Consider the following 107,625-nt stretch of genomic DNA (forward strand, 5'->3'; position numbering starts at 1 on the left):
GGGCCACCAGGCTCCAGGCACACTTAGGGAGGGAGGGAGGGTCGGTGCGCCTGGAGGTGTGCGCAGGCCCGGGGCCGTCGGATGGGCAAATGCGTGAGGCGGGGTGCGCGCCCAGGACAGACTTGTTCGCGTGAGGGCCAGAGGGAAGGTCTGCGAGTGTCAGGGGAGGGGGGACGGTCCCCAATACGCCATGGGCACGGCCAGATGTGCCTGGGGGCTGTGTGTGGGGAGTCAGCCAGCGGCGCGTGTGTCCGCAGTGCGGTGTTTCTGAGAGGGGCGCCGTACAGGGTGTGTGTGTGCCTGTGTGTGTGCGTGAATGTGAGTGTGTGTGCTTGTGTGTGCGTGTGTGAGTGTGCGTGAATGTGAGTGTGTGAGTGTGTGTGTGCCTGTGTGAGTGTGCGTGAATGTGAGTGTGTGAGTGTGTGTGTGCCTGTGTGAGTGTGCGTGAATGTGAGTGTGTGAGTGTGTGTGTGCCTGTGTGAGTGTGCGTGAATGTGAGTGTGTGCTTGTGTGTGTGAGTGTGTGTGCTTGTGTGCCTACGTGTGTGCGTGAATGTGTGTGTGCATGCTTGTGTGTGAGAGTACTGTGTGTGTATGTGTGTGTGTGCGTGTGTGTGTGTGTGCGTGTGTGTGTGTGCGTGAGTGTGTGTGTATGTGTGTGTGAGTGTGTGCGCCCGCGCTCCCGAGCTCCCCCGTCGGGCGGGTTCCGGGCGGGCGGGGACCCCGGCGCTCGGGCGGGGCGGTCGGGCGCAGAGGTCCGCGCCGCCCCATCCATCACGGGCCGCGCGAGGCGGTGTCCGCGTGTGGGGCGCCCGCAGATCTTATCCTCTTCATTTCCGCCGGCCGGGCCGCGGCTCCCTGAAGGCTCCATCCATCACGCGGCCGCGGGCGGCGGGGCCGGGCGGCGGGGAGGGCGGGGCGGCGGGAACCAGAAGCACCATCCGACACCCGGAAAGGGGGGGGGATCTGGGTCCGCTTCCCCAGTGGGGGAGGGCCGGAGGGCAGGCCCGGGATGCGGCCCCCGCCCGGGCACTGGGCGGGGCGCTGGGGGCAGAGCCCGGGCGCCTGGGCGCGGCAGCGCGGGAGCGGAGCAGGTCTCCACCCAGCTCGGGGGGGGGGGTGCTGGGCCCCGGGCCGCACCTGGACCCTCCGGGGTGACCCGGGCCCAGGCCGCGCGGGGGGGTGGGGGACGCCCCGAAGGGAGGCCTTATTTCATTTCCCCGCGCTGCTGAGGTTTCTGCGAAGTGTCTCTCTCACCTCTTTAAATTTTACGGCGCTTGGCTTGTGGCCGACGGACCCGCCCCGGGGAGGAAGCGGGTGCGGGGCCTGGGAGCCCTCCCCAGCCGCGGGGCGGCCCGCCAGGCAGGGCGCGGGTCGGGCCGGGCGCCGGGACTCCGGGTTCCCCAGGGCCTGCCCGGAGGGTCCCGCTGCCCGGCCCAGGGGCGGGGTCGCCCCAGCTTCCCAGGCCCCGCCCCTCCCGCCCCCGGCTCCCGGGCGGGCCACGCCTCCCTGCTCCTCTCGGCCCGCGCGGGGTGCGTGTCGGGGTGAGCGGAGGGGTGAGGGGGAGCTGCTGGAAGAGGCAATAGGAGGAGCAGAAACGGATGCCAGCCTTGGAGCCCCAGTTGCGTTGCCAACCCTGCCCAGCTTCCCCTGGGGGCAGAATGGTGCCCCCAAGTCCTGAGTCGGGGTCAGATACACCGGTGCAGCCAGGCAGACCCGCCAGGCAACTGCTCCGGTCCCTGAGGGCCAGCCTGGCACCTGCCTGGCACCTGCCTGGAGGTCGGGTTGGGGCTGGAGATGAAGGGAGGGGAGTGGGGAGCGTTGGACCCCAGCACTGTTGGCTCAGGCCTGTGGCTCCTTACCAGGGTGAGTCTGGGCGGGGCAGCCCGGGTGTGGGCAGGAGAGGAGTGGGCCTGAGGGAGAGCCGGGAAGAGGGGAGCAGGAACAGGAGATGAGTGTGAACAGGAGAGGGGGCGCGAGGAGGAGAAAAGTGGGAGCAGAAGTGCAGGGACTATCTGAGGGTCCTGTGCAGAGGAGAGGCGAGTCCAGAGACATGGCCAGTGAGGGGAGAGGTGGGATTTGCACACAGTTCTGTGTGACTCCAGACAGAACTCAGAGCCAGCTTTCTCAGACTTGCAGTCATCACCGTGATTTCTCTACAATTTATTTCTTCTTAATACAGTCCCAGGCTACACAACCCAGCAGGCACAGATATAACTGGATATAACTTTGTGACAAGCACATAACCAGGAGGAAACAGGGTATGAAACAGAAATTTGGTTTCACCAGAGGGGCCAGCTGCCCCCATGGCCCCTTGCAGGAGCTGTGGGCCACCCAGGCTGTTGTGGTGTGTGGGGGTGTGTGGGGGTAGGGGGGTTGACAAACAGCAGCTGGAACTGCCCAGCGGGCTGCTGAAGCCTCCAGGCTGAAGAAGGCTCAGAAACATTCTTTTTCTCCAGTGACCTGGAGAGGAAACGTCCTGGATATCACACTCGAGGGAGCTCAACCACTGGCATCTTTATGAGAAACCTGGTCACCTCCACATGACCCAGCAAGGGCTTGATACGGCCACCTCTCCCATTCCCACCCCTGCTTCTGCGTTGTCTCCTGGCCAATGCCCCTGTCCTTTTCACACATCCAATCGCTCACCTTCTAGACATCTCTCAAATCTGTCCCCTTCTCTCCTATCCCTGCTACCACAGTCATCGTCCTCATTGCTGTGGTCTCTCCTTGCATTTTTGCGACAGGTTCCTTGCTGGGTTCCCTGGCTCCTATCCATCCTCGGTGCTGTGATGACATTTGGGCCATGTCAGCTGCCTGCTGCTCCCAAGAAAAAGCCGAAGTTCACAACACTACTCAAGGCCCTTCAAGCTCAGGCCCAGCCTCCCTCTGTGGCTGCCTTTCCCGCCTCCCTCACCTTGTTGCACCAAAGTGACCTTGCTCCTTTGTGCTTCTGAGCCTATTGCATGTGGTTCCCCTGCCTGGACAGCCCTCTCCTCCCTTCCCTACTGGGCTAAGTTCTCATCAGCCTTTGAGGCCCAGCTCAAGCACCTCTGTTTTGGGAAGTCTCCTGGAAAGGAATCTACCTTCTGAGCTCTCATGGCCTCTGTGCTCCTTGTCCCCTGGTTGTCATAGGCTCTTAGGACCCGTCTGAGTCTTGCGCTAGACTGATTGCTCACCGAGGGCAGGGACCCCCCTTTGGGAAACCTGTGTTGTTTGGGACCTAGCACCAGACCACCTCCAGTGTGTTTCTGGACTTCCTTGGACCTGGGACCCTGGGCCATCATAATTGGAGGGTGGGTAAGAAGAAGAGGGCTAGTGAGTGGCACTGTGGGCTTACTCGAACATTACCCCTTCATACAAATTCTCTTTCCTCTGAGCCCCCCTCACACTGCCCCCAAGGCTGCAGAAGACTACCCATAATGAGGACTCAAGGTTCAGGAATGTTCCACTCACTGCCTGTGGCTTTTGCTTCTGATCGGATAGGGTGACTCGTTGTCATGGAAACCCGAGGGCTGGAAGTGCCTGCTGGCTCCCTTCCCAGGGTGGGAGCTGCCTCCGAGTACCCCTTTTAGGCTCTGACTGAGAGGTGCTGAGAAGGCAGCTGGTGCTAGATGGCTGGGGCCTGCCCACTCTGGGCCTGACTAAGTCTACACATTCTCGCCCCAGCAGAAGCTTGTGGGTTCATCCCAGAGTGCTGGCCTGGGTCACACCATACACTCCAAGGCTGCAAACCTACAAGCATGTTTGGGGACCAACAAACTTCTAATTAAACACTGAGGCTCAGGCTTTGAAGTCAGACAGCCTGGGTTCTAGTCTTGATCCTGCCACTGGTTGGCTGTGTAACCCTGAGCAAGGCATTTAATTTTCTGAGCCTCAGTTTTTCCTCATATGCAAAATGGGGATAACAACAGCATCCTGGGATTTCTACTTTGGCGAGATGTCAGACTTATGCTCTGAAAGGCCCTCCCACTAAAATTCAAATAGATTCTGCATGAATTACAAGAACGAAACAAACAAACAAACAAACCATTATTTTTAATGCATTGCTGGGTTTGTTAGAAAGTAAGGAAAATCTCCAAGAAAAACACAAGACAATGGGAAACTGAAACCAAAGCATGGAATGGTAATTAACAGGTAAATAGGAAAGTTTGGATAAATGCTGAAATAAACACTGGGATAGGTAAATTCAGTCTAGAGCAGAGGCAAGGTGAGAGAACTTAACCTGATACTCCTGCATTCAACTAGAGTCTCTTAAAGGTGGTTAAAGTAGTTCCAGGTTACTAGCAGTTCCTGACACCTGGCAGAAACCAATGCACCTGAGTAGGAATTCACTTTCAAGTTAGGCCTTTAGGATTCCTACAGATTAAATTCAACAAAAAATGAGCTCACAATCAGTGATCACTAAACTACAAGGAAACAAGCTACTATGAGTGAGAGTCAGCAATATAATAAACAATATATTTAGACACCTTAGACACATAGTTTGGCTACTGGAAACACCAAATACAGAATGTATAAACATTTAAAGAAATATGAGGTGGATTAATGAGCTAGTATCCAACTTATGAAATTAGAAAAAAGTACAACAGAACTCAATGAAAGTAGAAGAAAGGATACCATTTAATGAAATAGAAAAATAAAGATACAGTAGAGGGAATTAACAAGGCTAAAACTGGTTCTTTGAAAGACTAGTAAAATAGATAAAAATCTAGCAAAATTTTAAGACATAGACATAAAAATACTATTAAGAATCAGAAAGGAAATAGTGCCACAGAGATTAAAAAGATTAAAAAAAGAATATCTTATACAATTTTATATTAATAAATTTTAAAACAGGCAAAAGGCACAAGTTCCTTGAAATATGACTTATCAAAACTGACTCAAGAAGAAATAGAAGTCCTGAATAGTCCCATAGCCACTAAACATAATTGACTAGGTAGATAAAATATTTCCACATAGAAAACATCAAATCCAGGTGATTTCAAACATTCAAAAAACAGATATTACAATTTTATACATACTCTTCCAGAGTATAGAAAATAGGGAACACTCCTCAGCTCACTTAGAAAAATCACTATAACTTTAGTACCACTTTAGTACCCAGACCCAAACAACCTCACCCTTGTGCCTAGATACAAAAATTTAAAAAGAATAGTAGAAAAATGAATCCAATATAATATTTAAAAATCATGACCAAATGGATTTATACCAGCGATTTTTTTTTTTTAAATCCTCACACGAGGATATTTTTTCCATTGCTTTTCAGAGAGAGTGGAAAGGGGAGAGAGAGAGAGAGAGAGAGAAACATTGATGTGAGAGAGACACATTGATTGGTTGCCTCCCACACTGGCCCCAGTCGGGGCTGGGGATCGAGCCTACTGAGGTACATGCCCTTGACCAGAACCGAACCCAAGACCCTTCAGTCTGTGGGCTGACACTCTAACCAATGAGCCAAACCAGCTAGGGCTATACCAGCAATTTTCAAGCAGTGTGCCATAAGAATCTTTAAAACATTCAATACCTGACTATTTAGTTGGGGCACTGACCTCTTTTCCCTTAGAGTGTCAAATAAAACAATGACAACAGCGAACACAACAATAGCCCGTTCAGTGCAAATGAATAAAAATCACACCTATTTTTATTGTCAGATCGGCAAAAAATACATTTCCTGGTGTGCTGCAGAATTTTAGTAATTAGTTTATGCATGCCATGAGATGAAAAGGTTGAAAACTGCTGGTTTATACCATGATGTAAGGATGGTTTAACAATATATATATTAATATCATCAATATAGTATATCATGTATAATATATATTATATTACATATTATTTATCATATATTACGTTATGTAATGTTATTTATATTTAAAATATGTAAATATATGCAGTAACATTAACAGGCTAAAGAAAAAGGTTAAATGCTGAAAAAGCATTTAATCAAAATCAACATCCTTTCATGATTAAAATTCTTACTAGGAGTATAAGGGCATTTTCTTAACTAGCAAAATTTAGCAAAATCATAGTGGTGAAAAATTAAAAAGCATCCCTCTTAACAAAACAAAAGAAGAACCCTAATTAATATCCTCCTAATCAACATTTAATTGGAAGACCCGGCCAACATGTTTAATACAAAAGACCAAGTAAAAGAAGCTGAAAAGGAAGGAAGGAAGGAAGGAAGGAAGGAAGGAAGGAAGGAAGGAAGGAAGGAAGGAAGGAAGGAAGGAAGGAAGGAAGGAAGGAAGGAGGGAAGGAAGGAGGGAAGGAGGGAAGGAAAGTTATAATGTTTAGAAAGAAAACTATCACTTCCAGATGATACGGTTATCTACATTAAAAATCCAAAGTAATATACTGAGATACTATTAGAATTAATGAGTTTATCAAGGTGCAGGATATAATATTCAAAACTAAATTTTTCTTCTCTATACTTGCTTATAAAACATCTCAGAAAGAGACAACATTCAGGATAGTGACAGAAAGGAGTCTCGAATTCAAATGGAAAGTCAAAACTTTAAAATTCGAGAAGACAATATAAGAGGATACCTTTAAGATTCAGGTAGGGAAGGATTTTGAAAATAAGACCAAAGAAACAGCACACCATAAAAAGTATGATAAATTAGGCTCCATTAAAATACAGAACTTCTATTTCACAAATTGGAAGAAATTATTTGTAGCACATATAACTAGCAAAGGATTTGTATATATATTTAAAATAATATATGTATTTGTAGATGTATATTAAAAAGAATATATATTTATTTGTAGATATATATTAAAAGCCCTAGAAGTAAATAAGGAAAAGACAAACAACCCAAAAGAAAATTGAGCAAAAGACACAAATAGGCATTTCCCAAAGAGAAAACACAAGTGAATATACATTGACTAGATACTCAACCTCATTAATAACAAGGTGGTAGCAAATTAAGGTCATTTGAAGCAGGTCAAAATCGGTAAGTGGTGCCAAGGATGTGGAGCAACAGGAACTCTTACTAATTGCTGGTGGGAGTGTAAATAGCAAACTCACTTTGGAAAACACTGACTTCGCCTTGCAGAGCTAACCCTGTGCATATGCCGGCAGCCCAGTAACTCCCCTACCGCGGTGGGTCCTGGAAAAGCTCTGGCCATGGAGCCACCAGATGGACGCTCATTGCAGCGTTGCTCATTCTAGTGAAAAACTGGAAAAGCCCAGCATCTGCTAGAAGAGATTTAATAAGTAAGTGGAGTGTTATACAGCAATAAATGATGGCTACATGCAACCAGGTGGCAAAAATAACACATGAATTAAAAGGTGAACTAGCAGAAGACTATGCAGGAAGCTCACTAACAACCCAAACTGAGTGAGATATAGTTTTAGGGATCAGGAATTAGCCGAAATGCAGAGGGGGAAAAATCAAAGTGGTCTGTCCTAGTGTCCTTCCTGCTCAGTGGTGGGCCAGTCCCCTCTGCCACGGTGCTGCCGGCCAGGCCCAGGCCCAGGCCCAGGCCCGGGCAGTGCCCTGGCTCGGAGGAGTCACCACTGAGACGGGTCCCAGCTCCTGCACCTGTTCCTACGCCTGGACTCCCCATGGATGACCCCACTTCTCCTCACCAGCCTGATGGTCATCAGCTTTCTAGGCTCCAGATCTACAAAATTCCTTCCCGGACTCTCAGGGGGTGGGAGCTGAGCTTCAATCTTTTTTTTTTTTTTTTTTAATTCTCACCTGAGGATATTTTTTCCATTGCTTTTCAGAGAGAGTGGAAGGGAGGGAGGGAGGAACAGGAGGGGGGGGGGGAGAGAGAGAGAGAGAGAGAGAGAGAGAGAGGTGTGAGAGAACTGAAACCCAGGCACATGCCCTTGACCAGGAATCAAACCCAGGACCCTTCAGTGCGTGGGTTGACGCTCTAACCACTGAGCACACTGGCCAGGGCCGGAGCTTCAATCTTGAAAATGAACCCACTCGTCCCCTCCCTTCCTCACCTTCCCACCTGCGTGACTGGCTGTGTGAACTTAGTCCGCTGCTGACCACTCTGAGCTCTGCTGTCCCCTCTGTCAGCACAAGGCAACGACGTGAGAGGCACAGATCCCGCCTGTGCACAGAGGGAGGGTGGCTTTCTGGCCGAAGTCCCCCTTCTCCCTGCTCCTCTGGTCCGGGCGTGTGTGGCCAGTGCCTGCGGCCGCTGAGGATGGGCCACACCTGTCGGCCCTGCTGCGCCCTCTCCTGGGAAGGGGCCTCCCCACCCATCCCTGGCTTGGAGCAGCCCCACCCCTCAGGAGGCAGAGATGCACAATGCTGGGGGCCCTTCCTGTCTGTCCAGTTTACACCGGTAACCTGCTCTCAGGATCGCACCCCCTAATGACCTTGAACAAGCTCCTTCACGCCTCAGAGCTTCAGCGATTTCGCCTGTAGAATGGGGAGAGTGCTCCCTTGAGTGAGAATGTAATGAGATGGTGCCTGAAGGCAGTGGCCGTGACACGTACTCAGCACACGGTATCCTGACGGTATCCTGGTCGCTGTCACCGCTCCTAGGCGGCGGGGACATTTTATAAGCGGAAAGAACAACTGCTCACCCCAAGATGCCTTCTCCCAGGTTCAGCTTCACTGTGTTTACAGAGCATGACTCCAGTTTCCTGCCCTTGTCACAATCGCTCTGTCTGGGGACATTTTTGTGATGGGTATAACCTGATTATTTGCTTATTAGTAACTCAGCACCAGTAATTCACTTTTTCAGCTGAACTCTGTTGCTTATGAAGTACCCTGCTGCCTGGCCGTGTGGCCCAGCCTCCCAGTTCCAGCTGCGGGTGAACTGGAGGGGACCCGCAGCAGGCAGGTGCTGGTGGCCACCAGGGAGCAGGAACTGTCCTTGCAGTGACGCTGTGTGGTGTTCGTTGTGTATTTTACGGCAACGGTCATTCTTTTCATTTGTTCTCAGGAATCTCTGACAATATCCAGTTGAATGGAATCTGCAGGAAAAAATGCCTCCAAACAATGTCTCCCCTTAAAGACCAGCTCAAAGTCCGTGCCCGTTAGATAGAGTCTCCCAAACCATATTGCTCTAAACAAAGGGGGTAACACTCAAAAGCGGGGGTGAGAGCGATGCAGAGGCCATTACTACGCTCTGCGGAGCCATCCTCGCTCCTTGTTTCGTGTGTGTGTTTTGAGTACTGATTTTTATGCCAGAAACTTGGAGATATCATTTCATTCACCCACTAATCCTGTGAAACGGTGTGGGTTTCAGTTAGGGCTCTGGTGGCAAGTGACAGAGACTCAAACGAGCTTAAGCAATAAAAGACCTTATTATTTATTTGTTTGTTAGCCTTTTAATGCCTCCAAACACTGAAGGCTTGGGCTGCCTCTTCCTGGGTCCACTCCTTACCTCTCTGTGCACCGGTCGCCGTCTCGAGGGCTCCCTCCCGTGGTACGGAACATAGCCGCCAGCATCCCTGTGACTTGCGACCTCAGAAGGTGCCCCAACCTCACGGTTGGACCAATCCCAGGGGATGGGGGGCTCTGGCCAGGAGGCCTGGGCCAGTAGGCTCAGGTCAGGCTGACTGGCAGCGACAAGCTGCCACCGCCCATGCCTACTGCCTCCTCTGGCATGGCCCCTGAGGTCATGGGAGGCCCAGGTGTCTGTCAGCCTCGGAGCACCGGGAAGGGCAGCTAGTGTCACAGGAAACAGTTTCTGGAAGCTTTCTTGGCCTAAAGGGGTGGGGGAACCTCACCATTGCCAGCGGCAAGGATGGCTCCGTACACTCCTTCAGGGCTCTCGGGCCCTCTGGTTTAGTGTTCTGGCTGAGGGGTAGCCTCCTGGGTGGGCAGAAGTGAGGGCACCCATGAATAACCTCCACCCCTCTGTTTGAGTGCCTGGGCTCGATGAAGCCCGTGCCTGGCTCCCTTGTGTGACCCTCAGGATGGCTCTGTGCTCCCCCTTCAGTTTATAAAGAAACAGAGACCTGTTCAAGGTCATGGCGGGTGAGTGGCAGGGCTGGGATTTGAGCTTGGAACACTCACTACACATTCCCCGAAGCTGGGTGTGGCAGGAACCCCCAGACTCCCGAGTCCCAGGCCCCACCAGATCAGTGGCCCCGTTGGTAGGTCCCCATGCCTGCCAGGATCAGAATGAAACACTGACCCCCATCAGGGGCTCCCTGCTGTGACCTGCACCCCCTGCTTTGGAAGCATCCACAGGGGCCAGCGCACTCTGGAGGTGCACCTGGATCTTGCTCTGGTGAGGGAGCCCCCTCCTGCGTCTGGGGGGCCTGAGCCGGCTGACCTTCCCGGAGGAGGGGTGGAGAAGGGGCTGGGCAGGGCTGGGGGTGGGGGCTGGGGTGGGGGAACTCAGTGGCTCTCCCCTCACCCCTGTGGTCCTCCCTCAGGGCTCGGGAAGGCCTGGCTCCCCAGGAGCCAGGGCGTTGGGGACAAGCAGCCTCCCGAGGCTTTTGGCTTCCCTGAGCCTCAGTTTCCATATCAACGAAATGGGGTAGTGACAGGATCTGCCTCCAGGTCAGATACTGGAGAAGCCAGTGGGATGAGCCACCCAGGCTGGGCGGGGCTGAAGCGAGGCTCGAGAAGAGGCTGCTATTCCCCCGCCACCCCCACCGCCCTGTTTCCCCCCCTCGCGCGTGTCTGTCTGTCTGTCGCTGTGCGGCCTCGGGTTGCTAACGTCTCTGAGCCCCCTTTTCTGGCCTGTAAAACGAGAACGCTCACACCTACGTCTCAGGGCTGCGACGAGGGGCGCCCGGCCTCGGCCCCGCGAAGCGCCCGCACAGTGCCCGGCACCCAGGGGCGGCCGCGGGGGCGCCTCCCTCCGCCCGTCTGGCCGCGGGCTCAGGTCCTCGCGCCGTCTCGGGGCGCAGCCGCCGCTCGGGCGCCCCCTGCCTGACTCTCGATCGCCACCTCGTGGCCTGACGCGGTAACTACAGGTTTAGGAGCGAAATTCAAAGTAGCTTCTGGTCTGTCTTGGGGATCTAGTAGCAAAGCAGCCCAGGCTTTGATAAGGGAGGTGAGGAGTCAAAGTGGGGTGCCGCCCGTAGAAAGGCTCCCGGGTGTTCTGCCGCAGACGGGAGATGCAGGAGGGGCCACCTGCCGCTGGGCGCATTCCAGCAGGTTCTGTGCTAAGAGCTTTCCCTGCATTACCCCTTTCTGATTTGCACCAGTTTTCCAAATGAAGAAATAGATGCTCCCGGGACATCAGGGCTCCACGGAATTGAAAATGTACAGTTTCCTGATCTAGGGAGTGGGTAGAGGAGTTCTGGGGTTTATTCCTCTTTAGGCCACAAGTAAGTACATTACAGACACTCACCTGTGCCATTCAAAGTCTCAGTGTGCCTGCTTTATTCCCAGCTAAATCAGAGGATGGGGTGTGTACCAGGCGACCTCCCGCTGCCAAGGGCCTGACTGACCCCTGGCATGCCCAGTGTGGGCACTGGCAGCACCAGGATCCTCCCTCCTGGCTTTAGGGCCCTCAATGCAACCTGGTGTGCCCTGCCTCACTGGTCCCCTGCATCTCTCACCTGTGAGCATTTGTTCTGGCTGTTCCCTCCTCCAGGAGGCTTTCCTTGATTTCCCAGGCACAGCTGACGAACCCTGACACCCCCCGCCCTGAGTCCTTTATGCCTCTTGTCACTCTCTCTGCTGCTCTGCCCAGGCAGGCCTGGGGCTGGAGGGTCTCCATGAAAGGGCTGCAGACCAAAGGGATGAGCAGTAGGGGGGGGGGCTGTCTCCATTTTCCAGTCAAGCCCCAGGGGTTGCTCTGAAGTCAAAGCCATAATAGAGTCCCCCGATCTGTCTGTCACTGCCCAGAGTCCAGGTCTGCCTGGCACAGGGCTGGGACACTCAGAGGCCTAAGGGGGCATCTGAGGCAGGATGGGCGCTCCTGGGAGGAACCGGGAGAACAGTATCTTCATCTGTCAGGTGGACATGACAATGTCCCTGCCCCACGGGAAGTGAAACAAGACGTGTAAGGCTCAGCACAGCGCGTGGTGCGCGGCCAGTCTCCCCGAAGGGCTGCTCGCGAGCTGTCCGGCAGGCGGGCCGTCGGGCAGCAGACTGGCTGCACCGCTGAGTCCAGGGAGTGTCTGTGACTAGCAATGGCGGCCACTGGGCTAGTGTCTGTCCTTTGTGAGGCAGCCCATGCCCTCTCTTGTCTCCTGAGGCTCAGCCTACATTCCCCCTCCCTCCCATGACTTCACTTTCTGGGCTGGGGGACAAGACAGGCAGGAGACAGAGGAGTGAAGGATTAGCACAGCCCCTCCCCTTCAAACGCCTCCCCCCCCACACCACATTTTTTAGTGACAGGATTTTAAGTGGTTGCTATAGGCAAGAGAGTTGGCAGCCTGCTGCTGAGGGGCTGGGGGAGCTCGGAGGCCACTCTCACACAAGCCTACGCCTGGGGCTTGGACATGAAGATCCAGTTTAGTCCTGCCTCTGTGCTGTGCAGGCTGGGCCCAGTGACTTAACGTATCTGAACCTCAGTGAGGCCACTTTGAAGGTAGGAGAGAGTTTCTTGCTCCCTGGGTCCCTGGGCCTGACCTTGGAAGACAAGACCTCAGGGCCAGAGTGTGGGCTTAGGGAGGCAGCAGGGGTGGTGGGAAGGGCCTTCGTTTGCAGCCAAACTTGACTTTGAACTCTGGTTCTACTGCCCCCTGTTAGCTTTGTCCTATTGACCCGGCGGCCGCCTCTTTCTGAGCTTCAGGTTTCCCTTCTGAAACTTGAGACCGTAATACCTGCCTCTCAGGGTGTTGGTGGGTGCAAAGGAGGAAATGAACCAGAGGCCTCAGCATGTCTAGATTCCCAGAAGCCATGTGGCTGAGTCACCGCGAGGCGGCAGGAAGGGGTGCAGGGCAGTGTGTGCCTCCAGGGGGCGCTGGTGCCCACGGGCAGAGGGAAAGAGCCCCTGAGAAAGAGCATGGGGGTGGGGGCAGGGAGAGAAGGTTAGGACATCAGGTCTGCGGACCTGAGGCCCAGAGGCCTCCCGGATGCACAAAGATGTATAGTGATAGAGCCACGTGTGGACACACAGCCACCCTCACGACACGGACACACATCCACGTGCAGATCTAGGCAGCCTTGGCTGTAGGGCCAGCTGCACACGGTACACTGATACCTACAGTCCCCCACTTCATGCACAGGACACCTGGGCCGACTCACCCACGGAGCGATTTCCACAGACACACACACACACACGCACACGCACACACACGCACACTGGCACGCCTCAAGGTACTCGAGGAGCCTGGAGGCTTGAAGAACACACTTTGAGAGGCAAATTCCTTTGGGTATCCGCCATCTCCACCCATCCCCCACCCCTGCCACCATCTCCCCTGACCCAGTCCCAAGTCCTCCTGATACTCAGCGTTTGGCCTCTGCCTCTCCCCCCGTGTCGCATCCCCTAGGGCGAGCTCCCCCACCTGGTTGTTGAACACCTGGGTGCTCAGCCTCTGGTCCCTTTGAGGCCCAGCCCTGCTCCAGGACATGCCCACTTAGATGCCCCCAGAGACCCAGAGCTGCACTCGCTCCAGACCAGAGCTCCGGCGCCGTCAGGGAGCCAGGCGCCTAGAGGCTGCTTTCATCTCCCTCTCTCCCCAACATCTTGGGAATCCATCTCCTTTCTCCCCAGTTACTGCCCTAGTCAAAGCCACTGTCACCTGTCACCTAGGTGAGAAAGGTGACTCCATTGACCTCCATGCCTCCAACCAGTCCACCTGACCTAATTGGATCCATTCTCCACTTGAGGAGAGGCCCTGGATGGCCTAGCTCTGCCTCTAGCCCCATTGCTTCTCTGCTCCCCAAACTTAGCTATGCTCGGAGTTTAGATCCACAAGTCTGCCCGCCTGGGAGGCTTTGTACAGCTGGGACACTCTCGTCCGGTTCCTGCCCTGCTGGGTAACTTTGGGTCTCAGCTTGACCTGTGGCTTCTTCCACGAAGCCCTCCATGATGCTCCACCCCTCCAGACGAGGCTGGGCACCCTGTAACAAGGCCTTGCTGTCCCTCAGCTGAGCTCATATCACACCGTCTACTTCTGTGAATCAGGGGCCACCAATCCCTGGTTCTCAGCCTGGCGGCAGGCACTTAAAGGCTCTTCACGTTGGCTGGGTGAACGAACGAATGAGTGTTGGGGAGTGAGATGGGATGGATGTGTTTGTTTTAAGGATGGAGATGGTTCAAGGTTGGGACAGCTCAAGGATGGGGAGATGATTATGAAATAGGACAAGAGAATGGGTTGGGCAAGACCAGGGACACTCCTTGACCTGCTGTCCCTGGCAACCATTGAGAAATCTGCTAACATCTCACACAGGAGTGGCTCAGGCCCAGCACAGCCCCTCCCCCCAAGGAGAGTCACCACAGGCGTGTACAGGTTGGTTTATTTACAAATATACTGATGTCTTGTCGTTGTTGTTTCCATTTTCTGCTTTTGTGGGAAGAGCGGAAGGTGAGAGTGGAGGGCAGGGTGGGTGGTGGTGTGGTAAACGCTAATAAATAATTTAACAATGACAAGTTATTAAATAAAATGTGTCTGGGGATGGTGGGTGGGCAGTGAGAGTCTGTACAAGGAAAACAGAGGAATGGCCAGTGGCCCGGTCCCCACACCCAGCTAGGCTGGGCTGCTGGGGGAACCCCAGTGGGGTGGGGCACCAGCAAAGAGGCTCATTGGAAATGGCATCTCCCAAGAGCCAAAGGCTGGAGGGCCCTCCTGCTCCCCGGCCCCCAGGCTGTGTGCGCCTGGGGGTGTGGGTCTGTGAGCCTCCGTGTGCGTCTGGGTGTGAGTGTGTGTCCGTGTGCGTGCGTGTGAGCGTGGACCCCCTTCCCCACAGGGCGAAGTGAGCCCCAGAGCTGTGGGTTCTCCCAGACGGGAGGTGAGGTCCTCACCCCAAGTGGTGCCCAGAGCTCAGGCTGGGGCCAGGCAGGGCTGGCCTGTTCTCCCTCCTCCACGGTTTCCTGTGTGTGAAGGGAGAGGGCCACCAGCTCCAGATGGGCAGGCAATGCAGGTGAGCCCCCCGAAGGAGAAGAGGCTGCCCCAACCCCGTGCTGGGGGCCCGACTCTGCGGGGCCCTGCTCATCTGGACATGGCAGACCCCCTGCCCCAACCTCCTCCAGGAAGCCTTCCAAGATGCCCAGCCCACTTGCACTAACCCCTTCTCTTACAGGCTCTGCTGGATCCCTGGTCTGACCCTTGGGAGCCCTGGGTCCCTCTGTCCGTGGGGAAGACAGACAAGGCTCTGGCTGGTGGCACCAGCCAACCCTCTTGTCCCTCCTCTGCCCTCACTCTCTGTCACCTGGGGCAGATTCCTTCCTCTCTCTGAGTCTCAACTTCCCCTGCCTGCCACTCACTTTCTGTGTCTTCCTCCAGAGACCAGACTCTTACTTCTCTCTTCCCTCAGGCTTCCACCCTCCCCCCACCACAGTGATGATGGTCCCTCCTCTCGGAGGGGAGGGGGGTCCTGGCTACTTACCGCCCCCCAAGTCAAGGCTGTGCACCCCCCCATGAGACGAAGAGCCTGCTCCTCTTGGCTTGCCCCACGCCCCAGCTCGCCTGCCAGCTCGCCGTGCTTTTGCCAGGCGACCCGTAACACTTGCCTCCCATCTCTGGGCCTCAAGTTCCTCGTGTGAGAAATGGGTCCTCAACAAGGTCTGGGGCAGAGTGTCTATGTCTCTCCTCCTAGGAGAGAGCCCCTCAAGGGCGGGCCCTACATCTTGTTTATCTGAGTCTCCACACCCAGTCCAGGGCGGGGCAGAGTGAGCATCGGAGACTGGAGACTGGGGGAGCCTCAGCAGACAGTGAGGGAGTTACCCAACCACAGCTGAGGGTGACTCAGGCACAAGGGGCTCTCTGAGGTCCCTTCTGGCTTTGACATGAGTGTCATGAGCATGGGTGTCCCTGTACCAGCTCCTGGGGGAGGGGGCATAGCCCTGGCTGGACTCGGGGTTTGTGAGGCCCTGGAGTGGCAAGAGTGACTTAGATGAGTCATGCCCCTGACCCAGAGGTCATTCAACCAGGCAGAGAGGATGAGGGGCTGGCATGGAGTCCCTGTGCCTCCAGCTCTGTCACTGACTGGCTGTGAGAGGGCTGGCCGGTCCCCTCCCGTCCTGGCCGATTTTCCAGCTGCAAAATAAGGATGGGAGGTGAACTAGATGCCCCATTCCTGAGGTTCCTCCCAACTTAAGAGTCTGGGAGAGGCCAGGTCTCCTGGGGACTGGGGCCTCCACCCCAGCCCTGCCCAAGCGCCCCCATGACCAGACTGTGCGAACGCAAAAGGCAAAGGGCAGCATCGCTCCAGAAACTGGCGTGGCTGCCCAGGACCAGGAGATAACAGGGAAGCTGAGGCTGCAGGACATCAACTGAGGTCCCCGTGAAAGCTCTGTGTGGAACAGGAAGAGCCCGAGGGCCAGGCTGGCTGCTTAGCCCGAGGGCTGATGCTGAGCCTGGTCGCCCCTCTGACAGCTGCACTGGTGACAAGCAGGGTGAGGTTTTCACACAGGAGCCAGAAGGGGCGGGGAGATGGGCCCAGGTTGCTCCGGGGAGACTGGGGTTTCCCCAGCAGACAGAGGAGCAGAACCACAGAGCAGTGAGGGTCCCAGTGAGGGCCAGGCAGAGGGTCCCAAAGGCGGGGCCAGCCAGCGTCCTACTTGCTCAAAGGCTGGACAAGCAGACCTCAGGGTGGCAGCCGAGGGCTCTGCCTTAGAATTAAAGGCAGGGCTGTGAGCACCTGGCTGAGGACACAGTGACCTCCAGGGGTCACTGAGAGCAGGGCCCATCAGCTTTACCTCACTTCCTCTTTGGCAGAGTTGGAGTTGAGTGAATGGGGGGGAGGGGGTTGATATAGTGTATTTGGCTTCCAGCAGCTCGAAAAACAGGGCTGAAGTGCAGTTGGAATGCATCACCCAAGGAGGGCTGGTTAATGGGCCAACACCAAGCAGGAAGAGGCCCTGAGGGTCCACATGCCTTGGGTGAGAGGCACTGGGCTATCCCCCACTCCCCCCCCCTTCCCCCACAGAAATGTGGCTTAGCTGTCACGTGTGTGATGGTTAGGGGATTCACTTACAGAAGGGTGGGGTGAGTTCCCAAGGTTATGTAATCTAAACCATTAACTAGATCTTGGGCCACATTAACAGAAGCAGGGCACCTAAAGCTGGGGAGGTGATGGGCTTGCTCACTTTGGCTGGTTGATGTCAGTGGGAAGATTGGGTTATACGTACTCCACGCCTTTAGAGGGAAAGCTGGAGCCCAGCTGTGAGTACAGTTTTGAGAGGAAGAGCTGAAGAAACTGGAAAAGCCTGGCTTTGAGAAGCAAGGACTCAGGGCTGAAAAAGGCAGAGGTAAAATCAGCAGAAAAGGGCAGCTGACTTGGGTGCCTGATGAAGCAGTGGGCTCCTTGTCACAGGAGGTATGCCACAAGAGGCAGAGGTGGCTTGAGGAGCCAAACATAAGATGCAGTGCCAAGTGGGTGACTTGTGAGGTCCCTTTCCACTTGGAGGTTCTGCCATTTTGCCCAACTCTGCCTGGTTCTGAGCACTGTGTCTCTGCCCTTGGAGCTGGTTGGTGGCTGCCCTGCCTGCTCAGGCAGCCCTGGGATACATCTGAGGCCACCTGCTTGAAGCTCACCCTACCCTCTCCCCTCCTCCCTTCCCTCCCTCCTTCCTCTCCTATCACTGTAAGAGGGCTTCCTTCCCAGTCTGGCCTCCTTCGCCTTCCTGACCCAGCAGAGCTGCTCCACAGAGGCCTCTCCATCTCTCTCAGTGTCTCTATATCTCTGTGCATATCTGCAGTAAGTGTGCCTTTAAGTGTGTGCGCACCTGCACATGTGTGTCTGTCCCCTCAGGTCTGCCTGGCTCTGGCTACCCTCCCCAGTGACTCCCCCTCAGGGCAGAGCCACCGTGGGCCTGGCACCTGGCAGGCTCTTCCCCACCATTACTCCAGGCTCTGACTGCTTTGAGGGGTGATCCTCGGCTGGCAGGCCTGCCTGTGGAGGTGGGGGAGGTGGGCACCAGCACAGGGTACAGGTACCCACGCTTCTCACAGGTAATAGGCCCTGCACACACATCGTCCTGGGGCACGCACGGGGCCCTGCCTCGGCCTCAGCCTGGGCCGTGAAGCTTGGCTGGACACAGAGAGGATGTTTAAAAAAATAGAGAGAATTTAAGCTTCCCAAAAAAGATGGGGACAGAGGAGGCAATGGAGGCCGAGGTGGGGCTAGGAGGAGAGTGGCTGTCCGAGAGCTCTGGGTTCCTGGGGGTGACAGGGTCTCTGTGGGCAGGACACAGCCCCTGTCCAGGCTGTGCTCATCTGCCTGTCCGGCTGTGCCCAGTGGGCACTCTAGCCAGGCCTGGCTGGCCGAGGGGAGGGCACCGTATGGCTGTCTGTAGAGTCTATGCGGGCAGCAGGGCCGGGGTGGCGAGGCTGGCCGCTGTGGCCTGCGGCCCCACCCCAGGACCCTAGCCCAAGTGTCCGTGCGGCCAGCTGGCTCTCAGGAGGCGAAGTAGGAACTTTGCATGGAGTAGAGCCGGTCGATGGGGTTCCCTACGCGGGCCTGAAGGGAGCCCACGTCGGAGGAGCCCAGGAAGCAGTCGCTGAGGCTGGTTAAGGAGGTATCGCTGTCGATGTCGTGGAAGATGGAGTCGTTCCCTGGGGGGCAGAGGGGACGTCAGGACGGGAGCGTGGGCTGAGGCCCCTGGGGACCCTGTTGGTCCTACGGGCTGTGTGGCTGGAGGCGAGGGAGGCACAGGATGACCTGTCCGCAGCGCCTGACTAGAAGGGCTGGCACCGAAGGAAGGGTGTCGGGGTGTCCCCTTCCTGTTGGGAAGAGGCTGGTGGGCTGTGCAGGCGCTGGGGTTGGAGGTGGCCCCAGGCCTGCCAGACCAGGCAGGGAGCAGGGGTGATGCTGGGGCGGGGGGGGCAGCTTACCATAGGGGTTCATGTGGTCACCTGGCATTTGGGGTGGCGTGAGGCCCTGCTGGAAGGGGTCACTGCTGCCATAGGGGCTCTGCTCCATGGCCACGATCTGCTGCTGCGGAGGCGCCAGCGGTGTGTAGGAGGCCATCATCCCTTCCATGCGACTCGACAGGACCTCTGGGGGCAGAGCGCGCCTTCAACCCACTGGCCCTGCCTGCCCTGTCCCCAGGAGCCCCACAGGTGGACCCCAGGCGTCCCCAAAGACCTCCCACATACCCTGGCCCATGCAGTCCCTCGGACCTTCTCCCGACTCCCCCAGGACACCCCACACCCTGCGGCCGAGGTTGCCTATGGCCTTTCTGGGCCCACAGGACCACGGAGCTGTTATCTGAGCCCCTTCCCCCTTCCCCCTTCCCCAGACACGCACTCCAGGTCCTTTTCCAGAATCAGTTTCTCAAAAGCCAGAGCCCGCCCCTCCCCACTTCCTCCCACCCCCCAGAGGCCCTGCGCTCCAGGCGCTCAGGCCCTCTGCAGAGACACCTAAGCAGGCGGTAATGACTCAATGTGTGGGTGCAGCAAGCACCCCACATCTGGGAGCATCAAGATGGGGCCCGAACACCATGTAGCTTAAAGAACCAATGAGGGGAGGGGTGGCTTGCCAGGCTGAAGGGCAGTAGAGGCCGGGAGGAAACTGCCTGGTGGCGGCAGGGAGCCCAGTCCGTGGGGCCGGAGGTAAGGAGAGAGAAGGCAGGTGTGGGGAGACATGAGAGGAAAGATGGTGCCTGGGGGGCCGAGCCGAGGCTGCAGGAAACCAGGCAAGTGTCTTGGCCAGGAGGGGCTGTGGAGAAAGGCTGGGAGGGTGGGCAAGGAGGTGGGGACCAAGGGGCGGAGGGAGTCAGGTGGAGGGTCCTCGGTCCCCGTAGGGAGATGAGATGTGAGGAAGACAGCAGCTAGGAGGGGCCTGAGGGACATGGACAGGAGATCAACCCTGGACTTGGCCACTGAGCAGATGCCCTATGCGAGGGACAGGAAGGGTCAGAGGTGGCTCCCAGGCTTCTGGTGTGGCGCTGGGGGGGGGGCATTAGCTGAGGCCGGTTGGGGGAGGAGGGGGGTGTTGTGTGCACATGGCAGCTGGGCAGAGATGTGGAGTACAGGGTGGCTGTGATGAGCTCAAGGGAGCTGAGGGACATTCTTGGGGAGGCAGCTGGGAACACCAGGGGCGACACAGCTGGCAAGCTGGCTGGCAGACCTGAGGCAGTGTCTGGGAAGAGGGGAAGAACTGGGTCTGAGGTCAGGGCCATGAAGCCCTGGGTTCAGCCTGGAACACTGACCTGGCCCCCAAAGTCCTGGGTGGAAGGTCCTGGCATCTGCCCTGGAGCCTCTGCCTCACTTCGGAGCAGGCATCTCTGGGGCCCCCACCCCACTGCAGCAGTCTGAGAATTCCCTGTGCCTCCCTTCAAGGCCTGGAGGGTTCCATGTCCCCACGAGACTGGGAGACCAGCCCTGGCCCAAGCAGTTGGCAGATCCCAGTGTTGGAGGAGGCTGGCTCCTGCCCTTCAACTGGCCCCTCACCGCCCAGCAGGAGCCCAGCCTGACGCCTTAACACCCTGCAGACTTTCTCTGGAGACTCCACTCGTTTCTATTGCGGGCAGCGGGGTGTATGGTCATGGTGAACGCGTAGCGAGGAGCCCCACACTTCAGGCTGAGGCCTGGCTCTGCCCCTTACTAGCTGAGCAGCCCCGACAGGGCCTTAGTCTCACTGAGCCTCAGTCTCCTCATCTGTGAAATGGGACATGACAATGCCCTCCCTCAGGGATCTTCGAGAATTAAGTGAGAGGGAGCATGTCAAATGACGGAAACAGTGCCTGACACGGTGACAATGAGTAGAGGATCGCTGCCCACCCTGCCACCTCTCCTCCTGTGTCCTGTCCCCTGCGGTCACTGCCGCCTCTCTACTTCATTGATCTCAGCTGGTTCCAAGGCAGCAGCTCCCTGAGCTCCGACAGCTTCGGCAGAAGGGTTCTTGGGAGTCTTGTTAGAAGAGACTGAGCCGGGCCCCTGGTCCCCGCGCCAGCCCCAGCCCGTCTCACCTTGGCCCAGCCGCTGCGAGTTCTGCTGCTCCTGCTGCTGCTGGTGCCGCCTCGCCAACTTCTTCATCTGCAGAAGACGCAGTTTGTGCCAGTCCCTGACCCTTCCCGCCCCCCCGCCCATAGCTGTGCCCACCCGCCCACATCAGGCCGTGTGTGTTGTGCTTGTGGCCCCCACTCCACTTCTGTTCAGAGAGGGGCGGGTGGCACCTCACCTTTGCTCTTTGGTTCTGAAACCAGACCTGGACCACACGCACGCTGAGGCCGGTCTCTGCTGCCAGCGTCTCTCGGACCTGCCAGGAGAGGGAGATGGGAGAGTGGGGGAGGGGAAGAGGAGGAGAGGGGGAGGGGAGAGGGGGAGGGGAGAGGGGGGAGGGGAAGAGAGGCAAATGGGTCAGGCCCCCAGGGAGGTGGTGGGTTGGGGGGGGATGGATGAGTGGGGGGTGGAGGGATGTCCCTGTCCCCAGCAGGAGTGGCAGGGGTGGTGTCCAGAAAGGCAAGAGGTGTGGGTGAGCGCCGCCCCCAGCGGCCGCCCCTCACCTTTCGGCAGGGCTTGGACGAGACCTCGAAGGAGGCCTTGAAGGCCCTCCGCTGCTGCGTGGTGAGGATGGTGCGGGGTCGCTTGGGCCTCCGTGGGTCCTTCCCGTCGTCCCCGCTGCCCTTGCTCTGGCTGCCCTGGCCCTTGGCAGGCTTCGTGTCTCCATCTTCGTCCTCACTCTTTACTGTGGGGACACAGCCCAGCCTGTCAGCCTTGCACCCTTAGGGACCTGCCGCCTGAAGAAACGCACCGCCTCCCGGACACCTGCCCTGCCTGGCCTCTGCCGCCCTGGAGGCCCCGTCGGTCCAGAAGGCCAACCTTGGGGAAAACCAGTTCCGCCAGCCCAGCGCCAGCCAGGCCCCAGGGCCCAGAGAGCCTTCTTCCTGAAGCTTCCAGGCCTGAGAAAGGACAGGCAAAGACCACGCTCCAGATGTTCTCACACAGGAGTATCCATGACCGTGGCAGACAGACAGACACATCAGACACACTGGTGCTCACACTTACAGCCTGGCACGTGGACCCACCAACGCTCGAGCACATGCAGCTCACAGACGTATGCACACACACAGGCGCGCGCCCACAGGCAGGACGACCAGGCACCCACACACCTGAAGAGGAACCCTGCCCAGGGCTGGACAGAGGATAGATGGGTGGGTGCTCACCGCCTCCACCAAAGGTCCTGGCAGTGACACATGCTGATCCTGTGACATGGGCTCCAGGTGATCCCGAGGGCCCAGGGGTCATCCCTTCTCCATGCTCCCTGCTCCAATCCTTCCACCACCCCGGAATGACAAGGTGCCAGCCACCGCTCTGATTTTTCCCACTTTAAGACTCCTTCCTGGCTGACCCTTCCTGCCAGGAGGGCTCAAAACTGGCACAGTCCTCTGGGACTGGGAGCAGAGTAGAGAGGGGCCTTCGCCCTGGGAAATGGGGTCTTTCCCTCCATCACAGAGAGCCCTAGGCTCCCCATCCATCTGGGAAACAGGGAAGAGCTCAGGGCTGCTGCTCCCATTGCTGAAGGCCCTGGGGAGCCAAAGGCAAGGGGACACATCAGATCGCTGCCTCTCAGCCAACAGCAGCCTGCAGACCTGGTGCTGTGCCACCGTGGGGGCCAACGCAAGAAAGACAAAGAAGGAGCATGGTGGGCCAGAGAGCAGGCTGTGTGTGTGCACACATGTGCAAACCACAGTACATGTGAGCATGTGGCTAAATGTGTGCATAACCATATGCATAGTGCTTACTGCATGTGCACGCTAGGTTGTGCACACGTGTGTGTGTGTTTGCATACCTGGGAGTGAGTTTTTTGCATGCTTGTGCATGGGAAAACATATCTATACATGTCCATGTGCCTGTGTTTATACACTCTTGGGCATGGGTACTCACATGTGCATTTTATGTGCTTGTATGTGTGTGCATTTAAGATCACACGCATGTACACATATGCACAGGTATGTCCACAGGTGCATTTGTGTGTCTGTGGGAGTGTGCGCACATTAATGTCCATGTGTCCCTGCCCGTGTGCATGAGTATATGTGAAGACATTAGTGCACATGTGCACACGGATGTGGGTGCGTAGTCTGTGTAGCTCAGGTCCTGGGTCATGAGTGGGCTTCTCCGCAGCTTCACCCGCCTGCAGCACCCTGCCCAGCCGCCGGCCCTGCGCCGGCCCCCGGCTCCAGCCAGGCTCACCGGAGTCGGACTCGTCGGGGCTCACAGAGCTGAGCAGGTCCTTCTCCTTCTCGTAGTCACCCTTGCACAGCAGCTGGCCCTCCTTGAGCACAAACTCATCGCCCTTGCGTAGCTGCCGCTCACAAACGCAGCAGCAGAAGCAGCCCAGGTGGTACACGCACTCCAGTGCCCGCATCACAAACTCCGTAGGGGCGATCTTCTCCATGCAGCCGCTGCACTTGGCTGCGAAGAGCCTGCGGGTGCACAGAGCGGGCACATTAGCTGGGCTCAGGGGTTCCTCCCAGGGGTCATGCCTTCCGAGAGCCTCTCCCTCCCACCACCTTGACCCTCCAGCCCAAGTGGAAGAAGACCTCCCTGGGCACAGAGCCATGTGGGGAGGGCCCTGCAGCCCTACTCTTCTGGCTTGCAGGACCCAGTGGCCTCAGGGTGGGCGCTGGGCATCCTGCCCAGAGGTGCCCTCTCTTGTGTGTGTCAGCTCAGGGCCCTTCCTGCTCAGAAACACAGTGGCCACTAGAGGGCAGAGTACAAAGTTAGCCTCAACCCTTCCCCAGAACCAGGGTGCCCTGCCCACAGGTCCAGCCGCCCTCATTCCAGGACCTGCTCCACCTCTCCCCTGCCCCTCCATCACCCCCACATCCAAGCAATCCCCACCCTGTTCAACCTACCACCCAGCATGGGGCCCTCCTCTCTTTTCTGAGTGACTGTCCCAGTCTCCTCCCTGGGCTCCTGGCCCCTCCAACCCTTCACCCTGCAGGATGAGAGCCAGAAAGATCTGTCTAAAACACACACCGGTCATGCTGCTTCCCTGCTCTAGACTCTTACATGGCTCCCTAGTGCCCTGGGGAGGACATCAGGTTCCCGAGTCTGGCACTCAGAACCCTTCACAATCCTGCCTCTTCTCTCGCCCCCTCTGCTCCCCCAGGCTGTGCCCCACGGAATAGCCTGCAGTTTCCCCAGAGCACTGAAACACTGGCCTTTCTTTCTTTCTCGGGCCCTGGGCTTGGCTAACACCTGCTTTCTTTCTTTCTTTCTTTCATTTTCTGGCCCTGGGCTTGGCTAACACCTACTTATCCTCTGTTCAGTTCAAGCACTGCTGCTATGAAGAGCTGTATGTACTGAGCATGTGCGGCACCCTGCTCTAAGTAAGCACTTTGCCTGCAGAAACACATTTAATCCTTGCAGCAACCCTACGAGACAGGAAGAAACACTAATCCCACTTTAGAGATTAGGAAATTGAGGTGCTGAGAGGTGGAGTCACCTGCTCAGAGTCACATGAGTAGTAAATGAGCAGAGCCGACTCTGAGCCTGGACCTAATCTGGTCCCTCCATGACAGAGTGGGCCCATCTCCCCTCTTGGGACACACAGCCCCGGGGGCTGCAGAGGCTCTGAGCAGCTCAGCTCCTCCTGCGCCCACTCCCACTGACCGCTCTCCTGGCCGCCCAGCCCTGCCGCGTGCCCTGCTCTGTGGGAACTCAGCCTCAACAACACTTTGATGGAAAAATTTATGAAGAACCAAATTATTGCTGCTGGGAGGGAATTAAAACCATTTTTCATTCCCCGCGTCCCCGGGCCACGTCTGTGGGCGCCACCTTGGGAGCGCTGCGCACATCCCATCCCTCTTTATGGGCCGCCATCGCAGGCACAGATTACAGCTGCAATTCTCCGCTAATCGGTTCTGGAACAGCCATAAATGCGAGCACTCGGCCTGCCTCCCTTCCCGGGGCTGCCATCAGCGCCGCCCACGGTGAGCTGGCGAGGTGCCGCGGACAGGGCCAGTCCTGTCTGCCTGCTGCCCCTGGCACCGGCCTGGGCCCTCAAACTGGGGGCACCCCCAGCAACCCTGCCATGCCCTCTAGTCTGCCCCACAGACTCCTACTCATCCCGCGATGCCCAACTCCAACGCCACTTCCTCTGGGAAGCCTTCTTTGATGGCCCAGCCCAGTCTTGGGAAGGTGGCATCCTCGGTGCTCATCTGAGCTTCTCTGGCCTCAGTTCCCTTTACCATAAAACGAGGTGTCAACAGGATATCCCTCAAAGGGCTGTTGTCAGAATTCAGTGATGCTGTTCATGTCACTTGGTGTATGAGCGTCACATGGGAGTGACAGCACGTGCCCCTATCAGTGCTATGGGGTTCCACAGGCAGGGCCTCGCTGCACCTCATCCTCAGGGAGCCTCTGTGAGTGTTTATGAAGCAGGTGAGCAGCTGCGGGGTGTGCTCCAGGCAGACAGGACCCTCCAGCCTACACAGGGTGTGACTTCGCAGGAAGAACCTGAGCTGGATTTGGGCTCTGATTTGGCCGTTTGGCCGGATACCTCTGTTCAGGGTACAACCTACCCAACTGTCCATGGCAGCCCCAGGCAGAGGCCCCATCCAGCTCTGCCCAGGGGCTGGCGAAGGAGCCAGGCTTGCAGGGCATGCTGCTCTAGGGACACTTCTGCCCTGCCCTAGCACTGCCCGTGTCCCCTCCCCACACTCTACCTCCTGTCCTAGAGGCTCCAGTAAGGTTTGCAGCGGGCCTGCGGCCCACGAGTGGACAGGCAGGGGCCGCATCTCTGCACCAGCGTGGCACGGCCGGGGCTCAGGCAGAGGTCAGCACACCTCGGGTGGCGCCCCTTGGGCTGGGGGAGGGGCCGCAGGGCAGGTGACCCGCATTTGCAGGCGCTGCCACGGTGCAGGCGCGTTCAGAACAGCCCCCGCTAATGCCTTGGCAGCAGGGGGTCGATTGCTACTTTCTCCAAACTCATCAACACAATCTATTATTAATACTTCTCCAAAGGCTCAGCGCCGCCATTACCGAGGCAGCGCCAGCCACTCGGGGCGTCATCTGTTATCTAGATTGCAAAAACTCGGGAAATAAAACAAACTGCGCACACTTTATAAACGGAATGTGCCATCCGTTTGGTCTCTGAGCATCTCTCCTCCCAATAAAACATCAGGGGGGACACATGAAATACTCGCTCCCAATTATGGGGTGCCTTTGTCTACCATGCAGGGGTGAGAGCTGCTAAGAGCATGCGTGGGAGGGGCCGGAGCGACAGTGGGGTCCCCTCCTCTCCGCGAGCCCCTCCCACCAGGAGGAAGCGGTAGAAGCAGCACTGAGAAGCAGACCCAGCCACGGGAGGGTGGCACTGGCATCAGGCGGACTCGGGCTCAATGCCTGGCCCCACCACTTCTGGCTCTCTCCGAGCCGCAGCTTACTTATCTGTATAATGGGCTTCTCAGTGTGGAGACGGGCGAGCTGCCAGCCTGGAGGGGTGAGCACGCAGGGAGTGCTCGGGCTGGGGCAGGCCTCTCCAGGGACGCTGCAGACACTGACTGGAGGCAGAGGGGGTCAGGGTGGAAGGACTTCCTGCCTCCCTCCCCCTCCTGCCCCTCCTGCCCCCAGGGGCTCTGGAGCCCGGGGTGAAAGGCCCTGATCTCAATCCCAACTCAGCCACTCACCAGCCCTGTGGCTCGGGGACCTTGGGTAAGTCAGTCTCTGTTTCCTCATCTGTAAGATGGGGACAACAGCTCCCACTCCTCAGAAATGAGCTAGGGATTCCAGATGGGTGTGTCCCTGCCGCCCACACCGGGGCTGGGCGGCAGGGATGGGGCTCAGGAGGAGCTGCCTGTGGCTTCCCTGCAGCTGCGTGCCCTCTCAGTGTCCCCCACCCTTGCCCCCTACTCCTGCTCCTCTCCAGCCCAGAAACCGCAAATCTAGAGGGCAGCTTCGTGACATCACAGGCACACGGGCTTGCTGGTACCCACGTAACCCACCTCCCCATTTTCCATGTAAACTGCCATGTCTTTCCTCACAATTCCCTTCTGTCTAGATCACCATCCCCTCTGCTCACAATCTCTGCCCCCAAATAACCTGCTGATGTGGACGGCTCTGGCTGGGGCACCCCTTCTTTCAGGAAGCCCCCCTTCTCCTCTCCTGCGTCCCTCTCTGAGTTCCCTGTTCTCCCCCCCCCCCCCCATATTGTAGCACTTATACTAGGGACTCTGCTTTAAATATTTCCAGGTTCACTGTCCCCTTGGTCACCTCTGTATCTTCAGTATTGAGCAAAAGGCCCTGAATACAAAAAGGCCAGTGATAAACGTTTGTTGAATGAATGCTGAGCCAACCAAGACGGTCCTGGGCTGCCTGTGAAGCGGGTGAGGCGCCCCCACCTGCCTGGGGAGGCGATGCTACCTGGGAGGGAGCAGTGTGGGGGGCTGTGAGAGGCAGGCAGCCTGGGCTCCATCCTGGACCCGTAACTGTTATGCTGTGTGACTTCGGTCAAGACATTTAATGTCTCTGAGCCTCAATTTCTTCATCTGTGAAATGGGAATGATAGTACCTACCTATTGGGTTGTTGGAAGGGCCAGCACAGCGCCAAGGGCACTCTACAAGAGCTGGTGTCTGCCCTTCTCTTGCCCCACGTGTGTCCGACATGCCTTGCCCTGCGGTCTGAGTATCACACCTGTGTCTGCCCCCAAGGCTCTGAACACGGTGGGGCAGGGCCTGATTCACCCCGAGTTCTCATTACTCAGCACAAGCCTGGTCCCTAGTAGGTGCAGCTGAGTATTTAGATTTTTCTTAAACCAAACTGAACATCTTCGCCTCACAAACAGCCCTGCCCCTCAGTCACCTGTGATTGTGGAGCCAAAATTCCCTTTTTAGAGATGTCCTTTCCTTGAAGGGTCCCAGGCTATAACTTATCTCCATCTCTAAGCTTTTGTTGGGTGTTTTTTTTTTTTAATGCTCAATTTATTAAATTCATTCAGCTAATAAGATTCCGAAACCAATTTTTTCTGGAGCATTTGAACATGGATTACAAATCTGATCAATTAATTTCTCTTAAACCACTGACCGCTGCAGAGGTGCACACAGTAGAGCTGATTCCTTCACCGCGGATAAAATTGGCTTCTTAACGTCCTGGGGGGGGGGGGGGCTGCAGCTTCTCCTCAGGGGTCGTCATGCCCACATCTTGGAGCCCATACAACATGTACCAGGCCTGGAACCCTGGTGCTGTCACTTCCTAGCACTGGAACTTCACACAAGTTTCTTCTCCTCTCTGAGCCTCAGTGTCCCCATCTGTCCCACGGGGATAACGGCTGGCACATGAGATGGTTTAAATGAGTGGGGATCATGGTTCCTGGCATCGCCTCTCCAGGACTCCCAGCACCGCGGTCACTGTCCTTGCTGAGTGGAAGCTCCTCTGCCCCCCCCCACTGCCCTGCCACCCCATACCCATCACCGAATCTTACAGTTTATGTAGCCCCTTGCTGGGCTCTCAGTCCCAGAGCATGCGACAATTTCAGGAGAAGTCCAAACACCCAGTCATGGCACTCAAGGCCCCACGCTACCCCGGTCACACCCCGCCTCGGATCCTCTGCTACAGTTGCCAGCTTCTCACTGCCCCTGAACATGGCAGGTTCCTTCCTGCCTCCTTAACGCTGAAAATCCCACCTGCCTCCAAGGCCTGCCTTCCCTCTCCCTTTCCTTTGCTTATTGTTTAAACTCTTCTTCATCCTTCAAGATCCAATATAAGTGTCACCTCCTCTGTGAAGCCTTCCCTGATGCCCACAGACCCAGATATTTGTGTGTCTGAGGCCCCCCCCCCCGACCTAGAAATCAGGAACCAGGTGGAATTCACCTCCACTTCCCTGGGCTCTGGCACGGAGGAGGTGGTGAGTGAGTGTTTGTGGAATGAATGAACGACCTTGTGAGAAATGGAATGAGCAGCCAGATAGGACAAGAGAATCTTGGATACTCTGCTTCTGGGGGGTCTGAGAATGCAATTAGGTAACAAGATAAGTGAACTCACCCTCCCCTGATCCAACCCCCTTCACAATTATACAGCCTGGAGTCCAGTGTCCTAACTTTTATCAACAAGTTATATACGTGATTCTTTTGGGCTGGGAGTCCTCCAGCAAACCCCCAACAGCACCTCATCCCTACCACACAGGGAAAGCTCCAGGGGTGCCATGTTGTTATTAAATGACTCCCCTAACCATCAGTGAGTGGGCCAGGCCTGGACACTTGACCAAGGTGGGCCAATCGGACCCTCTGTCCTGCGTCGCTTTCTCCCCCTGCTCATTAGAGGGCTCTGTGTCAGCCCCCCATCCGCAGACCTGTGCTTTCTCACATCTCCAACACCAGCTGTGTGGTCTTGGCTCATTCACATCCGTTCTTGGAGCCTCAGTTTCCTCTTCTGTAAAATGAGGGTGTTGATCCCTCCCAGAGCTGGCGATTGAGAATCTGGTGAGTTTTAACCCATGTGAGACGGTCTAGCCCAGTTCCTGGCACAGGGGGCATCTTGGCAGGTGTGCGCTCCCTCCTCAGTTTCTCACTGGCACAGGCTCTGGAACGTTCCCTTCCTCATCTTTAATTTCAGTCTGAAGCCCCTGATCGCATTGTTCATTGCATCTGTGCTCTCCCTGTCTGTGTGTCTGTCCCTTTGAGGTGTGGGCTCCTGTCAGACCCTCACCAGGGCCACACTGGGGAACAGGTGGATTCTGGGCCTGGTTTACTGTAGTGTATGTGGAGTCCCACAGTCTCTGAATACACTCTGTCCACGGGGACCACCAGATTTGGTGCCTGGAACCCCAGCCGCTCTGTCCCCACTGGCTACACCTTCTCGTTTTGAAGAGTTTTTACTGATTTTTAGAGAGAGAAGGGAGAGGAGAGAGAGAAACATCAATGTGAGAGCAGTTGCCTCCTGCATGCCCCCTACCGGGGATCGAGCCCAAAACCTGAGCATGTGCCCTGACTAGGAATCCAACCAGCAGCCTTTAGGTGCATGGGATGATACCCAACCAACTGAGCCACACCGGCCGGGTCCCCACTGGCTACGCCTTCTCACATTCGTCCAGCAAGTGCCCAGGGAGGCTGGCTGCAAGCCCGGCTCATGCAAGGTGACCGGGGAGCAGAGTCAGACTGGTGCTTGCCCCCTGGGAGCTGGTTCAGCAGGCGGGGAGGCAAAGCAAGGCCTGCTAGTCCATCTGCAGGAGAGCTGGGGACCTCCCGCGTAAGGCGACATGACACACAGTGAAGAACCTGCTTCTGGAGGCAGAGGAATGGTCTGAGGGGTGGAATCCCAGCTCCGCCCCTTACTAGCTGCTGTCTGACTTTGGGGAAAGCCAACTACACTTTCTAAACTTTTCCCATCTGAAAACTGGGGACCACAATCCCTGCCTTCCAGGTGATCACAGGAATGTGTTGCCAAGCCTCCTTCACAGGCTGGCGGTGAGGATCCCAGGGTGGCAGGGCCCCCGCCCAGCACTGGGCACGGGCTCCTACACGGTGGCTAAGCTGACATTGCTCGGGGACCGTGATGTCTGTGGTGACGCCTGCTGAGGGACGCGGGAGTCCACAGGAGCCGAGGGGACCGGACCCTGACGCTCCTGGGGGTCCAGCTGCTGCTGCCAGAGCCTGCCTGTCACCCGGGACGCCGAGGGGCGAGCGGGCCCCTCCCTGCCAGCCCGCTGACATCTCCCCCACGTGCCCGGCGCGTCCTTATCATTCCGGGCGTAGCTGTTTTTTATTTTGAGACAAAAAGGGGCCTGTTGATGGGGATCCAACTCAAACCAGCTGCAAACATCTGCTTTGATGCGGCGGCAGCGGCGGCGGGCCGGGCGGGCGGCGGGCGAGCCGCAGGCGGGGGCCCGGGGCGCGCGTCAATCACGCGGCGGGAATGCGCGGCGCGCGGGGCGCCCGGGGGCGCGCAGGGCCCGGCTGCCGCGGGGGTGCCCCGGCGCTTCCTGCGGGGCGCGGCCCGGCCGGGCGGGGGCCGCCCGCTCCTCGGCCCTTTGATCCGGGCCGGGGGCGCTGTCGGGAGCTCCCAGCCGGGCCGGAGGTCACGGGCCGGGGCCGGGGCCCGGGAGGGCCGGTCACAGCCCGGACCCCGGGGTACGCACATTCCGTGAGTCCACACATTTATTGAGCGCCTACTACCGTGCGGCACCGTCTGGAGGCCCCCACAGAGCAGCGAGCCAACTGGAGAGTCCCTCCCAAACCTCCCCCTTCCTTCGATTCCGTTGCAACAGGGGACAGGCTACAAATAGATACATCAGAGCGCAGGTAGGACGCTGAGCCTAACAGCTGGTGACAACGTGATGGAGGGAAAGGGGGCAGGAAAGAGCCACGGGGTGGGAGGGGTTTGCAAAGGGCAGTCAGAGGCTTACTGAGATTCCAGGGGAAAGGGGCACCCCTTCTCGCAGGTGCAAAGGCCCTGAGGCATGGGTAAATCTGGGGTGTTGGAGAAATGACAAGGGCCCCCCATGTGGCCGGAGAGGAGGCAACAGGGGAGTGGCAGGGGAGGGGACAGATCAGGCAGGCTTTGAGCAAAGGGGGATCTGATCCGACTGACATTTTAACTGGGCTCCTCAGCAGCTATGTGGGGGTGGGGTGAGGTGGGGAGCGGGGAGGTGGGCTGAGAGGTTATCTCAATAATCCAAGCAAAAGATGATGTCGGCTTAGACCAGGGGAGAGCAGGGGAGGTGCTAAGAAGCGGTCAGAGCCGGGATGCATTTGGAAGACAGGGGCCTGGTAGGATGTGAAAGGATAGAGGTCTGTGTGAGTCTAAGAACTGGGGACCTGAGCAACCAGAAGGATGGAGGTGTCATTAAAAGAAATGGAGACTGAGGCAGGGTGGGGGAGTGCAGGTCTGGGCATGTTATGTCTGAGCTGTCTTCTAACAGCCATGCGGATGCCTCTGGGGGCTGCTGCATGCATGAGTTTGAGAGGCCCAAGCTAGAGATACTGTTAGGAGCTGCCAGGACAGACACACACACACACAGACATGCACTCTCTCACATATACACACTCCCACAGAGGCAGTTGCTGTGGGCATATGGCTTGGCACCTTTGGGGCTCTGATCCTTGGGGGTGCTGGGGAAAGGCCCAGACTCTGCCCCAAGGGTCTCTTTTCCATTTGGAGATGTTGGGGCTTCTCTGGTGACATCAGAGAGTCACTGGTCCAGAGCAGGTGGAAGGTGGAGCATCACGCCCCTCTGACCGTCGTCCCACATGCCCTCCAGACAGGAAGAGCTGCAGGAGAACCTGGGCTAAGAGGCACGGGAGGGCTGTGAGCTCCGGGCCAGGCTCAGCTGAGGGCTTTACCTGCCCCGTTTCATTAACCTTTGGGTTGATGCTATTCCCTCTTTTTTTCTGCCCTTCACTGGAGAATTCAACTCACGTGCTGATTCACTCATTCATTCATTCATTCATTCATTCATTCATTCATTCATTCATTCAGCACCTACTATGAGCCAGACACTGTGCTGGGCTCGAAGTAGGAGCCTTCTCCTCTCACCTCTGACTGATCCCAAGTTCCCTTCTCCCATTGTCACTGAGTCACCAGCTCTTGGTTGCCAAATCCTGCAGCCATTATTATCGACACTATTACTGACTAAGATTGAGTGTTTCCTACATACCATACCCTGTGCCTTGTTTGCACATGGGCTCCTCCCCCATAAGACCCCTGAGAAGTAGGCACTGCCACCCTCTTTTCAGAGAAGACAGTAACACACCAGGGGTAACAAAGCCCTGAGGCTGAAGCTGGGACGGACGTGGGGCTCCAGAGCTCCTGTTCCTTCTTCCTGCCTTGTTGCTGGTTTCCTGGACCTCCCTGTGCCTCAAGCCCTCTCCTGCCTCCGCTTCCCCCGCCACTGCCACCACCACTTGGAATGGCTCTGCTCTTGCCTGCTCAGCTCCCAGCTGCTGGGCCCATGACCTGGGCTGTAGCTGAGGTGCCAATGTTACAGAGGGGAGGGGCTGATAATAGATGGAAGATGAGAACCCCCACATCGCAAGATGGAGAGACCTTTGAATTTCTCTCCAGGGTCCTGAGTGGGCAGAATAGGTCTGGCCCAGAGCCATGTGCCCAGGAAGGGCTGAGGGGTCCAGGGTAGGGCCTGGTGGGGTGCAAGCGTGGCCAGGTCGTGGGCAGGGCTGGGATCAGGGAAGACTTCCTGGAGAAGGGGGCTGTAAAGAGTGCAAAGGATGTAACGGGGGAAGTGGTCAGGGCGGGATGGGAACAGGGCTGTGTCTGGTTCCAGAGTCTGGGCTCTGTGTGGGGGAAGAGTAGAGATCATTCTGGGAGGGAGCGGTTGAAAAGCGGCAAAGGCATGAGGAAAATGGGGGCCACATGCAGGGTTAGGGAGACAGTGGGTCACTCAGGCTGGAGCATAGGCGAGAAGGGGAAGGGTGAAGCTGGAGGCCTTGAATGTTGGGCTAAAGTAGATCAGGCTTCTTTTGTTCCCATCTACTCACCCATCCGTCCATTTGTCCATCTATCCACCCATCTATCCACCCGCTCACTCAGCCCCATAGCCAGCCAGCCAGCCGCACAGCCACGCACCCACGCATCCATCCACATATTCCACACACACTCAGCCCTCGCTCTGTCTGTGCCAAATCTTCTGCCACGATTCCTCCTCCTGAAAGCAGAAACTGCCTTTTAAGGCTCTCACTATAAGACCAGCTGACTGTAAGCACCTACCAAACGCCCGCCACGACCAAGCTCTGTGCTAGGAGGTGAGGAGTCAGTGGGAACAAGACCCAGGGTCACGTCCCCTGAGTGCACTCTGGGTGTCAGGAGCAGGGAGGTCTCAGAAGGAGAAACCCGGAGCACCAGTGGAGATCCTAGCGGCTGGCCACGCTGACATCTGGCCCCATCATCCTGACCGCAAGGATTCTGGGCTCCCTGGACAAAGACCACAGCATCTCAATCAGGGCTATAACAACGACCACCAACTTCCTTTGAGCAAGTGTTTTCTGGAACAAACTCCATTAAGGCAATTTAATTTTTTGATCAATTTTCTTTCTAGTGCAGTTAAATAATGTACAACTTTTTCCATTTTCATTTCACTGAAATTATTTTTATTGAGATAAATTATTTTCCATGAAAATTTTCAATAAAAGTTGGCTCTATCATCAGGTCTGTGCTCGCATTACAGCTCACGGATGATCAAGATTGGACACCCTGGTTCATTTGTAGCCAGCAACACATTTTACAATGGACAGTTTCATTGTTGTCCGTTGTATCTTGTACTGGTTAATTTACCAAGTTAAAATCTCCCCCAGGAGTGGGTAGGGTGGTTTTCAATGTTACCAATAAAATGACTACAGTTTTATTATCACAAATTTTACCAGACAGCCAATGAAAACATGTAAAGGGGTCAACACCACACAGACCAAGTGTGCTCCTTCTTGCCCTTTGGAGACTCAAAGACAGCGACCCCTCCCGCGATGCCTCCCTCTCCTGATAAACCCCCCGGATTCTGGTAGCTGTTTCTCCACACTCAGGTCACAGGTCTGAGTTTCTCCAAACAGTCCTTAAAGCATGGCGCCCAGCAACCCAATCCTTCAATGGTGAGAAGAGTCATCTTTATTCCCCACGCCATACTCCTCTTAACGCAGCGAGAGAGAACACTGACTTGCTTATCCAAGTCAGGGACGGCTTCACTACCCAGTCTCCCATGGGATCTGGACCCCCCCCCCCCACCTGTGCTGCTATCAAGTTTCTGAACCCCGCCCTGGCATGCATTCCCAAATGTCAAACTCACAGGAACCAGCCCAGCCCTTGCTCAGAGCTTCCCAGGTAGAGGCCTCGACAATGCCTCATGACCACGCTGGGAGACAGGAGTCCCTTCCTTATGCAAGTCACCCAGCCTGTGAGTTGGAGCCAGGACCCCATCCCAGGAGGTTGGGAAGGTGGTTGGAACAGGGGAGCAAATGCCCTGGCGGTTCCGGATCCTGAGACCTGCTCCCGGCCATAAGCCTGTGAATGTCTGGCTCACTTTTTGCAGGGACAGAGCCACAGCTTGCGGGCAGAACACATCCCCCAACTGGGGGGCCTGAGATGAAAATGAGAAGTGGGTGCAGGAGAGGAGCTGGACTCAACACTGGTGGGAGGCAGGAGGGGACATTCTGGAGGAGGAGTCCTTGGAAGTATGGGTGCCATTTATTTCCCACCCACAGCCCGACCCTTTGCTAGCGAGTAGGAAGCTCTGGGAGACCACCTCCTGGGATCTCTGCTATTGGGCTCCAGCCCGCTGGGGGTGAGCCAGGGGAGCCCGGGCTGGGCGCCTTGGAGCAGGGCCGCCTGCCGGTCTGTTTAGTGGGTAACTGATCACCCCGAGCCCCGCCCCAGCCTCCCGCCTCCCGGTCGAGCCGCTTAATCACCGCCCGCCTGGCTGTATTAGCATAGTAATGGCCTTTAAATTGAGCCTCTTTGTTTTTTAATTAAGCTCCCAGCAGGTACAGAGAAGAGCGATTATTGAGGAAGCTGCCAGCGCTAATCGCCCGCAGTCATTTGACAATTAAAAAGCTCCTGGCTTTAACCCTTTCCCCGCACCCACAGTAGTTCTCCTAGCATTTATTCTGCGCCAACTGTGTGCACACTTTCCCGGTGGGATCCACGGACCCCACCCCAAGACACTTGAAGAGGTCCCTGCCAACACCTCTGTTTTGCTTAGGAGCAAACTGAGGCGCAGAGAGGGAAGGTAACTTGCCCAAGACACACAGCTTGGCGTGGAAGAGCCGGGGTTGGCAGACAGGTTGCTAGTGAAATCCAGCAGCCTGGGCTTTTCGCCTCGCACTGCCCTCTGCTTGGAGCATCACCCACCTGTGAATCTGGCAGAATCCTTGGGCTTCAAGGTGCAGGCGGGCACCTCCCAACTCCATGGCCATAGCCCCCTCCTCGGAATCCCCAGGGCATCTCTCCCCCACTAGTTCACCCATTCCCCAAATACTGATGGGTGCTTATTGTGTGCTAGGGGCAGCGCTGGGCGCTGGGGATGGCTGCAAGCCAGCCAGAGGTGGGCTCAGCCCACAGGGACCTGCTAGCCAGGACGGGAGACAGGTGAACGGAAAGGTGGGCGCGACTGCTCCTGATCCGGCCCAGGTGGGGCGGGCGTCGGAAAGCCCACTTTCCTGGAGACTGAGGTTTGGGCTGAGGCTGAGCGATGAGGAAGGTCAGCCAGGTGAGGGCGGGAAGCGATGGAGAGGCCAGGCCGCAAGGGAAAGAGCGAGCGCAGAGGCCTAAGGACAGAACGGCCACTACCCAGAAAGAAAGGGTGCCAGGAGCGTGCGGGGAGGGCGCAGGGGCCGAGGGGAGCTGGAGAGCCGCGGGAGCCAGCTCGAGTGTGCAGGGTCTTGCCGGCTTAAAAAAATTGGCACTTTTACTCTCAACAATAAAGATTTTTTAAAAGTTGGCATTTTAATAACTGAATTTCTTTTCGAGTAGGTAATGGTTTAATATTCAAATGCACAAAGGTGTCCGCTTCTGTCTCCACCCATCCCAGCTCTCCGGGTCCCCTCCCCGGAGGCTCCCGCTCCCGCACCTGAGCCCCGCCCACGGCGCACCCGTAACCGGTACACCGGCCCGTGTGTATCTGTTATGCCCCCGCCCGGGATTTTTTTTTTTTTTTTAATGAGAACTGGCTGGGGGTTTTGTCTACTTTTTTGTTTTGTTTTACTCAAATGCTAATTTACTCTACAAACCGAGCGTGCATCACCCTCTGTCCCCTCCCGCCCGCAGGACGGTCGGGGAGGACGCCTCTCTCTCCCTGGGGCACCTCAGCCGCCCGACACTCCGCCCGGTGGGCAAACCCTAATTTATTTAACCTGTGCCCCGTTGCTGCGCCGCGGGCCATTTAAAGGATTTTTGTCTTCATCTCAAGTGCCGGCGGGAAGCCATTGAAACGTTTTAAGAGGGGAGTGGCTTGAGCGATTTACATTTTTAGAAGATCGTTTTGGCTGCAGAGCGGAGACCAAGGGTAGGGGGAGCACGGAGCGGGTGTCGCCGTTGGTGCCCTGCAGGGAGAGGTGCAGACCGCCCAGGGTGCGGGAGTGGGAGAGGGGGTGCATTACCCGAGGGCCACGTAGGGTGTTAAATGGACTGGGCTTTGGCGTGGGTGAGAGGGCCTGGGGTGGCTCCTCGACGCCTTTGGGTGCCTGGTGGATTGCAGAGCAGGGGTTGAGATGGGGGTGCATGGGGGTGGATGGGGGCCCACGTGGAGACACCAGGTGCGCCGTCACCCAGAGCAGCGTCCGCATCGCCATCGGGCCCAGGACACCCCCCCCCCCAGGTCAGGCTCTGGATCTGAGCCCGCTCTCCCGCCCCAGCCAGAGCAAGCCCCATGTCTGTCTGCTCACACTTTAGAGGGGCCTGCTGCCGATGGCCCGGAGCCCCCCTTCCTCCACTTCAGGCTGAGCTGGCGTTTGTGAAGAGGCGAAGCCCTGAGAAAGCCTGGCAGCTGGCTTTTTAATAAACTTAGGTAGAGGAGGCTCCCCGGGGCCTGGGTGTGGGGTGAAGAGGAGGGCTCTGGACAGACAGAGGGACCGTTTCTGCCCCTGCTCATCACTGGGAGTGACACCCTTCCCCTCGGCCCTTGGCTCCCTGACAGGGGGGCAGACTGTCCATGTCCTGGAGCCCTCCTCACCGTGTCCCTTAGCCACTGTCCCTGACTCAGAGCTAGAGGTGTCCCCTGGAGAGAAGTCGGGTGGGGGCAGCCAGGACCAGCCTCTGGCTCCGTTGTGCCCCGAGGAGGGAGGCAGGAGCTTGCGGCAATGCAGGCAGCGAGGGGTTAAGACTCTGCCCACCCCCATCTATCAGCCAGCATCTTCCAAACAGAGGGACGGCAAGGCAGCTGTCCAAACAGGCCTGTGTACCTGGCCACAGCCGCAGAGAGGACAGGGCAGGAGCTGTTTACTCTGCTCCCCTCCCCCAATGGTCACACGGTGGAAGGGCATTTCCATGCCGTCCCCCTCAGGGATGTGCCCTCCACCCCTGCTCCTCCCGCCGCCCCTGAGCAGAGGCTCCTAAGTGTTCAACTCAGACAAGGAATGTCCTTGCTCAGGGCTCTGGGCTGGGGGTCTCCAGGAGGTGGCGACAGAAACGCTGACTGGCCAGGTTGGGCCACCGTCGTCATGAGTTCTGGGCAGTGATGCCCACTGCCCACTCTGCCAAGAGCAGAAACTGAGTGTCTCAGAGCCTGGGGACCTGGTGAAACTGGGGACCCAGTAACACTGGGGTGCCTGAGAATCACCATCTCAAATGACCTCTTGGGAATATGTCTGCTCAGGGCAGATGTGTCTCCTGATGGGGACTCTCGGGGCTCCCTGGGGCCTGAGCCAGCCTTGCCCTCGCCCTCCTCGCACCGCCCAGGACAGAGCCACCTCAGTGTCCCAGGACTCCTCAGGCCTCAGGAGACACTGGCTGACCTCACTGACTGGCCTCCAGACCTGTGTCTCCTCCCATCTCATCTCCCTAAGGACACCAAGAGCCACCTTCACCACAGCCTGAGTGACTCCTGGGTCCTCCCTCTCCCTTGACAGCTGTCCCCACATTTGAGCCCTCACTGGTCTCCTACGAAGCTCTCAGATCTGACCCTCCCACTGGAGGTGAGTCGTTTGTGGGACCCGGTAGGTTAGGAGCCCACGATGCCCAGCCACCAGCATGCTGTGCTCTCCCCCTTCCTGTCAGCGGCCCCACTCGCTCTTTCAGATCCCCTCAAATGCCCTTTCTCTTGGGAGGTGCCCCTGCAGTGTCAGGCTCCCTGCCTGCCCAGCACTGGCGCTGTCTGAGAGCCTGCTGTGTGCCTGGCTCTGGGCCCAGTTCAAGCATTATTTATCCCATTTCCCCCAAACCTGTAAGGCAGGGGAAATGACTACCCATTTCACAGATGAGAAAACTGAGGCTCAGAAAGACAGTGCGCCTTGTGACAAGCCTCACAGCTGCAAAGTGTCAGTGCCCTAGTGAGAGACAGTGTCAGGGTGTGACTTGGCAAAGGACCAAAGAGCCTCCTGCTTGGTATGCGGGCAGCGTTCAGAGGCCCGTGCCTGGCATAGACAGGCTGCGAGAGGTGAGCCATCTTGACCAAGTCCCTGTACAAGGTGTCCCCTGGGTCTGGGGACCTCACCATGACTCAGCTATCACCTGCCTCACAGTTGGCATTACTGGGGTGAGACACTTTCTGTGTCCTAAGGCTCGGGGGGGGGGGGGGGGCTCTAATCCAGGCTCACTCAGCTGGGACAGTGCCACTGGGACTCTGTCACTGGCTGTGTACCACCCCCAAGCCAGGCCAGACCCTGGATCCCTCCTCGGCACCCCCACCCAATGTGACATCTTTACGGCACATTCTGGGCCTGCATAGGCCTGGAGGGGGTGAGGGGGAGGCAGGACACCTCTCAAGTAACGGATTGTAAATTCCTGGGCCCCGGCTTTCCATCCCTAACAACCTCCTCCCGAGCTCACAGCGCCTGTCCCTTCGCAGCCAATTTAAATGAGGGGTCCCAGACCCTGGGCGGAAAGCATTCCAGACTCGGGAGAGGGGCAACTATTGTTTCTCTGGGAAAAAATAAAATAAAATCAACTGGCGCTCTGCAGCTTCTAATCACTCTCACATGTGCTGCGGGGTTCCCGCCAAGGACAGCCCTCTACAGTGTGTGTGCCCCCGAGGGCACAAACCCTGTTTCTCCCCAGAGCCTGATCCCCATTACACAGTGCGAGAAACTGAGGCTGGGTGGAGAGAATAGCGAGCTACCATGTCCTGGTCACCCAGCCTCATTTAATCCGATGACCTCACATTGATGACCCCCATTTCACAGACTGGACAAGTGAGCCCCTTGTTCAAGGTCATCAGCCAGTGCATGGCAGAGCCAGGATCTCCTCAGGCAGACTGCCCCCCTGGGATTTGAACCCTGGTCTTTCCCTCCAGAGCTGGAGACCTTTGCCCTGTGCAGTGCGGCCTCCCAGAGCAAGGAGCATCCACTGTCCCTTGGAAGGGGTCTGGTCCCAGAAGCCATGCCCTGGGGAGGTCCCCCCGCAGTCGCAGCTGGGGCCTGAAAGTGTCAAGGCTGGTTTTTAATAAGGAAGATGAATTTGCTTGAAAGCCGGGTTTGGGAGGAGGGGACAGTGAGGCCTCGACCACGGCCCTCTGTCCTTGTGGCAGGGGAGTGGAGGTCTGGCCAAGTGGCTCTCTGCTGGGGGCCGGGCTGTGGGGGGGCTGCCCCGGGCCTGGAGGGAGCTGGCTCTGCGTGGCTCGAGCTCTCCCGCGTAAGCCCACAGGATATTGCACTGCCTTTGTGCGCCTGGTGACCCAGCTGCTGGTTATTGAAAAATTCCACTGCTCGGAGCAGGGCAGGCCCGCTGACCCCTCATCCCGGGACGCGCCTATCTTTCAAAAGATACGGGATTAGAGAGCCAGAGCCGACCTGGAGCAAAGCCCTGTCTGGGGTGTCTGTGTTTTCGTGGCCTCTCGGGATACTAGCTGGAGTGGGCTCTTGGCGCAGGATTTAATTAGTTGGAACCAGCCTGCGATTACTGCGGCGACTGTTTACCCAGCCACTCTGCAGTCTGAGCCCTGCTCGGAACAAAGATGGGCCCCTTGGCCCCGCTGGCCAGGCCGGGGCCCCAGCTGAGCCCGGGCCCAGCTGCTGGGAGGGGCGGGCTGTGGGCCTGGCTGGGCCTTCTGCTAGCGCACCTCATTTAGCCAATATTTGTGGATTTTCGCAATGCAAAGCATCTACTTGGGGCTTTTAAAAAATTAAAGCATCTCGAGAAATTTATGGTTAATTTCCGAGCATGGTCCCCCTCCCCCCAGCTCATGCTTGGCGGTGGTAGTGGTGGCCGTGGCAGTGGTGGCAGACCAGGTGGGGGTGGGGGGAAGGGTTACTGCAGTAGGACTGAATTCTGCCCACAGCGCTGATGAGCTGGGCATAGGGAATGTGCCAGGATGCCAAGCTCTGAGAAAGTTGGGGAGGTGCCCACGCCCCATGTGTCCCTTGTGCCCACTCTGCCACCTTGGATGCCCCCCTGGCTCTGTGTATGTCTGTCCTGCACTCCCCTCCAGGTAGCGACAGAGGGAGCACCTGGCTTGGTCAGGGAGAAGAGGTCTGTGTGTGCACACGCCTCCTGATCCTCAGGCCTACTCACACCCACGTGAGCTCACCTGTTACAGGACTTCTACCACAGTACACAGGCCTCCACACAAACACAGACCTCCCTGTACACACACGTATGTATACCTGCATGTGTGCACACCCGGATTGCATACGCCAATAGTCTGCAGGCCCCCACCCACATCCGCATGCCTGCCAACACTATGTGTACACTGGCACTATACGTGCACATATCTGTACACACATGTACAGCCACTCACACCTACCTCCGCTGTTCAGACATATGCAACCAGGAGTGCCAGTGCTCATGTGCACACAGATACTATCCACACACACTCATGGCACACTGACATGTGCTACCTTTTAGGACTGCACTTACGTATAGCCATGCTTACAGGCTGATCTCTGAGCAAGTTCATATATTTATACCCATGGACATCTGCTTATAAACCAATGTGCACATGTTTTCACCTGTGTGGACAGCTATGGCCTCTACTCACGTAGTCATGTGTCTATCCCCAGGAGATCTTTGGGGTTCTCAGGGCAGGGGTCTTCCCCTTGAAGGGGTGTCACCCAGGTCCAGGGTCAGGTGACTGCTCTAAGGGAGTCAGTCCTGCTGGCCTATGTTCTGGGAGGTTGAGGCACAGGACAGATCTAATTTTGGGTATTCAGATTTGGGAGATGTCCCAGTGCCAGGTTTCTGGGAAAGATGCTAAGTTTGGGTCCAGGGCAGGGCTGGGAGCCTGGGCCCTGTCAGCTGGGCAGTCCTGCCCACAGTTGTCATCAATCTCTGGCCCAGAAGCCCTGCCCCTGGCTTCCTCTGAAGGTTTCATCTCCCTCACCTGCCTCCCCCACCTCTGCCACAGTCACTGTGGCTCCTGCCCTGCCTTGCGGCCTGGAGGACTTGGGGGTCATCCTGGGGGCAGAGAAGCAGGCTGCCCCCTGGATTCCGAGGGACTTTGGGTTCCTGTGACTTCTCTTTCCACCCTGCCCTAGTTACAGCTGAGCCCCAGCCCCAGAGCCACATGGCCTCACAAGTACATGGACACACAGGGACACACCCATAACACATATGTATACCTGAGGACACACCCACCCATGTGGACATAAGGTGACTAGAATGCCATCTACTTAGACAGAGAAACCCTAGCACATACAAAGGTACACACAGGTACCTGCAGACACACAGTGTGTGCACAGACACACATAGGAACGCAAAAACTCAGGTATACACTCACACAAGAACACAAGAGATGCGGGACAAACAATGACACAGATAGGCACATGAAAGCAAAGACAGGTCCACATAGGTGCCCGGGACACACCTGGACATACATGCACACACCACACATACACATGCACAAACACACACACACACATGCACAAATACGAACTGTAGGCCCAGGTGAAGTTCTTTCTCGGGAGAAAGCGTCTAGGAAGGTCTGGCTGTCCTCAGTGTGGCTACTGGGTCATTGCGGGTGGGCGGGAGGTCCAGGCAGGGAGTGACTGGCCCACAAGCAGAGGCTGCTTGGTGGCTAGGCCAGCCCCGCCCCGTCCTGCTCCTGCCCGTGGTCCTCTCCTGGCCAAGCCCAATATTCTGTCCGTCCTCAAATCCAGGAGGGCCGACGTCCCTGTGTCTGCCCTCTGCCAGCCCCGTCCTGTCTCAGGCACCAGGAAGTCTGCTACATGCACTCACCGTCACCTATGTCATCTACGAGGTCTATTGCCTGGAACGCCCTCCATCTCCTCTGCTGTGCCCTCCACACCTTCCTCCCTGCCCCTCGCTCCATGGCCCCTCCTCTCAGCCAGAGAGCCCCCTGGCTGGGCCAGACCCCGGCCGTCACAGTCTCCATGGCCATTTGTAAACGGCACACAAGTCCGATGGCTCCTGGTTTCCTCACCCAGTAAAGCATCACGCTGGTCTCATGAGGGAGGGAAAATGCAAAGGCTTCCCCCACACTGTGGGTGAAGGGAACGGGTCCCTGAGGGCTCCTGGCTCCCTGGGGGGCAGTGAGAGGTGGGGGCGCAGAGGAGGGGGCTTCTTTGGAGTCTAGAAAATGACGATGGATCTTAGCTCTGTGACCTTGGGCCCATGACCCCACCTCCAGAGCCTCAGTTTCCTCATATGTAAAACAGGAGGTTATAATCTGCCTTTGCAGGCCTCTGATGAAGGTGCAGCGAGATGGTGACCACCCCCAATACTGAGGTCCCTGCAGGTCCTTAGCCCCAATAAGAGTCCCTACCCCTGAGCCCCAAACTCCAAAGTACTTCCTTCTTGTCCTCTCTCTCCGAACCCGCCAGGACGCTCCTCAGCCTGCCCACCTCTCCTCTTCCCGGGCCACCATGTTCTGCTTTGGGGGAGATGGGCCACCTGCACGGCTACTGAGTCCTCACCTGGGCTTCCTTCCCCAGTCACCCTGGCTTTAGCTTCCTCCCCTTTCCCAAAGCTACCGTTCTGTTGAAAACACACACACCTTCCAGACCAAGGGCCTCATTCAGTCATGCATTCGACAGCCAATGTTTACTGAGCAGCTACTATGTGCCAGGACTGTGCAAAGAGCTGGACACCTAAGGTCACGCCCTTCTGCCATTTGCCGCATTTAGCCACCCCTTTCCTCTGAAACTATGACAACACATGGTCTTGGTCTCTCTCCACATATCTGCTGCTTCCTGGTTCTCCATCTGCTCTTAAAGGCCAGGACCCCTGGGGCTCTGTCCTCATATGGTTTTGACTGTCACTTCTGTGCCAGAAGCCCTCAAGCCACCACTACCAGTTATATAGCATCGACCCATATTTCAAGCTCCCCTCTTTCTCCCCTGGGCCACAGACCTCTTTACCCGCCTGTTTCCTGGGCCGCTCTGGAGGCCCGGGGCAGCAAGCCCAATGTTTGCACCCCAGTTCCCGGTCATGTGGCACATGTGCACGGAAATATATGCACCAGGATGTTGCTAATGTATTTTGTGTATAAAAGCGAAGCACTGGCCATGGCCCAAAGGGCTGTCAGTGGGGAAATGGGCTCATAAATCATCGCTCACCCATTCCCCGGACTGCTATGTTGTGATTGCAAAGACGAGGTCAGTCCATGTGCACTGACGTGTCCTTAGCATGTGGCTAAGTGGAGTGAGCAAGTGCAGAGGAAGGAAAAGCAACCGCACGTGTGCAGAACATGCTCACACACATGTAGGAAAGGCCTGGAATGTTATCCATCAGTCAACCAACAGCCGCTGGGAGGGGGTTGGGTAAGAGGGGACGACTGTCCTATTTTGAATTACCTCTGCTTTGTCTGGATTTATTTTACAATAAGCAACAATGACTTTTAGAAAATAAAAAAGAAAGAAAATGCACCATTTGTCATTTCCTCCTAAGCTCATCCCCTTCTGACCAGACCTTCTGGAGATGAAACCCACCACAGGCCCAGGGCGGAGGGCCAGGACCATGAACCCTTGTTCCTCTCCTCTTCTGCCCATGCGACACCTCTGCAGACCCTGTCCCTGTATGCCCGCCCTGCCAGGCTGTGCGCTGGCCTCCTGGCCCCTCTCTGGGAGTGAGTCAAACTGTCACCTGCTCAGAAGTCTTCAGAGTCTCTCCACTCAGCAATGGGACACAGCAGCCCTTGCTTCTCAGTGTGGCCTTCAAAGTCCTCAGCCAGCCGAGATGCCATCCACATTTTTAATACGAGTGGAGCACTTAGAATGGTGCCAGCACAGAGGAAGGCCACACACATTAGCTGCCATTATCATCACTGCTGGTTCTTTATTAACTTCTCTGTCCCACTTCCCTTCTTTCTTTGCCCTCAACTCCGCCCCCCCCAGAGGAGGAACCCTTCCTCTTTCTAGAAATGGATGTGAGGCTCCAGCCGCACAAAGGCCAGCTCTCCCCGATCTGGCCCCACTCGCTTGATCAGCCTCACTCAGCTGCTCTGCACTCTGAGTCCTCGCTGGCCCACCTCTTTTCCTTTGCTCTAAGCTGTCCCTCTTCCCGGCCTGCCCCTGCCCCTCCAGGGCTGTGGGTTGAAGGCTTTCCATCTTTTAGAGTTAGAGTCAATGGGCGCTTCCTCCAGGGAGCCTGCCTGAGCCCCCACCTCCTCCTGATGCCAAAACACCCTGGGCTCCTGGAAGGTGGGGAGTCAAGCAGTCAGACCTGGGTTCAGGTCAAGTCTCTCAAACCTCAGTTTTCCCATCTGTAAAATAGGGCAAAAATAGTAGCTCCCTCCTCCAAGCTTATGAGGATTACTGAGTTCCCAGGCATAGCCCCTCAGCTCAGGCCCGGGCACAGGACCCCGACACACTTTAGCCATGATGAAGACGATTCCTCGGTCTTCAGCCCTCAATGTAGGTTTCTTCCAGTTTTCAGTCAGCATTTGCATTAACTCTGGAGACAATGGTGCAGCCCTCATGGAGGGCCCTCACTGGGTGTGTGGTGGTAGGGGGTCTCTGTGCGGGGGAGGGGGTGGGGGACACAGAGCTGAGATGCTCCAGGCTGGCATGGGCTGGCCCCACTGAAGAGGTGGGCTGCCCGGGGGCTGGTGGGGGGCAGCTGCTGCCTGCTCTGTTCAAAGGCCAGCGATTCTCCACGGCTGGTGAGGGGCAGGTGGGGGTGTCAGGCCAGCCCTGTCCTCCTGAGCACACACTACCCTGGGGAGGGGGTGGTCCAGATCAGAGACTGTGACCCCGCTCCTGCAGCCCAGCACAGGGAGCTCCGGAGGGGCCTTTGTTCCTCTGGAAAAGAGCCCCCGCCCCCCCAGCCCTCCTGGAGCAGCCCTGCTGGCGGGCAGCCCTGTGGAGCCCGTGCTGGGCCAGCCTTTTGCCAACACTCAGTAAATACTCAATACTGCATTAAAGCAGTAAATAGTCATTTTAAGGAAACCGAGACTCAATTTAGCCACCAGAGTCAGGAGCAGCGGTTAGCAGGGCTGCGGAATGTCACCGCACAGCTGGGAGCCCCGCCCCCTGCCTCCTGGCCCCAGCTGAAGGGGAGGCCGAACAATGGGCCGTGCCAGGCTCGCCGCCCCTCCCCCAAATCAGGTTACCGTGGGGTGCGGGGACAGAGAGGGGGACCGGGCTCAGCCAGCAGCTCCCGGAGCTGGAGGAAGGCAGGGAGGCAGGAGGGCATAGTGGGAACACCCTACCCCTACCTGGGCATGATTCATAATAACAACAACAACAACAGAAACACTGGGGAGAAGAAGACAGAATCCCCACTGAAGGGCACTTGCTCAGTGCCAAGCACTGTGCTAAGTGCTGTATATACATCATTTGATTTAATGCTTCGCCCCCTCTAATGACACAGAGACCTTCAGCCCCATTTCGCAGGGGGAGAAACTGAGTCTCGGGAAGGTGAATTACTTTGGTCAAGAACAGGAAAGGTTGTGCACAACTTACTTGTGTGTTTAGTAGGCACCTAGTGCAGGCCTCGTCACATGTTCTATTTCATGACATGTTCCCATTTTACAGACAAGGGAAGTGAGGCTCCAAGTGGGAAGGGATAGGGAGGTGGCACCCCTAGGCTCCCTGCTGATGATCGCTCAGCCCAGGCACCCTGGGCCTGGCCATCTGATCAGGTTTGGGAGTGGGCTGGGCTGAGTGGGGGACTTGGGGGGCTGGGTCTGTGACTTGGTCTCCAGAGCTCTGTGGGCAAAACAAACAAGGCTCCTCTGTGAAGGGCTGGGGGATTTGTGCTCATTGCCATGGAAACCACACAGAGCGTGGGGGGGAGGGGAGGCTGTTGCTCAGCTCCCCTTTACAGATGTAAGACCCCCACAGCCTCAGACCTGGGACTGCCTGTGGGTGGCCTAGAAGCCGCTGGAGGCAAATGAGGGGTGGCTGGACAGGTGTCCCTTCCACCTGGAGACCCTGGCACAGGAATCAGGCTGCTGTTGGCATAGGAGGGAAGAGAGCCCTGTCAGTCAGGACATGCCAAAAATACCAGGCGGAGATAAGAGCAACTACTCCTACTTACCCTGCTAAAAATAGCCCAGTGCTGGGTGGCAGAGGCTGGGGAGGGGGATTCCCCACTGACTGCCTGGCCTGCTGCCCCTGCCTCGTGGGTGGCCTGGTCTGCAATGAGTCCATTTCACTGGCAGGGCAACTGAGGCCAAGGACAGGGGAAGGGCCCTGGCACGCTCTCTCAGAAAAGGCGCTTTCAAGTATGATCATGGCTCTGTGCCAGGCAGGTCTGGTTTCACCCAAAACAAATCGGGCTGATGGTAACAATGGCTACAGTCGTCAACGTTTATTGCACACTTGTTACCTGCCAGGCACCATTCTAAACATCATATGTTTCATCTCATTTTAGAAATGAGTAGAGGATTATTATCTCCACTTCACAGATGAGAAAACTAAGGCTCACAGAGGTCCCTTAGTGGCAGAGCTGGGATTTGAACCCAAGTCTCTCAGACCCCAGAGTTCTCAAACGATAGGTTGTTCCATTGAGGCCACTGAGGCTCAGAGAGGGGCATTCACCTGCCCCAGGTCACACAGCAACAAATTCAAGATTATAACCAGCGTTTTCTGACTCCCAGGTCCAGGCCCCTCCCCAGGTTCCAAGTGAGTCATCATGGCCAACGCTGTCCCTGCCAGCATGTCTGGATTGTGCCTGTTTGTTCTTCCTGCTTGGCAGCCCTACCCCCACCCCAGCCTCCTCTGTCTGTCTGTCTGAACTAAGGGTACCAGCCTCCCTGCCTGTTCCTGTGGTACAGCCCCACCCCTAGGAAGGCCAGGCCAGGGCCTGGGGCTGCCCTGTCTAGACGCTTCTCCAAACTCCACAGCAATGGCCACTCTTGAGGGCCTAGCCTGGCTGGGCCCAGCAACAATGGGCCCTCTGTGCCCAGCTTGGGGCCGGCTTCAACAGGCTGCCCACCGGCTCCCAGACCAGCCCCAGCTCCACACATTTCCGCTGTTCCTCCCTGGACCCCTAATGCCCACCCTGGAAGCAGGCATCCTTCCCCTGAGGGCAGGGCGTGGGAGTCCCACATGGCTAGACCAGGGAACTGGTTCTGCAGAATTCCCAGGACTGTGCTCCCAGGCTGGGAGCCAGGAGGTCTCAGGGGCGGAAACTAGGCTGGAGGCGCCCACAGGCTGCTGACATTTCAGTCCCTGCCACCACCCTGAAGCAAAGAGGCTCCTGGCCCCACTTTACAGATAGGGAAACTGAGGCTTAAAGGGCATTTCCTGGGCAGGTATAGTAATGCTAATTGTTATTAGGCTCCCAAGTACTGGGCAGTCACACCGGGCCCATGCTACACACCGCACATGGACCATCTCTCAATCAGCACAGCCTCAGAGCACAAGGTACCATATTAACTCCATGGTACAGAGGAGAAAATCGAAAGCTGAGCAGCGAAGTCATTTGTGTAAGGCCACACAGTCGGCACACGACAAAGCAGGGACTGGCAATGGCACCCAGGTCTGTCTGACTCCAGATTTCTTTAAGCACCAGGGTGCTAGGGGAGGGTGGGGGAGGCACGCAGAGGGCTCTGCTGCCCCGCAGGTGCCCTCGGTGCCCGGTGGGCCTGTGCTGGGAGAAAGTCTCGTTCTGAGCCTTTCTGCCTCCACAATCCCTGCATTGTTGATTCATTAGGTAATTTCCCTGGAAGCACCAGCTGTTCAGAGGGTGGGGAAATGAGTGATTGAGGTGGCTGGGGGCTTTGGGGGCCACTGGGCTGGGGACTGCAGGCCTGCCTGGGCTGGGGCAAAGGTCGTGCCTGGCCAGGTGTCCTCTCTCCCCACTGCTATGGCCACACCTTGCAGGGAACCCTCGGGGCTCTGAGGATAGTAAGGGGCAGGCCCAGCGCCTCCCACCAGGGCCTGGCATTTCCAGGTGCCTGCTCAATGCCGGGCCTCAGCCCCACCGCAGGCTAGTGGGCGGGAGGGGGCGGGCAGGGACCCCACTGGGCCCCACAGAGCCCCAGGCTCCGGGGCCCAGCTGAGCTGGAGCAGTTGGGGCAGGAGGGAGGGGCCTCCCTGCTCTATAGCTCCTCTGAGGGCCGCCTCTCCATGGCCTCCAGGCTGGCCCATTAAACCTGCTCGCTGCCCAATAAACAGACAGCAACCATGTGCTGCGGCTCAGCTTCAGTGCCCCCCACGCGCCAGCCCTCCGCCCACCACCCGGAGCAGCTGCCCTGGAGACATCTGCCTGCTCCATCCTAGGCTGCCTATCCTGTCCCGCTTAGAGACCAGCCCTGGCACTGCTGGAGCTCCCAGCCAGAAGCCGATGGGACCTCAAAGGCAGCCCTGTATCGGGTATCCACACTGGCCTCAGTTACTCTGCGTGGAGTGTCCACACTGGCCTCAGTCACTCTGCATGGGGTGTCCACACTGGGTGTAAAGGGATCTACACTGGCCACAAAGGTTGTCCTATGTGGGGAAATTCTTCCACTCCTCTCCAGGCCACCTCTTTCCCATCCCCGATCCTAGATCTTGCTTTCTCAGGGATGTCTTCTATGGGGTCCTAATTGGTTAAGCGCTCCTGACACCTACCAAAGGCCCCAACACTGCCTGTTTCGTCGTTTTTGTCCCCAGTCCAACCCAAGGACCCCAGCAGGGCTGGACCACAGCAGGTGCTAGGGTGTTAGGTGAAGGAGGAAGGGACAGGTAGAAAAACTGAACGAAGACAGCCCAAAGTATACACACGAGTCTTGCAATCCCTCTGAGCTACAATATGCCGAGGCCTGCTATGGCACTTACTGTGTTCTAGGCTTTCATACACTCACTTCACAAACTTTTACTTGGTTAACCCTCACAGTGACCTGGAGGTGGGTGTTGTTACTACCCCAGTTTCAGATGAGAAAACTGAGGCACAGATAGTTAAGTAACTCGCCCAAAGTCTCACAGTGGCTGAGCTGAGGTGTCGCCCAGGCCACCTGGCTCCAGTGTCCATGCTAATTGCTATGCTATCACTCTGACTTCTGAAATCACCCCTTAGGCAGCTCCAAGAGAGTCTGTCCTGACCACAGGAAGCTCATATTGCCTTGGCCACACCAGGACAACCCCTAAGGTTAGTGTAGACCATCTCACATAGGACCTCCGAGGCCAGTGTAGACCCCACGCACAGCCAGATCTAACAGGGTCCCTGCATGCGGAAGAGGCTGGATGGGCCAGGGTTGGCCCTGCTGGGCTGAGGGGGTGGGTGCCTGCAGGCCTGGCCCATCCTGGCCCAGCTGGGGCACAGGAGGGCCTCCTGGGGACAGCGTGAAATTGCCATTCTTCACTGAAGGGCTGCTGCTGAAGGGAGCCTTCCGGGCCCAGCTGGGAGGGGTCAGCAGGCGCCCCGGGACATGTTCTGCCCAGGCCCGGGACCCTCCTCACCACCTGCCCAGCACTGGTGGCCAGGACAGGAATCAGACAGGCCTGGGGCACGATTTGCCTGAAGCTGTCATGCTTTGTCGGGGCAGGGGGTCCATTCAGGCCTGTGACAGGGCCGTTCTGGGGCCAGACAAAAGGCATCAGCTCCCAGTAACACAGAGTGAGCGTGCCTGTGTGTATGTGTGAGTTGGCATGTTTACATGCATCTGTGTGTGTGTGGGTCTGTATGTCTCTGTGCATGGTGCATGTCTGTGTATGTCTGCAGGTATATGAGGGAGAGGAGGCCCAGCATGCCTGCCTCAAACGCCCAGCCCCCTGAATGGCCTTCCCCATCCTACATCCGAGCCCCAGGCTGGCCTGCCCTGCCCCGTGGTGGGGCCTTGGGTGCCTCTGGCCCCAGCGAGGACTTGCTGCCCCTTCCAGGAGTTCTTCCTTCCCACTCACCGAACTAGGCCGGATAGGGGCAGGGGGCTCCAGGATTGGGGCGCCTGGCCTCTCCTGCTGCAATTAATGCAAATGATTTTCCGAGGTTTGGGCTTGATAATTTGATTATTTGTTCAGCATTTATCTTAAGCAAAGTGGATGACAAATAACTGCAAACTAATGTGATAAAAACCATTTATAAAGCTGCCTCGTTCGGGGGCCTTCCCCTAACTATTTATGACAAGGTAATAACGCTGCCGCGTGCGTCCGCCTGACTTTAAATTGGTTACTTAGAGGCATGATGGATGAGGGGCGAGGCCACCTTCTTCTGAGGAGAGCTCCTGATTTCTGATCTCATTTTTGAGGATAATGAATTATATCTAATTAGTCCTTCCCAAATCTAATCAGGAGGTGGGAATTTGGACTGGAGGGAGGGGGCTGGCAGGCGGCAGGGAGGGCAGGGGGTCAGCAGGCAGGGTGTCCCAGGTCCCCGGAGGCCTGGGGGAGGGGGCAGGCCGAAATGGAGGCTGGCTTGCTTCCTGCCCACTCCATGTGCCCCGGCCAAAGGGACCCAGAGCTGACAAGTTCCTCCCTGGCTGCAGACCCTTCCTGACTCCCTTCCTCCAATCTCCAAGCCTGGCATTTGGTGCCCTTTGTAGGCTCACCCCTCCCCAACTCCCACAACCCAGCCATCTCCCTCCCCAAACACAGCATACTTATTCATGTCTCCCTGACCTCCGCACCCACCTGAGAGCGCCCGCTCCGCCCTAGGAATCAACTCTGCTATCGGCCTTTAGCCCCTTCTGAGAAGGCTCCCAACCCGCCGCTGCTTCCCCCACGCGAAGCCCCGAGGCCCCTTGCTCGTCCCTTCACTGGACTGCTGCCCACACGGGACCTTGATGCTGAATGAAGGCGGCACCCCTTCTTTGGGCCAGACATGGCCCTGCACCAGGTGAACAACGTGCGACATGGATTTCAGTCTCCCACTCACCCCCCGCGCTGGGTGCCCCGTGCAATGACCAACGCGCCCGTCGCACATGGGCGGCCTCGCGGGCTCTCACAGTATGGGAGCTCCCTGGGGTTCTCTCACTTAGTTTTGGGTGTTTCATGCCCAGTACAGAGGCTGGCACGTGGCATGTCTTCACTGATTGGTTGCTTGACGCCTGGCTGATTGAATGGCTGCATCAAGATCCTCCCGCTGCCCAAACTCGGGCCCAGGAGCTGCAGGGACTGGGCACGCACGCCCCCCTGGAAGTGGTGAGGGCTCTGCAGCGAAGATGCCTCACCACCTTCCCTCCTGAGGCTTCTGGGGTCCAAAGCCCATGGGTCTTCCCTCTCCTAGACCCCCGCCCCCGCCATGCAGGCAGGCACCCCGATGCTATGGCGGAGGTGGTCCCGGAAACGAGTCACTTTGGGTAGCAGACGTGCATACTATAAGCAGAGTTCTGTCTGCAGGGAACTGAAGGGAAGATCAGATGCCCACATATACTTTGCTCTGCTCTGTGCATTTTGTGTGTCATGTAACCACCTGCCCAGGCTTCAGAATCGCTCTCGGCGTTTTCATGCAAGACCGTGTTCGCGTTCTCTAATTTTGCCCTTTCCTTCACAATCGGACAGTCTTGTGTCCACTTCACCAGGCTGGTGGTGTCCACCTCTGGGAGGAGAACATCTTTTACTAGGAGTAGTGCTTTTATTTTGCCCATTTCCCCCTCATTTTACTGTTTTAAAAGCTTGGAACAAAATGTAATTAAATATTACAAAAATGCACATGTGTTGCTTAAAAGGGGGCAATGGGGCCAGGTGAGTGGCTGGGGGGTGACCAGTGCCACGTCAGAAGGGTGTGACTCCTTTTTTCATCAGGTGCTGGGCAAGAGCCAGGTCCAGGATGGAAGACAATTTGGGGGCATCGGTGCACAACATCTCCCGATGTGGCCACACCGAAGTGTATAGTCAGAAGGCCTGGTGTCCCTCCAGCCCAGTTGTTCCCAAGCACGGGCGATTTTGCCCCCCAGGGGACTTCAGCAGTGTCTGGAGGCATTTTTGATTGTCATGACTGGGGGGCATGGTGCTAGTGGCACCTTAGGGATGGAGGCCGGGTGCTGCTGACCACCCTACAATGCACAGGAAAGGGCCCCCCAACAGAACGACCCCGCCCACGTGGTCGCCGAGGTGGAGCCGTCGCTGCAGCCAGTCCAGCTGTGGTTTCGGTTCTGGTCAGAGCTCAGCTCTAACCAGCCACAAAGACCTGAGGGCTGGAAGGAGCTCTGCGCCACCACCCTCCTGTTGGGCTCCTAAGCTGGACCTGCCCCATGTCCCTCTAGTGCCCCGGAGCATCACATCCCTTCCTTCCTTAGCATATGATCCCCAGAAATGCCTTCCCCAAGCGGCTTCTGAGCCCTGCATCCCTGTCTGTTTGAATCCATGAGCCTCTGCTGAAGATCTTAATATTTTACTTCATCGAAGGTTGCGGATTGACACCTGCCTATTTTTCATCCTTCATATAAGACAACTGCAAAAAATGAATTTGGTAACGGGGGGGGGGGGGAGTCTTTGCTGATGAACTCATCAGCCTCCTGTGGTCAGACAATGGGAATTCTCTCCTCCATCCTATTTCCCCCTCTCCCTTGGCTGCAAGGATGCTCAGAGCTCACCTTAACCCCCATCTTGGTAAGATATTAGCCAGGGTGCTCCATTTACTTCCCCTGCAATCTCTAAGAATTTGACTCAGTTTTTATTTTAGGGAACTTGGAAGCTGCCTCACACCCTTTTAGGAAGTGGCAGGTGTATACCATGAACTGGAAACACACCAGCATCCAGGGGACGGGGCGAGCCAGCCCCTTTGTGGCTCACTCGTCCCATGCTGTCACTTTCAAGGACCAAAACAGCAGCATTCAACCTTGCAGATATACCAAAAACTCTGAGATGGTGAATTTTATGTTACATGAATTATATGTAAAACGAAACAAAACAGCAGCATTATACTCCCATTTTTAACTGAGGCTTAGAGGAGTTAAGTGATTTGCCCAAGGTTGATTCATTCATTCAACAAATATTTTTTGAGCAGCTGCTGTGTGCCGAGCACTGTTCTGGGTGCCAGGGATACACTGGTGAACAAAGTAGCGAAAGCCGCTCCCTCTGGGCTGCTTATGCCGTGGACAGCTTCTCAACCGGTGGATGGCAAAGCCAGGATAACAATCCATGATGCCAGTCATCTGGGAGCTCCGCTCCCTGTCTGCCTGCCTGCCCCTCCTCTTAGGACAGAATTCCTCTGTGCTGGGCAGGTAACCCCAACTTCTAGCACCTTGGCCAGCTCCCTCGGTCCCACCCATCACTGCCCCCACCTTGCTTGTCCCCTTCAGGACAACCAGCTGGGGGCTAGGGCAGCGAGGACACTTAGATCTTCCCACCTAAGGGGGCCACTGCAGCAGGGCTAAAGGGCAGGGCTATTGGGACCCTCAGGGCTGAGCTGGGGACACCTTCCTGGCTTCAGCCCCAGGCCAGGGCCCCTCTGGGGGCCTCCAAAAAAGTTAATTAGTCCACAGTGAAAACACAGCATTATCACACTCACACCCAGGCTCCTCCTAGGAAGAACATTTGGAAGATATTGTCATCACCCCCCATTTCACTGGGTGAAGGGACGCGCCCAAGGTCACACAGCTGGCAAACTAGACCCAGGGTTTCTTGTCACAACTCTCCCTACTCCCTACTTTTCCCATGGCATGCTCGGGGCCTGGCATACAGAGGGCACTCAATAGTTGTTCCTGTGTTTCCCTCTCCAGAGCCAGCTGCTCAGGCCTTGGCAATCAGGTCACAGGGAAGGCAGAGGTCACAGGGAGGAAGGCAGAGGTCATTGGGAGAAGGCCTCATTCTGGGACATGTGGCTACAGTTCAGTTAGAGTGATGGAAACAGTCTCCCTCTATTGGCTTCAGCCCCTGGTTGTCTGTCCCCACCTGGAGTGGGGACACCAGGCCAACTTGTGTACCTACCACTTGCCCACCCATCTGTCCATTGTTCATACCCACCACACAGACACAAGGCTCATAGCGCTGAACCAGACAGTCTCTGCCTTCAAGTTATTTGCCATCTCTGGGGAAGGCTGGCGAGTAAACAGGCCATGACAATACATGGATGGGTCTGGGGTGAGGGAGGCAGAGTGGGCCTGGGGAGCCCAGGAGAGGGGCAATAAACTGGACAGGGAGTTGGGAAGGCACCCTGGATAGTGCCCTCCAGCTGAAACCTGCGAGAGGAGCAGGAGTTACCCAAGAGGGGCAAGCAGGGGTGGGTGCTGGGCCCCAGCAGAGTGGATGGCTTGGTAGGGTGGCATCCGGAGGGGGGTGGGCTGCAAGTAGCTCAGAGTGGCTGGAATGCAGGGTGAAAGAGCAGAGGCTGCAGAGGGGCAGGGCAGAGCTAGCACAGTGTTCCACGTTCACATCCTAACAGGGGAGCTGGGGAGGTTTGGGGTATACAGAGGTGTGGCCTCCGAGGAGTGCTCGGTTATAGCACGGGGGTGGGGGTGGGGGGGGTGGGGGGGGTGAGGAGGGCCGAGAGTGCAGGGGGAGAGCCTAGGGACAATGGGGAGAGGAGCCAGGGAAATGATGGGGGATGGAGAGAAGGGGAAAGTTCCAGAAATGATTAGGTGAACACCCAGGCTTGGATGGCTGGATGCACAGGGGTGGGGAGCAGAGATGAGAGGTACCAAGACAATGCCAGGATTTTCAGCTTGCGAGCCTGGTAGATAGAGGTGCCACTTACTAAACAAAACCAACCCCCCCAGGGGCTTAGGGATGGGGCTCAGGAGGGAGGTGGGTACGGCTATAAAAGGGCAACAGGAAGGATCCCTCTGATGGAGCCACTCCCTATCTTACCTGCAGTGGGGGACACAGAACTTAGCATACGATAGAATTGCACAGAACTACATCACACACACACACACGTAGCACTGGAGGATCTGAATGAGATGCGTGCATTATATGGATGACAACATCCTAGTGGTGCTGTTGCACTTCCGTTGTGTGAGATGTAACCCAGCATTGGGAGGAACTGGGGGGAGGGGACGGGATCTCTCTGTATTATTTCTTACAACTGCCTGTGAATTACAATTATCCTAAAATAAAGTTTAATTAAAAAACATGTACTTAGGAAAAAAACAGGGGAGGAGGGATGGGTCTCAAGCTAAGTCAACTCCTGGCACAAAAAGACGCAGGTCCCATGGCACTCTCGGGCCAGCCCACAGCTCGGTCCCTGCCTGTGGGCCCCTGGGCCCTGTAGCTGGTTTCCCACTTCAGTCTTGCCTGGCCTCAGGCTAGACCAGTCCCTTTCATCTGATCTGGACTCTCCCAAAAGTGCTTTATTCTCCATCAACATCCCATCAACAACCTCAGCATCGTGTTCCTCCCTCTGTCCCTGTTGTACCCATCGCCTTTATCGCAGGGTGGCAGGGACCAGCATCACCAGGGAAGCTCAGTGCCGGCCCAGACCTGAGCCCCTTCCTTTTGTCCCAAGCCCAGAGCAACTCTGCTCTGTGCCCACCCACATGCACACAGTTACGAACAGGTGGGAGGTGTAGGCGAGCACAATCGGACAGACACACACGGCACACAGACCAACGCAGAGACCATGGATGCTTGTAAAGGTGTGTGCGCTCAGATCCTGGGGACACATGCACCCTGCAGCCCCAGACCCGCCCTCCACCTGCAGGAAGGCTTCCCTGCCAGGTGCAGTTATCACGCCCCAAACAAATCCCAGCTGATAAGGACACCGCCTTTGAACCGGAGCCCTGCCCTCGCTGGGATCAGATAAGCAGGCAGAGAAGAAAGAAAATCCCCGCTTTTTCTCCTTCTCAGACTCCTGCTGCTGCTGCTCCACGCAGAGGGGCTGCCTGGAGGCCTAGAGCCCCCCTCCCGCCTCGCCTGGCCCCTCTCAATCATGCTTCGGATCACAGGCATGGTGACAGGCGGCTCCTCCGGTTTGGGTTTCAATCCAGGGAAGCTGCAGCCTCCGGCAGACAAGCCGGGGCTCCTACACCTGGGCCTGATGGGCCAATGGGGGCCTCTGTTGTGGGGACCTTGGGACCCCCAAGCCTCATGAGGTATCCTACCTAAGGGACATCTCTACCTCAGGCACCCTTGTTTGTGGTTTTGTTTTTATGCCTTGATATCCCTGGTACGCAGGGTACCCCACCTCAAGGACCCTGGCTTATAGGATTCCCTCATTTTGCTTATAGGATTCCCTCACAAATCTTGGCTTGTGGGGCCCCCCACTTAAGCTAGATTGTGAAATCCTGCATCTAAGACTCTGCCTTGTAGGTCCCCCCCCCCCCCCCCCCTCAAGGGCACTGGCTTCCAGGATCCTTCTCAATAGACACCCCGAGCTCATGGCCTGGCTTCTGGGGGTCCTCATCTCAGAGACCCTGGGACATGGGTTCTGTTCTCAGTGACTCTATTCTCTGACACCCTGTTTTTTGGAACCCGGGTCTTCAGGACCCCTCTCCTCCCTGCAGAGCCAGGCGCTGAGACCCAGGAGACCTCAGGAGAGGGACTGGGGGAGTGGGGTCAGGGGGGCAGGTTAAAGGGGCAGCCTTCCCACGGCCCTGCCTGGGGCTGAGGCATAATTAGAGGTCTCAGGTGTGTGTGTTGTGGGGAGGGGGTGGGCTCAAAGGCCCTTCACTTTGTTTATCCTTCACAAAGACCCCCAACAGGGGGCCACCAGCTCCCTTGAGACAGCTCTGTGTCTCAGCTCTGGGCTGTCCCCAGTTCCCTGCAGCCCTCCACCTCCCCCCAGACACCTGCCAACAGCCACCAGGAGGACAGCAGCCCTGGGGGCTCCAGGGACCTGCCTGGGGTCTGTGGCCCATAAGCCAGGCTGCCCTGGAGCCCAGGGAGGGTCGGAACCCCTCCCACTCCTCCTGGCGCTCCTTCCAGGTGCCTCCCCCGCTCAGCTGACTCAACAGAAAACCCCATGATTTATTTATGCCCAGGAGCAGCCGCTGCCCAGGATGCAGATGGAGGGGGATCCATTCAGGCCCAGAGAGCAGAGGGAGATGGGGAGAGGCAAGACAGAGGAGAGAGGAGGGAAAGAGAGCCACACACATACACAGGGAGCAAGCCTGTCTCCACCCCGGAGCCCCATCCAGGCCCCTGTCCCCGTGTCCCCACATCCACGGCATCCTGCCCCATCACCGCCTCATCTGGGCCTTAGCAGACCCAATTACTTATAATAAACAATTCCGTTTATCTTTATCAGAATCATTATCTAAATTGGCTACATGACACATACTGTTCTCTAAGTGCACCCTGGGGAGGAGGGGCCATAAAAGCCGGGTTCTGCACTCCGTAATTATCCCTCTATGGGCCATAAACCATTACACTGGTGTTTAAAATAGGTATGGCGAGCAGTTTCCCGGCCCGCTGAGGGCCGCCCAGGGCACCCACGGAAAGGATGCGCTGGAAGTTTTGCTGTGGCCAACAACTTTGCTTCATGGTGGCTCCTACAGGGGCTGCTCTGAGGCTCTGGCCACACTGTCCTCGGGATGGGCAGGGCAAGGGGACAGGACCAAACAGTGCGTACGCCAAGCAGGCAGCGAGGAGGTGCAGGACATAGCGGGGCTTTTTTGTCACCCTCCTGGCATAGTGAATGTCCTCTTTCCAGGCCTGCTGGCCTGCTCTCCCCCGCGGCTGCTGACTTGGGTTTTCTCCACTGTTTGCAGAAGCGCCTCCACCGCCCAAGGGGCTGGTCTCCCCCTCGCTGCCCCCAGGGAGGCCCACGTCAGCATCTCACTCGTGATTAAAACAAAACACTGGGCTGCCCTGCCTGCCTTTCAGCTGACCGGTCAGAGTTGCAGCTCTGGCCTTGTCTTCCCAGAGGCCTCTGCTCCCTCTGGCCTCTGGGAGAGCTAGCTTGGGTGCCCACAGATGGTCCGTCCATACCCCTGACAACCAGATCCTGTGTTTGAAATGCCAACTCCCTTGGTCCAGACTCCTGGGAGGGCAGAACACCTTTATCTGAGGGCTCCTGTGCCCGGCCCTCACCGAGACTCAGAGGTGGTCAGACAAGCATTCCCAGCTGTGTGGACCAACAGGGAGAAAAGGGTGCCGTGACAGAGGGGCTCTGGTGGACCTCTGCCTAGTGACATGGGGAGAGGATGGGAGAGGAAGGAAGAACATTTTTATCAGCAGGTACACAGCTTTGGTGGCAAGAATGAAACTGATGTTTGAGAACAAGAAAAAATTATGTGTGCCTGAAACAGTGGTTCTCAAAGTTAGGTTTCCTAGAACTGTGGCTTCTGCATCACCTGGAATCTTATGAGAAATGCAAATTCTCAGGCCCCACCCTGCATTTACCGAATCAGAAATGGCAGAAGTGTTCAGTGGAACAGACTAGTTCATAGTTTGTACAAACTACAGTTTGCAGTTTAACAAGCCTTCTGGGGGTTTCTGATGGCTGCTCAGCTTTGAGAACCTGGTGCCCGAGCTTACACAGAGGCTGGGAAGATGTGGGAGTAGAGCAGGGAGATGCCTCGGGCAGGGTTCCGGAAGGTCCTGACTCCCTGGAAGGGTACTGGAGAGCAGCATGGAAGGCTTGGGAGCAAGGGAGTCAAGGTCAGATGGACATTTTTTAAAGTACATTCTGACTCAGGGTAGAGGGATAGCTGGCAGGTAGGGAGGTCAGGAAGAGACCAATGCAGTTGCTCAAGGGAAGGGTGGGGAGGCGTGGGTTGGGGATGGCCAAGGGGACAGAGACAAAAAGATAGATTTGAGTGACAGTCAAGGTGTCCAACTGCCAGGATGTAGGAGGTGAGGTTGAGGGGAGGCGTCAAGGAATCTGACCTCACTCAGAGAATGACAGGTGCCCTTCACCAAGACGGGAATAGTGTTCTGGATGAGTGGGGGTGAGGACCGTGACTTCAGATCAGTGGAGTCTGGGGGCCCTGCAGAGGCCGCACATGAGCAAGTCAAGAAGTCAGTGTTGCCCCATCCTGGTGTAGTTCGGGGCCTGGAAGTTGCTGATGTGCAGAGGAGGCTGGGAGTCATTGCCTCTCTCCACCCAATTACTTGGACCCAACTTGCAGTCCCCAAGTTGCAGCTTCCTCAGTCCTCGTGAGCCTCAAAGTCCCGGTCAGTCCCGTCACTCACTCTAGTGCCTCCAATAGGCGGCCGAGCATCCTTCTACCTGACTCCAGCCACCATCTTCAGCTGGAGCGTCATCTACCCATTTGTCATGCCACACCATCTATCCACGTGGCTTCCTGAGCCACCACTCTGCCCAGCCCTGTGCTCTTTGCTTTACATTCATTATTTCCCCCAGCGCTCCCACACTCCCTGACCAAGGGGTGACGAGCACCTTTTTACAGATCAGAAAACTAAGACCGAGAGGCCAAGTCACCTGCCCTAGGTAACAAAGCAAACAAGTGAGAGCAAGTGAGATTTGAACCCAAGTCCTGCCCCTACAACTCTACCAGGATGGCACCTGTGTTTTCCTCTAGCTGCAGAGCTCCAGCCAGGCCTGGTTCCCCCAGGGCAGGAAGGAGCTAGTGCCCACAGGCAGGCAGATCTGGGGGGCTGGGACCTGCCTTTGAGGGAGGCCCGGGAGCCTCAAGGCCTCCTTAATGTGCCCATAACTCATTCCCTGGGTTCACTAATGTTCCCGGCTATTAGTGCCGGGCACAGCTAAGCAAACTACAAAATATTCCTCCGACTCAACAATCAATTTCCATATTGTTACAAATGGAGTCCACGCCTGCCACGGTTCATTTTTCTTCAAGGGCTTTTTTTCCTTCCCCTCTCTTTACCCAGTACAGTGAGGAAGTCATTACCGGGTGTTATGAATTTCACAACGTGCCGAAGAAATAAAAATGCACACTGCATGGAGTGAGGCCACATGCTGGAAAGCTGTCCTTCCCGTCACCCAAGGAGCTGCCTGGGTCAGGGTCAGGAGCAGGAAGGGGAGAGCAGAGCTGGCAGCTCCCTGGAGAGAGCAGGACAGAGGGTTGGGGGCCATTAACAGATCTCGGAGAGAAGTCTGTCCCTGTGAACTCACCCAGTCCATGCCCAGGACCGTCTTGGGCTGTCTGCTCCCAAGGTGGGAGATTTCCCCATGGCACAGGCTGGCACGTGGAGCTGGGCCTGTGGTTGTGCGAAGGCCTCCGGGTTTCCCGGACAGGCTGGCATCCTCATGCACAGGCCAGAGCCTCAGAGCCCTGAGCAGGTGGCGTAAGCTCCGAGCCCCCTCCCAGCGTGGCTTCCTGAAGGGACCGGCCAGGTCATGCTTGCGCTTCATGCACACAACACTTCAGCCACCTGGAGCCACTGTTTCCCGGACCAGCCAGAAGCGGCTCCAAATCTCTGGGTGTTTGCGTACATTTTCCACCTGCCTTTCCCCCAGATCTATCTGGTGGACCCTAACTCTCTGTTCCCAATCCACACCAAATCCAGTTCTTACGCATCTGTGCAAAGCTGTCGTGCAAGGATGCTCACTGCAGCATTATTTGTAACAGTGAAAACTGAACGCAAACCTGTCTTTTAGGGGTGGTTAAGTGAACGCTGGGCCAGTGGACAGTGAGGATGAGCCGAATGCATCGACATGAAAGGAACTGCCCAGGAAGTGGAAAATGCAGGCTGACAAACACTATGTGCAGCATGATCCTGTTTTGTCCCAGAGTTACCAGCACGTGGAACTGAATGTAAACGTTTAGAAAAATGTCTGGAGGAATATCCCACCTCTAAGGCAGTTAACCTCCTCTAAGGGAGTTTGATTTGGGGAACACTGTTTCCAAGAGCTGAACTCTGCTCATCCCCCAGAAACAGAACCCAGGGGCCAAGGGGCTTGTCTTTCAGGTGTGCAGACTGGCCCTGGCCTCGTGGGAGTGGAGTGTGCTGTGCCTGCCCGGTCACCTTACTCGTCTGTCTCCCCTGCTGGGCTGTAGTGAGGCCCATGCCTGCAGGTTTCACTGCTTTTGTGTGTCTTCATTTGTCCAACATGAGGTCCGACGCGGAGTGGGCCCTCGGTGATGACTGGATGGAGTAGGTGGATAAACGGGCGGATGGATGGATGGGTGGGTGAGTGGGTAGATGGATGGGTGGACAGATGGATGGCCAGATGGACAGGTGGATGGGTGGAAAGGTGAGGTGGCTGGATAAATAGGGTGAGAGGGGCCAGCACGCTTTCCTGCTCTTCTGGGCGCTCAGACATCTCTCTTACCATCCACACTCTGCTCTGGGACATCAGCCCATAACACAGGGGAGTAAACTGAGATCTCTTCCTCTCCTCAAGAGGAGAACAGATTTAGCCCGATATTGGCTCCTGGTCACACTGCCAAGAAGCCAGGAATCTCTGGCCCCAAATGAGGAGAACTGAGCCAAGATTCTAAGCCTCTGCTGGGTTAATAATCAGCTTAGGAAATATTTATTTATCAAGAGCCTAGTGGGCACCAGGTACTATACTTAGTGTGCTGGACAGGGCGGGGCTTCCATCCCAGAGGTATGGTGTTTCCCCAAACCTCCTCCCTCATCAGCTTCGCCCCCTAACCTGCCCTTTATGAAGCAGTTGGGGTGCCATCACTCCTTTGCTTAAAGCTCCTTTGTGGCTGCTTCTAGACTCTATAGAGTCAATTCAAACTCTTAAACGTGGAATCTGGGACAAGCCCCACCTCCCCTCTAGCTCCATGGGGAGCCATTGCCCTGCCCTCCCTCCCTCCCTGCCTGCTCAAAGGCCCTGGAGAGCAGATCTTCTACCCTTAGCCTTGTGAGCACCCTCTCTGACATCATGGTCTGCACAGTTGTCTCCATGGATCTTGCCTCCTCCCAGACGGCCCTATGTGACTGTGTAGGTTGTCCACTGAACAAGATGCTCTTCAGAGGGGTGAGTGGGCTGAAATTCAGCCCGTGCTCAGCTGGCCAAGCTATGTGCCCTCCAGGGAGGCTGGGTTAGTGGTTCTGCTCCCTGCCAGGCCCTGGGACATCCTTCAAGCACAGTTTGGTATCACAGGTGTCCATATCTGCCTCTCTTATCAGACTGGGTACTCTCTGAGGACAGATCCAGGTCTGAGTCCTCCCTGTGTCCCTCCACAGGGCCGACGGGTCCAACAGGAGGCGCTGGTGGGGGGTGTGCCAAGGACTAAGAGCAGAGTTCTGGAGAAAGGCGCACACTTGATGTGCGGGAGGTGGTTTCTTTGGGAGGTGGGCTCCCTGGTCTGAGGAAGGCTCTTCACCAGGGGCCTCCGGTGGGGTGGGGGTGACCCAGCCATTTGAGCACAGATGGAGAGTGAGCTGGAAGAACATGGTGGGTAAGACTGCAGCCGGGGGCCAGGTGGAGAGGGAGCGGAGCGCCTCTCTGGGGGAAGACCGACAGCATGTGGGCTGGGAGGGCAGGGGAAGCCCCCAGGGCCCGTCCCTGTCAGCTCTTGGCAGGGATTCTGAGAAACTCAACATAATTGCTGAAAGGGCCTGTCTTGCTCTAGAGAATCCCAAGAGGAACATGTGTGTCCACCAGCGCCCAGCTCAGGAAGGTGCACCCAGGAGCTTCCGTCTGCATGCACCTGGAGCCCAGCTGGGTGTGCTCCTGAGTCTCCTGGCGCCATGCAAAGAGGGTAGTGATCCCATTTTACAGAAAAGGAAGCTGAGGCCCAGGGAGAGGTTGGGAGTGCAGAGCAGGATTCTCTCTCAGTTCACCTGCAGGCCAAGCTGCTCTTCCCTGCCCTGCTTCAAGGAGGGAGCTGCTCTGCACATTTCCCATCGCAACCCTGCGATGCAGGGGGGCACAAGGAGCTTCGGATACAGTAACTGATCCCCAGGGCCGTCCTAGGCCTGCAGGGGCAGCCCCCCGGGAAGGGAATGCCACAATGAGGCCCAAGCAGGTTGTTTGAGGATGGGAACAGGAGGGGTGGGGGTCGCTGAGTTGACATTTCCCTCTCCCATTTCTGTGCCTGACCCCACTATCCTCCCTCGCCATTAAGCTTAAATGCTGACTTGGGAGGAGCCTTCCAGTCAATCAATAGCTCACCCAACAAACAGGTTTTTCGAAACCGCAGTTTATGGATTTCTTTCCTCATCTCATTCTTTAATCCTGACAGCTGCTGAGCTGACGGGGAGACCCTCCAGCCTGCGAAACGGATTCTGCGGCTGCCCTGCTGGTGGGCAGCAGGACAGAGGGCCCTGGGAGGCCTGTGCAGGCCCAGGAGCCGGCAGCCGTTACCTGGCAGGGTGAGATGGCTCCCACCTGGCCTCCAGATGGCCCTTTATCAGCCTGGCCTCCTCTCCTCTCCTCTCTGCGGCTGGGGCAGAGGGACCGGCCTGCTCCGCTGGGGAAGTGGGCAGGGCCGTCCAGTGAGTGTCCCTAGTTTGGGAGTTGACCAGACCTGCTTTCTGCCTCTTCCTGTCTGTGAGACCTTCGCAAGTCACTTGACCTCTCTGAGCCTCAGTTTCCTCGTCTGTAAAGTGGGCATAAAAGTTGTATGTACCTCATAGGGTTATTGTGATAATTCCATAAGAAAACACAGTACCTGCCATGCAGTAAGTGTCCTACAAATGTTACGTAGTATTGTTTCTAGCTTACGCCATTTGCAGACCTCTGCCTGTGAACAAGCACTGGGGAAAAATAAGGGAGCACCCACAGCACACCCTGACATGCCTGTCCCTGAGCCGTGGAAAAATACTTTATTGCTAGGTGACCTGGTCCTAGTTTATACCTGTGGTCCCAGCACATTATTAATAGCATCCCTTTTTCACTCTGAACGTGTCTGGGTTTGGACAATAGGAATGACATGGTCCCCTAATTTGTTGAGCTACTCAACTGTGTCAGTGACAAATAGGATGTCACTAAATCTTATCAACAAGCCAGGAGTAGTAGGAGCTATGCTCCCCAGGTAGAGTAGGCATCCGAGGGTATGTGACTTTCCCAAGGGCACACAGCTGGGAAATGACTGAGCTAGGCTCACACAGAGCCCCCCCCCCCCCAAGCTGCATTACCCCTGTTCATCTGTCCTCCTGGGCTCTATCGTCCTGGAAGTCAAGGATCAAAAGTGGGAGCTCCTGGGGGGCAGACAGAGGCCTTGGGACCCCAGTTCCTCCTTCAGCTGTCTCCACGGGTACACACAGCCCTCCGCCCTCCACAGGCAGGTTACAGAGAACAGACCCAGCTACCTGGAGAGCGCCCCAGCCGTGCACCACAGGGCAGCCTGACCCAGGATAACAAGCTGTGAAGATCTTATCAGGCCCTGATGGCTGACGCTGATGCTAACAGGCTGTCCCCTGCCCACCCAAGCCCCAGCCTCCTTCCAGGCCAAGCAGGGGATTCTGTTTTCTTTCCTAAGTGGAACATCAGATTACTGAGGTCTGATTTCACTGCTGATTGGGGGTGGGAAAGTGGAGGGGGGGCACTTAACACCAGACGGCTCTCAGGACGGGGTGAGGCCACCAGGGGATTGCTTACCCATCACCCGCTGACAGTGTCCTGTCCACACTTGGGACCGACAGTTTCAATCCCTTTTCCCTTCCACCCCAGGATGAGTTTCTGAGTAAGCAGGAGACAGGGAGTTCTCTGAGATGACCAACAGCAGCCTTTCTTCCGTTTCTTTCTTTCACTCATCCATTCATTCAGTTTGTGCTATCATGGGACAGCCTCACCTTCAGGTAATATCAGGGCAGCAGGGACAGTGGCAAAGCCATGTGATGAGGCGGGGCCAGCCCTGCAGGGCATTGTGGAGGCTGCAGGGTCTTATAGGCTGAGCCCTGGGAAAAGGAAGGGAATGCTCTTCTTGGGGGAGGAGACAGTGTGGACAGGGGCACAGAGGCACCAAAGAGAGTTGAGTGTCCAGAAAGGTGAGAACTGGGGGTGAGAACTGTGCTTCTGGGGTGGGGCTGAGGGGCTGGTGATGGGACCGGAGGGGTATGTGGAAAGACATCTGTGAATGCTGGCACCTGGCATCCAGACTGGAATCTCTCCAAGGGGACCAGGAGATCTCAGAATGGCTGTAAGGAGAGGTCAAGAGCATGGGCTTTGAGTCTTCACTCGTTCACCCACCCATTTGCTCACCAATCTTTCTGGGATCTGGGGTGCGTCAGGCCCTCTGTGGCAGTGGACAGACGATGCGTAGGACAAACCTAACCCCTGCCCTACTGGGCCTCCTAGGCTGGCTGGGGACACATATATGAACACAACTGCCATGACATTAGGTGGCATGAGGCACACAAGAAAGCTACTGGGTAATATAATTGTTCTAGTTGGGAGGGGGTGCTGGGGGGAAGCTTTGAGTCTCACTAGGACCCTGGCTGGAATGTGTCCTCTCTGAGCCTCAACTTCCTCATCTGTAAAATCGGAACAGTCGTGGTCCCTACCTTGTGGAGTTGTGAGAGAAAGTATGTGAAGTGCTTGGCCCAGGGCCTGGCCTGAAGTAAGGGCTCTGTGAGCGTGAGCTGTTACCACAACTGCTCACATTCAAGTGGTCAAGAGGCTGGTGGGACTGACATGGACAGCAGCGTGTGGATGATGGACGGGGCACAGCAGAGACCTCGGGCAAATGACAAGGTTAGAATCCCCCAGAGGATGGAAAGGACAGCCATTTATTTCCAAACGGTACAAAATTCCCCCAAAGACAGAACCCACGTACTGTGGCCAAGCCAGCAGCCCGGTGGGTCAGGGGGTAGACTGGCTCAGGGCCAGTGATGCTGAAGCCGAGAAGGAAGAGGAGGAGGGCGGGGAGGAGAAAGGGGGGAGAAAAGGACAGAAGAATAAAAATCGACAGGTTAGGGGGGGACTTTCTCCCTGAACAGGCCAGCCCTGGGAAGACCATACTTTCAGGCACCACGGCTAAAAGACGGGCCTAGAGGTACACCCACCTGGGTTTCCATCCTGGTCCTGATTAGCTGTGACCGCAGGCAGCTGTTGCAAAACTCTCAGAGCCTCAGTGTGTGCCTCTGTGAAATGGGGACAATAGTGGTACCTACACTTCCTGAGGATGCAACGCGCAAAGTGCCAAGCACAGTGCTCAGTGCACAGTGAGTGTCCAGTAAGGGCAACTCGAATTCTCTCTGCCTCCCCAGAGTCCTGGAGTTCAGGCTCCATTGTGTTCTAGGAAAGGGGATCTTCCAAACCAGAACTTGAGGTCTGCAGGCCACAGGGAGCCTGGACAGGCCCTTCCCGGAAGGCCTGAGGATGAGCTCCCTCACTGAGCCCGGTGCAGCTTCCTGGCATGTCTGATGGAGCCCTGGAAACCAGGTCTACCTGTCTTATACCATTTGCCCAGCTCACTTCCAAGCAGGCCATTTGGAAGAGGTTCCCGAGCCTTTCTAGACTCTATCCAGAGATGTTTTAGAAAATCTAGAACGGCCGGGAGTCCAGCCCAAGCTGTCCTGCCGTGGCCGGCAGCTCCTGGGAGTAGGCTCCCCAGGGTCCTCCATGGCCTGCCCAGCTAACCAAGGGCACAAGGTCATTCCTGGCCAGCTGCCCAGCCAGTGGACTCACTGTCAGGAAAGAAGGTGGCTCAGCTGGGGGAGCTGCCCCAAGGAGGCTGGAGACCTCCCCCTTGCTCTGTGGACGTCAGTTTCCTCATTGCTCTAGTCCAGCCTAGAAAAGGCCCACACAGCCTCCAGGAACCCGGGTGGCCCTGCCTTCACAAGGAGGCCAGGAAGGGAAGGAGAGGCACAGGCAGGGGCAAAACTGGAAACATCCCTGACCTGGGACTTGAGAGTGAATACATTTGGTGAATGTGGCTGAGGCCCCACAAGGACTTGTTAGAGATGACAGGCATGTCACAGAGTCACCCCCAGTCTCAAAGGCCCAGGACTGGTGCAGCCCCTTCCCTTAGATACTGGTCACAAAAATGGGTGGCAATGGAGGGATGAACTCCCTGACTCCACAGCTGCTCAAAACTAGACAGGGCAGGGACCCAAAAGCCAACTGAAGAGGTCCTTGACAAGGTCTACAGTCCATGGAGCTCAGGACACCAGGAGTAAAGGACTGCCTGCTGGCCCCTCTACCTGAGCCCTGGGTGCCACCATCAGCTCCCCACCCCTCTGCTCCAGCTCCCTAGGCCAGCCAGCAGAGAGGCAGGCAGGCACCTGGGCCCATGGCGCAAAGGGAGCTCTCCCTTCAATGGACACATCCTTAAATGCATACAAGGGTGTGTTCTTTCCCCCCCTTCTTTCTATACATTGGGCTCTAAAATCTGGGCCATCCCGCCACCCGCATTAACTGCGTTAAGGAGGAATTATAAAAAGAAATCAAATTTCCCATAGCATTTGAACGCCATTAAAATGCCAAACAATAAACTACCAGGCTGCAAATTAGATCAGTGGAAATATCAAACACATTGAGGTATAAAATCCATAATTGCATTTAGTGGCAGCCGTCCCTGGAGAGGCCCTGCTAAAGATCATCACAGCCCCACATATGAGAAGCTATTGACAGAAGAATAAAAATCGACAGGCCAACCAAATAAACCGCGCAAGCTTCATTAAATATTCAGCGACAGAAATTTGACTATTCCGGGCCTCTCCCTCTTGGTCCCCTCCTGAGCCCTTCCCTGCCCAGCTGGAGGGCTCAGTCCCAGGCCCTCCTCCCCAGGCACCAACAGCTTGCACTGGCAGGACCAGGGCAGGGGGGCAGGGGAGGGGGTGGGAAAGGGGGGCAAGGCTGCAGCAATAACGGCTGGGGGGGCTCTACCGAGATTATTATTGTTGGGTGGTGTTATTAGCTTTCACCCTAGAGAAGGTGGCCCCGAAGTCTTTAATTAGGTCATTACGGGGTAATTTCCAGGAAGGTTTTAACTCTTTAGCAGCTGAAAAGCCTCCAGCCAGAGTCCAGAGGCCCAGTGGGCCTTAGAGCCTGGCCCCCAGTGGGTCAAATGCGGATGGTCCTGGGAGAAGGGCCAGGCTTTCTTGGAGGTCCCTGGAGGTTCAGGTTCACCTGCCCCAGGACACACAGACGCTGAGGGGCAGACTGGCCAGGACCTGCCCTCACCCAACCCTGGAGGGCTGGGCCTGGATTCAGTGGGATCCTCATCAGGAGGAGCAGGACCCCAGCCCACAGGACCCCACCCTCTTCAGGGTTTCTCGGGCTCTGCCCCGCCCCCTCAGCGCCTCTCCGCTCCATCTCTCTCCCAATTATTCTCACTCCTCCCCTCCTCTCCTCCCGGCCTCTCCCAGCCCCTCCCTCCCCTCGGTCCTCCCTCTCTCACTCCTCTCCCCCCCCAGGAGCCGGGCCATGTATAATGCATGCAGTGGAAGCACCAATAGGATTAGGCACCTCCGCCCGCCTTTGAGGAGAGAAAGTTTATGTAAATGACTGATGACAGCGCTATTGTGTGAGGAATATCAATGGAGTAATTACAGTTACATCGGCGCCCGCGCCGCCGGCCCGTGTTAATTTTTCACCGGCTCCCCCGGGAGAGATCGGAGCGCGCTCCGAAGAGCACAGCTAATAATGGGAGCTCGGAGCCGCCGCTGCGCCACGCGCCCCGAGGTCTTTCTGAGCAGACTGCTAAGCACTGGCTGTCTCCCCCGAGAGCCGAGAACAGAGATAAAATGATTAAAAACTGCCAAGCGGGCCTGGCAATCACTCGCTCCGCTGTCAGCCCGAGACAAGACAAATCTCTGCGATTTTTCTCTTCCCTCCTCTCCCTTTGTGAGCCCCTGCGCTGGGACATGGGGGACCAGGTGGGGTTGGGGTCAGCTCCCCAGGGTGGCAGGGCCGAGGGCACGGCAGTGGTGGTGGAGGTGGTCTCCAGGCTGCGGGTGGCTGCAGAGGCCAGCGGGGATTGGGGGCCTCATGAGCCCAGCAGGCGGTTCCACCCCTCTGCCCAGAGAAACTTGGTCAGTGTACACCTGTCAGGGCACACCTGTTGGGGGCCATGGGCTAGGGCACACCTGTGAGGACACACCAGCTGCGGCACACCAACTGGAGCACACCTGTCCTGACCCATCTGTCAGGGACACCAGCAGGGGCTCACCTGGACTGGGGGCTCCTTGGGCTCCAGGAACCTTCCCCTGCCTAGCACTGTGCCATCTGACCCCCCTCCTTACTTCTGGGCCCTGAGACCCCAGCCTGGGACCTTGATGAGGCTTCCTGACCAAGTCCAAAGTAGACCCCCTAGTTGAGGCCATGGAAGAGAAGGGGGAGTGTGTGTCCCTTCCCAGGGTCTGGGCCCCACTTGGGGATGCTTTCTGGGTACCCACACCTTTGGTTCTAAAGCTAAGCCTGGGCCCAGTACTGGAGGAGAGGAGGAAAGGGGGGAGGAGGAGAGGGGAGGAGCTGCGGACTGTTCCCACCTCAGGGAGGGAGTGAAGAGGGCGCCCACATTCTGCAGCTCCTCTGCAGCCCCAGCAGTCATCCATCATCACACCCCACCCTCCACCCTCTGACCATGATAAAGGTGAGAGGAAATTCCTGCCGGAACCTGGGCTGGGCTCGTAGCTGGCCACAGACGTCACAGGCCAGGAGGGGCCATCTGCTGCTCCTCCTGTCACATCCAACCCACGTCCAAACACACACACACACACACACTCAGTGCCTCTCTGATGCATGTGTACACCCTCCCCATGCCCTGCCATCTCAACCCACAATGGCCAGGACCTTCACACACAGCATCCTAACGACACACGCACACATCACGCACCACGGAACTGCCCATGTCCGTGTGCGCTGAGATACAGGCAGCACGCCCTCCCACGCTGCCACAGGCACAGGCACGCACATGCATGCGCACAGACACCCGAGCTCACTGACACGGCGACAGGCAGGCACTCTGTCGCAGGCGCAGACAGGATGCGCGGGCACGGGACACGCCGCGGAGCAGCACATCCAGACACACAGCAGCACACGCAGGGACACACACGCTGACCCAGGCGCCGTCCCTCTCCGGCTCTGCGCTGGCACTGAGCGTCTGACAATAAGCCGTGGCTCTGGCGAAGGCTCTGAGCCTGCCTCCTCCGACGCTGCCCCCAGACGCTGCTGTTCCAGGTCGCCCGCGCACACGCCCACCACCGCCAGCCACAGCTCAGCCGCAGGGAGCCAGGCAGGTACTGCAGTGATTGAACACTTTGGGGTGATTTACAGCAGTGATAACCCCATTACAGACAACGTGGCACTAACGCTAAACAGAGGTGGGGCTGGCAGCTCCAGGCTGGGGACAGGGTGCCAAGAGTGGCTGGTATCTACACTAGGCCTGGCTGGTTCAGCCGAGACCAGCAGCTTTCTGCCCTCTTGCTCAGGGCTCCTGGGCCTCTCCTAGGCATCGTGGCTGGAGCGAGGGCTGCCATCTCACAACGTGCCGTGTGCCCACATACACCAATACCAGTGTTAACACACACCAGTTAACCCTTGTTGACACGGATAGACAACTCACACAGACGCGTGCCCAGACGCACGCACACAGAGACATGGTGGATGCCTACTGCCCACTGACATGTGTCCCACACATATTCTCTGAGTGCCCACCACAGGCAGGCCCTCACGAAGTTCGGGTCTGTTGACACGCAGAGAGACACGCATGCCCATCTGAGTCACAGCCATGGGCATTCAGTTGCGCACACCTGAGCACTGCCCTGCAACGTGCCCTCTCCACCTCCACCGCTTCCTCCCTAGCCTTGCCCTGCTCTCCCTGCAATGCATTCAGCAGTCAGAGTGAATTTCGTGCTCAGATCTGACCACTGACACTCCCCTACTTAGAATTTATCTGGGCTTCCAGTGGCCCCTGGAGTAAAGGCCAGACTCCCCAGCACAGCCTCTAAGATCCTGTGTGATCTGACCTCTCCCTACACCCAGAGCACAGCACACTTCCAGGACCTCACACATGCTGTTCCCTCTGTCCAAAAGCTGCTCCCTTCCCCTCTTTACCTAGATAATCCCTCTGCCATCAGCATGGACAGCTCTTCCTCCAGGAAGCCCTCCTCCACCCTACCCCCCAGTCTGGGAGAAGAGTCCTCAATGGCCCATGCTTCCTCCCTCAGTCTTTAGCAAGCTGCTGCCAGGGATGTGCCCCTCTCTCCCACTGGACAGCGACTACAGGACTGTGTCTGCCTTGTGTTCTTAGTACCTAACACGAGGCACACAGTAGCCTCACTGTAAACACCAGGAAGAACTCAGTGGGGTCCTAGCTCCTATGTGAGACTGAGGCCTGCAGAGGGTCATCACAGGAGGGGACCGGCATGATGGATGTCCAGAGAACCCTGGGGATGCTGGGATGCCCTTCAGTAGGACACAGCTGCTGCTCTGTCATTCATCACCTCCAGTGCCCCATCCTGGGCCATGGGAGGGGATGCCCCCCACTGTCCACCACTGAAGGGCCAGAAGCCCATGGAACAGCCTCTGGCTCAGGCTGCCTGGGTTCAAATCAGGCCTCAGGGTCTCACCTCCCTTCCTGGGAGGCAGCACCCATGATGCCAAGAATTATTGGAATTATTAGCAGTCAGGTCTGAGTACAAACCACCTACTTCCCAGCTGGGTGACCTCAGAGCAGCCACTTAACCTCTCTGGGCTCCAGTTTCCTCAGTTGCAATCTGTGAGATGATGACAACAATGATGATGATAAACAGCAACAACCATCTCTTCACTTGCTGGAAATCTTGATGTGGGCTTTTAGGCTGCCCAGTTTACAGGTGAAGAAACTGAGGTTAAATAACGGGAAGTGATGGAACCAAGATAAGAACTACTAGGCTCTGAAACACACTTTTTCCTTTGAACCTCCAAGGTCATGGATGACTGTGTTGTGTCAGCAGGCCTGTGCAGAGAATATTAGTATGGTCTGGGCTTGTCAGCCTCTATGCCTTTGCCCAAATAGTACCCTTAGCCTGGACTGCCTTCCCCTCCGGTTGCAATTGGTTTTTCAAAAACTTCTTATATCTACTTCCTCTATGGACCTGTTTCCGATCCCCCCAATCCCCATAGTCCACCCCCTTGCCTTTGTGAGAGCCCCAGGATGTTCTACCTGCTCCCCCGTGTGACAATGGTGTGTGGGCAGTGAGCAAGTGGATGACAAGCAGTTGTCTGGAAGAGGAGTATGGGGGTGGATCAGGGAGACGCAGGGGCTAGAGTCAGACCTGGTTGTGATGTGGCCATGGGATGTGGTGGAGATGGGGGCGATGCTGGACGGAGGATGCCGGTGGACCCCCATGACCTTTGCTTGTTTCCTGCCTCCCAGAGGGCACTAATTCTGTCCTGCCATGCCCCGTTCCGGCTCCCACTGTAGGCTGCCTGGCCCCTGCCTCCACATCCTGGGGTTTTAGGAAGAGGGAAGAGCCTTGGCCCAGCAAGAGTCTCCAGGATGGGCCAGGTGTCCTCCCACCCATCCTCCAGATCCACACTTGCTGCCATCCCACCCATCCATCCAGAGTCACCCACCCGATGCCATGCCATGCCATGCCAGGCAATGTGCCTGGCCATAGGGAAACTACCGCCACTCATTCATTCACTCACACACAGACACTGAGCCATGGGCCAGGCTTGGGGATACCCTGGGCAGAGGTTCTCAGATCTCAGTGTACACGAGTACCCCCAGGGGGCCTGCTAGGGATGCAGATTCATAGGCTTTACCTCAAGAGTTCAAGTCTGCCCAGACCTAGGAATCTGTAATCTGCATGTTTAACAAGCACTGCAGGACAGACCTAAGGCTTGGGGAAGGGGTTGGGGTGGAGACTTCTTGAAACTGGTGACTCTTGTGCCAAGCTTTCTAAGAAGGAGGACTTTTCGAGAAGCAGAAGACAAGGGACATATACTACACAACCATTATAGCCTGAGCAAGATGTAGATGTGGACAAGTGTCAGAGATGTGTGGGGAACAGCAGGTGAGCTCATGGCTGAGCACAGAGGGGGTGGGGACTGAGGGGGACTGAGGAGGGCCTGGAAGGCCACGCTGATAGCCAGGAGGAAGAAGACATTTGAGAACAGGCCTTAGGCCAAAGGATCAGGGAGAGTTCTTTTCCTGCAGGCCTGGTTTTAGCTCAGGCCCACTCAGACCTCCATTTCAAGAGGCCATAGCCTGAGACTCAGGGAACCAGGACCAGCTACATAGTTTGCAGGGCCCAGTACAAAATGAAAACCCAGAGTATGTGTTCATAAAGTATTAAGAATTTCAAGAGGGCGACAGGAGAGCATTAACCCAAGCAGAGCCCTGAGTGCAGGGCCTGTGTAACTGCACAGATCACATACCCATGAAGTAGGACCTGTCAAGGACTCAGCCAAGTAGGTCACCCTTGCTCGAACCAGCCCAGAGTGCTCACAACCTGGGGTTCCATCACCTAGCTGCAAACCCCAAGCCTCTTTGACTCTCCTTTTGTCCCATCTCCTCCTCTCAATCCTCAGAATAGCCTCCTAGATTTGGCTTGAATCTGTCCCCTTTCCAGTCCCCTCTACTGCCCTCACCTCCAAAGAGACAGTCTCTAGTCTCCAATCTCATGCACACGCTGCCAGTGTCATCTCCATAAAGTGCCTCTCCACTCCTGTCACCCCCTGTCCAATAACCTTCGATGGCTCCCTCCTGCCCACAGGATAAAATCCAAACCCTGTTGCATAGCTACCATCCCCCCTCCCTTCTGCAGCCCCATGTCCCAGCAGCCCCTAAGCAGCCCCTCCAGCCAGACTCACTGTCCCAGCCCACTTTTCTCGGGCCACCAGTTTAACCCCTAGTATTCCGGCTACCAGTGCGCCTACCTGCACTGCCCTCCCCAAATCCTCCTCAGTTCTAGCATTCCTTCTCACAGGTAGCTGCCCAGGGTAGCCCAGCACATAGACTCTTGCTGTCCTGTGTTATAACCAGACCCTCTGCCCATGGCCCTTCTCACAAACAAAAATTGCTCACATTTACTGATATGGCTCTTTGCATTCATCACTTCATTTACTACAAACACAGAAGCTAGGCTCTTTGATTATCTCCACTTACCAGCAAGGGAACAGAGGCTCAGGGAGGCTAAGAACTTGCTAAGGGTCACACAGCTAGAAAGAGGCTGAGCCTGGAGACCAGCCCAGCCAGTCTAGCCCCCAAGCTATTCCCTTATAGTTTCTTTTAATACTAACTGAGCACCTACTATGCATCATGCTCTGTTCCAGCTGAGGCATGGTACACACAGAGAACTCTACCAAAGAAACTGCCTGACACATATAGCCAAAGTCAGATGCCTGCTCAGGCCCAACACAAAGAACAATGGGAGCATCAGTAACACACCTAACAGGAGGACACTGCATCTGCTTTCTCCTTTAAAGCTCATTATTGCCCTAAGGCAGGTGTTTGACCCTGAGGGAACTGAGGCACAGAGAGGTCAAGCATCTAACTTAAAGTCACACAGTCAGTAAGTGGCAGAGTCTAGAGGAAACTTTGAACCCTGAGGCTCCAAAGCACTGGCCTCTTTCCTCTGTCTACATGGCTAAGAATCTGGTGAAGTTGTCGGCCTCCCAAGGAATCAGCTCTGGGTTCACAAGATCAGAGAAGAGGCCAACATTTCCAGGACAGGGGCTGTGTGGCATGATTTCTGCTTAGCTCTGCCCCCACTCCTCACCACACCAGGAGCTCTCTGGGGGCAGCTTAGCCAGGGCCTGGTTGAGCCACTAAAGGCCCCCAGCTGGGTTCCCGGAGAGAGGCAGCAGTCTCTTACCCAGTACCCATCCTGGCCTCCTGCCACAAGCACTCCCCAAGCAGAGGACATGGCTGATTCCATGATACTAATATCCCTGTGCCCTGGAGCAAAATGTTTCTTTTTACCAGTTAATATTATTAGCACTATTATTACTGTTATTTTAATTTAAATCTTTGACATTCAGGGAACTGTTTTTCTGCAGCCACAAGGGCACGTCTGTGGGAGGATGGCACCTCAGTGACTGGCCTGAACTCTCGCCATGTGGACGGTTGGACCAGTGGGCGGCCAGCTCCGGCCTCCTCCAGGGGTCTGCCGCTGCTCACTTATCAGGCTGACATCCCACAGGGGGGCCGTCGCCCTGCCTGCCCTTCTGGCTCCAGGCCTGCCAACTGGAACCAGACCTGGAGGGGTGGGCGGAGGGGGCATGTGGGAGGGGGCCGAGCCCTCACCACAGGCCCCTTTGCAGTTCAAAGTGACACACTCAGGCGGCTATCCCCTTCAAAGGGCAGACAGCGCCTGCCCTGAGCTGTTGGACCCTCAGCCTGAGCCCCGAAGGCAAGACAGGGGTAAAGGTGGCCCTGTGAGGGCTGGCCAAGCTCCCAATCATGGGGTGGGCCTGCTCCCCTGTCCCCTGCCCAGAGCTGGAGGGAACATCCTTCCGGGTAGCCAACTGTACATTAAAGTGCAATCTTGGGGAAATCACCTCCCTTCTCTGAACCTCCCTGCTGTCCTGGTGTATGTACAAAGCTCTCAGAAGGCACTCAGCAATGGTCATGTGTGATGGCGACAATGCTGCTGCTGCTGAGCACTCACCACCCCAAAGTCAGACACTTGAGTGTGATTCCCATCAGCTGCTCACTGGCTGTGTGACCCAGGGCAGGTCACTTAAGTTTTCTGTGCCCTGGTCACTCATCTGTACGATGAGGCAGGGCACAGACACATGTCTCCCCTCAACACCCAAATATGCCCCATCTAATGCCAGGGTACTTGTTCACCCCAAGTGAGACCCACCAAGAAGGCTTCGTCTGAGTGCTCCCCTAACCCTAGGCCCCTCAAGGCAGAGGAGGGTCCAGAGGACAAATCTTGGCACCTGCAGATGCTGGCTTCATGACGGCGCAGCTCTCAACTGGCTGTGTGACCCTGGGTGTGTGGCTTGACCTCTCTGAGCCCCAGTTCTGCCACCTGGAAACCAGGGTAAAGAACAGAGCTTTTAGGAACTCTCATCAAGATCTGGAGTGCTGAGGGCTTGGCCCCTAGCACAGACCTAGCATGTGCCCAGTAGGTGGTAGCTCTTATCATTGCATTGCCATCTGAAGCTGTGTCACCTTGGGGAAATAACTGCGCCTCTCAGGTCAAGCTTGAGTGCTGCAAAATGGAAAATAATAATAATGCCTGCCCTGCGGCAGTGAGAAGATTCAGTGAGCGAGTCCCCATCAAACCTTTACCACAGGCAGCAGTGAATATTGGCCGTTAATTATGAGGCATTCATTCAACAAATAACAATGAGCTCTGGTGCTCAACTACACAGGGGCACTAAACTCAGCAAGGGGCCAGACTCTGTCTCCCCAAAGGATTGCTGAAAGTTTCTCCAATCCCAGTTCCACTTACTAGCTGTGGGACCTTGGGCAAGTTACTCAACTTCTCTGTGCCTTGGTTGTCTTCTCCAAAAACGAAAATCATAATGGTACCTAGGTCACGGCGCAGGTGAAGACCAGGAGCGCTTAGAGCAGTAATGTGTGGTAACCACCGGCACTCACTACGCATTAGCTGCTGCTGCCCTGTGCTCAGGGGGCTGAGTCTGCCTGTCAGCAAGCCCCCTGCAGCCAGGCTCCCTTCTGCAGCTCACAAACTCGGGAAGTGTTAGCTTCTGAGAGGCACCCCCAGCTCCTTGCAGAACAGAGGCTTCTGTGGGCTTCCTCCCTGGTCTGTTTCCCCAGCAGCTGGAGCACTTAGAAAAAAACTCCCAGCCTGCTGGGCTTGTCAAAGCAGGGCCAGCTTTACTAGAACCAGGTTTGCGCGGTAATTTTGTGGTCATAAGAATTATTTTCTTTACATACTGCTATAGAAAGGGGAACTCCTGGCTTTTTTTTTTTTTTTTTTAACCTAAATGAAGACACCATCAAGGGTAAATGTGCTGCTGGAGTTTTTAATAAAAACATGATGGAGGAAAACATTCAAAGCTCAATAATCAGAAGCAATTTGCGTCGTGAGCGGAGATGTGTCATTCCCGCCCTCCACCCCCTTGGCTGTGCTCTGTGCGGGACTGGCTTCAGGGCTGGCGACTTTAGACCTGTGGCAAAAATAATGAACAGCAGTGCGCTTGGAGATAGCCTGAAAAATATCCTGGGAAAGAAAAACATATGCCAAAGAGTGTGTTGTAAAAGTCATATTTCATGCCTGACTTTAGAGAATGTTAATAAGGATTAGAACCATACTCCAACAGAACAACTATCAGTCAAGGCAAGGTAATTAATTCTGCTTCAGATCTCTGCCCGAGAAAATGAAAGCGGTAAGTGTTGTTTCACAGCATAGAGACTCCATCGCACCAGAACAACCCAAGAACTTCCAAAGCCATGTTCTGAGCCCAGCTGAAAGAACACTGGCTGCTGCTGGCAGCCTGAGCTGATCTGTCACCCTGTAGATTTGGGGGATCTTTTCCGAATTGTAACAATATCAATTTTTTTTTATTTCAGGATTGGCTAATAAATATGATTAAGATAACACGTCCCAAACCATATGTCCTCTGCTTGGCCTCCAACATGTGGAGGACAGATGTGTCTTCCATGTACAGATGACCCAGCCGGCTGCTTCCCCAAGGTAGGGACTCTGGGAGACAGAGCCCCAAGAGGTCCTGGCAGCCCGCTGCTCCCCGCCCCCCCCCCCCCCCAGTCAGTGCAGAGAGGAAGGGCCAAGCCCAGGGTGTTTGGGAGTCAGACATCAGATGAAGGGATGGTGGGATGTGGCATTGTGCTCACCTGGCTCTTGTCCTTCAGTGTCCCAATTTAGAAGATAAAATTCCCAAACGCACATGTTCCAAGCTATGAGAAAAGCTCCCAAAATATTTCATCATGGAGGTTCACCTATTACCCCTAGCCCCTCTCAGGAACCAGAATCGAAGGACCCTTTCCTCTCAGTGACCTCAGTCTAGGGAGGGCAGAGTAGGCCACTGCTAAAGCCAGAATCTGGGAGAGGGTTCTAGAAAGAATTGTGGAGTTGCCACACTGAAAATCCTTAACCTGGCAGTGGGCAGGCTGGGGTTCCTGCCCCCATTCTGCTACACTTGAGTGAGCTTTTGGACAAGTCTAGGCCACACCTGGGCCTCAGTCTTCCCATTTCTGCAAGGACCTTGAAGAGCCCTTCAGCTGGGACATTCTAAAGCAGTGCCTGGTGTGGTGGTGGGTGTGGCCCTGCTGCACCCTTGCTGTGGTCACCGAAGGGGGTTCTTGGGTGCCATAGAGAAAGCCAGGACCTGAATATCAGGCCACAGAGGCCTGGGCCTGTTGGTATCAACAGCCAGCAGGGCTCCAGCTCTAGGAAGAGGCGGGCAGCAGGCTCAGAGGCTAAGGCTGGTGTGAGCCCTACCCCCCCAAAAGGCTCTGGGCCAAGGTATGAGTGAACGTCCTTCTTAGCTTTCCCTTGGGGAGAGGGGGAAGAAAGGAGAAGGGTCCAGGCCAGGCAGCCGGGCTCAAGTGAGCAGGGAGGGGAAGGTGCTGGGCCACAGTGGTAAATGAATGAATGAAAGAATGAATGAATGAATGAATGTCAGAGGGAGGTGGGGGCTTCCCAAACCCATCACAGCAGGCCAGCTGCAGGCAGGACACCTCCTGAGAAAAAAAAGGTTATTAAAGGTCCCTGGGGGAGGGGCACTATGACCAGGATGTGCACCAGCTGCCTCCTGGGCAGGGGTGGGATACACAGCGGCCACTTGGCAGAGCTTGGGGGGGAATCTCCCTTCTGACCAGTCAGCTCTGAGAGACGAGGGCAGGCAGACCAGAAGGGCCAGGATCCTCCTGAGCTGGACGGGGTCAGACCTCGGTGGAGGAGCTCAGTCCCTGGCTTCCCGGCCTCCTTTCAGCTGGGGCCCACTGGGCATTGATGGCCCCTATTACTGCTCAGGCCTTGGCCTCCCCTGAAGACCCCAGGTCTCTTCCCTTCCGTGCCCAGGAGCCCGGGCGGGCGGCGGGCGCTGCGGGCCCAGGGCTCGGCCGGCAGGGCTGATATGAACCATCTGCGTTGTCTTAGGCCGCCCCTCTGCCCACTGTCCCTCTGAACTCGGCCGGTTCCCGCGGGCCGTTTGATGCCTCGCAGGGTCACAGACCCCCGCACACAAATCACCGCCGCGGGGCTGGGGGTGGGGCGGAGGCGCTGAAACCTAATCCGCAAAGTTTGCTCTGCCGCAGGCTCGCTCCTTCCCTCGCTCGCTCGACCCCCCCAACCCTTTCCAAACAAGGCTTATTTTTCTTGCCAAAAAAACAAAGTTGGTATCAAGTGTTTCGAGGGAGAAAGTCTCCCCCCCCCGCCCCCCGCCCCCGGCTGGGAGGCAGGGCCCGGGCTGCAGGCTGAGCCCGCGACTGCAGAGGGGGATCCGGGAGAGAGGAGAGAGGCCGGGCGGAGGTGAGCTCCGCTTCCCGGCCCGTGGGCCGTCCCCTTCCCAGCTCTGGTCTGTCCGGCCCTGCCCAACGCCCAACAGCCGCGGACACCGGGGTCTCTGACCCTGCCCTATGCCCCAGACCAGGTCCCGCGCCCGGAGAGGGCTCCCTCCCTCGGGGCTCTCGGTCCCGGTGCGGCCAGAGATGGAAGCATCACATCCTGCCCCTTCTCCCTCCCCATAAAACAGCCCTTGCCTGTCGCTTTTACGAGGTGACACCCTGCTCTCAGCCCGATTCTCCCCGTACTGGAGTTTGGGCTCGAGAGGGAGGAGACTGCGTGCAGCCAGGCGTCTCCAGAGCACTCCCGGGGCACACTGGGGTCCCCGGGCGGCCGCCCTGAACACAGCCTAAAGCCTAAAAGAGCTTTAAAAGGATGCCCAGGAGCCGGGTATATAAGAGGCAAATTCCTCAGCACTCCCCCCCCCCCCCAGCTCCGGTGATCCCCGGCCTTCCGTCTGAGAGCGCAGGAGCCGGCCCGGAGGTGGCCAGCCTGGTCCTTTGGAGGGGCGCAAAACCGAGACGTGGGGGCGCACGGGTTTCATTCGCTGGGTGTTGGTTTTGCTTTTTTTTTTTCTTTCTCCAGCCGGTGCAGCGACCCGGAACCGCGCACAGCCGCTTCTCCGGAGCCCGCGGCTTCCCGCGGTGCCTGGAGGCGCCCGCCCGCGCCTAGAGCCTGCGCCCCAGCGCCCGCGCGCCCGCCGAGGGCCGGTCCGTCCGGCGGGCAGCCTGGCTCGGGCGCGGCCGCCACGTCCAGGGCCCGCTCAGCGCACCCGGCTGGGTCTGCGCGGCCTGGGCACAGCAGGAAAGCCCTGCAAGCTGCGGGTCGGGGGCAGCGAAAGCGGCGGTGGTGGCGAGAATAAAGGCGCCACGGCCCGGCGGAGAAGCGGGTTTCCTCGGGGGGCTGAACAAAGGAATTCGCCCTCCGAAGAAACGGGCCGAGAGAGCGGCGGGGAAGGTCCAACCCCGAGGCGCGCAGGAGTCCGAGCGCAGGAACGCTGGTCCCCGCGATCCAACGAAATCCGCCCCGCGGAAGACCCCAGCCTGGCATCTCCGCGTGGCCTCTCGGTTTTTGTCAATCCCGCTCTCAGGGGGATGGCGGGTGCGCACCCCCCAGGGCCACCCTTCCTGGGAAGAGGGGACGGAGCGCGCCCTGCTCTCCGTCAGTGCAAGCAAAAAATAAAAAATAAAAAACAACGCCCCCAACCAGTATCCTCGGTTGGTGAGGCCGTTGCCCCCATTTCCCGGAAGCTGACAGTTGAGGCTCCTGAAAAGCAACCCGTTCTTTCTCCCAGCCCTGCCTGCTGCAACGCTTGACCGGCTCGGGAGACCCAGGCGGGCGCTTGGAAAGAAGCGGCGGCGCCGGGGGGCGACAGGCCGGAGCCCCCCCTCCTCCTGCCCTCGGAAGGGGTGGAGGGGACACGGTTGTAAGGTGCTCGCCCCCTTTTCTCTGCTGGACATGAATAAGGGGATTAGGACGGCAAGTTTCCGTCGCTCACTCCGTCGGACAAAGGGCCCCGCGGTTCCAGCGGGGCAGCCTCTGATTAAACGACAGCGCCCTGTCACTCAGCACCATCCTAGGTACTTGTGTTCGTGACATAATCTTATTAGAAGATAAAACCGGCGAAATCCTTTTCATAATGAAAAGTTACATTTAATGGCTGGACTCGCCCCCCCTCCCATCGCGGACCCTGCCCGCCTCCCCCCGTTGCTGTTGGATATGGCTCGCCTGTAATTGGCATTTAAAGCACCAGGTCCGGGGGAAAAACGGGGTTTAGGGTTTTTGTAATCCCCCTAAACTGTCTTTGTTCGAAATCTCCACAGATACAAGTCTGTTAAGAGTAAATATTTGTGGATTGATACAACCACATGTCCCCCCCGCAAACCAAATCTGAAAAAAAATTCCACCCTCCCGCGGAGCTGGGGCCGGGGCGCGGGAGGTGGGGGCTGGGGCCCGAGGCTCCGCGCGCCGAGAGCGCGGCTTTCCGGCCGCTTGGCCGCCTCCAGGAGCTGAGGGACTTTGCACATTTCTCAGGCGGGAAAAAGGTCTTAGGCTCCTTCCCCCCCCCCCCCCAATTTTCTGTTCCCTCAATAAACAAACCTCCCGAACGCGCTGCTTTTGGGCCTGCCCGAGGGGGTCGGCGGGAGGGCTCGGGGAGGGGCGCCGGCTTTGCGCCCTTCCGAAGGAAAATGCGGACTCTCTCTGCCAGCCTCAGTCCCTTCCAGCGGGTGTAAGTGGCTCCGAGGGGACTCGCTCCTCCTGCGCCGTGGGAGGCCCTACCCAGCGGGACTCCCCAAGTCCAGCCCAGGAGAGCACCTGGAGCCGCCAAGGGGCCCCCTCCCCCGAAGCGCGGAGGAGCGCGAAGGCTGTCGCGAGGGCCCCGGACTCCGGGCTCCAGCCAGCGCAGCCCAGCCCGTCCCGGGATCGGGTTCCTTCATAAATCAGCGGCTGGGTGAAAGGGCTGCGCTTTAGAAAGGGCAGGACCGTGTGCGCGTATTAGAGCGCGCGGTTCCCAAATCCGGGCTAAACCCCTGGTGACACCGAAATTCATCAACCGCCGCTGGCGCCCCGTGGCTCGGCTGAGGAGCCCGGGAGCCGAGGAGCCGGTGCACCGAGCTGCAAGACCCCTCCGAGAGGTGGGCCCGGAGGAGGGCCCGGGTGGACACCGCCGAGAGCCGCCCCCCACCTCCCGCCCGCGCGCCCGGCCTCGGAGGAAGCTCTCCCACCGGGAGAAAGGCAGTTATTCTAACCTTTTTCCTTCCCTCGCGAAGGCTGGCCCTACTGGGCATTCCAGCGCGAAAAGGGCAGTGACCCCTACCCCACCCCTCCCAACGCAGCTATTCCCCCACACCTTCCAGGCTGGGCGCTCTGGGGAGAATCCCAACTGTCCAGAGTGGGAATCTGGACCTTCAGGAAGGTCAGGACATGAGGATTTAGGGATGCCATCAGCTGGGGAAATGAGACACGCCTGGGGGAAATCCTCTGCATTGTAACTCTGGACCTGGGGGAAGTGCCTTAACTCCTTCAGCCTCGGTTTCCTCACCTACACATGGAGCTAGAGCGATAAAGGTCAATACACGTATCCCAGGCACTCGAGAAAGGCCAACTCCTTTTCCTTCTAGGTGCATCACCGAGGCTGCCCCTCTGGGGTCAGGAAGGCTCTGCTCCTGCGAGTTCACGTCTACACTGGCCATGTTCAAGAGTCTGTTGGAGAAAAAATGAGACCTACATGCCTCAGTAGTACTGGGGTGTGCGTGGCATCCATGCACAGGCTGCTGACTGCCTGCCTCCAAGGACCAGTTTCTGACAGACAGCCTTGCCCCATTCCTTTTTCAAGGGAACATTTCCAAACACAGGCCCCAGACCTGGCCGAGGAGCAGGAGGGTGGGCCAGGCCCCTCGGGGAGGCCTGTTTTGGAGGCTACACTCTCTAGGCCTCCCACGCAAGGCAGACAATGCATTCCTGCCAGGCAGGGCGGCTCCGGCTCACTTCCCTGGCAGGCAGGCAGGAAGGAAACATACATTGACTGAATGCCCAATGCAGGCTGGCACCTTTGCATTTGTTTCAGTTTATCCTCAGAGATTAATTCTCTTTACCCTGGGAGATTGGAATTCTCACCCCTATTTCACAGAGAAGAAGACTGAGGCTCAAGAAGAACCATCAGCCCTTCCCTAAAGGCCCTTGGCCCGTGTCACTGGGAGCCAGTGCCCTTCTCCAGCCCCGATGTCATTGCAATCTTGCTCTCTCCTTTGAGAAAAATGTGTCCCACAGAGGGGACCTCCGTTTGGAGGAGGTGGCCGCAGAGCATCTTGGTCCTCTCCATCTCCACAGGCTCTGAAGCCCCAGGTCTGGGCAGCCTCCCACACCCCAACAGCCCAGTAAGTAAGGCAATTCAGGAGTCACATGTCCACAGTCACTGAGTCCCCAAGGAGAGGAGGCAGGAGAGGGGGAGCAGCAGTCACACCCAGCTCCAGCTTGTCCCAGCCCAGCGCTGCTGCTCCTCTCCCATCACTGCTGCTGCAGCCGGGGGCTGAGGCACCTAGGTGGGGGTGGGAGGAGGCTGGCCTCCTGTGTTCCTGCGTGCTCACTCAGCTTTCTGCATCTAGCCAGCAGCTCCGTGTGCTCCTCACTCCCACCAGCCCTGGTGGGCACCTCTGTTGCTCTGGGCAGCCCTCAAAACCCTCCCCGGCTGGCAACCACCTCACAGTTCCCAGGGAAACCTCTTATAGCACAGGCCAGCCAGGAAGCAAACATCTTTGTTTCTCCTGGAACCGGACCCCAGGAACCGGGTTTTTCCTTCAGCGACACTTCCCCCAGCTCACTAAGTACAGGGCCAGCCAGGTGCGCTGCCATCAGCCAGCACTCTGGGTCCAGGCCTGTCTGAGCCAGACTCTGGATGGAGACAAAGCCCCCCCCCTTCAATGTACTCACATATCCTCTGGACCCCTACACTGCTCCTAACCCCCTTCAGGGCCCCAGGGTCCACCGGGCAGGTCTAGCGGCTGCCAGTCAAGAAGCCGAACAGAAATGGATAGAATATTGCCCCGGGAATAACAAAGGAAGGGCCCACGCAGAAATTTATTTGTACTGATCAGGAGAAGCAAAGGTACAGGGCAGCGAGGAAGTGCTGTCAGCCAGGCCTGAAACCCAAGAAAGTTGCCATTCGGAGCACAGTGGCCCCTTATACCCCACACTCCACCACGCAGCAGTAGTTAAAGCAAACACAGGCCCTTCACTGCCCCGTCAGTTACACCTTCCCCCCAAAATTACACAAACTTTGAAAGATTTTTCAGAGAGAAGATGGATGCTTCAAGAGACTTGAGGTCAAGGCTAGGCTGTTTAAAGTATATTATTAACAAATAAACATTTACTGCAGAAAAAAAAAAAAAAAAAGAGAAAAACCCTATAGGCCACCAGGGAACCAAATCATGTTGCTTTTGGCTTCAAATGACAGGAGACATTTATGACATGAATGGAGAACACCAGCCGGTCGATGAAATGGCAAACGTCTGCCACTTTGCTTCCTCTGCCTTGTGAAGCAACTTTTTCAAATATGGTTTTCAGCCTGGCCCTCCCCTCACTACCACCGCCTCCTCACTTCTGACTGCAGTGGCAATAAATATATATAATTTTGGTTTTGCTCTTTGCTGCCATCAGCACAGAGTCTAGGGGTTGGAGAAGGCTGGGTCAGCCAGAGAGCCAAGGGCCTAGGGTCCTCCTGCACCCCCCATTGACTGACAGCTCGCCCAGGCTCCTAGGATGAGCCCACCACCCCTTTCTTCCTCCCTCCCCTGAAGCTGAGGCCTGACTGTAGTGTCCAACAAATTGGAAGTTATAACTCATGTCGTTGAGAGTATCCTCCATTCCTCAGCCTAACTAATGCCAAAGTAGTACTGGGTTGGGTTTTTTTTCCTTCCTTTTTTGTTTTAAAAACCTCACAGCCGCAGGACAGAGGAAGTTCTCTGGGGAGGTACTGCCTTCCCATTAAAAAAACCTCCCTGGGCTGGAGGGTCCTTGTGACCTCCTGGGTTGGTGTTTCTCACCTTTTAAACTTCATCTTCTTTTCAGAGAAACACGCAGATCCCTGGATCTCTCCCCCATACGCCTCCACTTCTGAATCCCCCCCTCAGTCTCAGAGATGTTTGAGCTTTATTTCCTGTCACTTGAATCACAAACACAATAAGCACCAACAGTTTTCCAAATACAAAATTATAATATTTAGTGTGCTTTTCCAAACTAACCCTGCAGATTCCAGTTGTTCCCCAGTGGAAAGGTCATTGCCCTGGTCCAACGTCCACCCACCATGGCTCCCAAGAAGAAATAGGCCAGCTCGCCAGCCAGCCCCACCCCGCTGTCTGCTCTTCCTGATTAGGGCACAGTTGGCATCTGTTCTTACCCCTACAATCAGAAGTTTTTCTGCCTCTCTGGAGGTACGAGAGGGGATACTGGGTCCCATGGAATATGGAACCCTTACTGAAGCCCCACTGGGTGCCCTGTGTAACCCTCACAACTCCCTAGGAAATGACATCATCATCCCTAGTTTGCTGATGGAGAACCCATGGCTCAGAGATGGGCAGCCACCTGGCTAAGATCACACAACTGCTGAGTGGTGGGGCTGGGAGGTGAACCCAGGTCTGCCTCAGAGTCTAAAGCTCTTTTCATCAGTGTCCCAGGCAAAGGGAATGGTTTTCCCAGCGGCGCCCTCCACACAGCTTCCATACTGAGAGGCTCAAGGCAAGCCTCGCATTCCAGCTGCACTTCTCTCCGACCACGGGCAGTTTGGCGCGGGTCCTTGAAGGCAAGGCATTCCTTGCCACACTGGTGGTGATAATAGTAACAACAATAATTTCCAGACAACAAGATGCCAGGTCCTTTGGGGCACATTATCTCAAATCCTTATAAGAATACTTTCCCCCAGGTGGGGAAGTCCCCATTTTACAGCAGAGGCTCAGGTAGGTCTCAGGGCGGCGTGGTCCTCAGCCTGGCCCCAGTAGACTGGGAGGGAGGGAGCTGAGGGTCACCAATCACATAACCCAGAGGAGATCCTCACAGCCTGCTTCCCCCCACTCGAGAAAAAAGCGGCAAACAAATTAGGCTACACAAGCCCAGAGCCTGGGGAATACAGGGTGAGCCAGGAGTCAGCTATGAATAATGCCTCCCTTCACCAGCAGACGACTGCAGCCTCAGGAAGGCCTTTGCTTACCCTTCCGCCTACAGCCAAGGTGCTGGGGTTAAATGGAGCGGTGCCCTCCCAGGGGCCAGAGGGTCCCCAGGCTTTGGGCTGTCAGAGTGAGCCCTTCAGCCCTCAGATCCCCAAGGAGAGCACTACGGAGGCCTTTTTATAAGGCAAAGCGCTGGCCCTGCCTTCCAGGGAGATCCATTTCCAGGACAGGCCCTTATCCCAGGCTGGGGGCAGGGGTGTCTGCAGCCCTGAATGAGTCCGGGGACTATGCCAGCTGGAGTACCCACCGGTGGAGGGGGTTCTGCTGGTAACTGGCACCCTGCAGTAAGGCCTGGGGGAGGCCTTCCAAGCTGGGAGATGCAGCAGCCAGAAAAGACTGGGGCCCGACTTTGCTCTTCCCCTGCACCACACCCGGGCTCTGCCGCTGCTGGTGCTCCGAGGGGAGGTGAGCCTCCCAGGAAGGCCTTTCCCGGTGTAAACACTTCCAAGGAAAGGAATGTGCTGGGAAGAGTGGGGTTGGGCCACTGGAGCTTCATGCAGCCAGCTGGGGTAAATTAAAAATACATATATATATATATATATATCACCCTGCGACTCAAGATGGCTTTTTGTGAAACTCAATCAAAGCCTCGCTGCCCCCTCCTGCCAAGATTGGCGCATCCTACCTGGGCAGATGAGCTCAAAGGGACCCTCAGCGGGGCCCTGTAACTGCGAAGGAGAGGCGAGGGCACCCGGGCAGGCCCCAATGGCTGCAGGGCACCCAGCCCCGGAGGCCGCGGTGGTGCACAGCCGGGCAGGAGCCCCGCGTCTTTCTGCGCACACAGGCTCCCGCTCGCACACCGATGAGTCTCGGGTCGCCAGACCTGGGAGCTGTCTTACAAGCGATTAGACTCCATTTTGTGACAGATTTTTGGATTCTCCTGCCAACCCTCCCCCCTTCCGGAGCCTCCTCCAGGAATTCGCCACCTCCTCAGGATAGAAACCCTTTCCAGACGAGCCACAGACGGCGAGAAAAGAGTTACATATTTCTGTTTGGCCAAGCCACCAAGAAAAAAATGGGGGGCGGTATGCTGTCATTTGTTCATGTGTTCTCCCGTGGCGGAAGGAGAGGGGTGTTCATGATTTTGCATTTGGAGGCCACATCTCCTCCTGGTTTTCTAGCCAGAATTTCTGTCCGAAGGGCTCAGGCGGCGGAGCGGCCAGAGCCTCGGGCACAGGAGAACAATCCGATGCTTTTGTTTTTTTTCCTTAGAAGGAGGCCCCCCCCCCAAAAAAAAACACATAGGGGAAAAAGGAGACTTTTGAGTTACACGTGAAAATGCCAAATGTCTCGGCCCTGCTCTTTTTGCCTGTGCAGGGCATGCCGGTGGATTTTTATCAAATGCTATTAAATTCGTCCCAATGTCAATTAATTACCCCCATGGTGCGTAAAATAATGCTGCGCTTCTGGGTGTCCAGGATCTTTGAAAACAAGTCGAGTGGAGGAAAAGAGCTTAAGAAAAATAGCCACCTCTTCCTAAGAACCGAGCCCCGCTGCTCCTCGCGGGCAGGACACGTTTTTTCAGAAGTTACAGTGCTGGGGGGTTGTTAATTTCCCAATACTGCTGACGCACAGACAAGACAAAATCGAGAAGGCACGTTTCTGTGCCCACTTGCCCGGATTCTCGTCTGAAAGCATTTACGCACAGATGCAATAAATATGCCTCTGCGATCCTCAAAGAAAAAAAATAAATCGTGAAATATATTTTTATTGTGAAAAGAACACTGCTTCCCAGTGAGCCCCTGCTTGCCTGGCTGCGCTGGCTGGTTCTCCCCGAGAAACGCTGAAGCGAGACTCGCCCCGGGAATTTGTCCCCAGGATTGTCTTGATAACAACCCTTCCTCAGCCCCCAAATAAGCCCACCTAGTGCAGGTACCTAATTGGGGTTACTGGAAGAAAGAGGGGATGAGGGAGATGGGGGCACCGTGAGGGGTGTGAATGATGCCCGCCCGGAGGCTGCAGCCCTGCTGGACCCAGACTCCGACCCGAGATTCGCCTTACTCCAAAACTGACCCGCAAACACACCCCTGCTGCACTGAAGAAGAAAGCTGTTAGGCGCCTTTTTTCTTTTTAAAACAAATATACTTTTGACAAAGCAATCACAAATGTTTAATTGTTTTGTAAAATGAGGGGGTGGGTCACTCAGCTCTAAGGCGGAAAATCCAGTTCAGATTTTGTGACTTTATAGCTCTGTGCTCTGAAGAACTAGAGGTATCCTCTTCTTGTTTTAAAAAGAAGCTCCATAAATGACTGGGTGGCGGTGATGGGGGGTTAGGGTGAGCAGCTGAACGAGCAGATTTGTACAAGAGGTTGGAAAGAGCCTTTCCAATATGAAAAAAAAAATTTCAAAAACCTGCACAAATGACTCGGAGGCCCATTTCCAGCTTCCTGAGCCTCCTGTCCCCACATGTTGAGTGGTCCAGGCCAGTGGCTGAGCTGAGTGGAAGTGGCACTGCCAGAGCCTAGCTCGGGTTGGGCAGGCAAAGCAAGTGAGGGCTTCGCGGGACGACAGGGCTTGGGTAGGCTGGAGGCTGGTGAGCTCTGCCGATGGGCTGCTCCCAGGCCGGCCCAAAGCCGCCGACCACATTTACCCCAAACCACTTTCCCCATCTGTGCTGCCCTATGCCTGCCTGTGGCTGAGATGGCTGGTGGCCTCACCTTCTCCTGGAACCAGAAACCCATCGGTCCAGGGCACAGTGCAAACGGGATCAGCGGCAGTGTGCCTAATCCGGGGGTTCTCCACACAGAGTGGGAGGCCTCAGCTGGGCTCTGGGACCAGAGAAAGAGCTGACTCTCCGAATCTGGCCCCGGCTTCTGCCCGCAGAGCCCCCCGCCGGCAAGAAGAGCAAGGCACAAAAAACAGCTCTTGCTAGGCCCCCAGACCAGGGGAGTACAGCCAGATTAGGCCCTCGTCTAGGGCTCAGCCAGAGCCTTTCAGAGTAGAACCCGATGCCCTCTGGAGGGTTCTGGCTTCAGCCACGTAGTTGGAGGGGCACGCCAGCTGCTCCAGTTTTCATCAGGGCCTGGATTTAGAGACAGTCTCCGGGCAGAGCAGGTAGGCTGCACTGACCACCAGGCACTAGCAGCCCAGCCGTTTCCCAGAGGCTTGGGCACACACAGTCCCCTCTGAGCCCCAAACCACCCGAGCAGCCTACCCACCCTGCACAGCCCCATCTGAAAGAGTTTTCCAGGCCTCACTAGAAAGTAGTCGCAGGCACCCACTTGCCTTCGCAATGCTGCCCTGGGGATTCCCACACCCCTCTTTTGGCTGTTGCATCTCTCTGCCTCCTTGTCAATCATACTGCCAGGCACAAAACCCAGATGGAAGGGAAAAAAAAAAAAAAAAAAAGCCGCATCTACTCTTATCCGTCCCCAGCCCCTTGCCAGACAAATCCACAGTCTCGGCTAAAAACAAAAGTCAGCAGGTAGAGCTCAAACCACAGCCTCTGGCCTCAACCCTGAGGCTTGAGCTACACCCAGGCAGAGCAGGCCACCCCTCCCCAACACATACATGTTGCAAAAAAGAAAGCCTGCTGGGGAAGGCTGATTGGGTCAGTTCCCCACCCCCACGGGGAGCCCCAGATTGTGGTTTGCCACCTCTTGAGGTCCTCTTCCTAGACACCTTCTCCAGCCAACAAAAATTATAGGCGCAGAATTCCCGCATGGAACGGTTTTGGGGAGGATGGGCATCCTCTCCTCTCCATCAGGGACTAAAAATGCAGCAGGGCACCTGGCAGAAAGGGGGTGTGGGGGGCCGCTCAGGCAGTTCAGCATCCCCGCGCTCCACCTCCTTGCTCCAGGAATCCCAAACCTCCACAAACCCTGCCTTTGGGCTGGAGAAGCACACAGCCAGGGCCTGACTCCCTAGAGCACTGCTTTCGTTTGGAAATCCATTCTTGATCCCCAAGTCAGGCCTCCTAGGACCGGGGCATCTATCCCCCAGCGGGCCCTGGGCCTTGTCCCGCGCACCCCAACTCGGCGGCCCAGCGCAGGTTTTTCGGACAAAGGACAGCAGCTAGGAGCTGTGGGAGGCTCCCGGCCACCCACCGGCGTTGGCCGGGCTGGGATGGTTCGCCCCTGCCAGGGACGCGCAGCCCGCGCGGAGCCCTCGGAGCTGCGGGGCCCAGCGGCGCACGGAGCGGGCGGCGGGGCGGGCGCGGGCCCGCGCGGCTGGAGCGCGGGGCGGCGCGGGGAAGGGGAAGGCAGAGGCGCTTACTGTTGGTAGTCTTGTTTGCAGTAGAGTTTCCGATCCCGGAAGTAGCAGCTGGTGGTGAGGGCTTGCTGACACGCCGCGCACTGCAAACACTCCTCGTGCCAGGACGACTCGTTGACTCGCATCAGGAAGCGGTCGGAGATGGGCCGCTGGCAGCCCTCGCAGACGGCGGGATGCGGGCAGTCGGAGCCTGCGGCGCACAGGACGAGAGCGGGCCGTCAGCGCCCACCGGCCCGGCCCCGCGTCCCGGCCGCCGGTGCGCGCAGCCCCGGCTCCTAGGGCGAGGGCAGCCCGGCGGCGCCGCCCGCCGCCCGCGCTCCCCGGGCCGCGGCGCCAACGGCCGGGCAGCCTCGGGTAGCTCGTCTCAGTCCGCGGGCCTCGAGCCCTGGCTCGGCGCGGCGCTCTCCCCTGCTCCCGAGGTCCAGCGCCTGGTATTAACACGCATGAGAACCAGCACGGCGCGGGGCAGCCGGCTGGCACCGAGGCAGGCGAGGTGAGGCCGGGGTGCTCGCCGGCTGACACGCCCCACAGTGGCATTCGTGGTCTTCTGTCCCCAATCTCCCCAAAATCTGTGGTTTGGGGGACTCAGGGGACACTTTTATAAGCTCCCCCTCCCCAGCTGACCTGGCACTACTTTCAAGCTTGCCAAGGGGGCTACTGGGGTTCTCCATCACCCACCTCCTGTCTCCCGCCCAGAGTGGCATCTCTGGATCCGAGGCCCGTGGAAGATGGGGGTGGGGTGGGTGGGGGAGGCTGGAGCTGTCCTGTCCTCCCTTTTCCTAGGTGACGTCCCTGCATACCTGTCCCCGCAGGATGCCCGTCTAGCTTGCTGCCCCTCTGGTGATCACTCCAGGAGTTTTCTAGGTTCCCCCACACCCCCATGTCCTGCAAACAATTTCATTTATCAGTCGGCCTAGACGCCTGCTTCCACCTCGGGACGAGGCCCCCGTCTCCTGCCCACGGCCGCTTGGGCGTTCCGACCCCGCACTCACCCAGCAGCACCCCCAGAGTGGCGGGCCCGGGGCGCAGGGCGTGCTCCTCCATCTTGATGCCGTCCAACATCTTGGCGCAGTCCGTCTGCCCGCGGGGGAAGCACCTCTCCAGCGACTCGGGACCTGTTGCTATATCCATGGGACGCGGGGCGTGCTGCGGGCCCCGCCGGCCAGGGTGCTCGCCCGCCCGCCCGCCTGCCCGCCCGCCGCCGCCGCCGCCGCCGCGTCCCGGAGCCGGGGAGGCGCGGCTCCCGCGGGGTTGGGGCTGCGGCCGGGGCCGCCGGCTGCCCCCGGCGAGCGTGCAGAGGCGACGCGCTGGCCCCGGGCCCCGGCGTCGTGCTGGCGGGCGGGGCGGCTGCGGTCCGCGCCGCGCTCTCCCGGGCACTCGCAGCCACGCGCGCCGGCTCTTCTGTCACCTGCTTGTCAGCCCCGGAGCTGGGCTGCGGCCGCGGCGGCAGACGGAGCCGCGGGGAGGAGACGGCGGCAGCGGCGGCGGCGGCAGCGGCAGCGGCGGCGGGCGGGGGAGGGGGCGGGGGCGTAGGGGCGGCCCCGCGGGCCGGCGGGGGGGCGCGGGCGGCGCAGCGGGGTCCCGGGCGGGGCGCAGCGGGCCGCGGGGCTCCCGGCGCGCTCCCCGCGCTACTCCAGTGCCATGGTGCGCCCGAGGAGCCGCTCGGTTTAGAGCCGGGGCTGGCGGCGGAGGGATACTCCGGCCGGGAGCCGCCTCACCCCTCCTCAAACTTCCTGACATTTGAACTCATTGGAGCGCTTCGTATCCCTGCGCCGGGATGAGCCGGCGGCTCCACGTCAAATAGTGCCGTCGCTGCCCCCCTCCCCCCGCGGGAGGGCTCCCCGCGCCCCCAGCTCGCGCCCCGCGCGGCGCCTGGCCCCGGGCGCGGGCTCGGGAGCCCCGGCCAGGCCGAACGCCCCGCTGGTCCCTCTCAGAAGTTTGGGTCGTCCCCCAAACAAATCCTTCTGCCCCACCCCCTTGAAAAATTGATTTGGGAGTTGGGGAATGAAGGCTTTCTTTTTTCTTTCTTGCCTTCTTCATTATTAATATTTTGTAAAGCTTCAGCGCTAAGAGGAGTGGCCCCGAACGAGGCCAGACTGCGCGGACGGCGGGGAGCGCAGCGGCTCCACCCGGGGACGGCGCCGGCCGGGAGCGGCTGCCCGGGGACCCCGACTGTCGGCCGAGGTAGGTGGCACCGGGCTGAGTCGGCGTCCCCAGGCGGCGGCGCCTTCCCGGGCCGCTTGGGTCCGCGGAGAGGGCTGGCTGTCGGGACCAGGTTCGGGGGCCGGCGGGAGGGGAGGGCTGCTGGCCCAGGACTTGCCAGGAGGGACTCTGGCCCAGGGAGAGGGGGTGGGCCCTGGATTTGGGGTGAAGGGTCCGGAAAGGCCTCGGACGTCGCAGAGATTAGGTGGAGGGGTGATCGAAGATCGCGGAGGGGCCCCAGGATCAAGAGTGGGGGACATTGGACAGGCGAAGAAGGTGAGGCCGGGGTTCAGGCGACGGAAAGTTTGGAGGACGATTACGTCTGGGAAAGGGGGTCCCCACGTAGGGTTGGGGGGCAATGGGTGAGAACCTGGCCTCCCTCGATTTCGAGGGAGGAACACAGGTAGGGGGTGGTGGCCCCAGGTCGGGGACTGAAAGTCCGGGACGTATGTTTTCCCCCCGCTCGAAGGAATTCCGATGGGGCGCTGGCATAGGCGACCTTTGGTGGTGGAGAGACCCGGACAGGGGTCTGAAGGCCGCGCCCGGGGGGACAGCGCCCTAGAGAGGCCGGGCGAAGTGGGCCTCGGCGCCCCGAGCGAAAGGCCGGCGCGAGCGAGCGGCCGGCTCCGTCGCGCGCGAGGCCTGGCACCGCCCGGCCTGGCACCCGCGCTGGGCGCGCAGGCCGCCGCTTCGCGCTCGGCGCCCCGCGCCGGCACCGGCTGTGTCTTCGGGCCCCGGGTGCCCGCGGAGGCGCGGCTCGCTCGGAGGCGGGCGCGGGCGGACTCCGCGCTGCGGCCGGCGGGCTCCGGCCCCTCGGGGAGCGGGGCAGCGGCGCGGAGCGGGCGAGGGCGGAGGGCGCGGGAGGCGGGTCCCCTGACCCCGCTGGAGGCGAGAAGGCGGATCGGATTTGGAGCTTACGGGAGGCTCGGTGAGAAGCGGCCCCCTGTGCCGCGGGGCCCCGCGGAGGGGCCCGGCTTTGCCGAGGATCAGGGCCTCCCGCCGCACCCCGGTACCTGCGTGTGTGTCGGTGGGTGCCGCCGTGTGTCCGTGCGTGTCGATGCGCCCGCCTGTGAGGCTCCTGCGTACGTGTGCACCGTGTTTCTGCGCACTCACAGTATTTCTGTGCCCCTGCGACTCCCTGGGCCTCGAGAGTGTGAATCTGTGCCCGTGTGCCCGATTCCCCTGCACCCGTGGGTGTGTGATCTGCGGGCCTTCCGTGCCCGTGTCTCCCGTGGTTTTGCAGGTCTTTGTGTGCACCCCTGGGTCTGTGTCCCTCTACGCGGGCGCGTGTATCTTGGTGTGCCGTCTCTCAGCCTCTGTATTGTGCCTGGATCGGTTTCCGTAAGTGTGTCAGTGTGTGTCTCCGAGTTTCTGAACGATTCAGTGTGCTCGGGTGTCTTTTGGGGGGTTCGGGGGGGTTGTATGTGTGTCTGGCTCTCTGTCTCCGTGTATTTCTCGGATGCTGTGTGTCTGTATCCAGGACAGTGGATGAGTGGGTGTGGAGTTTTTCTCACACGTCCTCGATCCTCGGTCCCCGAAAGCCCCAGGCCTTGGGCTCCCGAGGCTGGGCCAGGGCCGCCTTCTCGCGGCGTCTGGGGCGGGGGCCAGCTGCGGGAGAGGAGCGGGCGGCGGGCGGCGCGGGGCCAGCGCGGGGCTGGCGGACCGATCGGGCGTATTCTGCCCTCTGCTGGCAGCGCTGCGCCCCTGCACCTGCTGCCGGGCGCCGGGGCCACAGGGTCCCCGCTCCAGGCCCAGACCTTTGCCTTCTCCGGAGCGCACTTGGAAATCCTCTCGGGTCACAGGCCCTGCAGACCCACCCCAGGCCCCAGACTCCGGGTGCAGCGATCCATCCCCCTCCCTCTGTGTCCCGTTACCCCCTTCCCCGTGCCCTGCCTCTTCCTCTCCGCACTTCTCCCTTTCGGCAGAATGGGGGCCCCTGTGGCCAGGCCTCTTAGACTTCTCTGACCCGCGGGCCGTGCGTCCAGAGGCAGAGCCGAGTCGGGGCCGCCGGCTGTGTCCAGGGTGGCGATCCCAGGGCCACCAGCTGGCCGGGTCTCTCAGCGCAGGAGGACATGCGGCTGCCCCCCCCCCCCCCCCAGTGGCTGGTCTGTCCTGGGGCTCACAGATTTTTGGCAGGTCTCTCCGCGCCCTTACCCGCGTCGCAGCCCACAACGCCCGCGCTAAGGTTGGGAGGGCCAAGGCTGGGGCTCAGAGCCACCCGTGGCTGCCGAGGTGCGAGGCGCGGCTCCGGTGAGCGTTGCCCTCTCTGGTCCGGGAGGCGGGCTGCTGGGCGCGCGCCTGCGGCCCCCTCCCGACGGCCTCCCCACTCCCTGCCCATTCGTCTACCCCTCTTTCCGGGCCGCCCCGTAGGTCCTGTTTCTTGCCCTTTGTTCCTGCTCACTGGCCGCTCGTTCCCGCAGCTGAGTCTGTGGTCCCGGATCCTTCGCACACAGGCGCGCAGAGGCCCCGGGTCTCTCTCAAGCACCACCGCGACTTCTGCACCCCCAGACCTCTGCCCCTGCTGAAGAAGTGACCGACTGGACGGCAGAACCGGGCCTAGGCCCCGGGTCGGATGCAACCCCGTGGGCAGCGAGCCCGTGCCTGGTGCTGCCCCCCAGCAGCCGGGTGATCCAGGGCCCGCAGGCTGGCCCGAGCGCCGCCGGACGCACGACGCGCGGAGGCTCCGGCCAGGGCGGGACTCTCTCCGGCTCGACTTCAGCCGCAGAAAAAGCTGCAGATTTTCTCCACCTAAGGAAAGACTCAGTCGGCTGTGCGGAATCGCTTGGCTTGAAGAAGCAGAACCGGAGAGGGAAGCCCTAAGGTCGGAGTCTGGGCTTCCCAGACCCTGTGCGCGCCCCGTCTTCGCTGAGCCCTCCCCATTCCCCGTGGCCCCCCTTCTTAGCGCCCTGCGCCCCCCTGCCTCCCAGCCCGAGCTGCAGCCCGGCGCATCCCCTCCCCCTCCCTTGGCCCTTCCCGGTGCTGACTGACCGCAGCCCAGCCCCGGTACCCTCCCAGTTTACCACGAGCTGGACCCCCCGGCAGGGCCGCGTGCCCTGGGGCAGGAAAGTGCAGAGGAGGAGCTACGGGCCGGGATGGTGCCCTGCTGGAGAGCCGCTCGGATCCACGGGAATCAGCCTGACTGAACCCGAGCCTCCCCAAGCCACGGCCCGGTTGGGAGTTGCTATTCTGGGAGGCAGCCCTGGGGTCAGGAGACCTGGGAGCTCTGGAAGTGGAGATGGATGGCACCCACAGAAGTCCCCATGCTCCCCTCCGCAGGCCCAAGGGTGCTTGGCCCCAGGACATGTAGGTCAAAGGCTCAGGCCCCTTCTCAGCTAGCAAAGAGATGGATGTGTGTGATAGCTAACCTGGTTACCTTCCCACAGGCCAGGGGAAAGCGTCTGTGATCTTGTGCTTTCCAAGAACTCAGAGACCCTGAGTTGGATGGAGGTCCAAAGAGAGGAGTGACTGGGGAGAGGTCCAAGCTGCAGTCCCTCTGACTCAGGGCTGGGAGCAGGTTCTCCTCCTTCTGGGGTTTTCTAGGCAGACAGGAGAGGTGGCAGGGGATGGGATTTCAGGCAGAGTTTGCTGGTGAGGCACAGTGTGTGCCACTCCGACTGAGGCTGTATGCTCGGGTGTGCCTCTGTGCAGTGTGGGGGACTGCCCAGGCCAGCAAAGGTCCTCTGTTCCCCGCAGCTCGGTCCCACCCTCAACCAGCTGGTGAGATCTCTGGCTATAGACCCATGAACTTTCAGCACAAGGTCTGGGTCATTAGTTATGAGATTCCTCCCTGGTGGGTCAGGAGAGCATGCTCCCTTAGATCCAAAGGGTGCTGTCAGCCCAGGGCTGGTGCTCAGGGAGGGACAGTGCCCTGGCCAGGTGGCCCTGGTCTAAGGTCTTCCATTGGCCAGGCAGGGGCTAGGAGTGGTCCAGAGCAGGTCTCTGGGAGTCACCCAGCTCTGGTTCAGGATCTAGCTGTGGGACCTCAAGAAAGTCCTGCTCTCTCTCTTTGCACCTCAGCTTCCACATCTGTAAAGTGGGCATAAGGACAGCATGTTCCCTCCAAGGCTGTGGAGAAGACAACATGTCCTGTAAGTGCTCACCAAAGTGCGTGGCACATAGTGGGCTCTAGAAATATTTGGTAAATGATTGGATGGAAGGGAGTCCTCAGGACTTGGGAAAATCACAGCTCCTCCTCCCACCAGAGCCCAAGAAGAAACCACACTGAGCTTGGCCATCTCCCTTCTTTTGGGGCAGGTGAGACTCAGATCCCCACAGCTGTGGACTGGACACAGGAGACCTCCCACCCCCAGGCAGTGCCCAGACTTCCAGCACAGGCAGCCTGTGGAACCCAGTGCCAGGGCTCTTGGTAGAGAACAGAATTAGGGGTCCAGCCCATTGCATTAAAAAAAACGGCACGGGACTCTCAAGGCACCGTTGATATTTACTTTTTAAACGGCACTTTCCTCAAGAATCTTTGCATTTCTTACCAAATGGATGGGCTGGGTTTTTTCAGCAGCCCATCCAAAACCAGGGGTTTCACTGGCAAAGTGCTTGAGCCAGAACAAAGAGACGACCAAGGACCATATTTGGAACCAAAAAAGCCCCATTAGGACACTAAGAATAACTCACAGAAAGACGTTTTATATGAATTGGACACATTCACAAAAGCAAGAAAGTTCATTGGTTTCCCTCGGGAGGGTCTGGGCTGGGAAAGGGGGTGGCTGAGTGTGATGCGGGCCCAGCGCCCGTCCTATTTGATCTTTATGTTCAATCCACTTCAAAATGCTGGGGATCAGTGGAGTTGGAGGTTCGCCCCTTCCTGTAATTATTTGGTGTCTAGTAAAGTTTTTATGAGTGTCTGTGCAAATAAATGCATTTGATGTGCATTTGTTTTGGCCAGTGCCGCTTTCTACAGGAGGCGTGTGCACCTTCTGTTGGCCCTCGGAAAGAAAAGAATGAGAGTGAAAATAAGAATAAAAGCAAGATATCGGGCAGGCAGAGGGGCAGGGCCAGGGCCGGCCCACTGAGGACCGCCACCCCTCTGACGGGGCTGCCTGCTGGGGGGCAGCCGTGGGGTCTGCTGTGGGAGCTGTGGGCTGGGAGGCGGGCTTGGTGAGCTCCAGATCCTAGGAAGGCGTTTTGGAACAGAACTCTGCTGCCTTCGATTGCTGTCCTCTGGGATGCTTGGTGGAGTGAAATGAATGAGAGGTAAGGGTGGGGTTTGGGGCATCACTTCATCATTTAAATGGCAGGGTCTGCCTGTTTCTCTAGAATTGGAGCTCAGACGTATCTGGCTGGGAGACGGGCTGGCAGAGGTGTGGCTCCCAGCCCTCTCCGGACAGGGCAGCAGGGTGGGCAGGATGGGGGTGCCTCCCTTGTGGTTCGGAAAGCAGGGGTGCTCCCTCAGGGTAAAGAGCCAGGCCAGGGTGTCAGAGGCCGGGAGCACCCAAGCCCCTGTCTCAGGTATCTGATGGGTGCCTGGGATGCCACCTGCGGGTACCCATCGGATGCCTGTTTGGTTTGGGCCATGCTGTCTGTCTCTCCTCCCAGCACTGCAGTCTCGATTTATTCTAAAATTCTTTCAGCATTTTTATTGAAGTATAATATACACACAGAGAAGAGCACAAAGCAGAAAGTGGCACACATGCCCCCAACACCCAGATCAGGAGAGAACAGGTTTCTGGCTCCCCAGATCTCTGCTTCTGCCCTCCCAGCACTAACTCCCCAGCCTTTCTCCCACAAAACCAGACCTGGTTTCTGTCACCGTCCAGGAGTTTTGCCTGGTTTGGAATTTTACTTTATTCATGAGATTTTACATGAAAATATGGATTTTTCTCCTGAGAAATCATAGGCCTGATATTCTTAGACCCTCACCCAGCAGGGTGTTGGTAATCTGGGGCTGAATTGTGCCATCCCCAACACCCCACCCCAGGTCAGACATCTGCCCTCTTTAGTTTGCCAGGGGGAATTTGTGTTGGTAACTCCTGTTGTAACCCTTCGCCTCTCCCCCATCTTTGGTCCCTCCCCAAGAGGCCTCACTGTATGTGCACTGGGAAGCACACACAGAATCTTCTCTCACCTCAGTCCCTCCATCGGCCTCCAGTATCCTCTGAGGTTGAAATCATGAGACTTTTTTAACAAGTGAAGAAGTCAGAGCCTCAGAGAGGTGAAGTGACTTACCCAGGGTCACACAGCATCTTAAGTGTCAGATCCTGGATTCAAACCTAGACCAGCTGACTTCAAGCCCCAGGCTCCTCCCCACATGGCTCCTCTGGGCATCCAGGCAAAGGCATGAACAATTCCCCTCCTGCCTTCTTCCAGCAGAGAGGAAGCTGGACTTTTCCAAAGGAAAGGCTGGGAAACAAAACAGAAAACAGGGCCAGGATGGTTCCTAGGCCCCGACAGCCTAACCTAGGGTGATGCAAGCCTAGTCTGGGATGAGCTGCTCTGAACTGGTGCAGCCTCCCAGATGCATCCAGGGAGGGTGACACGTGCCATTCACTGTGTCTCCACCACATACAGGCAGATGCTATGTGTTATTCCCGAATATGCCCAATGCGCCTTAGAGGGAGGCATTATTATTTAGCCCCACTTTACAGATGAGAACACTGAGGCTCAGATAGGTCAAATGCAATGCGTATGAGTGGCCATGCTGGATTTTGAATGCATTCAGTGCCTTTGCTCTGTGCTACATGGGCCCCTTTCTTTTTGGCTTACTCTCTTATCTGAGCCACCTGCACCCTCCTGTTATGAGGTGCAGCCAAGTGCTTCCTCTTGGGTACTGAAAGATCTAGAGTCTGGCCTGGGGCTTAGTTTCAGGAGCCCCATGGTGGTTCACAGGGCCTCAGTTTCTTCATCTGGAAAATGGGGATGATATTACTGCTTTCCATTACTATGTGGGGGTTCAACTAGGTCTGTGGGCTTTTGAATCTAGAATTGGTAGTGACCTGTTAGAGGGGGCACAAGGGTCATTGGATATGCAAAGGTCCTGGGGCAAGAAAGAACTTGGTCCATTGGAAGCATGTATGGCTGGGTCAGAGCAAGGGCATGGCCACAGGTGTGGGCAGGAGCCTGACCACAGGGCATTGCGGGACTAGATAAGGAACATGGACTTGAACCTGAGGGCAGTGGGGAGCCTTGGGAGCGTTTAAACAGTGTAGTGCCACAGTCAAGTTTGTTTTTTAGGAAGATCTCTGACTGTGGGGAGGGGTGAGACCGAGGCAGGAGGCCAAGTGACGAGGCCTTTGGGTTTCAATATCCCTTTTGTATGGAATGAGGTTGGGCGGTCCTCGGAGCAGACCTTATCCTCTGATTTCCCATAGAGGTTGCGTTTCCAGATTCAGGGTTTCATGTTACACAGAGTTATTCTTTCTGGAATGTGTCCCCCGAGCAACCCCGCCGGACCCTCCTTGGAAGGAGGGGCTCTTCTGAATGCAAGATGCACATTTATGCAAAAAAGTAGAGCCATCGGGGTCCTGGGGTTTGGCAGTGCCTGTCCCCGAAACAGCCCAGCAACCAGCAGACGGAGCAGCACTCAAGAGGTGGGACAGTCTGCAAACATCAATAACAACAATAACAGTAATGATGGTAATAATTAACCTTTATTGATGACTTACTATACCAGGCCCTTTGTAAAGCCTCCAACATCTGTGATCTCATGGAGTCCCGAAACAAGCCTGTGAAGTAGCTGGCGATTCCTGTTCTGCAGATGAGGAGAGCGAGGCTCGGGGTGGGGGGGGGGGGGAGCGCACTGTCTGTAGAGTAGCAGAGCCAGGCCCAGGGCCACTGCCCTTACGCTGCCACCTGTGGGTGCTAGGCAGCCTCGGAAGGGTGGTGAGCTGGCCTGTTGGAGCTCTGTGGGGTCCAGACAGCCCGGTGCAGAAAATTCCATCCCTGCACCCCGGCTCCCACCTACACTTTGGCCTGCACCATCTGCCCCCAGAGCTATTCTCCCTGGCAGAGCTCGGTGATTCAGATGTTTCCAAACCCAGGAGAAGCCTCCAAGTCTAGAAATCTCGCAGGGGCCTCTGAGGCCTGCTGGCCTGTGTCCATCCCTGGCCTCGTCTCTACCTCCTTCCCCTTTGCTCTCTGTCCTACCCTCCCAGCTCCTTGGCCTTGGTTCAGCTTCTCAGGCAGCTCACACCCTCTCTTGCCTGCAGGCTCCGAACAGGCTGCTCCCTTTGCCTGGAAGGCTCTCTCCACTCCCTTTCTCTGGCTTACTCCTGTTCATCCTTCTGTCTCGGTGTAAGTGTCACCACCTCCCAGAAGCCCTCCTGTACTTCCCAGATCAGCCTAGGTTTACCTCTTACATATTTTCAGCAAGGAGTGTTTCTCCTCCATGGTGAGACGGGGTTATCTGTCTTCCCACCCCTCCGGCATCCCTGTGCAGTTTCAGAAAAATCCAGGGAGGAGCAGGCCCACTGGTTGGGAATGTGCCTCTCCCATAGGGACCAGCCAAGGGCTCAGGCAAGAAGTGGCTTCTCACAGCATCAGAGGAGTCTGATGGCTGATCCGAGCGATCACCCCCTCCCTTCATTCTCCCAGGAGCCCTAAGGGTGGGGGAGGGGCGTGCTCCGACTCAGCCCGCACTGGAGAAGATGCAAGTGCAGGTGGGCTTCCTAGATCCTCCCGTAGGGTGGAAGGGTCTGGGGAAACTGAGGCAGCAGGGTCTAGGGGATGGAGAGAAGCTCGGAGGCTTGGGGGTGGGGATGGGAGTGGGTAAGGAAAGGAGAGGCTGCTCTTTGGAGATTTTTTCCCCCCCCAGAAATTTTATTTTTATTTTTAAAAATTAAAAAAAATTTTTCAATTACTGTTTATATTCAATATTATTTTGTATTATTTCCAGGTCTGAAAAATCTCCTTGGGCAAGGGAAACAAAAGAAAAACAAACAAACAAATGGGACTAAGTCAAACAGAGAAGTTTTTGCGCAGCGAAGGGAGCCATCAACAAAATGAAAGGACAGCCCACTGAATGGGAGAACATATTCGCCAATGATACATCTGATAAGGGGTTAATACCCAAAACTGATAAGGAACTCAGACAACTCAACACCAAAAAACCCCCAAACATCCAATGAAAAAATGGCAAAGGACCTAAAGAGACACTTCTCTGGGGATTCTTGATGGCACATAGGGGCAGGGGACTAGAGATTGTGGCCAGCGGCCTGGTCCCTGTCATCGCACCCAATGCGTGGTGATGATTATTAGGATTCCACCCTCAAGGCCTCAAGCCCTTGTCTGCCCCCTATGAGCAGAGGCCCTGCAGGAGGGAGCTCATTGTGGGGCAGCTGGAAGGTGACATCCCCCAAGGGACTCTGCAAAAGGACGCTGTTTCCAAGGTGTTGGGATGAAGGGACAATTTAAAAAAATCTCTTTCCAGTCATTTCTTTGAGTAGCTCATTACTTTTTAATAAAAGAACATTAAAAAGCACACAAACACGAGCCTTTTAGACACTAACTGCTCTCTGGATTTAGGAAGCGCCCATCGGGGAGGGAGCCAGGCTTCGTGGGCATCTTGGGGCCCTGAGCTCTGGGTTCTAGGTGGGTGGGAGCCTGAACAGTCCAGGACTGCTCACAGGGCCGGGTGGCCAAGGAGAGCCCGTGGGGGGGGGGGCACACTGGTGGGGATGGGAGATGATTCCATATGTTCCCTGAACATGTGAGAAGGGATGGAAGGCACCCTTGCATTTTCCTAAAGAGAAGATCCCTCCAAATGTTTTAGGCCAATTTGAGTGTATAAACTGAAGAGGATGAAACTGTCCAATGCCTACTTAAAATAGTAGGTTTATGGGTTGGGTATTACCTGTAAAATTACAATCACCATTTCATTATAACTTTGGATGTTTATAACAGTAACTTCAAAAATGGGTTGAAAAGAGATAATATATATAAATATTGATTTTTCTTGCCGTTTCTGAGGCAGTTTAATTTCAAGCTCATCATTTGCATTTCTCCCTTTTAAATTGTGACAAAACAGCATAACATAAAGTTTACCACCTCAAGCATTTTTAGTAATTCAGTGGCCTTAAGTACACATTCACATTGTTGCAGAGCCATCACCGCCATCCATCTCCAGAGCTCTTTTCATCTTGCAAAACTGAAACTCTGTCCCCATTAAATAATAACTCCCATTCTCTCTCCCGCCGGCCCTGGGAGCCACCATTCTACTTTCTGTCTTGACGAATTTGACGACTCTGGGTACCTCATATAGGGGGAATCATACTTATTCGTCCATTTGTGACTGGCTTATTTCACTTAACGTCCTCAAGGCTCATCTATGTGTCAGAAATTCCTTCTTTTTTAAGACCGAATAATATTCCATTGCATGTAGATAGCACATTTTGTTTACCCATTTTCTGTCCATGGGCACTTGAGTTGTTTCCACTTCTCCGCTTTTGTGAGTAATGTTGTTATGAACATGAGAGGCAGAGATCTCATCAGACCTCTGCCTTTGAGTCTTTTGGGTATATACCCAGAGGTAGGCTTGCTGGATCATACGGTAATTCGACTTTAATGTTTTGAAGAACCGCTGACTGTTTCCTGCGGTGGTTATACCATTTCACATCCCCACCAACAGCGCACCAGGGCCCCAGTTTCTCTATGCCCTCTCTTTTGTTGTTGTTAGTAGTATCTGTTCAAGCTTTTGGCCCATGTTTGTGATTTTTTGGCCTTGAGTTGTAGGAGTTCTTTATACATTCTGGATATCAGCCCCTCACCAGATACATGATTTGTGACTATTTCCTCCCTTCCAGCGAGCCGGTTGCCTTTCCCCTCTGCGGACTGTGTCCTTCGGTGCATGGGAGCTTTGGATTTAGGAATCCAGTTCATCTGTTGCTTTCGTTGCCTGTGCCTCACCTGTGGTTTTGAACCTGTGTCCTCTGTCGTGACTGAGCCGCTTTTCGAGATGGCGAGTATCATCTCCCAGAGCACCTGCCTCCACCGCTCTCCGGGTGGCGTGACGGTTGGCGGTGTGTGAATGGCACCGTCCTTACCCCACGCCACACGCCCCCATCTGCCCAACATTACACCCCACGAGGTTATACACCCATAACCCACCCATAACCCGCGCAGCTTCCACACTGTTATTCTGCCCTGTCAAGTCTTGCTTGCAGCAACATCGAGCCCCGGCCTGTGTGAGGTCACACTCCCAGGAGAAACTCTAAAACTACACAAAATGACTTTATCTCTTTTAGCCCATTTGTCAGGTTTCTGGGATTAACATCAAAAATGAGCACCAAGTGAGGTCATTTTTGGCTGGTGCGTCTTCCCGGAACGGCGTTCTGCTGTCGGAATGAAGTGCTTGAGAAAGTATCCCCTGCTACGGCGTGCTCTGCGAGAGGCAAGGAGAGGGGAGCATTTGGGGGGGAAGCCCTGCTTTACTCTGGCTGTGGAATAGTTACTAATAATCATAGCAGCAGAAATCACCGCTGTTTGTAGGGTACCACCCAGCCTGGCACCGAGCTCAGTGCTTCACAGTCTCACACGGAGTCCACGCCACAGCGTTATGAGGGTGGCACTCATAGTGTCCCCCTTCTACAGATGAGGAGACCGGGGCCCCGGCGGGTGAAGGCACGTGCCGGGAGAGCTGGGATGTGAACCTCTGTCTTTCAGGGCCCAGGCCCTTAATTGCTACACAATTCTGTTTTTTAAAACAAACAAACAAACATGCTTTTACTGATTTTAGAGAGAGAAACATCGATTGGCCGACTCCTCCACAAACCCCCCCACAGGGAAAGGAGCCCGAAACCCAGGCATGTGCCTTGACTAGGAATTGAACTGGTGACCTCTCGGTGCATGAGACGACATTCAACCAACTGAGCCACACTGGCCAGGGCCACAATTCTGCTTTTGGATTATGCTGGACCCGGAGAGCCCAGCACAGCACTGACCGGTAGAGGAGCCCACCAGGGGCGGGGTGGGCGGCTTAATCCAGGCGGATAAAAGCAGAACTGTGGCCCTGGCCAGCGTGGCTCAGTTGGCTGAGTGCCACCCCACGCAGCGAAACTATCCTGTCCCACACTGCCGTGGTGGGTGTCATTACACGTTTGTCCGAACCCACAGAGTGCACAGCACTAAGGGCGAAGCCTAACATAAACTATGGACTTTAGTTACTAATATCGTATCAAAATTGGCTCATCCGTGGTAACAGAGGGACCTGTCACTAATGCAAGATGTTAGTAATAACGGGAAACTAGGGGCCAGGAGGGGATGAAGGTGTTCGTGGGAACTCTCTGTACTCTGCTCGTTTTTCCTATAAACCTAAAACTGCTCAAAAAATAAAGTGTATGACTGTTAAAAGTACATCATGAGTTCATGTTGACCCTCGCGGTGTAAATTCCGGGCCACAGCATTTTAACGTAGGCCTCGTGCATTTACATCTGCATATTGTTTCTCCCATGCGTGGCCCTTTCTCCGGTTCCCGCTGGAAGATGTACTTATTTGCCAAGTGCCACCTCCTATGGCACTCACGGATAAGAACAGCAACACCGCCCCCGCGGGCCCAGCGCTGGAGAGGCCTAGAAGCCAGGAGATCGCGGTTCGATTCCCGGTCAGGGCCCAGGCCCCGGGTGCGGGCTGGATCCCCAGAGGGGGCGAGCAGGAGGCAGCCGATCCATGACTCTCTCATCATTGATGTTTCTGTCTCTAGCTTCCTCTCTCTGAGATCAATAAAAATAGAGAAAAAAAAAAAAGAATACCAGCAGTATGATTATTGGGTTTTTCTCTTGCAGTTTATTTCATTTTGCTTTGCCTTTAGGGAACAGCGTATTTGGGACAGAGTGACAGTGACTAGGCTTCCGTCACTCGGAGTAACTCCTCTCCACCTGCGCATCACCAATGTGCCCGAAGTCAGCGTGGTGTTTGCTTTGCTTTTTGAGATCTGGAATTTCTTTTTGAAACAGTTAACATTGTTTTTGGATTATGTGAAACCTTTGCCTGGTTTCCGTGGGGTCTGCTAAACGTGGGGCGCTCCGAGCGCTCTCGCCTCCGTCTCTGCCTCTCTATCCTGCTCCCTCCCTCTCCCTTCAGCTAGCTTTCCCTGCTCCCACTTTTTGGTTTGTGTTTTCATTTTAAAATTTAATGCCTTCTCACACTGATCAATGTTTCTCTCCCCCTCTCCCTTCCCCGCCCTCTAAAATCAGTAAAAACATATTTAAAAAAAATTTAATGCCTTCCCTTTTCCTAGATTAGTGGGAATGTGCTCTACACAGCTTTTCCGAAGTTTAAACCCAATTTCTTCCTAGTCAAGCCCCAGATACCTGCAGAGGAAGGTCTGACCCCAGGCTTTGTACACCTTCATAATCTACCCGACTTGAAATAAATCATTTCTATTCTTTGTTGGGTCTAGTACTATTTCCAGGCATTGTGTGAGAGACTTTCAAACACCCCACGAGGTGGGTACCTCCCCCCACTTTGCACAAGTGGAAACTGGAAGTCAAGGGGCTGGAACCGGACCTCGGGCCTCCCCGACGTCACTCAGGTGTTTGTCAGTATTTCTAAAGCACCCGTTTCAGACCCCATCCCAGGGCCTGGGATACAGGGACGAGCCGGACAAAGTCCTGTCCTTACGGGGCTCACATCGAGTGGGGTCACTGCTGTCTGAGCAGACAGCCTCGGCCACCTGCTGCACAGGGAGCCCCGCAAGGGACCTGCACCTAGTCCACTCGAAGCAAGAGCCCCGCACAGCACAAACCAGCGGGTGTTCGCCGAATGAATGAATAAATAAATGGAGTTAAAGGAAAACCAAATCTTGATGTCGCTATGGAAGTCTTACTCGGAAACCTTTGTAAACAATGGATTAACTTTTAAATTATGAATATAATATACTTTATTATAGAAAATTTGGAAAGTATAGAAAAGAATAAGAGAAAATAAAAATAATCCATAATATTAGGCCCCAGGATCAGCCTGTTATTCCTTCATGTGTTTCTTAAATGTATGGATATATTTTTTAAAGAAACGTTTGGATATATATATATATATAGCTCTATATATATATATAGCTCTATAGTTTGCATTTAAAATATATATATATATATTTTTATATAGCTCTATAGTTTGCATTTAAAAAATCTCTAACAATGTATCATGAATATTTTCCTAATTGAACATCCTTTAAACCTGTGTCTACTTAGAGGCTGGATTTATTTTCACCAGTGATGACATCCTTTACCATATAAAATAATTATAAACTCAAGATTAAGGCTGAAATCACAACAGGAAGAATACGTAGGGGGTTCCTAGGCTGTGCATTGTGCCTCGGCCCCCCCATTGCACAGTCTCGCCCCAGCAAATGCCCGGGGCGATGCCAGGAGGGCACAGCCAGCAACATCAGCCTTCCATGCCTCCTTTAATACGAGGAGTTATATTATTAGCACATTAGCTCTCTGCAGTTCCGATCTCTGTAGGTACCACTAAAATGCTTTCTTGGCCACAGAGGAGCTATGACACAGGCTCCAGAGCACGTGAGTAAAGGCTGGTTCTGGAGTCAGACTCAGCCCA

The 107,625-nt window shown here is 56.7% G+C and overlaps 1 protein-coding gene and 1 long non-coding RNA gene across 3 annotated transcripts; one reads left to right on the forward strand and one right to left on the reverse strand.

Annotated features, from left to right (window-relative positions):
* Positions 1–14,328: 14,328 nt before the first annotated feature.
* Positions 14,329–92,119, reverse strand: LMX1B (LIM homeobox transcription factor 1 beta). Of its 2 annotated transcripts, none has more exons than XM_081150553.1 (8): positions 91,917–92,119; positions 90,928–91,114; positions 23,182–23,414; positions 21,495–21,676; positions 21,170–21,247; positions 20,958–21,024; positions 18,901–19,044; positions 14,329–18,600 (listed from the first exon to the last, which is right to left on the reverse strand). In XM_081150553.1, the coding sequence occupies exons 1-8, from the start codon at positions 92,053–92,055 to the stop codon at positions 18,443–18,445; spliced, it is 1,188 nt and encodes a 395-aa protein (XP_081006679.1). In that variant the 5' UTR covers positions 92,056–92,119; the 3' UTR covers positions 14,329–18,442. The 2 variants fall into 2 exon arrangements, with proteins under 2 accessions (XP_081006679.1, XP_081006678.1); XM_081150552.1 differs by having other exon boundaries at positions 18,880–19,044.
* A 363-nt stretch (positions 92,120–92,482) lies between these two features.
* Positions 92,483–104,791, forward strand: LOC308563726. The gene is made up of 2 exons (XR_013999836.1): positions 92,483–93,108; positions 101,972–104,791. It is a non-coding gene; the product is annotated as an uncharacterized lncRNA (long non-coding RNA).
* Positions 104,792–107,625: the final 2,834 nt, after the last annotated feature.

This window comes from Miniopterus schreibersii, assembly GCF_964146895.1.
Source record: "Miniopterus schreibersii genome assembly, chromosome: 11".
Classification (NCBI taxonomy): domain Eukaryota; kingdom Metazoa; phylum Chordata; class Mammalia; order Chiroptera; family Miniopteridae; genus Miniopterus; species Miniopterus schreibersii.

Coding starts and splice junctions, on each gene's coding strand:
- LMX1B (XM_081150552.1), bottom strand. CDS start 92,055: ATGGATATAGCAACAGGTCCCGAGTCGCTGGAGAGGTGCTTCCCCCGC. Junction 23,415..90,927: donor TGCAAACAAGACTACCAACA/GTAAGCGCCTCT, acceptor GTGCACCCGCAG/GCTCTTCGCAGCCAAGTGCA. Junction 21,677..23,181: donor CCCCGACGAGTCCGACTCCG/GTGAGCCTGGCT, acceptor GTGTCCCCACAG/TAAAGAGTGAGGACGAAGAT.